Source organism: Rattus rattus, chromosome 18 (assembly GCF_011064425.1).
Source record: "Rattus rattus isolate New Zealand chromosome 18, Rrattus_CSIRO_v1, whole genome shotgun sequence".
In the NCBI taxonomy this organism is placed as follows: domain Eukaryota; kingdom Metazoa; phylum Chordata; class Mammalia; order Rodentia; family Muridae; genus Rattus; species Rattus rattus.
In genome coordinates, this window is record NC_046171.1 from 1,405,009 (window position 1) to 1,540,600 (window position 135,592).

The window sequence follows — 135,592 nt, forward strand, 5'->3', positions numbered from 1 at the left end:
CCAATTTCTCCTTTCATTGTTTTTTGAACTGGGACTTCCCTGAGAAAAAAAAAGAGAAGTGCCACTTCTAACATTGTTTTCCTCGTGCTAAATCTGATCCTAAGGGAGAACATTTTGTTACAAACTGTTACAAACTGTTACATTGTATCTGAGTGCTGGTGCACGCCTTTAATCCCAGCACTCAGGAGGCAGAAGCAGGCAGATCTGGGAGTTTGAGGCCAGCCTGGTCTACAGAGTGAGTTCCAGGACAGTCAGGGCTACACAGAGAAACCCTGTTTTGAAAAAGAAGGGAGGGAGGGAAGAAGAGAGGGGAGGGAGGAGGGGGGAGAGAGGGAGAGATGGAGAGGAGAGGAGAGGAGAGGAGAGGAGAGGAGAGGAGAGGAGAGGAGAGGAGAGGAGAGAAAGGAAAGAGAAAGTCTTTACTCCGCCAGCTGGAACTACAATAGGATAGGATATTGGAGATCCAAGTATAGCCCCGAGCATTTAGACCACGGGGCTTTTAAATCCCAAAACCACATCCTGGAATGTTGCTCTGGAGCAGCTGCAGGGGAGGTCTGTACAAGCAAGAAGTTTAACAGAAAGTAAGATAAGTTATCTGGGACATCCTGGCCTCGGGTACCAGAGTACAGTTAAGTAATCTCCCACAGGTTTCCTCATTAAGTCGATCAGATTCTAGTCAGGTTAGAAGGTACCTTAAGGGGAAAAAATACAATGAAAAACTTATCTGTATGGTGCTTTTATTCACTGCTGCTGGGGCTGTCTCAGGCCGAGTAGCAGGAAGCAGAGAATTAGAGTTAAATGGTCAGGCAGTTAACCTTTAGGTCAGGGTCACCTTGTATAGGAACTTACGGGTTATCTACGTGACTAGCGAAATTATGGCTGGTCTACAGGACCGGAGATCAGTTTACCCAAGCTAGTTTTAGTGGTTCAAGTATTCTTAGGAATTCTTTCACAAGACGGTACAACTGCAACTCAGTCGCCTACTGCAATTGGACGTGTGAATTGGTTTCAGCAAGAATACAAAATGGAGGACTTCTGCACTGTCTTGTCCTAGCACAGGACATAGATGTCAACATTAACCACATGACCGAGAACCTGACTCTCATACTGCCTTTCTGTGAATGCCGGTTGGTTTTATCTTTGTAAACGTTTATTTTAGCTGGGTAGTGGTGGCGCATGCCTTTAATCCCGGTACTCAGGAGGCAGAGGCAGGTGGATCTCTGAGAGTTTAAAGCCACCCTGGTCTACAGAGCCAGTTACAGGACATCCAGGGCTACACAGAGGAAACCCTGTCTCAAAAGATAGTAACAAAGAAACAAACAAAAGATAACCCTCCTCCCAAACCGCCACCAACAAAAAGATAATTTTGTTTATTTTGTGTGCCCATGCCGCACAGCGTTTGCTACACACGTGTAAGTCAGAGGACTCCTTACAACCTGGCAGTTCTCAGCTCTTCCCAGCTCCTGCTGCCTTCATAGGCGTCTCCATTCCCTCTCCCCTCCCAAATACCAGTCCACAGCTGTGCTCAGCCAACTCATATCTAGAAAAACAACAACAACAAAAACCTTTTCTGTTTAACCAGCCCATGGAGCCACATGCTGTCGGTTTGTACGGTTAGGCCTTTAGTGAAGTCTTTCTTATTAAATCGCTTTCCTTTTCAGTCTCATAACGAAATTCTTTCATTTCCTATATTTTATCTAAATTACTTTTCCAAAGGAGAACAAAGGAAGACAGAGATGATGGCTACGAGATATTAATGTGGTCCGTCAAAAAAAAAAATCACCCTCTAAACACTCGCCTCGCACATACATATTTTTAAGGAGGCATGGTCAAAAACAATGAACCACGTGTTAAGAAAATGAAAAATTATAAAAAAAAATGCAAAATTAAAATGGCCACAGGTTTGTTCTCAGGAGGCCCAGGAGCAGATCAGTATTATTACCCCGTGCTGCTGTCTTCAGATGCTAATCTGAGATTACAAAAGGCTGGCCAGCTAGGATTTTCTCCTGGGTCGTCATACACTGTATTTATCTTTCATGGTACATAATTCGCAGCAGACATTTACACCCCCCTAACGTTCAGCAGTACCCTAAGTCCTCAGAGGCCTGCAAAACCTTCCAAATTGACAAGTTTGTCATACATGGTATGTAATCGTTGTCCAAATGGCTCAACAGAACCAGAAACGGCTGCGCCTGATTCTGAAAGATAACGTTGGGAACCAAAGGGCAATTGCTAATAATGGCTGGAGAAGAACACAGATAGCTCAGGGGCTTACTAGACTCAGGCAAGACGTACAAGCCATGCTCCGCCTCTGGCCTAGAAAAGCAGATCCAAAGCCCTGAATTAATCTGACGAAGCCCCAAACCAAGGGGAGGCACAGGCTGATGTTATGCAGGTGAAGGCAGGTACAGGATAGAACGAGGCCTGTCATTGGACGAGAAGGAAAGATGGGCGGGAGAAAAGTTTTAGAGAGGCAGAGGAGGCCGGAGTGAGGAAGGAGCTGAGAGAACATGGAGGTGCATGTTAAAATTCCTCTCTGCACAGATTACGGTCGTTATGAGTATTTTTAAGGGATGGGTGTGTACACCCATTTTGTGCTGTCCAGATGGGCAAATTATATCTTATCAATTGGATCAGAGGATATTGTGTGATGTGTTCTTCCATGTGGCGACTTTATTCAGTTCAAGAGAGTGTATGGTGGCCAGATGCACCGGGCCCACCATCGAATTGGGATGTGTATGCCTGGCGTGGTGGTGGACACCAGCCAAGAGAGCTGTGAGTGAGGGCGGGGTGGTCTGACAGGGTGCCCTATTGGAATGGCTCCAGGACAGCGGGTTAGAAAGTAGATGGGGGGGTTGGGAATTTAGCTCAGTGGTAGAGTGCTTGCCTAGCGAGCACGAGGCCCTGGGTTCAGTCCCCAGCGCCGAAAAAAAAAAAAAAAAAAAAGAAAGTAGATGGGGACAGCGTGAGCTGCTGAGGTAAATTAGCACTAGTTCTAGTTCCAATGGCCTGCCGGAGCCAGAACTACCGAGAGAGCTAGACTGCCAGGCTACGTGCGGGAACTGGTTCCACCCCTTTTTTTATTTTTACCGAAACAAGAAGGTTTGTTGCCTGGAGAACACTTGTCAAGAGTCAGACTTCCTCAAGAGTCCAGAACATAATCCAAATTCTCATCTCCTTCCCGGAGCAGAGAGTAGGGAGATGGGAAGAGCCCTTGGGCTAATGTGAGACCAGCAAGTGTGTGGGACTCTTCGATCTCTCCTCTCCACTGGGGCCAGCTTGCTGATCAAATAAGTCTTTTCTCCAAGGCATGACTCATCAAATTGTTATGAGACTTGTGAGGGTCGAAGCCCCAAATAAACTAGCCTTGGCCAACTGAAGAGACAAATTCACAGTGAAAAGCAGAAAAAAAGAGATCTGGTCAGTGTGGCCACACTGGGAAGGGGAATAAAGTGACCCAGTGACCTTCCCTCCATAGTCTATCTTTGAGATCCTGACATGAAGTTTAGGTTTAAATAGGCGGGGAGACAGCTAAGGAGTCTTTGTCAAGGTGTGGTCGTCATCCTCATCACCATCTGGGCTCCAACCATTGCCCAAAAGGTGGTCTGAGGATCTGTTAACAGGGTGTGAAATCTCTTCCTGGCATAGTAATTCTCTTCTGACTGGCACCAGAATTCAGCCTTTTCCTTCCACCAGCATGAGAGATTCCTGGGTGGGGGGATGTGGAATTCCATTCCTTGGGGGTCTTTGTCTCCATGTCTGGTGGCTGAAGAGATGGGCACAGGGAAGAGGAGCTTCAGACCATCTTCATTTCTGACAGCAGGGTCATTCTTTTGAGCATACCTGATCCTATCATGAGCAGAGCTGGCTGTGGAGCTAAGGGTCCCCCTTGCCAGGTACAGGTCTTAATTTGATTCTAACATTTCATACCATGGCCCTCCAGTCTTGTCTTTTGCTATGAGAATATGGGAATATTTATTCCATGCCATTGCACATGAAAGTTCTGTAACTTAAAAAAAAAGATTTATTTATTTTATGCATATGAGTACACTGTAGCTGTCTTCAGACACACCAGAAGAGGGCATCAGATCTCATTACAGATGGTTGTGAGCCACCGTGTGGTTGCTGGGAATTCTTTCTGCCTTTGGGATATCCCACCTTCTACTCTCTTTTCCTATAGGTCATGGGTTTTGTTTCGTTTTGTTTTGTTTTGTTTTTAGTTGACAGACAATGCATTCCTACAACACACAAGCTATTCTCTGGACACCAGCGTTTCTTTGCTTCCTGACTAAGGAAACAGGACCAGCCACCTCCCTCTCCTGCTTCTAAGCCTTCCCCAGGATAGACTACCCCCTCAGAATGAGCCAGGCCTTTCCTTCCCTATCTAACTTTTGTTAGGTAATTATTAAAACATCAAGAAAAGTAAGTGACTCCTGCTGGCAGCTTCCAGGAGGATGGTCCAGAGGTCTCATAAAAGCCAAACTTCTCCTGGGGCAGGCAATGTGTCATGGTTGTCCAGGCAACAGAAAAAACACACTCAGCTTGGTGACCCATCAGACTCTGCTCTGTGAACCCTCCTTCCTGAGAGGGTAAGTTGCAATTGATTACTTCAGGCTGGAGGTGACTCAGAAAAGAGGACCGGGGGCAGCAAGGCTGGGTGGGTCTGAGGGGGCCTGAAAAACCCTCTGGCCAAGCTGGCCATAAGGTTAGGTTTCTGCTACCCATTCACGGTGGGAAGACAGAAGACAGCAATTGGTAAGATGAGGACCTGAACCCAGGTCTGGTGGCATAGTCCTGTAATCCCAGAGCTTGACAAGTGTAGACAGGCAGGTTCTTGCACCTCCCTGGGTCTCAAAAGCCAGCCAGCCAGTCAGTCAGCTCAGCCTACCTGACAAGTTTCAGACCCATGAGCGACTCTCAAAAAAAAAAAAAAAAAAAAAAAAGTGGATGTTGTTAGGTTTCAAATCCTGGGCAAATGATTGAGGTGCTGATGTACCATATCAAAGCAGACCTGGCCCCCGGGTTCTCCCCGCACCCCTCAGCCCCTATCGGTTACAGGGCCCTCCTGGCTGGCATGCCACACCCTCTTCTCTAAGGTTCTCCAGCCCAGAGGGCTGGGCTGCCCATCCCTATATAATACAACCATTTCGGTTAACCACCCTCTTTGTACCTTTGGGTCTCCTGGATGCTGCCCCGGGTTCCCCCCTCCCCTGTCCCTTCTCCTTCTCATCTCTCAGGTGGCCCAGCTTAGGGCCATGTCCCCTCTGGATTCTCCCAGATGCTCCTGCCTCTGCTCTCTCTCATCTCTACAGAAAACCTTCTCCTCCACCACACCCAGGACCAGACAATTCTTCTTTTTCCTTTCCTTCTTTCTTTCAATTCACTAGAAGAATGACACACCAGGCTTCCCTGACTCCACGTGTATGCATGCACACGCATGTGCATCTAGTATGAGTGCTTACACACACACACACACACAATTAAATGAATATATTGAGATGTGGCAAGGTGATGAAAGGGAGAGAGCGAGGGAGGGAGGAAAGGAAAGAGGGAGGGAGGGAGGAAGGGAGGGGAGAAGGGATTATTTTAAAATTTATTTATTTATTTTTATGTATATGAGTACACTGTAGCTGGACACACCAGAAGAGGGCATCGGATCCCATTACAGATGGTTGTGAGCCACCATGTGGTTGCTGGGATTTGAACTCAGGACCTCTGGGAGAACAGTCAGTGCTCTTAACCACTGAGCCATCTCTTCAGTTCCAGGATTTTTTTTTTTTTTTTTTAATTGTTTCCATGACTCCCAGGAGTCCTCCTGATCTCTCCATAGCCTCCCTCCTTTGCCAGCTAAGACACCCTTCCCCTATGTGCCCGGCTGTGCCCCTCCTTCCTCTCCTCCCTCTCCTGGCCACCTGAACTGGGGTTTTCCTCCTAATTCTGGCTCTGGGGTTTCCAGACCACCAGCCCTTGAGTGATTTCCACTGTGACCTGATCAAGAAATTGGCAAAGAAATCCAAGCAAGCCTGGTCTACACCGCTCGTTTAGGACAGCCAGGGCTAGGTAGCGGCACTCTGTCTCAAACAAAATAAACCACAGGTACCCTCTGACAATAAAGCAAAGTACAATTCCACCAAAGCCCCCTTCCCCCACCCCCGGAAATCAATGGACGTACTAAAGAACATGGGTGACCCCAAAACTCTACGCCCATCATGCATTCTGGCTTCATAGACAGCTCTCCAGCAATAACCTCCTGTATCTTCTAGAATCTCCTTAAGTCACGCAAAACTGCATACAATTGGCTGGGGCCAAGTAGCTGGAACCTCAGGAGAGCATCGAAAGACCCTCCCAACCCCTTCCTACAAGGAAGTATCCTCAGTCAACAGGCCCTACTGAGATGGGCGCTTGCATGCAGGCACAGGCACCTGAGGAGAATGGCGGCTGTTTTGCTCTGGGGGGGGGGCAGCATTCTACAACACCACCGTGGCACCACTGTGCATTCCACACAGGAATAGGAGCCAGGGCTGTTAGTAGCATGAGAGTTTGCAGGGGAGGCAGGGAGTGAGGATCCTTTTGAGTTTCCTTTGGCTGGCAGACACTCCTGGCTTGTCCTCACAGGTGTGGAAGAAGGCAGGGCCTGGCCGTGTGGAAGCCAGTAGGAGGGTGCAGCCCCTGGGAGCCTCCTGCTTCCAGACAGTCCTTGGGAGCTGGGCTTCCGGAGAAGCTGGGACCCGCATGCGCACTCATGCTTAATCCCTACAAGATGGAGGGGTGTGTGACAGAGCACAAGAAAAGTAGCTGGCCATGTACGAGGCTTAGGAACTGGGGGAATTCTGGGAATACCAGCATCTTAGGACTGCAAAAATGGAGAAGGAAAGAGAGCCAATAGGCCGCATCAACTCTACGGTCCAGACCGCTACTGCAGAGGGCTCTCTCCATTGCCCAGAGGCTTGGCTCAGAGATCACGATCAATGGGGGCTGGGATGGGTATCGGAAATATTCTGAAGGAAGGACTGGCAGGAAGAACATTGGGAGCAGGAACTCCTCTGCCTCTTTAGAGAAAGTGACATGGGGCCCCTAGGAGTCCCTGCCAGAGCCTCTCCTCCCACTGTGGTTTCCTCCTGGCAATCTGGACTTTCTCCCCACCCAGGGAAACTCCAGCGTTGGCCTGGGAACCTTTGGCAGGAACACATTCATACCATAGGCCTGGCTGCCACGGAGATGTGAGGGAGGGGTGGCCACTGGTCCTGGGTCCGGCACCTGGCAGGGTGGTATCATTTCCGCTCCTGGTCGAGGACCTGGGAACAGAAGGTCTCTTGCAGGAGCACTGGGATAGGAGTCTCGGGGTTCATAGCTGGTAGTCTCACTGGGAGTTCTCTGGGGTGGGGGATGGAGAGCAGCGAAAGCTACAGTTTGTTCCTGACCCCTGACCCTTGGGAGACCAGTGCTGTCAACCTCCCAAGGAGAACTGGACCTGTCCCGTGGCACCTGTGACCAGGGAGCCACAGCTGTATCCTTCTGACTTGAGGCTGTGGTGCAGCCTCCTGCCTGCCTTGCCACGCCCAGCAGGGAGGCGAGAATGGAAGGTGCATCTCCTGGGTCCAGAAAGCAGGAGTTAGTTTGTGGGACACTCTAGTTAGCATACATCCCGCCACACCAGAATGTGTGAGGTTTCGATGGCTCCTGAGCTCTCGTCTGGAACCTTCTTTCAGCCTTACAAAGTCACTGGAAATGCCGCAATCTAAGTCCCCCACCCATCCCTCATCTGATGGCTGGCTTTCTCCTGGATGTTTCACATAGCTCCCAGCCTCTCACCCAAGTTCTGTTTTGTGGCAAAGAGAGCTGGAGGTACCCCTGAGAATGTATGCCTGCCATCAGTAAGGACTCTGGGAACCCCCTCAGTCTCTGTCATACGCTGGATGGGAGCAGCCATGTATGCTGCCCTGAGGTCTTGCCCGGAAGATACGTGCTGGTTCTCCCCATACCTCCACTGCTGGGCTAAACACCCCTAACTGTCCCACAGAAAGTGCTAAGTGCTTGAGAACATGGAGAAGGTGCCTAACGCGTCAACGTTCACAGGCTTAAAAAGAAGCTGCAGTTTCCCAGGATCGATCATGACAAACGGTGCCTAGCGAGGACGCCACACTGGGCTCGTCATGGGATCTGATGCCAGATTAGACCTGGGGGTTTAGGGACAAGATTTTAATGAAGCAGGGCAGGTGAGGGCTGCCAGGGGTAGGGACAAGGAGAGGGTGTTTCTTGGGGTTTTTCCTGGTGCTGATATGGATTCAAATGCTAAATACTGACCCCCAAGATCTGGTTGCCCCCAGGAGGAGATCCTCTAGTACATCAAATGATGCTATGTAACCTTAGTCCTCAAGTTCACTGGTCAACAAAAAGCTAAAGTCTGTGACTGAGCAGTAGAGAGAGGTAGGTGGGTTTTCGGTTAGCTGGCTGGGGGTTACAGGCAGAGACCAGAAAAAAGAAAGGAGGGGAGAAAGGAGGAGCCTCCATGAGAGGAGACAGGCCACGAGCATGTGGCCAGTAGAAACAGCAAGTAACAAGGGACATAAGGCTGGGATGTAAGTTGGAATAGCTCTAAACCTGTCCAATCCAGGCTTATACCTTGGAAATTAAATACCTGGATTGTGCGTCTTCTGTATGGGCTACCTAGAGTAAATAATTCCTTTTACAGATGATGGCCTAGATGGTGCCGAGTATAAGTTAATCTTAATTATGCATATCCTAGCTTCAAATGAATGAGACTCAAACTATGATTTGTTGATTAGGCTCTGCTCAGTTACTGGGGGGATTATCCCTACTCTAATTCTCTAACACTAGTCTGGCTACTGCCTTAACGGTGCTCCCCAAATGTGTGATGTTTGGAATTCTCTGGGTTATTTCTGCCCTAGCAGTGTAGTGTTCTAGGGGGAGGCATTTCACCCTGGCATTTGCTGCTGGTTCATCAGGACTAATGGAGATCTACTGCACTGTCTCTTCCTCCTCCTCCTCTTCCTCCTCCTCCTCCTCCTCTTCCTCCTACTCCTCCTCTTCCTCCTCCTCTTCCTCTCTCTCTCTCTCTCTCTGTCTCTCTCTCTCCTCCCTTCTCTCTCTCTCCTACCCTCTCTCCCTCTCCCTCTCCCTCTCCTTCTCCCTCTCCCTCTCCCTGTGGTCCCTACCTGTGCCCCCCAGCCTAGAAATTCAAGTTCCACTTCCCTCTATTCCCCCCAGCAACTGGCTGTTGCCAGTTTTATTTAACCATTTTAACTGTGGAGCAATGTTTACATAGCATCACTTGGGGTATGTGAGTGTCTTAGTTAGGGTTTTACTGCTGAGCACAGACACCATGACCAAGGCAACTCTTATAAGGACAGCATTTCATTGGGGCTGGCTTACAGGTTCAGAGATTCAGTCCATAATCATCAAGGTGGGAGCATGGCATCTTTCACACAGTCATCTCACAGGAAGAGCTGAGAGTTCTACATCTTCATCTGAGAGACCCTCTGGGAGAAAACTGGCTTCCTCAGGCATTGAGGAAGAAGCTCTCAAAACCCCACCCCACAGTGACACACTTCCCCAACAAGGCCACACCTACTCCACCAAGACCACGCCTCCAAATAGTGCCACTCCCTGGGCCAAGCATATTCAAACCACCACAGTAGGCTCTGCTTATAGAGGGCAACCAGACCTTAGGGGCCAGTGTTTAGTGTTTGAATACAGCACCAGACCGACCCCCAACAATTGTCCTCATAAAGCACTGTACCATGTGACCATGTTTGAATGAAACACAAGGAAAAAGCGACTTTAAGACATGGGGGCTGGAGAGTAGTTCAAAAGTTAAAAACACTGGCTTCTCTTCCAGAGGTCCTGAGTTCAATTCCCAGCAACCACATGGTGGCTCACAGCCGTATGTAATGAGATCTGATGTCCTCTTCTGGTGTGTCTGAAGACAGCGGTACTCATATATATATATAAAATGAGTAAATAAATCTTTAAAGACAGGGTTGATTCACCCTTTGTTTTGCCCTTAAGCACCTTGTCTCCACACCTTAAGCCATAAAGTTTTAACAACCAACTACCTTTAGCTTATATAAGACAATTTCTTTTTGTCAGTGACATTTTAGTTGGGCAAAAGATGTTTGAGTGGGAACTGGATACACAAAAAACCCAGATCACTGGTTCTCAACCTTCCTAATGCTGCCTGCCACCCTTTGGTTTTGGTTGCTACTTTATAACTGTAGTTTTGCTACTGTTATGAATTGTAACATAGTAGTTAAGAAGCAGCCGGGCCGGGCTTGCTGTGTTTGTGCTCTGTCCAGACAGAGAAGCAGCAGTTTTCAGGTTGCTCGGCATGGGAGAACAGCTGAATCATCACCCTGGCATATCCAGGTCTGGGTGATGTGATACACCATGGGCCCCGGGCACGGGCAGACAAAGCTGGCTTTACAGGGATCCTATATCTGTGCCAGATGATCGTGCCATGATCCTTCTGGAACTTAAAAGAAAAATGTGAGGCCAATGTGACAATAAAGCTCTATGTATAAAACTGTTTTGTGACTATGGCAACCTGGGTATCACTGAGGAGAGAGAGCCAGGGCTGGGCAGGTGAGACCCTAGTGAGGCTCGCCTTCCTTCGAGCCACACCCCCAGGAGCATATAGAACCACCCAGATTGCTCCAGATGTTCAGGTGAGTCACCCCACCCCCACACGCAACGGCTATCAAACGCAAGTGCAGGAGCAATGGCGGGAGGCCAGCTGACTCCACTTCCTCTCTGGAGCCCTGGTTGGGGATGTCTTCCTGTCTGAGGTACCCCCTAAAGATGCTGGCCTCTTCTCTAACTTCCTCCTTGTCTGAGGCAGGAGGATACCGCATGTCTCTGGTGCCTGAGGAGGTGGGGGTGTGACTCGCGTCGCACAGAGAACGAGAGACCAGCCTGTGTGCAGGTGTAATAAGGGGCAGACTCCATCCACCTGAATCACCACAGCAGGATTCTGGGCTGGAGGCTCCTCTATCATCCTCAGCGAGAAGCTAAGGAAACGGAGGCCAGCCAGGAAGGAGAGTTGGCCCCAGATCCAGCAGCCCGAAGCAGGAACGAGCAGAGAGAGAGTTCAAGCAGAGCCCTGATCCTTAGTGTCTACTCTTCCTCTCAGACTTAACAGTAGGGGCTTCCCCTACCCCAACACACTCTATAAGAACGATATATCCTCAGTCGTATAGTTATCCTTTACTGGACTGTAGGGAGGCTGGCTGCCCTCCCGCCCCGCCATACCCCTACCCTGCATTGGGGCTGTGGTCAGTGCCCAGGGTGCTTTGCTGGGTGGGGCACTCTCCCCCTCCAGGGTTCTACGGAAACTCTGCAGCAGCGAGCTCACTTCCTCCCGCTGGCCTTGCCCTCACGGCTCAGGCTCCAATCTGGAGAAATAAAAGTCAGGCAAGTCCCTGCCGCTTCCCAGGGAAGTCCCAGCAAAGTCCCCATTCCTGCCCACTGTGGGTAGTGTGGGTAATTTTAGGCCAAGTGGGAAAGAGGGGCTTTCATTATCTAAGAAGCTGGCAGAGCACTCTGTCTATCATGTGTCCTGGCAAAATCTCTGGCTGCTGTCCAGGAGCTGTGCAGCCACGCCTCCGCCTCCAGGTTTAGCCACGCCTCCGCCTCCAGGTTTAGCCACTCCTCCAGGCAGTGGGGGAGGGTTAGAGAGCTTACCAATACCTATTAAACGATGCAGTGTGGATGTGGGAGCAACTGACCATCCCCTACGCCAGCACCCCATGATTAAGCAGCACTGAAATACTTCCCTAAGGGAAGAATGATGCCTTACACCTGTAATCTCAGCATCCCCGAGGCTGAGCCCACGCTCTGAGTTCCAGATCAATCTAACTATGAACTCCGCTTATCTTTGGTCAGCTTGTCCCTGTGTCTCTAGCCCATTGGCTATTATCTTTATTCCAGGTGGGTTTAGACACTTACGCTTTATTTGGGGTGAACCAAGGGTTGTATAGTTTGGGGGAAGAGATTGAAAATATCCAGGGCAAAGGTCATTAGCTGAAAACTGAGATGGGAGGCATTCCAGGAATCTCAGGTGCCAGATTACGTCACATTCCTCAGATAGGCAATGTGGGGTCCAGGATCCCCCAGAGAAGAGGAAGCCCAGCTGTCAAAGGGAGTCCGCCATTTTGTATCGAGCTCAGGGCTGCCCAGTAATATCAGACTTCAACCTTAGCAGACACATTGGTTGTGGACACAGTGGTGGAGGAGCTTGGATACTTCCACCGGTGGGATCTTGGAGGTCACAGTGTTTCCTGGGGCTCAGCATTCATCATCACCGCCATTCAATGGAAGACAGCCAGGAGGGAGCCTGCTTCTCCCTCTCTGAACCTGAGGTCCTCCACATGGATTCCTCTGCTCCCCCCCCCATTTCTGCTCAGCCTCACCTGCCCCAAGAGGTGTTCAAGCAGTGTGTCTCCCGGCCCAGGAGCATCAGGGACAGACAAGAGAGACCCCATAGAGCCATGACTCGGGGTACCCCAACAAACCAAGAAGGAGAAAGCAGGAAGGCATAGGAGGAGAGATGCCAAGAAGAGTAGTTAATGCCAGAGGGTGGTATTGTAGGAAGTATTTAATCCCCGCCAGAGGTTTTCACCTGCCTTCCTTATTTAAATTCTCCGATGAAAGAATTATTAGAATTCACTTTTCTATCCTTAACCCGGAATTGATACTGTTTCATCTGGGCTGTTCTAAACTACAATTGGCTAGCCCTGAGGGCCATGTTCTCTACTCTTTTTTTTTTTTTCCGGAGCTGGGCACTGAACTCAGGGCCTTGCGCTTGCTAGGCAAGCGCTCTACCACTGAGCTAAATCCCCAACCCCCATGTTCTCTACTTTTAACCCGTGGCGGCTTCTCCTTCCTCCTCCTGCCCTCTTCTTCCTCCTCGTGTTCCTCCTCAGACGCCCCAAGACTCCTGAAACCTCAACCCCATCTATGTCTCTATTGGCATCTTTACTAATCAAATAACTTGGAGGCAGGGTCATTTAGTATCTTATGAGCAGACTCTCATCCCCAGAGCAACCAGTCTTGACAGCCCAATATTAGCATTAAAATATAAGTAGCATTAGGCCAACCCACTACAGGAGGCATGGGAATAGGGAGGTGTCTGTACCTTCCCTCGGGAAGGACCTTCTGAGGCAGAGGGAATGATAGTATGGAGGCCTTGGGGCAGAGATGTTCCGATCCAGAGTAGCATAGGTCAGACCTCGAGGTAGAGCATGACCTGAGTGGGCGTTGGGAGGTGCCATTCCATGCAGACAAAACTTCAGACAGGGATACCAATCCTGCTGCTTAGAACTGTCCCGTGCCTCCCGGCTGACCTGGAGACTCCACTTTCACACTACTTGGGGTTTCCCCAGAGCTGTCTGTGTGGCAAGGAGTGTGTCTAGGAAAGTCCCCAGAGCCAATGGCCAACAAGGAAAGTTCAGGCCAGGCTGGGGTCAGCTAGAATATGCACTGTTATGTAAGCTTGACCTAGATGCCGTACCTGCCTAGGCACACTAGGGTGGCCTGTAGGTGCCAGATGTCATGATTCTCCCTGGGGATGCGACCCCAGGATAACATCCCACCAAGCCCCCCCAACCTTCTAAGGTCCTCTCCTCTGATTGACTGGGGAAGGGAGTGGCTCCCTGGGACCTAGGGTGATACAAAGTGATAGGAAAGCAAAGACGAGACAGAGTAGGATATACCCTGTCCTTCAGACGCTGAGGAGGGTGATACGAAGGTAACTGAGGGGTGGGGCCATGGATTTGGGCAGCATCTGACCACAGAGCCTACAGTGGCCACAGAGAACATCAGTCGTGCTCTTGCCTCTGGGGAGGAACAGAAGTAGCCTCAACGTGTTGCTAATAGAGAAGCCTGAAGTCGAGGAGATGCGGTTAGAGCCCACGAGGCAGGAGATGACTCAAGGATCCCCCCTATCCGACAGGAGGGGTCTTTTTTTTTTTTTTTCTTTTTTTCGGAGCTGGGGACCGAACCCAGGGCCTTGCGGTTGCTAGGCAAGCGCTCTACCACTGAGCTAAATCCCCAACCCCTGACAGGAGGGGGTCTTATGTATGGCTTCAGCGAGAAGGACAGTCTCGTGACAGCCTCCAGATCATTTCACAGTGACTTGTGACCTGTGCATGCTGATGTCAGGATGAGTGGAAGCAGGCAGGGCTGAGCCAGGGACAGCAGGTGAAGGGGCCGGCAGGGATGGGGACTGATAACCTGAGAGGCAACTTTGGATGTGGGAAATAGAACAGTGGTGCAGGGGTAGGAACTCAGGGTTTCCCTGTGGGGAAGATTAGGATGTTCCGGGATGGCTACACAGCCATGCCAGGGCTTCGAAGAGGAGGTTCTAAGGCCAGACAGCCAGGCTCTCAAAACAGGGAGATGAAAAAGCCAAAAATAAAAGGACCCCTCTCTCCAACCCCACTCCCACTAAGAACAGTGAGGCCCTAGCTGCTTAGAGCCTGGCCTAGTAACTATATAGTCTCATTAAAACAAAACAAAACAAAACAAAAAACCAAAACATTAAGTCTAACTTCTACTGGCCCTGGCATCTGACCCCAAATAGCCAAGACATTACCTCAGGACTAAGCTGCCCTCTGACCTCTATCCTATGATGCCACAAATATGGCCCAGGTAGTTAATGAGAACGGTAAACTTCTAGCTGCTGTAAAAAAGGACCCCATTCCCTCTCAGGGAGGCAATCTCTCTCTCTCTCTCTCTCTCTCTCTCTCTCTCTCTCTCTCACACACACACACACACACACACTGCTTTCTGTATATTTGACATATCTATTCTTTTTTTTTTTTTAAAGATTTATTTCTTATATATGAGTACACTGTCTTCGGGCACACCAGAAGAGGGCATCGGATCCCACTACAGACGGTTGTGAGAAATCATGTGGTTGCTGGGATTTGAACTCAGAACCTCTGGAAGAGCAGTTAGTGCTCTTAACCACTGAGCCATCTATACAGAGAGAGAGCGCGCGCACACACACACACACACACACACACACACACAATAATGTCTATTCTTTTTTCCAGAGCTGAGGACCAAACCCAGGGCCTTGCAGTTGCTAGGCAAGCGCTCTACCACTGAGCTAAATCCCCAACCCCTAATAATGTCTATTCTTTACTGTAATTTTTATATCTATTCTGGTCTGGTGAGTACTTCCACACTCCCCTACCCACCATGTCTTGGGCATATGTCCAGCATAACAGACGCCACACGCAGCTCAGAACGCCCCCCAGACCTTCCTCTAGCTATGTTGGAGCTTCTCTCTCTCTTTCTCTTTCTCTCTCTCTCTCTCTCTCACACTCTGTGTGTGTATGTGTGTGTGTGTGTGTGTGTGTGTGTGTACGTGCATGTGTGTGAGCCCTGAAACTGGAGCTTGCCTGTGAGTGAGGTAGGACTGTAAAGGCAGCCTCTCTCTGGGCCATCTTCACTATGAGTCTGAGTGTGTCCCTCTCTGTAGACTGACCGGAGATTCACAGCACATCTGTTGGTTAAAGGAAGTATCTCACTGAGGTGGGGCAGGTCAGGAGACCCTGGCAGGCTCAGGCCTTTCCTGACACTGCTGATTGGGGAAGATTTCAAGATCAAAAGCAGTCTGGCCCAGCCCCACTCAAGACTGCACTTGCTGCTGTCCCCAGAGGCAACTCTGGACACAGGAAATAAAAATATGGGGGTGGGGGGGGGTAGGAACTCAGTACTTCTCTGTGGGAAGAAAGTTCTGGAATGGCTACATAGCCATGCTAGTGGCTCAGTACCCCCAAACTGTATACCCCCCCCAAACAATCATGATGGACATGGGTATTTGTTGTGTAATATATTTTTCATTGCAATTAAAAAAAAATGACTGGTTTGAAGGACAATTTTTTTTTCCTTCGGTAAAATATGGTGTGAACATCCAGCATTAGGAGCCAAGACATCTGATCTCCGTGCTGACCTTCCCCTCCCCCTCTCCTTCCCCCCTCCTCTTTCTCTTCCTCTCCCCCCTCCTGCAGACTTGGCTTCTGAGGACTCCTGGCAAGCTTTAGGGGGCTCCCAGGAAACAGGAACTGCTTTTGTCCTGGGTCGCTAGCTGAGCAGATTTTACTGCTACCCCAATCATCTCGAAATTCATGCCCACGCTCAGGCAATCAACACTTCCTAAACACTTCTGAGGCCAGGGGCCAGACTTCCAGTGTCGGATGATACTTGACCGAGAACACAAGAGCCACATCTCAGCGTCTGTCTGGGTGTTCTGGAGTTTTCTCTCCACTGCTTTCCCGGGCAGCTGCCTCATTCACCCATGTCTTTACAGGTTCTGTCTGTGCCCATCCTGGGGCCTGTAGAAGTGTGGCTTAGTCAGGGAACACGGTCATTGCATATCTCTGTCCTCTTTGTCAAATGGGGCCCCGCCTTGGCACAACTACCTGGAATGGGGAGGTCCTGGGCAGCATGGGGTTCTCCCTTTAGTGCCTCACCCTCTACTCATCTCTGATAGTGAGGGACAGGGTCTCTTCTGCAGTCTCAGGCCTGCAGTAAGGGTGCAGCTATGGAACAGCCTACAGCTGAGTCTGGGTATTGGTTCATATCCGTTCACTCCCTTACTGCTGCCTCTGCTACTCTAAGGCCCAGCCTCCAGCAGGTGTCCAATAGCAGATTAGCAGGAGGACCTGACTTAGACCGAGCTGGGGGCCCTCATCAGGAAGGCATGGTCAAGTCAGCCCGGAAGCACTGTTGAGGAGATGGGATGTGCATAGATCTCCCTGTCCTGGCTTTGGAGTTGCAGGGGTGGGGGAAAGGGAGCTAAAAGAACCATGGGAACTAGCAGGCTAAGATGTCCCCTTGCCTGCATTTTGGGGATCCTTTGAGACAGCTGCATGGGAGGAGGGGACACAGTGATGGTACTGTGGAGCCATTCTCTGGTGACTACGGGACTTGTGGATGGCTTTCAGGGCCAATGCAGACATCTTGGCTTTGCCCATGGCATCCCAGAACTTCAGAGATGGGACATGTCCTCATAGCTACCATCTGGATTCCCTCCAGAGAATTCCTCTCAGTGTGAGGGGAAGGAGAAACTGAGGCATGCACAAATTGCCCTAGTAGCTTCCCAGAGGTCCCTTACTCAAGCTTTCTGGCCCTGAATACCACGACAGACAGACGGGGTACTGTACAGCCTCTGGCAACAGGGAGGCAGCAGCTGGTTTCCTTCTGAGGTGAACTTTGTGGCAGGGCTGTATACATTCTAGGGCCCTACAGTCAAAGGCACTTCTTGGAGCAGAGCTAGAGAAGCTTCCAGAAGCTGGCTCCTGTGAGTGGGCCTCCCAAAGGAGGGCTGGAGTTTCTGGGCAGGCTCCAGCAGCTGTAGTCTGTATTTCACAACAGAAAAGCAAGTGTGTGGTCTAAGTTCAACACTCGGGGCAAAGATTCCCGTCTGCTGTCGTGAGCTATAGACAGATGTACTTAGGCTTGGCTCCCAACAGAAGGGACTTTTTCGTAGCTACCATGGCCATGTACTGGCCTGGGCCTCTCCTTGCTTGGGCTCGGGGTCTCCACTGTGCTTTATATGGGAAGGTTGCAGGGCAAAGATGGGCCAACTTCAATAGAGCAGGGGCAAGGGGAATTAGAACGGGGAGCTTGTGGGCTGCTGATGGAAATATCGACCATGGAGACACTGAAATAGGGCTCTGTGCTGAAGGTGGGTCATGGGAACACAGACATCCAAGGTGGGTGGGGGTTAATCATCTCCTGAGGGTCTCATTCTGAGGCCAAAGCATTCCCTAAACCAACCTAGCAGTGGTCATGTGATTCTATGCCAGGAAGTGGCATGTAGAAGTACAAGGTCTGGGCTTCCTTAGGAAGAGGGCTCAGAGCCTGCGCCGTAGCAACTCTGTCAAGTCAAGCCACTTGGTTACAGTGTAAAGCCACCAAATGCTCTGGGGACCTACCCCTGCTGCTAAGAAGGAGGCATGCAGACGCAGGACAGTGGCACTAGAAAGGGACATTACCTGTGTCTGCAGAGGCTCTCCAGAGAGAATCGATTACAAGCTGTCATGGTGGGGGCATACATGGGAGCCTTTGCCATGTAAGTGATACCTTGCTGCAACGCCTCCTACCCCCTGCAAGAACATAGACCAACTAAAGACACTCAGAACCAGGCGTGAGAAACCTCCTTTTGATTTGTTGGTCGGGAAGAGCCTAAGATACAATACGAGCTATTGCTGTTGCCTCCCAGAGGACTAGCTCCCATAGAAGCAGAACGTGTTACTATGGAAGGGGGTAACCAACGGTCCTAGGTAGTTATAATGCCTGTAGATCACAGCAATGGCCAGCATGGTAGGATTACGGGGTAAGCATACAATAGTGGCACTCTTGTCGTGGTGGTAACCAATAGCTCTCTAGTTAGACTTAAGGCTCGTTCAACTAGAGAGAAATCATTCCTGGTGCTGGACATCTATCTAGCTACCTGGGCTGGAGAGGTCATGAATCACAGAGAGGAAGCTACTGCCACTTTACTAGATCAACATAACCCCTAACTGCATTCTAAATACTCACCCTCATAACCACAGGTAAGTGTAGTTTTCACCCATCATCAAGGATGCTTCTCTTCGCATTAGATGGAGCCCATTGTAAAAACCCACACTGATCAAAAAGCAGAGTTTAACTACTCACGAGGTGCCCAACCTCAATGGATACATCAGCATACAGATACAACTCTGGCATCTAAGACTTAGGCACTGTGGTAGTTTGAATATGCTTGGCCCAGGGGAGTGACACTATTTGGAGGTGTGGCTTTGGAAGAGATGTGGCCTTGTTGGAGAAAGTGTGTCCCTCTGGGGGTGGGCAATGACACTCTTGTCCTAGCTGCCTGGAAGCTGGTCTTCTCCTGGCAACCTTCAGATGAAGATGTAGAACTCTCAGCTCCTCTTGCACCATGCCTGCCTGGATGCTGCCATGCTCCCGCCTTGATGATAATGGACTGAACCTCTGAACCTGTAAGCCAGCCCCAGTTAAATGTTGTCCTTATAAGAGTTGCCTTGGTCATGGTGTCTGTTCATAGCAATGAAATTCTAACAAAGACAGGGACCATGGCTGAAGAGGGAGATAAAGATTGTAAGAGGCAAACGACCAGGAAATCTATTGTGAGATTGTGTCTCCTAGAACTGACAAGGAAACTTCTCTCATGACGCATCAACAATTTGGTCGCCTAAACAAGTCCTGAACTAGGACAATGCCAGGAGACATGCTAACATGAAAGGAGGAAATCTCATAGGGCCCCAGCCCTAGACAAAGAACCACAGGCAGCTGAGAGTTGGGCGAATTCATCTTTCCTTTAATAATCATCCCCTTTCATACCAACTGGCCAGCCCTGACCTCCTATACATACAAGCAACAGTAGATGAACTCAGTAGGTTGTATTTACACACACACACACACACACACACACACACACACACACACCAATATATATACTGTATGCGTGCGTGTAACAATAACAAAGAAAATGAGGTCATGAATTTGAGGAGAGGGAACATGGGAGAGGTTGGAAGGAAGAAAAGGGAGAAGCTATTCAATTCTATTTTAGTTTAAAAGGTAAAAAAAAAATGTAAAAAGGAGGCAATGAGGTAGCAGCAACCATGCAGGTCTAAGTCACAGGGTACCCCCAAGTTCTGAGCAAACACCCCAAGAGAACTGCACCATTCTGAACTCCAGAGTGAAGAGCAGGTGATAGACTGCAATATGTAGAGAGGCTGAGCCTGGTCCTGCCTGTGCACACCTATCTAGAAAGAAGCCAGTCCAAGACCCCTGAGGCCCTGCTCCTGTGGATCCAGAGTCCAAGGAAGTGTCTCTTCTTCTTCTTCTTCTTCTTCTTCTTCTTCTTCTTCTTCTTCTTCTTCTTCTTCTTCTTCTTCTTCTTCTTCTTCTTCTTCTTCTTCTTCTTTCTTCTTTTTCTTCTTCTTACTATTATTACTATTATTATTACTATTATTATTATTATTATTATTATTATTATTATTATTATTATTATTATTACATAAGGAAATGGGGAGGGACCTCTGTTAAAGCCAGCTGACCTCTGTTACATGGTGGACTTTGCCTTGGCCATGGAAAGAGAGGACTTAGAATAATGGAGACTCACTGTAATGAGTTCTACAGATCCCTGGGGAGGCTGCTGGACATTCTTGCCTAGATCCAGGCCAGCCAGGCTCCCTGAGGGCCCAGAGGAAGGATCCCACTCTGACTCGACATCTCATGCTGTGCCACCCATGTGCAGGTGGCTTTACCCCCAGTCCAATTGCTGGAGGACTTTACGTCCTTGCTTGGAACTTCTTCATTTCTCAGAAAATACCCAGAGGAGAAAGTCTTCAAGCCAGATGCCCCTTTTCAGCTCTGCCTTCACTGAGGAAGTTGCACAGGGAGCCTCAGCAGAAATGGCTGCCACCACAATGGCACTTTGGGGGGGCCCTGGGTTATGCATATCACCAAAAGCAGGTGAGCTGCCACTGTGTATTCTCTGGCACTGAGGGATGAGCACCATATATTTTTTCTTCTTACTGTTTCCAGTAAATCGGTTATATAACTCCACAATAGCAACTTAATGTCAAACATGGGTGGAGATTGGGGGCTTAAGGTGGAGCTGGGCAGGCTTCCTTTCCCTTCCTCAGAGGCAGCTGTCTCCAGAGGATAGGAGTCAGCCACTCCTGCTGAGGTGCAGAATCCCCTAGTTCCAAAACGCACACCCTATTGTCATTCCAAGGCATCCCAGATTCCTAGGGAGATCAAGGTGGGGCTTAGAAGCTCCTCTTGGAAAGGTGCGTGGGGTTGAGACTCCACCCTCACTGGAGCTGATGGGATGCAGGGCAGGGACAAACTGAAGTTTTGGTGTTCCAACGAGACACTGGGATGGACTGTCCCTTTGGTTAAAAGATTTATTGTGAGTGTTAACGTCGCTGTTAGACAGCATGGCAGGACCTGTGAACAGTTTGGGGGCAGAGTTATGGTTTCTTCTTAGGGGTTTCAGAGAAAGGAGAGGTTCTGTACAAATGAGGAGTAGCCGTTAGGACATGCTTGTAGGCAGATGTCTGAGCCTGCAAAGCGACAAGGGAGCATCTTGTATTTTGGGGAAGGAATCCGACTTGAGAATATAGAGGGGAGGGAGGACCCATTTAGTTAATGCATGTCTGTGCCATGGAGTGGGTCACCAATAGGCCCCAAGAGCTTGAAGTCTGGTAGCCTATGACCTGCCTACAGAATCACTATGAGAGAGGAGGGACAGGGCTACAGATGGGTGTGACCTGAGTAGCCTCTTGCCTGGATTCTGATTGCTTCGGATCCCCGAGGCAGGCCCTGGGATTTTGGGAGTGAGAGTTTCTGGCCTTGTCCTGAGTTTCTTGTTGTTCGAGCTTGGTAGGTCACTGGGGGAGGGGACCCTTAAGAGGAAGCCAGTCTGTCCTGGGGATAAAGTCAGGCCTAAGGTAGGAGACACATGTCTGTTCAGATTCCTCTTCCCTTCTGAGTCAGGGAGGCAAGGCTCCCTATCAGGGAGATAATCTGGGAGCCATGGAGTAGGGAGGATGCCTTCTCCAGTAGTCATGCATGCTCTGACCGCACGTCCAGTACAGCAGTGCAGAAATCAGGCTGTGCCCTGCTCAAAGTCACTACCCAATGAATCTTTTGGGCTGTCTCTTCCTCTGGAAGATACCAAGTGACTATGACTGCAGAGGAGGGATGGTTGTAGTGTGCTGGATACAAAGACGCTACGTGTTTAGCATCACCCACAAGGCGAAACTCAAATGGTACCACTGAGGTTGACCAGATAGCTCAGTCCAAGATACTTCCTGCACAAACACTCAGCAGGGATTGGACCCCTAGCACCCATGCCAAAACCAGCGATGATCTCAGTGCTGGGGAGAGGCAGAGATGGGTCCTAGGGTGGACTAGTTAGCCTGTCTGGTACAGTTGGTGAGTAACTGGTTCAGAGACCCTGTGTCCAAAAAAAGTAAGGCAGCGAACAGTCATTGAGGAAGACGTCTGATGCTGATGTCTGGCCTTCACATGCATCCGCACCTAAACATGTATAAGCACAGGGGCACATGCACAGAGTACCACCTACAAACTTACACATGCAGGTTGGGAGCAGATAAACTCCTGACTGTCCTAAAAGCCTGTGAGGAGGAAAGGCACCAATGTGTTCACTTGGATTCCAGGAGGGCCCAACACTGTGAAGGAGATGGTATGTCAAAGAACTTATAAGTAAAGCGTGCCTGACTGTCCTGGGGCTCCTACTCTGTCTGGTCCTCTTGTTGGTCACAGCCTACTCAGATCTGTTTCAGTTTATTTTATCTATCTATCTATCTATCTATCTATCTATCTATCTATCTATCTATCTCATCTATTTATTTTTTGTGAGTACACTGTAGCTGTCTTCAGACACACCAGAAGAGGGCATCGGATCCCATTACAGATGGTTGTGAGCCACCATGTGGTTGCTGGGAATTGAACTCAGGACCATCTGGAAGAGCAGTCGGTGCTCTTAACCACTGAGCCATCTCTCCAGCCCTATTTTGTTTTATCTTATTTTATCTATTTTATAGGTACCACATGCATGCAAGCCCTTAGGGGACAGAAGAGGTATCAGATCCCCTAGGGCTGGAGTTATAGATGTTTTGTTTTCTTACAGAGGTTCTGGGAATCAAACCCAGGTCCTGTGGAAGCATAGCCAGTTCTCTAACCACTGAGCCATCTCTCCAGCTCTCCGTCTATCTGTTTGGCCTTCAGATCTGGTTCTGTACCTCGCCTCCAAGGCTCAGCTCAACCCCATGATCCTGTGGCCGTTCCTCACACAGGAAGTTGATATGATGTCTAACTGGTATGGGTCTTCAGATCTACCTCTGCCTCCTTGTGGCCTCTTTCTTTTTTTTCTTCTGAGCTGGGGACCAAACCCAGGGCCTTGCGCTTGCTAGGCAAGCGCTCTACCACTGAGCTAAATCCCCAACCCCTCCCTGTGGCCTCTTAAAGCTCCTTGAAGTGGGCTGCTGCTGCTTCAACCCTTTGTAGCCATTCAGTGATCCACACGTCTGTGTGTAGATAGAACCACCGTGTAATGTGTAACCGTGACCTAAAGATTAATAGTCGTGTTCAACATTAGGATGGATCTGTTTGCCAACCGCCATCAAAGCCAACCGGATCTCCTTGGCAAAACTGCAGCTATTAAAACCAACCTGGAGTTGGAGAGATGGCTCAGTGGTTAAGAGCACTGACTGCTCTTCCAGAGGTCCTGAGTTCAATTCCCAGCAACCACATGGTGGCTCACAACCATCTGTAATGGGATCCGATGCCCTCTTCTGTTGTGTCTAAAGACAGCGACAGTGTACTCACAGACATAAAATAAATTAAATAAATCTTTCTTAAAAAAGCCAATCTTGTTTGCTTATTTATTTATTTATTTATTTATATAAATTCTGACATCACACAAAGACACAAATGTGTCTCTGAAGTAGCTATCCCTAATATGGGGGTCTGGTCCATGAGCTCTGCTTACTTCCGGTTTACTGTGTCTCCCTGTCTCTGTCTCTGTCTCTGTTTCTCTCTGGTGACTCATTTGATAAAAAAAAAAAAAAAAAAACTAGTCTTTCACTTTTGTCCCCAATAAAAAGAGCCCCTGGCTGGGAATCCCTGAAAAAGATCAACTTCCTCTCCAGACGGTGTGGTGACTGTGGCTGTCTCCCCTGTCACCTGCTCTGTGGTCGGGTAGCACCTATCCTGCACTGGCCATCCATAGGAACTTCTTGACCAGGTGAGGGATCGGGAACAATTGGAGGCTCCTAAAAGCACAGGACTTGGCCCTGCGCACCACTATCCAAGTGTCCAAGCAAAGCCACAAATGCTGGCCTTTCCACAGGCGCTGCCCCACTTGAAAGACTACTGGGAGAGTGACTTCCGGTCTTAGGAACACTTTGTTTTCCTGCCCATGATCTATCACCGATGACCCTGTCACAGCAGCCAGCAGACAGCACTGAGGTCTCCAGGACTTCCTATGGTAATCTCACTTTCTCCAGGACTGTGGGTGGGAGGAAGATGGTATTGCTCGCTTCCCTTGCTAACTTACCTCAGATCCTCTAAGAGATCAGTCCTGGACAATCTAACTTGTCCCCTCCTTCCTGCTTCCTTCTGCATGCCCCATCTCTCCTCTGTAATCCAATCACATGCACAAGAATCCCTCACCTCTACTGACTTTTGAAGAGCAGATATAGAACAAGTAGTAGACCCATCACCCTGCCTGGGATTGAGGCTCATATGAGAGAATCCCATAACCACCGGGGAAACTCACAGTGGTGGCTCAGGGACAGTGATGTCCTTAGGAAGTACCAAGTCTTTTCTGAACATGGTTTCCTGTTTGCCTCATATGAAGACCTCAGAAAAGCAAACCAAAGCAAGCCACGCCAAGCCATGCCCAATGTGTGTGAACTGGTCAGGACGCCCGGACACCCTGATTGGTAGGGGACAATGACTACTGTGACTTAAGCCCCACTGTGTATGCTTTTACTACAGTAGCATAGCAAATTAACTCAGAGCCTCGATCCAGACACATCCAGTTTCCCATGTCATTTTTCAGTTGAAACAGGTTCGATGGTATCTCCCAGGCACTGTCTGGAGTCCTGGGTCACCCACGGAGGCCAGAACACAGACTTTGTGTGACAGACCTCTGGAACTTCCTGTTTGGGGCCATGTCAGAAACACCAAAAGACGCTTAATGTGAAATATTTTAGAACTTCTGCTAATTTGGCTCAAACCAGGAAGTTCAGGGATGCATGACACAAGACGGAAAATTCTAGAAGAATGTTTTTAAAGCCCTCAAAAGATACCATGGTTTGAAGGCGGCTCCATGAATTCCTTTCCTGGTCAGGAATGCTAGCAGAGCCCGGTCACACATGGGTGCATGGGTCTTAAGGAAGCTGCAAACAGGGTTCAAGAGCCAGGGGGCCAATGATGAAATCTGGGTTACTTCCCTTCAGGAAGTGCCGGCCCTGTCACAGAGCTAGGGCTTGGCCCAAGTCAGCTGTGGAGCATTGTTATGTCATCTCTCAGCCATAGAGCCACACAACCTAAGGGCTCCAGGGGCTCCTGAGAAACTAAAACTAAGGACACGACCCAGCACCAAGGGCGTTCTTAGCTGTGTCTGTCCTGTGAAATACCCTGAACCATTGTCCTACCCACAGAGTCCACTATTAAAGAGTGCCAGGCAGCAGAGGGGACACAACAGTGACAATCCAGGCACTGGCAGTAGATAGAGATGGGGACCCCGCTAAGGTCTCTCCTGTGAGCCATTATGTCTTCAATGTACACCCCCCTTGTGCCTCAGTTTACTCCTGAGAATGGGCTCATCTGTGCCCTCACAGAGTACTTGTGAGAGGCTTCATGCTAAACCCTGTGAATGGGACCTTCTCTCAATGTGACAGAAGTTAGGTCATTTAGCCAGGCGGTGGTAGCGCATGCCTTTAATCCCAGCACTCGCAAGGCAGAGGTGGGCGGATCACTGAGTCTGAGGCCAGCCTGGTCTACAGAGCGAGTTCCAGAACAGCCAGGGCTGCACAGAGAAACCCTGTCTTGAGAAGACAAAATATAAAGTGTGGTGGTGGTAGTAGTAATACAATTAGATTCTTTAGGATCAGGGTCTTCTGAGAGGGTAAATGGGGATATAGGGAGGCCCGAAGAAGTGGAGGGCAAGGGAGAGAGAGATGGCGAGGAAGAGCTAGTGGAGAGGAGGAACTGGAAAGGATGAAGAGGAAATACAGATACGGTGAGAAAGAGACGTCATGAAGCAGAAGTCCTAAGAAAATGGAGGCCACCTGGAGACTTAGATCATCACGAGAGAGATTACGAGATAGAGACCATGAGGAGACAGGCTGTGAGATGGAGGGCGTGAGGAGATGAGGGAGGGTCATCAGGACATAAGAGACCACGCAGGAATAGAGGCCACAGCTGGGACAACGCCATGGCACACTAAAGGATACCCAAGATGCCCCGGGAAAGCCTGGGACGGCTCCTCCATGGAGCCTTGGAATGAGCTAGCCCTCTGACATTTCGTTTAGGAGATTCGATCCGTAATATTTTAGGATCCTCTAATGTCAACTTACTCACTTTTGCGGTGACTCATCCCTGAGTGACTAAATACGTCTGTTACCCATGAGCCACACGGGACTGGCAGATTCCAGGGAGCCTAAAGGATCAGATGAGAATAGGAGCTAAGCCTTAGGAGCGACCAAGGGGCCAAGGATAGACTTGGCAGTTGGTGTGGAGGAGCTAGGAGCTGGCCCAGAGGGTCCCAGATGAGGGTCCCATATTCCTTGTGCCCACGTCACTTAAAACCAGGAGTCACTTACTGGGTTTTGAAGCTAGCAAGCTAGGGACAGACAGTGTCCGCCATTTCTAGAGTAAGTGCTACTTATGTGTGGTTTCGCTTGGCCGTCATATAGATCTAGAAGTGGGTTCTGTGGTTGATACACGGTCCCTGGATTCTACTTTCACCAAGGACCTCATACTCATGTCTGGACAACAGCTCACATGAGTCAGACACGCCTCCTTCTATATGAAAACAAGTCCGAAAAGAGCCACCGCTGTGCGATAGATTCTCCGTGGGAACACGCCAGAGGCTCAGGGTGGAGACATGCCATTGCCTGCAAAGGGCGCTCATGCTGCCACACCAACTCACTTCAGCTCAGGCCAGAAGAGGCCTCGGGGGCAGAAGCCTCATCCCCCACTTCCTGGGAGTCCCAGGGCACAGAACAGCAGGTCCTTAGTCACCACAAGAGCAGTTGTTAACTCCCTGCCAACCTCTGGTTCTCCTGCCTTCTCAGGCCACAGTAGTGGTGAGAGGCTTGTTAGAGCACCAAATCCATGCTAAGCTCAGAGAAGATGCTCCCCGGTACTCCTGTTCCCACCCGCCCTCTGCTATCCCTCGAAGGAGCTGCCCAGCCTTCTCAAGAGTCCCGCTTGGTAGCCCTGACTTTCTTATAGTTGTGCTTTGTTCTAAGCAGATGATTCCACTGCTGAGCAACACACACATGGTTCCTGGGACAGGAGACAGCTTCACCTGCCCAGATTGTCTGCTGTATCCTGTCCTATGGCCCACCTAAGATCACACACACATTCTACTTATATTCCAAAAGCCAGTTAGTTACCCGTGTTTCCATGACCTTAGCCTGTGATGTAGTAACATGTAGGTAACATGACTGCTGGCCTTGAATAGTAGGATGTCTTTCCTGTGTTGAGTTTTCTTCCTCCTCCTCCTCTTCCCCTCCTCCTCTTCCTCCCCTTCTTTTTCTTTCTCCCCCTCCTTTTCTTCCTCCCCTCCTCTTCTTCCTCCTCCTCCTCTTTGTCCTCCCCGTCTTCTTCCTCCCTCTCTTCTTGAGACATGTTAACTATTGGGTTCAGGAAAAAGCTGAGAAAACTCACTTCAGGACTTTAGAAGGGGGTGAGGGGAAGCTGGGAGAAGCTTCAGTGTTATTCAATTGTATTTGACATTACAGGCTAAGCAAGGGAGTACCTATTGGAGACTGGGCTGTATCCAGGGCAGCAGGCTTCAAGATCCTTAATTCAGTGTGTGTAGTCAGGTCCCCTCCTGGACTCTGGGCCGAGATTTTAGAATAGTGGAATAAGGAAGTAGGCAATTGTATGTAGTCAATTAGGGCATAAGAGGCAATGGTTATATATTTTTATACCGGGTGCACCTTGGTTTGGGTAGCACCAATTTCTATATTCTTTACCAGTTAACAGACAATTAAGAAAACATTCGGAGAAGTGGGGTAGGTGTTCATTCCTAGGTCTGTGAGCATGAGCTTGTTTGACCCTGCCAGGCAAGATGGACAAGTTGTCTTTGAGATGGCTGGATTCAGACATCTGTCTCCTTACAAGTTGTCCCTGACTTGTCTGGATTCAGACAACTGTTTACAACAGAAGCTGTTCAGCTATAGGGGAGTGCCCAGCTCCCCTAGGGCCTGGGAACTTGAATCCAGTACTTAGAATAAGTTCCTTTTGCTTGGTCCCAACAGTTTCTCTGTGTATCCCTGACTCTGTAGAACACGCTGACCTTGAACTTACAAAGATCTGCCTTCCTCTGCCTCCTGAGTGCTGGAATTAGAGGTGTGCGCCACCACCTGGCTCCTATGTGTCTTAATTTGTTTACTGTTGCTATGGTAAACATCACTTCCAAAACCAACCAGGGTAACAAAGAATTGTCTTATCTAACACTTAAGGATGGTTCATCACCGAGAGAAGTCATGGCAGGAGCTGAAGCAGAGACCATGGAGGAATGCTGCTTCCTTGCTTGCTCCCAGACTCGTGCTTGACTTCCTTTCTTACACAGCCCAGAACTGCCTCCCTGGGGATAGTACTACGACAGGGGGCTGGGTCCTCTGACATCAGTTAGCGATCAAGTCATGCCTACAGGTCAATCTGATGGAAGCAATCCCTCAATTGAGGCTCCCTCTACCCAGGTGTGTCAAGTTGACAACCAAGATTAGTCATCACAACCTGGTTCACCCAAGGATGGCTCCCAGAAGGTGTGTGTTTCAGGGGCTCATTGGATGCTCATGGCCTGATCTTCTCCTGCCCCTCCAATATCACATGTGACACTACCTTCTCTGGCTGCTGGGTTCTAACTCTGCTATGACAGTTGGAGACCTTCTCGTCATAGCCCCAGGACCTCACAGCTCCCAGGGCATTGGGAGAGCTGGTCTACTCTAACTGGGAAGTTGGGGCCCCTTCCCCATGACCCATCTCTATCCAGGAGCCTCATTCCCCCAACCCCTCCTCTGATCTTCCCTCCTGATCCTCAGCATGGGTGAGAGTGATGTAGCCAGTGATCAGCTGCCAGCAGTCTGCCCTGGCTCACATGGGTACCTGGGATTGGGAGGTCTGGTCTGCTCTGACTGAGAAGTTGTTCTTAGGAGGCACAGCCTTTCTCAGCAGATGACCCTGTTCTGTCTTGCCCCTCCCCACCCCCACCCCCAGTGCATACAGCAGGACACAGGAGATCTCCCATCTGCTTCTCTAACCAACACACCCTGGTCTGGGTCTCGCAACAACCATAACACCTAGAAGCTGTCTTAAACACCTCCCGACCTCATGCTGCAGCCCACCCCTACTCTCTTCCTGCTCACATACCGTGAGGTCCTGTGGTTCCTCAGTCCAGCTCAAGGTCCTGTACAGGGTACTGGTCAATGGAGAAGTGGCCTCTACCCCATGACTCATCTTTATCTAGGAGCCTTCTTCCCCGACCCCTCCTCTGATCTTGCCTCCTGATCCTCATCCACGGGTGAGAGTAATGTAGCTTGATCTTCTCCTGTGGGAAGATTGTCAGCCATCTTCCCTGGCTCTCCTGGGTACCTTAAGTTCCCAGAGCTCTGCCCAGCCTGAAGCCTCTGCTCTCTGGTTTACTATCCCGTTCCTTTTCTTCCCACCACACTGGATACGCAGGTGTTTGGGGACCAGTGGACACTTTCCTTGGGGCATCTGGAGTAAACGTCCAGCTGTCTGGTCAGCTGCAGCAGCTGCTCAATCATTCCCCAGATGCAGCTTCACTGCAGGCTTAAGGTCGTGCTTTGCTGGGACCCAAGGCACAGACCTAGAGTCAGCAAGTGAAGGAACCCCATGGGGTTTCTATTGAGGCTGACTCCTGACGTCTAATGTACTCCTCCCAAACTCATCTTCAAGTATCCTTCCTCTGTTCGCGATTGCCACTGAGGTGCTGACTTGCTCCAGTCACTGAGGCTCTGCAGTCAGTCTGTCTGTGACAACGGTACAAGCACAGTACAGCCTTGGGGTCCCCGAGTCTTGTCTCTAAAGCTACCAGCAGGTCACAGGGTCATAATGAGAATGAAGGAGATTGAAGATGTGGCTGAGACCGTCTAGGGAGATTAAGGCTCTGCCCCACCTTACGGACCCTCCCTTGACTCCTTTCCCCTCTTCCTCTCCAGGGCTGGAGACCCCTGGAGAGCAGCATAGGTCCAGGAGGGAGCCCCGGGAGACATCAGAGTCCAAGAGGGGACCCCCATTCTGTAGTCCTGAGACAGTTCCAGGCAGCAAAGGCCAGGGCCCCACTTGAGAACTGACAGAATTGGCCTGGACTGAGCTCAGGTTAAGAGCCGTCTCAGGACAGAAGGACCACAGCGAGTCGCATGGCGTACCAGGAGCTGAAGTCACAAAACCAGCTTTCCCTAGCAGGCCATGCTCTAGGTGGGAATCAGCTACAGTCCCCCAATATCCTGCCACAGGGACAGTGTTGGGGAACATGTTAAGCATGGAGAAGCAGCACCGGGGTTGGGGATTTAGCTCAGTGGTAGAGCGCTTGCCTAGCAACCGCAAGGCCCTGGGTTCGTCCCCAGCTCTGGAAAAAAAAAAAAAAAAAAAAAAAAAAAAAAAGGAAAGAAAAGAGAAGCAGCACCGGACTATACTCCTGCAGGCAGCAAAATCAGCCTCAACGCTAGGAAGAGGTACAGCTGGACAGACAGACACTGAGCGAGGTTCATATGATCACTAACACACGTGCCCTGCCTTCTGTAGTTATCAATCACATCAGAGAGAACCATCATCAGAGCAGGGACATATGAGGGGTAAAGTGACCCTCCATGATGATAAAGGGTTAGGGGTAAGTCAGTTCCACCAAGATACTTCAACTAGAAGGACACACATGTGCGTAACAGTGTTGAGCCACGAGGCAAAACTGGCAGAACCGCATAGAGGAGCAGATACGCCTGCAATTATAGCCAAGACTTCAGCACCTCCCCAGCAGAAAGGAAGCCGGTAAGGACAGCACTGAAGTCAGCAACGCCATCGGCCATAATGCTCAGTGGTGGTTGGTAGCAGAACATGTATTTTTTTTCCTTCAACTCTCAAGGGGCATCCCTCATACAGACCACGTCCTGGACCACGGACATCCCCGACTTAAAGGCCTAGAGGTCGTACATGGTATGCCCTCAGATGACCACGGTGGAATTAAATCCCGTAGCTGGAAAACCCCCCAAACACTTGCAGATTAAACAAAATACTTATAAATAACACATAGGTCAAGGAATCTGGAGAGAATTTTAAAAACATTTCGAACTAAGTGAAAATGAAAATAGAACTCATGGACAATTGTGGGATGCAGGGCAAACTGGGGCGGGGTAGGGGAGGGGCGTCTGTCCTGGGATGTGCAGACCAGAGGAGACTGTACCTAAGCGGATGCCTCAGGACACCGGATAAAAGAGAGTAAATTCAATCTAAAATGAGAGAAGGGACGGAGGGAGGGAAGGAGGAAGGAAGGGAAAACAGAATTTGTAAAGCCTAAAGCAGGCTCTCTGAAAAGGTCAATGCCATCGGTCAGTTTCTAGACAAGCTAAGAGCAGTACCAGGAGTAGGAATGGGGTCACAATGGCTTGTAAACACTGCATCCACAAATGACATAAAATACGTGAAATGGACCAACCTCTTGAAAGACACAACCTGAAAAATTCACAGAGAAGAGACAGTCTGCAAAGGTTCCATCTATCACCTATCTGTCTGTCTGTCTGTCTGTCTGTCTATCTATCCATCCATTCATCCATCTATGTGTGTACCTATCTATCCAGGTATCCATCTATCTCTATGTATCTGTCTATGTATCTATGTATCTATGTATCTATGTATCTCTTATCTATCATTCATTCATCTCTCTGCCTATGTATCTATCTAGGTATCCATTAATCCAGTCATCCATTTGTATACGTTTGTATATACGTATATCTCTAACATCCATCCATCCATGTATGTATCTATTTATCCAGGTACCTGTCTGTCTGTCTGTCTGTCTGTCTATGTATGAAATTGAAGATACTATTAACCTTCCAAACCGAAAGACCCAGCTTCATGGGTCTAGAGGCTCACTGTTCAACCCTACACTTACTGAAGACATTGCACAATTCTCGGCTATCTCTTCTGGAAGACAAAAGCAGAAAGAACTTGCCCTAGCTCATCTGTGAGGCCTGTGCTTCCCTAATACCAAAACCAGACAGACGGTAGAGAAGACAGAAACTGCCTATCATCAGCTCTCACAGAGAGACGGCAAAGACCCTAGCAGCGTTAGCAAATACAAGTCAGCAATGTTGGAAAGGAACTGCACATCAATGACCAAGCAAGACTTATCCACATGTGAACCACTGCTAATGCCAGGAATCTGGGGTGTATCATCCACATCGGAGGTTAAAGGAGAAAATCATACCGCTATGAGTGCTAGGATAAAAAGTATGCAGCGGGGGTGTACTTTTGGCAGACACATGCAAACTGAGAATCTATGCCATGCAACAGGTCTGGTACAAAAGAGGTTTATTGGAGGGAAAGGAGGGAAGTGGGGACCTGGGGGACATGTAGGCATGTAAACAGGCAGATAGGGGAGCAGAGAGACAGGGGAGGGGAGGAGGAAGGGGAGGGGAGGGGGAGGGGAGAGAGAGAGAGAGAGAGAGAGAGAGAGAGAGAGAGAGAGAGAGAGAGAGAGGAGAGAGAGAGAGAGCCAAGCACAAGCACGAGGTGTCTGGTAGTCCTTTTATCAGCAGTGAACACCAGGCACACCTGGCAGCGGGAGGCGTGGCTGGTGATGATGTAAGCAGTTGCTAGGTAACTGAGAGTCGACCAGTGGACTTGCCTGTACACTAAACAATGAGTGCTATAGGGGACTTTCCTTACCTCAGTAAAGACACCTGAAGAGCACAGACAGCTAATATCGCTTAATGGTGAGAAACTAGGCAGGGACACCCCTCTTGTCGTTCCTTTTCAGCATCACACTGGACGTTCTAGCCAGTGCAATAAGACAAGGAAAGGAAAAAAGATACAGATTGGGAGCTCTCTTTGTAGATGAAATGCTTGTCTTTGTAGAAAACCAACACTCACTCACACACACACACATGTGCACATAAGTATACACTTACGATACACTCACAAACACGCACACACATATATATACTCACATATATACATACACATTCACATACATGCGTGCACACATAAACACACACAATAAACTCACAAGCATACACAAACTCACACATACACATTCACACACACGTGTGCACACCCATAAATACACACTCACAATACACACACACACGTGCACACACATAAGTACACACAATACACTCACAAACACACACACATATATACTCACACACACATACTCATTCACACACATGCGTGCACACATAAACACACACAAAAAACTCACAAGCATACACAAACTCACACATGCACATTCACACACACGCTGCACACCCATAAATACATACTCACAATACACACACACACACACACACACACACACACACACACACACGTACCTACCTCCTGGAACTAATAAGCAACACAGAAAAGTTGCAGAATACGGTCAATTGCTTTCCTATAGGCCAACAACAAAGAGCTGAAATCAAAATTAGAATACAGGGGTTGATTTGGCTCAGCGTAGAGCACTTGCCTAGGAAGCGAAAGGTCCGGGGTTCGGCCCCCACCCCCGGAAAAAAAAAAAAAAAAAAATTAGAATACAGCATCATCGACTCTCATACCTACAGGAGACAGCCTAACAAAATATGTACGAGATCTGTGAAAAACAACAACAAAAACAAACTCCACAAAACCCTGGTGGAAATAAAAACCCAAGTTCCAAGGAACCTGAGTTATTCCACGCTTAAGGTCACGGAGGCTGTGACGGCTGCGTCATCGTTGTCAAGGTGAGGATCCTGCTGACACACCTGTGGACTTGGCACAGTCATTACTTCCTTCATTAATTTATTTATTTACTTTACGTCTGGATTGACGCTTTCCCCCTTCCCAGTCCCGCCCTCCCTCCATCCCTCCATTATTCCCTCCCCTTTCGAGAGAGTTTATTTTGACTCATCAGTTCAGAGGCAGGAGACTGGCTGGCCACTTTGCATCCACACTCAATAGGCGGAGAAAACAGGAAGTGGACTGAAGCAACGCATAATCCCTCAAAGCCTGCCCCCCCAGGGATGTACTTTCTGCATCTCAACGTTCTATAATCTCCCCCAACACCACCACCCACTAGGGACCAGGTGTTCAATACCTGAGACTCTCAGGAATTTTTCTCATTCAAACCACCACCTACAGGGCTGGAGAGATGGCTCAGTGGGTTAAGAGCACTGGCTGCTCCTCCAGAGGACCTGGGACTCAATTTCCAGCACCCACATGGCAGCTCACAACTGTCTGTAGCTCCAGTTCCAGGGCATCTGGCTCCCTCACACAAGGAGGCAAAACACCAATGCACAAAAAAAAAAAAAAAAAAAAAATACAGGAAAGAAAAAAAAAAAAAAAAACCCCAAACCCCACCATATACATGGGGGGGGGAGACAAAAATGTAACACAGGCTCGTCACCCTTTACGTTAGCTTAAATAGGATCACAAACCTAAATGTAAAATGCAAAACTTGGAAAGCCCCAGTTAATCACAGAAGATGAAAGCTAGATGATTTTTTTTTTTTTTTTTGAGATGGTCTCGTGTAGCGCAGGCTAGCTTCCAGTTCACTATGTAGCAGGGGATGACCTGAAATTCCTGATTTCTCTTGACTGAGTCTGAGTGCTGGGATTTCAGGCACACAACCAGCGTAAGTAAGGCTTGGCCAAGGCTGTGGGGCTAAGGCTTTGGCCAAGTCAACAACACTCTCAGGACTCCGCCCCCGGGGGAGGGGCTTCCTGAGGACTCCACCCAGGACCCGTTCCTTTTGAGTCCTGTTACCACCCTTTCTTGAGCATGGATCCATCACTCACACCTCAACTCAAGAGGGCTGGCAAAACTCTTTTTGGAGTCCAAATATGGGTGTTGACGGGTAGTCGATCAGAATGTACAAAAGCTAGCAAATATGGCTTCCTCCTGCAGGTGTTTACAGCCTGAGACTGTCCAAAGTGTGCACACCCACATCGAGACTTCCCTCTATGTGTGTCTGTCCTTTCTTCCTTCCCTTACCATCCCTTCTGTCCTTTCTTCCAGGGCCGAGCAGCAAGGGTCCCGAAAGGGGTAGAGGGAGAGAGGAAGAGGCAGGTGTTCAGTGCTCAGGGTGGCTGGGGGCAGGTCAGGGGTAAGGATGAGAAAACACGGAGCAAGAGCCCCCACTGGGAACTAACTCAGCCCACCCTCACCTTGAGACTTGCTGGCTTAGATGGAACTGCCTGTGAGGTGGACCTGGGAGGCAGGGGCATTGGGCGTCTCAGGAGAGCTTCTGAAGATGGTAGGGTGTAGGCGTCGGCGTTGGTCAGCACTGGGAACATACAGAAGGCTCCGAGGCTGGTCTGCTGCGCCCCCTGGTGGTGGTACCTAGAACTACAGCCCCGCTAACGGGTTTGGTGGACTTGTCTCTAGGGACAGGACTTGCTCCAAGAACCTGGCTTTCTGGGCACACCCTTTCACTCATCCTGACTTGCTTCCTTTTTTTGGTTGGTCTCTGACCATTCCCTGACCTCCCTGTCATGTGCCCACTTGCCTCCCCCTCCCTCCGCAGGCTCTCTGCCAACAAGCCCCTATCTTCATGAGGGTAGAGATCATGGTCTTGCCACGTGGACTGTGCCTGGCATACCATGAGGATTCAATTATTTCTAGGAGTTCAACAGTTAACCTCTTGCATCAGGCCCTGCTGAGGGCTTTCCAAACACCCCAAAACATAGTCCAGGATGGTTCCATCTGGCCTCAGCTAAGCAGGTCTGTGGTCTCCATCGCCTGTCAAATTGAGATGGTCCAGGCCAACACAAGGATGTGATTCACACTGGTGACGTAATGGGCAGGCGCCGTGTGCTGGTCACACTTGGTGACTTCTGTGGGAAGCCTGGGAAGACGTGCATGGTGCAGCATGTGCAGCTAACAGCACTGACCTTTTCCCTGAGGTCTCTCCTGGGTTCACTTCCCTCTCAGCTACCTGTGGCGTGTGGTAACATGAGAAAGGACAAGTCCGGGCAGTGGCCATTCCTAAGCCTGGGTTCCACTTGTGCACCTTACACTCCTGCAGCATCTATGAACACCAAGGCCGCACGGGAGGTCTAGGGGTACCCTCACCCTGTGGGGTGCTCAGAAGCCATTGTGTTCTTTCCTGCCGGGCCAGCATGGCACAGCAGGTGAACAAGCAGCTTCCGGTCTGCACGTGAAGGGGATAGGATGTGGCTTTTGATGAGATGGATGCTTCCTTCACAGAAGCAAACCGGAGGGAGCATGCCTGCCCACCAGACCCCCAAGGAGAACAGGTATAGGATAAAAAGCCCATGGGCACTGCTTACCAAACGAAGGGTTTCTAAGTCTCCTGTCAAAGAAAAGGCCCAAGTCAGCCAGCGAAACCAACAGATCTCTGCCCAGGGATGCCAAAGCCAGAGGGGAGAGGTGACTAAGTCAACCCAGTAGAGCTGGGTGGCCTGCCGGGCTAACAGCAGACTGAAGCAAAAACATCTGGCAGGTGCATGGGGAAGGTTGTGCTGTCACAGCTGGCAGAGCCACACATCACCGGGCAGGGACTGTCACCCTGGATGGCCTTGGGTAGACTGGAGCAGGCACTTTGTCTATGTGTGGGATGCGGGTGGGGCTGTGCTGGCTCTGTATTCACTGTGGAAACTCACGGAGCTTTAACAGGTCCTCTGCAAGGGAAGGGCATACCGGCCTTGGCCTCCCCGATTTAGTAAGGAGTGAGCTCCTCAGGTTCTCCAGAAGCGGGCTATGTGACCAGTAGTTCAGGTATCATGGGTGCATGCTATGCATAGGTCCTGGTAAGCGGCCTGGAGACCCAGACCACCAACAATCAGGGCCACTGGAGAGATTAGCCTCCACACATGTGCACTGGGAGACAGCGACATCTAGCTATGTAGGTTACATCCATAGCTGACAGCGACATCTAGCCTGGCCTAAACCTGTTTCTGCCCAGCATCTGACATAACCGAGCTAAAGGACTGTCTTATAGTCCAGTGTTGTAGTAGTTACTGCCAAGGCCAAAGGACGCCTGGCTGCCTGGCCCTCTGGGAGAGAGTGCTCTGGAACAGAGGTGTGCACAGACCTCTGTCAGACCAGTTTGACACTTCTTCATGAGGGACCACCAGGGCACTACTGTCCTCTACTTTCCTTCTTTGCCCAGGTTATACAATCTCACAGCCTGGGCAACTTCCCAGACCCAACCAGCAGGCCCCTCCAGGGGCCCACAATCAGTGATTTCTCCCATCTCCTGAAAACTCAGAGCTGAGACTTGGTGACACCTCATGTTACGGGGTACCATTCGCTAGTTTCAGAAGGCCTGAGACATGGCTGGAAGGAGTTTCCACTGTGGAAAAGTTTATTGTGTGGCTGCAGGGATCTACTACAGAATCCCCCTGGCTGCAGTTAGCTGTGCTTACTCTGGACATACCTCCGAAGACTTGGAGCCTAAATGGTTTTCTTCTTTTAGAGCTTTAGTACCCAGATCCATCAGACCTAGGACTGCACAACGTGAGTCCTTGAACCAGGCTCTGGAAAAGGTGCCCAGACCACCCAATGGGGACACACAGTGAGGCCAGCCCCCAGTGAAATTCCTGCTGCTACCTGGGGCCCTTGGTGAGACTCTGGCTTCCGGCTGGTAGAAGCCATGGTTGGACGCATAGTTGCAAAGCTCCTCCTTCAGGCACAAAGTGTCTATGCTTCTAATAGAACAGCAGCTCCCGTGTCCTGGCTGACCGGAGCACACAGGCTGAGCATGCCAAGCGACGACGGAGGCCAAGCGTGGTGCTGGTGGTGTTACTTTCCCGTGAGTTCCAGCACCTTCTTCACCATGGCCCCAATCCCGTCGTGGATGTGGTGGAGTTCGGTCTCACACATGAAGGCCGGGGTGGTGACCACCTTGTTTTTCTGGTCTACGTGAGCTTCGTGAGTACATGTTAGGGAAAATCTAGCCCTAGGCAGGACCATGGGCATCGCACGGGAAGAGCCCTGCTCACCCCCCTCAGTCCTGCAGGCCCCCTGCTGCTCGATGACATCACACCAACAACGCACCTCTGTAAGAGGAGCTTCTAACTCACAGGTACTCGTGAGGAGGAAGAAACTGTGATCTGGGGGTAGGACAGTGCCTGGTGACAGCCTGCAGGCTGGCCCCACACGGGGACGTAAAACTCACCCTGGCCAGCTCCAGCTGTGGAAACTGAGGGGTCCACTAGCGCCAGGAGTCCTGCCCACCGCCCCACACTGCTCTAGTTCCGTTCTATGGCCACCAGCAAGCAGCTCCTAGTCTTCCAGACATCACCCCTCCCCCGAGTCCTGCCCCTCGCCTGTATTCCTCACAGGCCGCCTCCCCTTGGGATCAGGCATCCCAGCTGTGTGCTCCAGGCTGATTCGCGGCTGACAGGTCTCACTCAGTGGGTGCAGGACCACGGATCCTCCTCTGTTAAGCGAGGAGCCAGCTTCCTGCCAGCCTGCCTGTGGCATTCCAAGCCAGGTATATTCCATGACACTGGCTGGCCCTGTGCTCCTGCCCAGGGGTTCCCTTCAAGTAAGACCAGCAAATATAACTCGTGTAGGCATGGCGGCCTGCCATGATCCCCTCCGTGATCAGATGAAGGGGCAGCCTAATGGGCTACCTGACCCCGACCACACTGACCAGCTGCCGAAAGGATATGGTCACACCCTTCACACAGTGCTTGGCACCCAGGGCTTTGACGGCTTCCGCGGTTCCAGCATATGGCCACTTGCCCCCCTCCTCTTGCTCATGGCCCACGGTGACCTCCACATCTTTGATCACTTTGGCTGCGAGGACAGGAGCGATGCAGCATAGGCTGAAAAGTCAGAGGAGCTGCGTGAGCACAGGGAGCACACTGAGGGAGGACCGAGTGTGTGAGCACAGGGAGCACACCGAGGGAGGTGTGTGAGCCAGAGTGTGTGAGCACAGGAGCACACCGGGGAGGACCGAGTGTGCACAGGGAGCACACCGGGGAGGACCGTGTGTGAGCACAGGGGAGCACACCGGGGGAGGACCCCAGTGTGTGAGCACAGGAGCACACCGGGAGGACCGTGTGTGAGCACAGGAGCACACCGAGGGAGGACCCGGTGTGTGAGCACAGGGAGCACACCGAGGGAGGACCGAGTGTGTGAGCACAGGGAGCACACCGAGGGAGGACCGAGTGTGTGAGCACAGGGAGCACACCGAGGGAGGACCGAGTGTGTGAGCACAGGGAGCACACCGAGGGAGGACCGAGTGTGTGAGCACAGGGAGCACACCGAGGGAGGACCGAGTGTGTGAGCACAGGGAGCACACCGAGGGAGGACCGAGTGTGTGAGCACAGCACACACACTGAGAGGGAGGACTGAGTGTGTGAGCACAGCACACACACTGAGAGGGAGGACCGAGTGTGTGAGCACAGCACACACACTGAGAGGGAGGACCGAGTGTGTGAGCACAGGGAGCACACTGAGAGGGAGGACTGAGAACAGAACATTCTAGTCCCCAGACAGTGAGGCTTGGGAGTCTTGCCTCAGGCTTACCACACTGGGCAGTCAGGCACTGGGGCCTGAGCAGCTCTGGGTGGAGATGGCTATGGGGAAGCTGAGGGTCCCAGGAAGTCAAATTCTACACTGCCACTTGGCTGGCCACTCGGCAGTGGTTCTCAACCTTGGGGATGAGGGTTGAACGACCCTTTCACAGAAGTTGCAAATCAGATATCCTGCATGTCAGATACTTATGATTCCTAACAGTAGTGAAATCACAGGTAAGTGGTAGTAGTGACATATGTTTATGATTTGGAGTCACCACAACATGAGCATTAGGAAGGGTGAGAACCACTGCTCTACAGTGTCTAGTACAAGTTATCCAGAGTGCAAGAAACAGCCTGCATGACCTGTGACCTGGACCATGACCCTTAGAAGTGAGCTGCCCTGGTCGGGCACGGTGGCAGGAGTGATAATCCTAGCACCCAGGATGTGGATGGATCTCTGTGAGTTTAAAGCCAGCCTGGTCTATATACTAAGTATCAGGTCAATCAAAGTGATTCGAAATCAACAAAAAACAGTGAGCTGCCCTGACACACAGGAGGCGGAGAGCTGTGCCCGATGTTCCAGCTCTGAGCCGTGGGCTGGACTCCCGTGGCTGCCCCACTCAGGGACCAATCCTGCCTCTACTGCAGCCACACATGTTCCCAAGCCACCTGTCTTCAGGCTGCTGCTGGTCTCACTGGGCTCCAGCACTGGTGACGCTGCCAGACTAAGAGCCTGCAGAGTCTGTCAGGAACTCCCATGGATTCCTCCCGTCCTCTTGAACCTGGAGCATCACCTACCCAATGGGCTTCTTGGCTCCGTGGAATTCCTTCAGGACACGCTCCACCTCCTTGTTAACCTTGCAGTCCTTCCCGTCCACAGCGAACGTGCTCCTGCCATGAGAGGAGAGGCTGTCCTCATCAGTGTCCCCACGATCTGGCCCACTGCACACCAGAGGAGCTGCCCACAGTGTGGCTGCAGGCCACACGGAGAGCCTGTTGCCACACTGAATGCATGGTTGCTAATCCCAGCCAGCCAGCAGGGTGGGAGGAAAGAGGTGGGTGGCCGGTCTGTGACTGCACCCGGCCTTCAGGATGCAGGGACGGCCAAACAAACACAAAACCCCAAAGAGGGGTCTGGAAAAAGAAAGCTGATTAGCCTAACAGCAGCGGCCATTAGCACATGAGTGTCTGCCTTGTGTGCCTCTTCTTCCTGGGAGTGTGAAGGCCAACCCAGGGCAGCCGAGGAGGTGAGACATTACCTGTCCTTAGGGAATGCACCCTGGCAGAGCCCAGCCTTTCTGTCAGGATGTAGCTTCCTGGGCTGCGGCCTCCAGGTCTGGCACTGAGGGGCCAGGTTCACCGTCAGGCATTGACTTCTGTCAGCCAGACTTGCCAAACCAAATCCTTTCACCCTTTAATCAATGTCTCTGTCTCTCTTGGACAATGTTAAAAAGAAGCAACAAGCAAGACTTCAGGTCACCTGGGCCACCAGCGTGGCAAGTAGCATGACTCCCAGCACCCTGGACGCCATGTGGAGTCTGCACCACTGAGCAGCTCTCAAGCTGGAAACCACAGATAAGTACATCAGGCCGAGCAAGAGACCAATGTCGGCAGCGACCAACTCGGCCACACACATGCGGCTTCTCTAGAAGATACACAAGGCCAGCCACAGTGCCTGGACCAACTGGACCGACACCGCATGCACGCACACATACACACACACATGCACGCACGCACACTGGACCAACACTACACACACATACACCACACACACACACACACACACACACACACACCACAACACTCACACACACACACACACCCCACACACACACACCACACACACACCCAAACACACACCCACAACCACACCAAAACACACACACACACACACCAACCACACGCACACACGCACACCGCACACACTGGACCGACACTACATACATACACACACACACACACACGTGCACACACACTGGACCAACACACACACACACACACACACACACACACACACACACTGGACCAACACCACACACACACACACACACACACACACACACTGACCAACACTACACACACACACACACACATGTGCACACACATACACACATGTGCACACACATACACACACGCGCACACACGCACCCCACCACCTGCCAGGCCCCAGGTGCGTGAGCCAGCCACCCACTACCTCAGCCCTGTTAAACCTCAGTCGCCCTTCACTGCGTATGCACACTTGGGCTTGGCCACAGGCTGCCACATGTGCTGCTACCTTTCAGTGACAGCGGCGACCGCCGACTAGCATGATGGCCTCATGGCTTCAGCAGCAGCCCGTGAGCCAGGACCTACCATTCTTCTGTAAAGGTCAGAAAGAATGAAGATGGAGGCCTCCCCACAGGGGTCAGAGGGCTCAGACACAGGTATAGAGGCCCGCAGCCTCCTTAAATGCCATGGAGACTCAACGCCAAGAACCTCTCACACTCCTGAGCCCAACTCCTAAGAGAACAAGGCAGTGGCGCAGACAGGTGTGGCCTCTGGTCAATCTCCCACCAGGCAGGAGTGATGAGCACAGCTTAGCTTTCCCAATGGAAGGGAGGACCCAGCGACACCATGCCCAGCCATGCTGTTATGAGGATGGGCCGCCCAGGACCCGGTTAGGGCTGGCACTGCCGGCTTCACTGGTTTCAGGATGGAGTGGGTGAGTGCTACCCAAGGGGCTGAAGTGTGCAGAATCTGAGAAGAGACATTTTGACGGCCATACGAAGGGTCAGAGGGTTCAGATCGAGAAAGGCAGACTGGTGACACTTCAGAGCGTGAAGCCCCGTGTCCCTCCCTTCCGGGAGCAGGACACTAAGTGAAGTGCCTCGGGGGTATTTCAGAGCCTGCTCAAGGCTCTCCCTGACAACCAGTTGGGTGAGCCCCTCCTGGGCAGGGTCCTGCTGAGGATGGTACCTCGAAGACCTCCATGAATGCTCAAGAAAGAACCAACAGGAGCTGTGGAATGGACTCCCTCGAGTGTATCTTGGGCTTCCCCCAGCAGCAGCTCAAAGGGCAAAGCAACAAAAAGCCTTCCTCTTTCCTGGTGCCCCGCAGCTGTGAGGGGGTGTTCTACTTACAGCTCTACTGCTGTGAAGCAGAGACACTGTGCTCAAAGTGACTTGGAGAAGAAGGCATTGTTATGGATTCAGAGGGTTAGTCCATGGCGTGAAGTGTGACAGCAGCAGGTGGGCGAGCCATCGGAGCAGGTCCGCAAGTTGGAGGGAAGAAGGGAAGGAGGGAGGAGGGAAAAAAAAGGAGGGCGAGAAGGAGGAAAGGAGGTAGAATGATAGACAGACAGACACAGATACACACATGTGAGTGAGTGAGTGTGTGTGTGTGTGTGTGTGTGTGTGTGTGTGTGTGTGTGTGAGAGAGAGAGAGAGAGAGAGAGAGAGAGAGACTGAGAGGACCTAGCGTTCACTTTTGAAACCTCAAGGCCCACCCGCAGCGACACACCTCCTCCAACAATGCCACACCTTCTGATCCTTCCAAAACTGTTCCACCAAATAGGGACCAAGCATTCAAACATTTGAGCTTGTGGGGGCCATTCTCACTCCTCACAGCAGCCCAGAGCAGAGGGAGAACGGCTCTGTGTGAGAGCTGACACTTGCAAGGGCAAGCGGGCAGAGTTTGCGGGGACCTGACTCCCAGCATGGAGGTCAGCCCACCCTGACAGCTTCCAGGCACTGCAATGTTCAGAGGAGGAAGCAAAGACCGCCGCCCTGGCGATCTTGCTAAAGTGCCCCCAGCCCACCCCTTGTAAAAGAGAGGGTACACGTGTGGTCTAGACCCTTACACTTGGACACGCACAGGTTTTTGGCAGCCCCAAAGCCTCCAGGGAAAATGGCAGCATCGTGGTTAGCAGCGCTGAGCTGAGCCAGGTTGGTGATCTTGCCTCGGGCGATCCTTGCGGACTCGGCCAAAACATTCCTGGAAGGAGCAGATGACATGAAAGATCAACGCGCAGGCAGGGACGGGACATGGACAGCACTGCGGACTTGTCTTCAAGTGAGCATGCTCACTGAACGCTTCCCAGTTAGCACACCCAGGCAACACCTGGAGACAGTGACAGGATTCTAGTGACCTACAATAGGCACTGCCAGGCTGGGGTCAGCAGGAACCGGAAGCCCACCAAGTATCCACAGCAGGCAGAATCCAGGGCTCCACACCAGGGAGGGGTTGCCTAAGAAGCCACTCTTCAGGATGACCGAAGCCACCTCATATGGGCTTGAACAACAGGAGGGAGAGGGAGATTCAGGGGCCAGGGTTCTGGATAGAGAAGGAAATCCCCAAAGAGAGCCTTGGCAGTTACACCACAGTTCCTCCTCTTACCTTTACAGTCTCAGCCCCCACCCTGCAAACAGGCCTCAGATAAGAAATGTAGTTGTGCTGGGCGTAGAGTCAATTGCCTTTGATCCCAACTCTTGGGAGGCAGAGACAAGTGAATCTTTGGGAATTCAAGGCCAGCCTGGTTTATATATAGTGAGTTCCAGGCCTGTTAGGGCCAAACAGACTCTGTCTCAAAAACAAACAAACCCAAAAACCTGAGGCAGTGATGGAGTATGCCTCTTTAAAAAAAAAAAAAAAATTATTTATTCTATGCATATGAGTACACTGTAGCTGTCTTCAGACATACCAGAAGAGGGCATCAGATCCCATTACAGATGGTTGTGAGCCACCATGTGGTTGCTGGGACTTGAACTCAAGACCTCTGGAAGAGCAGTCAGTGCTCTTAACGGCTGAGCCATCTCTCCAGCCCGAGAGTATGTGTCTTATCCTAGCACTCAGGAGGCAGAGGCAGGTGCATCTCTGAGTTCAAGGCCAGCCTGGTCTACAGAGTCAGTTCCAAGATAGCCTCTCAACATAGAGAAACTTCGTTTGGGAAAACAAAACAAACAACCCTTCCCCCCTCAAAAAACAAATAAAGCAACTAGATAAAGGGAACACAGTGCCACGCAAACAAACCATGACCACCTCACGTCCAGAGGGAGGGCAACAGTAGTTACTGCTGTTCCTGTAAGGGTCACTGGGAGGTCAGACACATTCTGCCCAGAGCAGTGTATTTCTGGACTTGCCAGATGACAGCTGCTTTGAGGGACACAAGCTCTAGCCAATAATCAGGAAGTCTGCGCTGTAGAAGGTGCACATAGGAACGTGGCTCTCTCCAGGTCCTTTCCCTCCCCATACCTGCTTTCCTTCTCAGAAGGCTCCCCCTTGGTGTGGTCAATCACGTGCATCTGAGGGACATCAGGAGCAAAGATATGGACCTCAGCTCCGCCTCGGCTCAGGTGCACCAGGATCCTACGTGAGGAAAATCCACAAAGACGTCACTTCCAAATGTCTCCTTCAGCCTCACCGCAGCAAGATGATTTTGCAAACGGACTTCCACTGAGTGCTAGTGTGTAGGACATCTTGATGCTTTTACGAAGCCAGGGCTCCTGCCACTTTCAGACCTTTCTGCAAGGTGAGGGTGGAACCAGAGCGGGTAGGCAGGTATCCTTTTACTGACTGACGAGCAGCGAGGGTAGCTGACTCGCAGGTGTTGCATTTTGGGTATGTGCAGGGCCCCGGGTTCCTGCCAGGCGTTCTGCCTTCACCCAGGGCCCGGGTGGCATCTTTTATGTCTCGGCTGTGCTAATTTTGGCTTTGGACTTATCACGATGCGAACCCACTGCGTTTGGTTACGACGCTCTGGCCATTTCTGCCTTTTAAACCAAGAGAATGTTTACAAACTCTGAGGACTTACGCTGAGGCCTCGTGGATCTCGGTTCCGTCATAGACTCCGCAGCCCGACAGCACCTGCAGGAAGAGAGGCACTGACGAGGGCGTGGGCCCGACACGAAATTACCGAGGGTACCGGGAAGCTGAACCCCACCAACGGCCGACCTTGGGCGGACAGGTGATCGACCCCAGGCTGCGAGGACCGAGCAAGGAGAGGCACATGGCCTGGGAGTCTGACCCTGCACTCACCAACGCCACCCTGGCCCGGGGCCGCGGTGCGGAGCTGTGAATGGCTGCGCGCTGGGAGGTAGTCCGGTGGCGCCCCGAGAGCGGTAGGAGCGCAGAAGCCAACCTCGGCGACACCAGAACCCTGACAGCAGCCATCGCGAAGGGCAGACGGCGACAGTAGTGTCGAGAGAGCGTGCGCAGTAGGGCGGGGTCGCGCCTGGCCAATGGAGGAGCGCGCAGTGAGCCCTTTCCTGAAAGGGCCGGTGGGTGGGGCCGCGCTTGCGCAGTGAACGACTGTGAATGGGAACCCCAGAACCTTTTTCCAGAGAGGACTAGCGGGATGGCGGGGCCGCAGTCCTCAGAACACGCCCCCTCACCTAAGAGACTGGTTGGCTGTACCTGCCCAATGACCAGCGGAGTTGGGACACGCCCCTTCCCGGTTCCGAAATGACAAGCATGGTAGTATGCCAGGTTAGGGCCTTTCTGTGATCGACCTTGTGGCCCGGCCTGGTCTGCCTAGAGAAGGGAGCCCATCTTGGCGTAGGTCATCCCGACCACCTACCGCAGCTCCAATCTATGCAATGACTTAAAACTGATTTTAAATAATGGGATCGCAGCAAGCTTCGCGCCCTCACGGCGCAATCGCAATTGTAGCTGCTCCTGCCATTGAGTCTGCTCTGGATTCCCTTGTGGCCTGACGGTTCTGCTAGTCACGGTTCAGTGGAGGAGCTGAGCCTCGTGCTTTCACATTTTGAATCACTGTGGTGGTTGTAGTTACATACAGTCCAGTGTCCTTCGGGGTAATGACCAGACAGCTGCCAAGGTTTAACTGCCACACCCGGGCCACTGTGAAAGATGTCAACGGTGGCCTGGCTTCTCTAGTCAGCTGCTGGGTGTCCCCATCAGATGGGAACCTTTCACATTTAGGAGACACATGATGGGAAGAAGCCTAGGATGCACAGTGTATGCTGAAGCCAGGGAGCATACAGAAGCCGGTTTGGTGGTCCAACACCTTATTATAATTATTATTATTGGGAGCCAGGGATTATCCAGTTTCAGCTGACACCAGAAGGGGTGAGGGTGGGGTAAGTGCATAGCTACTCCATGGAGTGTCAGGCAATTTGCACTGGCTGTCCACCGAGGATGGGGTGGATGGGGTGGATGGGTGGGTAGAGTGGGCATGGTCACCACAGAGCAGACTCGTAAAGTACTCCAAACTGAGTCCAGTTTCTGGTATAAGAATTAAACTTCTTAAGAGACGGGTGATGGCTCTGTGCTACTTGCCTGTCCTTCCCCAGGTCCTCAGTTCCACACTTACACCACACACACACACACACACACACACACACACACACACACACACACACACACACACAGGCTTCGTAAAACTGTATTCACTGCTGTAGATAGGAGTCATGGCACAAAAGAAGCAAGTCCCTGTCTCTCTCGGCGGCCAGGACCTTGCTGCTGGGCACATTGAGAAGCCATTTCGTTTTCTACCCCAAGCTACACAGAACTGAACGGGAAGCTTGGTGATACCAGGCTAAGCTCTGGCTTCTCTCCATACCCATGTGCAAGCCTGGGTGGACTCCAGGCAACCAGGACAGTATCCAGTCATGGTGTGTCCCAGGTATAACGAGGATGTGATAAGCTGATGGCTCTCGGTGCACCAGGCGTCACATAGATCCGCTCCTGTGGTCTGGACAGAGGCCAGTGGGTAGTCATCAGTGAGTTGGCACCTGTGGGCCTCATCAGTGGCCAGTGGCATTGCTGGGCCTGGTCAACCGCACACACAGGAGGTGTCGGTAAAGAACGACTCTGGCATGGAGGGGCTGCCCCTCTCCCACATAACCTGTACATACTGGCAAAGATCAAGCTTCCCTGGCCAGCCTTGGACTGTCATGCCCACCTGCCGGGGTCAGCCCAGCACATGCTGTTTCTTGACTACACATAGATGATCAGGGCCCGCGGTCCAGAACAGAGAGTCACTCTGATCTCCCTGCTTACTCGAAGACTGGGACACATTAGAAACATCAGAAATACAAAGTTGAGAAGCGAATCCTCATATTTTTTAAAAAGCCCACTTTCCAACCCTAAGTTCATCGTAGAATGTCATATAAAAATATAAATAACTCTGACAGGAAGTTTGCAAGCCCACACTTCTAAACCTGTCCACTCCTCAGGAAGTCTGTGCAGGGTCGTCATCCACAACGCCAGCGTTCTGGGCCCACAGCGTGTGTGCCATTGTGTCCTGCTCATGGCAGCATGAGCAGTCTCACAGGAAGAGGCCTGGCTGGAGGGTCTTCTGGCCTCTGGCATCTCCCACTTCCTGGGCCCAGGAGCACCGTGGTTCCATCTCCAATCAGCCAATGAGGCTGTGACGTACGCGGTTCTACACCAGCATCCCCTCTTCGTCCTCCTCCTCTGCAGCTCTGAGTAGGTGCAGACTGTCCTCATCAGATGCATCTGTGTCCTCCTCTGTGTCTACAGGTTCCAGGGTGCGTTTCATACCCCTCTGCTTGGAAACCGCCAGCGCGTACTGGATGTTATAGCGGTTCCAGTCACAGCTGAGGACAGAGAACATTAGGTCAGCACCAGCATCTCGCTTTGCTGCCACCAGCAGGATCAGATGCAGCTGTTCCCAAAACGCATCCCCTCCTCAATTCAGTCCCTGCTCTCCCCGGGGTAGTGCAGCATCTGGCCCCTCCATCCCAGCCACTTCAGAGCCAGGGGCCGATTCTCCACACTCACAGGACAAAGGGCAAGTTTCTGACCTGATCTCCCAGAGCCATGCATGGGGCAGGGCTCAGTAGAAAGGAACGGCTGCACATTACACCTATGGGTGCCCTGCTACCTATAAAGGGCGGTCTCATCAACCTCACGTAGTTATGCCAATGCCTTCGCCATAAAACCAGAGCAGGAGCAATGCTCAGAGAAGGAGGTGGAGTCGCAAGAGCAACCTCTTGGGGAGCTGTGGTGCACCAGCCAGGGAAAGGTTAGGCACATGCGCCTTGCTAAGCAGACCCATGCCTTAGCACAGCCACCCCCAACACCAGTCTTCCTGCAGCCAGGCAGAAGTCTAGGAGGGAAAGGGCACGAAGAGGAAGGGCTCGCTCTAGACTTGGAGAAGCATTTATAAAGATAATCAGGGGAGCCAGGGGGGGTCGCAGTGCCCAGGTGCCAGCCTCCCCCTGGAGACTCTGTATGGAGAGACCAGCAGACACACGTACTATACGCCTGGCTGGAAAACACATAGCAACTGCTCAGTGACAGATGATATAGGGACGCGTGGGTCACAGACCACCAAAAACTACCTGAGAGTAGGCTGTAGGGGGAAGAGGTACGGGATGCACATGGGGTCATTCTAACTAGCACCGTCCCAAGAACACTAGTTATATTCTGTATTACTGTCACGCTAGGGAAACGCCTACATTCACAGTGCAGATCCTAGGAATTCAGGCTCCCTGGTCCCAAGACTGTGACACAAGAATCCAGGCCAGGCTGCCTGGTCCTACCCTGTGTCCATGCCCAGGGTGAAGGGCTCTCACTATGCCTCAGGCATGTCCATCCCACCTCTGCCTGTTCCAAGTGTTACATGCTGTCTTCAACAAGTGTCAGTCACACCCAGAGGGGATCCTCACACCCATGGCAGAAGGACTCAGTCCACCCAGCAGACAGAACGTGCATCTCTGACTCCAGAATATTCTGCCCCCGATCAGACACCACAGGGCTAACTGACTGCATGAACCCTACCTGACCCTGCCCACCAACCCCGAGGTACATACAGTTTGGAAATGTCATCTAGATGCCGCTGGAGGCCCTTCTGAAGGAACTGGACCACAGGCAGCAACTGTCCCGCCCTGGAAAGGAGACACCATCGATGTAGGCGCATGGAGGGGAATCTTCCCTGTGGCCAGGACCAAATGCCTGGGTTACTTGTCCACAAGTGAGGAGCAAGGGGGAAGCCATTTTATACCTGGACTTCAGTCGCTGTCCATGTGACATCAGTAACTTCTGTGTCCATATAAGGTAGAATTCCAGGTGCCGAGACTCTTCAAAGGAGGCGGCTAAGAACTCTAGCACTTTCACCACATACAGCTCAGGCAGAGAAGCGCTGATGACCTCAACTGCAGGAAGAAGAAAAGCCATGCTCAGTGTGCAAAGAAATTGCCAGGGAGAGTGGGGATGTCCAGAGCTTCTCTGTAGCAGCCAGGTGTGGCTGGTGGTCCTGGCTTACTCTCATTCTGTGGTACAGCCTCCAGGGCCTCCTGGGCCAGTTTTTTCTCATTGAGGCGGAAGGCCATAAGGATGGCCCGGGTAAACTCCCTCTGTCGAAGGGCTTCCCGGATCCGTCCAGGGGTCACACTGGTGTCCAGCTCGAATGGGTCAAAGAGCATCTGGGCGTCCAGGGAGAAGATGAGGAGCCCCTCTGTGCTGGTGGCTGCCCAGCAGCGCCCTGTGGAGTAAGTGGCAAAGGGGTTTTCTTAAACCTGGGAAGCTCATTCATCCCCTGCTTGGAAGGTGTAAACTGTGGGCAGACATTTTTCCAGGGCTGCAGCTGCCCAGACACCCAATTCCTCTGGCTATTCCAGGAAGTCAGTAGCTTCCCAGAACAGGGCAGACCTTCAGCCTTGAAGGCCATATAGTTCGTGCTCAGCTGCTCACGCCACCCACACCAAGGGTACAGCCACACACGGGGCGTAGTGAGCAGTGGCTCAGAAAAAACTAAGCTGTAGAACTGAGTGGCGGGACAGATGGGACCGATCTGGGCCTCAGGCTGTGGTCTATGGCCAGCTGGTCTACCTTCCACAGTGGGAAGTGGGACACAGGGGTGATCGTCTCCAAATGTGTCTGACACAGGATGACAACATACCTCACCCTGTTCCCTCCACTAGCGCTGCAGGGCACAGCTCAGGACCTTATACCTGCCCTGCCACGGCAGGTTTCAGGCCTCAGCAGACCCTTGAACAAGCCGAGGGACAGAAGCAGGGTGGGTAAGGCACTATCACTAGCTGAGGTGCAGAGAGTCTGCCTCCTAGGAAGGGTACCTGGACTGTCACCTCCTCCAAGAGCAGGGTCCAGGTTCCTACTGTGGCGGTAGGGATGGAGTTTCACACTGTACACCCCAAGAACCAGAACGCACATGTGCCAGTCACTTCCTTTTCACCAGACAGCAATGCCCAGAGGTTGTCAGCAGGTTGACACTGTCCTTGCCCTTGGGAACAAAGGCTCTGACGCCTATTGGAATTGGCCTGTGCTAAGGGTTACCTGGACTCACCAGTGGGAGAGAAGCGCAGAGAAGTCACCCTGATTTCAGGTTTGAAGTGTCTGGAGCTCATGTCACCTGGAGAGGAGAAACAACTGTCCTTACTTGACTGTGCACACCGAGGCCCGCCCTCAGGTCCACTGTGCTGCCCAAGGGTGGTCACAGGGCCCTACAAAGAACAGCGTTGGAGGAGGGAAGCAGTATTCCCAAAGCCCAGCAGCCCCAAGACCTCTGTGGCAAGTGTTGTGGCCTCGTGGAGCAGGGCATCGGGACCCAGGTTTGAGGACATGAGCTCCCGAGCGCATCCGCTGGCCAGCAGACAGCTTGTCTCTGCTCAGCCTAGGGGGGTCTGACTGGTCCAGGGAAAGCCTGCATAAAGGAACTCCAGCTTTCTGACTCACAGTTACTGGGGTGGTCGGCCTGGGTCCTGGGTGGCCCCTAGCATTGTTCCTGTGGAGCACACGCCCGTCTAATACAGCCTGGGCATTCCATGTTCCAGAGAAATGTCCCAGTGTGGAAACAGGCAGAACCCTCATTGCAGTCCCATGGAGGGAGCAGCAGTGCCACCAAGAAAGTGGGTAGGGGACAGGGCAGGGGGCTTCTGCTCACCTTTCCTTACACCTGGCAATGGAATCGCTACCCCGTTCTCTTCCCCGGCATCTTGGTCGATGAGTGCCAGGTTGCCAAACTCCGTCATCTTTCTCCGGTTCAGGAATTCCTAGGACAATAGAAGCCCATATTACCATGTCACCAACTGTGCCTTCACAAGGACCTGACACATAGGCCCAACCCACAGACGCTTCCTTCACAGCCTGAACTCGTGGGGAGGGGGAAGACCCAAGGATGTATACTGGTAATGTGGGGCATGGAGCTGTCTCTGACAGAGATGCCCTTGTAACACACACACACACACACACACACACACACACACACACACACACACACACACAGACACACACCCACACACACGCAGACAGACACAGACAGACACAGACACACACACACACAGACAGACAGACACACACACACAGAGACACACACACACAGACACACACACAGACACAGACACACATACACACACACAGACACACACAGACACACATACACACACACAGACACACACAGACACACATACACACACACAGAGACACAGACACACACACACACATACACACACACACACACACTCACACACACGACAGCTGCAGGCAGCTATAGGCCTACTCAAGAGGCCCCACCCACATTCCTGAGCAAACTGAGTGTGAGGAGGGCTTAGGCCACAGACTGTGGTAAATAGGGACAGATACCCAAGGGATACTAAGGACACAGCCCTGTGACACTGGGATTGTGCCTGGCCACGATCTGCCTTTGCTCTCTGCTCTGAAGGAGCCCGCATACCTGCCAGTTTACACTGAATACTCCTGTCCTCCAGCTACCTAACCGGGCAGTACCAGGCCCAAAGACAGAGAGGATGCCAGACCCTGGGCGTGCGGGCTTTTCTGGGCGGTCAGGCCAGCATAGCCACCACCCGTGTGTCAGCATTCTGGATCACCCAAGGCCCATGGAGCCAAAACACCTTCCAAATGGCCCATGCCACTACTCACTTCCATGGCATCCAGAGAGAAGTTGCAGGAGAGCTCAAACCTCTTCACCAGGATCTGTTCCCGGACGTGGTAAAGGCAGACGAACTTGGACATGCCTCCCGCCAGGATGTTCTGGCCGTCCGCAGAGTAACACACGGTGGTGAAGGCCCTAGGCGAAGAGACAGCCTCTCAAGCACCAATCACTTTGACAACCGGAGAAGGTAGGGACTGCTCCACAGTGACACCCCAGTGACACCCCAGTGACACCCCAGGAGGCAAATACTTATCACACTAGGGTGGCTCAAGGTTCCCTGGCCAACCTCAGCAACAGGTACACCTGCGACCCTCAAAGATGGCACCCACCCACCACCCCTTTCCTTTCTTAGATGGTACCCTCCTGAGGGAGCCCACCCGGGACACCCCAGAATCAGTCCAGAACCACATGGTTCCGGGTGGGTCCAAGAGGGCAGAAAATGGAACCCGCCACACACCAGAGGCCCCACCTCCCTCCCTCTGTGCCCTGTGCTAGCTGCCCTCCTCCCCCCCCACCCCCCGCTGCCCCTGCTGAAAGAGCTGGCACTCACTTGCCCTTGGCCGAGTGTTTAGCTGTGATCTTGTCCAGCTCTTTCCTGCCTGTCTTCAGGTCATGCCTGCCCTCGATGGAGCCCACCTGTACAGCATTCTCTGGATCCCAGAAAGTGATATGTGAATTCAGAGTAGCCACAGCCAGCTCTGCACCATCAGGCCGGAAAGTCACAGCTAGGACTAGAGAGAGAGAGCAACATCAGGCCCAGGAGGCCGGGGACCCCAAGGTGCATGGGGAATTCGAGAGCTGCCTGGAAGCAACACTGTTGTACACGCCAGCTGGGGACACCCACACCACTGCCCAGCTTGCTGATGGGGGCTTGGTGTCCCTCAGACACAAGAGCTCCCAAGGCAGCACAGGGTGACAGCCTTAGGGCTGCAGTGTGCTGGTCCTGCAGGTGACAAGACAGTCACACAGACCGCCCTATAGCTCAGTCTGCTCCAGGCACTCCCAGGGACTCAGTGGTTTAGCTTGAAGGCTGCTCTGGAGAGCAACAGGGAGCATGACGAAAGCCCCAGGACTCAGCCTGACGCAGCTGGACAGTGGACTCAATGGCCAGCTTCTCTCGTCATACCTCCAACCCTGGGGGCTGCCAAGCTGCTGGGTGTGGGGGTCTAGCATCGTTCTCAGCACCCACTGAGCTCACATCAGAAACCCAACTAGGACCAAGGAGGAGGCGGCTCACTAGAGAACATCAGTCTGGATGGTAGCAGGAGGAAAACGGCTCTGGCCCCGGTCCGTCTGCAGACCCAGCCGCAGCTCACCGTCAGAGGTCAGACTCAAGGTCTCCTTGGTTCTCCAACTGTCGAACATGTCCCACAGGCGCACTGTCTTGTCCCAAGAGGCACTAGCCAGGACGGACTTCATGGGGTTAAAGCAAAGACCACTGATGGGCCCCTCATGGCCAGAGAGAACCTAGAGACGAGGATCAGAGACAGATGTGGGAGGGGCCCCGGCACTAGCTCAGCTGTGAGGAGGAGTGTGGGAAGGCCAGGCCGAACCCTCCATTAACTGCCACTGCTCAATACGTGGAGTTCTGTGCTTGGCTCTGTGCCCAGGTCCCCGAGCCCCAGCCACTGCATTGGCTTTTTAGGGTATCCAAGTAGGACCCCAAGGATGCCAAGGATTCAAGCAGGGACAGCCTTGCCCACCTGTCCCCAAGCGTTCTAAGTACGTCGTGGACTAGGGGACCAGATTGCTCTTACATCAAGGAGCCTGCCTGTCTGCATGGACCACACAAAGATCTCAAAGGAGTCCTGCGCCCCTGCAGAGACGATTTCCCCGCTTGAGTCGACGGCCACACAAGAGAACTGTGTGGGCCGTGGAGACGTGAAGGTGCGGAAATTCCGGTACCTGAACAGGAACAAGGTCAAGGCAGAAGTCAACACACACACCCCTGCCCCTCTTGAATGCTTTGTCCACAAAGTGCTTGGAGGCAGGACTCACCTGTGAAGATCGTAGGCTCTCACGGTGCCATCCAAGGAGGAGGTGATGATGACATGGCCTGTGGCAGTGAATGTCACTCCAGTGACCCCACTGGAGTGTTCCGTGAGAGTGACAAAGCAGAAGCCACTGAGGGTGTTCCACACCTTGACCTAGAGAGGGAGCACACGGAAGCCATGACCACAGCACCTAGACCCTGACCATGCAGCCTCACAGGCATAGTGGCTATACCAGGAGAGGCCACTTGTACCCCACGGCTCCCACACCTCTGGGTGGAGACTGAGGGTGGCAGTGAGAGCTCTAACAAGGGTGAACGTGGCCTGATCCAGGCCCAGCAAGTGCCTACCACTTCACATGTTGGCTGGTACTGGAAGTCTCACGAGAGTTAGAAACAGGAACACTTGGACCCTGTCCACCCAAAGTCCATGAAATGCGCCCCACTGAGGCTGTTAGCCTGAGAAATGGAGGCCAAACTTCCACCACCCACCCAGCCTACCCACAGCTCAGCCCGATGAAGCCCAGTGCCCACCTTGCCATCGTCCCCACCGGTGACAATGTACTGCCCGTCAGGGGAGTAGGCCAGGGCCACCATGCTGTTGAAGTGGCCTTGTTGTTTGAGCACGTAGGATTCACTCTGCCACTCCCACACCAGCAGCTGGCCCAAGCCTATGGGCACAGGAAAGCTGCCGTTACTGTCTGGACACCTCACCCCCGGCCTCTGCACATGGCACGGGACAGGGTCTCCCAACTACTCCCGCAACGCCATCAGCCAGGGCTGGACTCACCTTGAACACTCACTAAGAACACAGGCCTACGGCAGCCCAAGGCACGGGAACGAAAAGACCAAAGAGAGAAAGTGGACCCCACCCCTCACGCTTGAGACTGACACCATCTGCAGCCCTGCAGTTGACTGGACTGGATAGGTCCAGGACTACTAGACAGGGATGTGGCCACCTCTGCAGGCCAAAATGAAAGGGCCACCGAAGACTAGAATTTTTTTTTCTTTTCTTTTTTTTCAGACCTGGGGACCGAACCCTGGGCCTTGCGCTTGCTAGGTAAGCGCTCTACCACTGAGCTAAATCCCCAACCCCCGAAGACTAGAATTTAAGTATGAGTGTGGGCCTCAGAAGGTCGCCCGTCTGTAGCCTTCACTGACTCTCCTGCCGTTCACACCTAGAGCCTACACTTCTGCTCAATGAGCTGTGGGAAGCTCCTCTCCCCAGGGGAGCAGGCTTCTTCTACTACACAAGGCACTCTGGGGCCCCGCAAGGTGCAGTCTGGCTTCACTGGGCTCTCTGCCCCAAGACTTGACTTGAGGTCAGCTTCTGGGCAGATGCTTCCCTTCTAAAGCAGGGCAGGGAGACCAACCTGAGCAGCCAAAGGCGATCCAGTCCCCAGAGCTGTTGATCGCAACCGAAGCGACCCTCTGATCAGAGATGCTGGGCAGACAAGAGCATTGTGAGGGCAGGGTGAACAGGAGCGGCCATTTTGCCCACTTCCGCACCCCTCTCCCCTCCTGTCACAGCCCAGGCCTGCTCCCTGGGGCCAGCCAGCAGTCACCGGAGGAACAAGCACTTTAATACTCTCTGTGCTCCTGAGATGAAGAACGGAATGGAGAGACCAGGACTGAAAGTGGACCCCGACCCCTCACACCGAGCCTGGCGTCTGTGGCTCATGTGTAGGGCGCAGTGGTTGGTAGGAAGCTGTCCTGCAGGCCCATTCACCCAGGGACCTTATTGTGTATGCCCAGAAGCATTCCAGTGAGCCCCATTCACCTCAGGGAGTGGATGAGGTTGAACTCCGGGAGCTCATGCAGATGGAAGATTCCAGAAGCAAAACCCGTGACCAAGAGATGGGTCTTCTTATGATAAGCGGCGGCTGTCAGGTTGTTAAAGTCTCCTTCTTTGTTCAAGAAGTACCTGGATTGACAGGCAGAGCACAGGGAGGATAGAGGATGGGGCTCAGGGTGGGTCTGAATCTTCCCCCTCACCTGAGGCTCGGGACAGGGGCACATGGAGAGCTAGGTGTGGCCTGTGCTCCAGGCAGCTGCTAGCCCACTTCCTTCTACATGCCCGCTTCTCCAGGGGGTGCTGTCTATGTGAAGGTGACTGGGAAGCACCTTTACCAGGGCAAAAGAGGTCTCCGCACAGCACACAGCTCTCCTGTATGGCTGTGAGGTGACCCAGACCTGTTTCCTGAGTGTTTTTTGCAGGTTCCACCCCAATCCTTTCCTGACCACTCACAGATAGACACCTTCCTTCTACACTGGCACCTGTCCACAACCCTGGTCGGTGCTGCCCTGATGGGGCCAAGTGTGCCCTACCCTGGTCTATGTACTGATCCTATCTAGGATACCCTGAGACCTCGGGTCCATCCAGACCTTCTCCTTCATCACTGCTTGACAAGGAAGAGTAGTTCTTCCCATCCCCCACTCTGTTATCTTCCGGTTCAGAGGCCATGATGGCCACCCGCCAGGTCCTGTTCTTCTCTACCCCAGACAGTGGCTCCCATCTAAAGTCAGGTGACTTCAAAACAGACCCGTGGGCACTCTTCCTTTGCCCAGAGCCCCACCACACTGCCAATGCCACCCCACAAGTCCCCCCCCCCACCTCTCCAATGGAAACTGGGTGGGTGACATGTCCCCAGGGCCAAGGCCAGAGCCGGGCACACGGCCAGCACCAAATAAGTAAAGAGAACAGTAAAGCCGGAAGACCTACTTGGCCAGCCGTGAGTATTTCACTTTCCCGACCCTCTCCTGCTCGGCTGGCACGGCCTTCCCTCGGATGGTGGTTTCTCGATTCCCTTCCTCTTCTTCGTCCTCCTCCTCTTCTTCCTTCTCCCTCTGAAGTATGTCTGCCTTCCAGCCCCTAGGCGCCTTAAGCCGCAGGCCCTCAGGGGGTGTGTCACACTGCCACACACACAGGGCTCCATCTTGGCTGAGCGAGTACAGCTGCAAAGGAAGCAGCTGAGCTGGAAACAGGCCGCTCTCCCGATGCCCAGGCCCTTGTATCAGGTGCCCCTCAGGCTCAGTGTTTGGATTCCGACTCCACCAGCCCCAGCCCCAGCCCCAGCCCCAGCCCCAGCCCCCGCCCCCCAGGATGGGTCGGGGTCACACATGGCAGTGGCCAGGGCTAGAGAGATCCCCTAGAGGTAGCCTTACGAAGGCTCAGATTGCCAGGCTAGGAAGTGTAGGTAAGGGACGTACATCTAGGCTGTTGGACTCAAAGAAGCAGGCCACAATGGCGTCTTTGTGTCCACTCAGTGCATAGTAGATAAGGTTGTCCCAGCGCTCAGCTCCAAACACCCAGGTGGACATGTCTTTGCTTCCGACCACAAAGCACCTGGAACAGAGATGGCGTCGGGGCTCACAACGGTGCTGCTACCCTTGTGGCCACTCATGGCTTCCCTCTGAGAGACCACTGATGCCCCATAAGGGACTTAGAGGACAACTCAAGCCTATGCTCGTGGGTCTCTCTGGGTATGGCTGTTGGTATTCTGCCCCACCCTGGATGCAACCTGAGATCCTCTTAACCACACTGTCAGGTGAATGGGATGGGCTTGTTGCTGCAAAGGTAGCATGCTATGGCAGGGCACTGACAATGTGGCTTTGGCTCTGTGCTTGCTGGAGGCCTGGCCAGGGTGCAGGAACAAGGAAGATGTCGTGACTACCACCGACCTCTCCCCAGGAGACAAGGCAAGCCAGAAACAAGCGGATGCCTTCAAGAGAAGGACAGTTAGATAGTGTACAAGGCAGAAGTCGGACCTCACCAGCAGCTCCCGGACAGCAAAGCTGGCTTACGTGCCCCTGAATGGGAACTTATTTCTATGGATACCTGCATCCCATGAGGAAGTTTCCAGGGGTAAACGGGAGAAGGAAGAACACTACAGACCTCACTTAGAGCAGAGTTCAGTCCTGCTATTAGAGGCTGGACCAAACCACAAGACGGGCTCATAGTGTATTTTAAAACGCAGCCACAACTTATGGGAAGGAGACCGCATTCTCTGGGGACAGATGGCCTAAGGTGCCCTCCCTCCCTACCCCCATACCCCCAGTCTCACTTGGAGTCATCTGTCCAGTCGATGCACGTGGTCTCATCGTAGGGCCCAAAATAGGTTTTGTCCAGAACAAAGGCATTGAATTCTCGCTTCTTTCCGGGAGCATGGTACATCTGGGCAATGTTGCCCTTCGTGACGACAAATTTTCTGCAGGAGAAACGGGGTCACATGTGGTACTGGAGACCAACAAATAGCTGGTCCAACACCAGTGCCCTGTATCCTTCAGGGAGAGGCACCCACGGCAGCACCCAGACAGAAGGGAGACAGATGCTCTTACCTGCCATCGGGGGAGAAGGAGACGCTGTGCACGGAACCCTTGAAGTGGAAGTGGTGGAGCACGGACCTGCACACCAAGCTGACTAGCAGAGCGGCGCCTCCTGCGAGAGAGTGAGACGGTGGCCACCCAACCCCAGATGCAGCGTGCCTGTCCACCTGGGACACGGACTGCCTGGACCCATGCTATGAGGTTGACCCTGACTCGAGGTGATGCCCTTGTTACACAGCCCAGAAGATGCAGGGCCGCCCCAGTGCCTGACCACACCAACATCCATTACCTTCGTCGACGATGATTGCCAGGCGACCATCTGGGGACAGCCCCACGCACTTGATGTTGTACTTGGTGGCCAGAGGCAATGTGTCTGATCTGTTGCTGAGAAACACAAAGACCCCAGTGCACAGTTGGACTCGGGTACTCGGACCAAGGAGGACAGCGCCAGAGACAGACTAGCAGCTGGTTCTCCTGCTGTAGGGTCCCCTTGGGCTACAGCTTGTTCCTTGCTCTCCTGGGTCATCTTGGCATTGGCCTTTTAGAGTCAAGGGTAGCACACTTGTAAAAGCTGTATGTTCTTAAATTGAAAAGTGGATAGAAGGGGGAAGCAGGGTTTGACCAAGCTGGAGGCACATCACAGGTGTTGTAATGAGATCAGAGTCCATTAGTTTGTTCAGAGTCATCTTTAACAAACAGGTTCTCTCTAATCCCAAGTCCCCGAGATGTTATTTAAAGAGAGCAACACAGAAGACCTGACTGGACCCTGTAATCCATCAACAGCAGGCAGAATAGGTTGCACTGCTGGCCCCAGCCTACAGAGTGGAAACGGAGGCCCGGGACTGGTCGGTTAACTGAAGCTAACGGGAACACAGTGGCCAGAAAAACTGGAGGGTCTTGCCCAGGCTAGAGAGGGTCAGTCTACAGCCGCTCGGACAGTCCAGGCAGAGACTGTCAGACAGACAGGCAGAGTCTGTCTGACTCCCAGTCAGACAGAAAAAGAACGGTGGCACATTTGTTGGGACAAACGAAGCTAAGCCCGACTGACCTCCAGCTGCCAAGTTGCCCATTCTAGATCTGACCATCTTAGCAGGGAAGGTGAGAACCATCAGAGCCGTTGAGCCAAGATTCAAGGCAGCCTGCCCAGGGCCCTCAGAGGCTTCCTCTCAGTAGTAAGTGCTTATCTCTTGAGATAACCCTCCTGCCCGCCACCACCTCCACAGAAGAGGTAGGGTCCCTTGCTAGCCAATGGCCAAAAGGCACATGACTTTTCCTTTCCCTTTAAGGGTAATGTCGGTGTCCTAGATACTAGAATGAAAGATGAAGATCCCAGCAGGCAACCCTACCATGACCCCGTGACCTCCTAAATCCAGAAGCCCTGCAAGCCACAAAGAGGACGGCTAGCCTTCACATGAAGGCTACTGTCCCTGCTGGCATTGTCTCTCCATACTTACTTCTTAAGGTCAAACACAGTGACTCTGTTTCCCACAGGGCTGATAACAGAATTTCCATCACGTGAGAAATTTAGGTTTCCACACCGATAAACTGTACCCAGCAAATTGGAGAACTGCAAAGGAAATGAATCAGTCTTAACACAGAGAACACAGTGTCAACTCTCTGAGATGGTGATGGGAGGCATCCTGGAATTGGGTTTCCTCTAAGGGTATGATACTCCCAAGACAGGAAGCATTTTCCAGGCACAGAAGGGCATAGGATCCCTATTCTAAAGGAAGTTACCTCAGTGAACGGGCTCCAGGAGATGCTTACCACCCACCGTGCTATGCATCAGTGCCCTGGTGCATCCATTCCGTTATCAAACACAAGCATCGCCATCCAACAGACACAGCTCGGTGTAGAGGCCCGAGCCTTGTGTTCTATGTCCACATAGAAATGGCACATAAGCACCTGGACTGATGTCTAAACATTGCAAAGCCCAGTAGTGCAGTAAGGTAGCTGCTTACAGGGATTGCCTGGGCTAAAACCTAAGGCGGGAGTCAGTTTGGGCTGTAGGAGGACAGCCATGCAAGAGATAACACCAGGCAGAGCTTGGCTTCTAAGAGGTGTGATCAGCTCGAGGCTAACTGTCGAGATTGTTCCAAAGACTGTCGGCCCTGTAGGGAGCTGGATGTTGCTTGAGGTGTGTTGTTAAGAGCCTTTCTGCAGCCACTGCTGTGTTGTCTGACCTGAGTATGGACAGGGCTAGGTACAGCCCGAGACCCTGTTTGGTGGGAACGGGGGCTTCAGTGTGAACCGGGAGCGACAGCTTGCGATGGGCCGACCCACCAGTGCTTTCCGTGGGCAGCCGAGATGCCAAAGACCTCGGTCTCTTCCGCGTCCTCGGAACCTTCGATCGCCCTCCCGCTGCCCCTGCCTGACCCGCGGCTCACCCGATAAGCGAATTTCATCCCGGAGCCACACGTGTGGAACCCTGCTCCAGCCACTTCCGGAATACGAACTATCTCCGGCGCTCAAAATGCGTACTTCCGGGGGCGGGACCGCAACCCTAGTGTCCCAGGAAGTCCCGCCCACTCCCCGTGCGAACTGAGCAGCGGTGAGCTGGCTCAGGGACTGCTAGGACCGTGGTGAGTAGAGCTAAGCTTTAGGTCTCCTTGTGTAATGATTGCGGGATCTTGGTCAGGAGCTGGGAAATCAAGCAAATCACCACACACTCGCTTGTAACCGTGCAAAAACAAAAAAACCCAAGTTCAAACGGAGTTTCTTCTTAAAATGTGTATTTTTAGAATTTTAATGCTTACACTTTAAACAATCTTAGTACAGTGGTTTTACTCTGACATTATGTTACAGAATACTGTGAAAATGGAAACAACGCCTGCAGTGTCAAGGTGGCACTCCTAGACCCAGTTCCAAAGAACGGCTGCCCGCTCTCTGCCAGAGAAAGGGTGTCTTCGTGAGAAATAAAAATTTAAAGTCATGTGCGGCTTATTTTAAGCGTCATGGTTTAAAGGAAACACACTGGTCAGTTCTTTCATAAAAAGTGGCATAACATTGCATTTTTAGATAAAATCTGGCATGTTTGATTTTAAAATTTCACCTTGTTTTAAATGCTAAAGAAAAAGAAAAAACAAACAAACAAACAAAAACCAAGAGAGGCTTTTCTAGGATTTCTACTCTTTATCTGACACAGGCACCCACTCCAGGCTGCACAAAGGGGCTGTAAGGCAGGAGTCATCAAATACAATTCCCATGTTACAAACAGAAGTTACAATTCTTCCAATCACAGGAGACCCTGTGAAATTCACAACAATTGTAACAGCCTTTCTTCCTGCGGCATCTACACGTGGTGCCAACTGTCTGTAAACATCAGTGTACTTGCTTCCAAGACACACTCCCTGTCTGGCTTCACCATGTCTAACACCTGCTTCATCCTCACCAAACCAATACCCGTACAACACAATCCAGTGACCGTCTCTTAGCTCCTCTACAAACAGAAGAAACAAGGATGACTTGGTGCCCCATCTCCGGTCTTGAAAACAAACACATGTAGTTTTTGGGTAGCTAGAGGAGGAAAAAAAAAAATCCCTTAACAGATTTGATTTTATCCTATACTGAGATAACAGAACTACCACCAACATTTTAGATTACCCCTTTGTTTTATTCTAAATATATATAATTAGGAAACTCCAGAGAATTCAGACCAATGAAAATGGGGTGGGTGGTTAACTCAGACCGAGACTCCACTCTGACTGGGCAGCACATTACGCAGGGAGGTGGGAGGAAACAGTGCTAGGTGGACGCTTCTCTGACAGGAAGAGTCTCAAAGACTTCCTCACACATGGGTTGACAAGTGTCAGGGCAACTGTCAAGGTTTGCCACAGACAGAGTCCAGAGGGCTGTAAACATTCAGGAAGCATGAAGTTCTAATTTGCACACCTTGCTCACCCAGTTTAAACTGCACATAAAGTAAGTTTCCTAAAGGTTTTAAATGTTTATTTTCTTTATGCATTCCTCCAACTCTTGCAAATGAAAAAGATTTGATGGTGGTGTGTTAGCGGTGTGTGTGTGTGGGCGCAGGGGGCGGGGAGTGTCACACCATCCTTTATTTACTGAGTTAAAAGCAAATACACTGAATACTGAAAGTGTTGGCTTGGTTCTCCTGGATCTACCTGTGTCCCTGACTCCCTGAGCCCAAGCTTGGTCCCTGGCCACGACTGAAGAGGGCTCCTTGCTCTTCCAGCTCCCCCTCTCAGGTCCCCCTCATGTAAGCCATGCCAATGAGCCCAGAGCACTCTGACTCCTATGTACAAAAATACATCACTTTGGAGGACTGAACACATTTAATACATACAGCATGTATTTACAAGCTAGGACTTCCACGCCAGTAAAAACAAACACACATTTATTTTGTCCTTGATTTTTGGTGCAACTTATACACAAACATTACATCAGTTAGTCTGTACTCTTAAAAATAATAAATCAACAATATGTACAATCAAATTTACAACCAAAAGTAAATGAACCCGTCGGTGCGGTATGACTGCAACCCAGTGGCCCAGCTGAGGTCCTCCAGGCCCTGAGCCGAGCACAAGAGAGGCCCTTGTCATCTTCACTGCAGACAGAACATCTTCAGTTCCGAGACTTAAGGTGCAAAGATGTCGATTATGCAGCTACAACACAAGCAGACTTTAGAGGGCGAGAACACATTCTCTCCCACATCCAACAATTATAATAAATAGAGATTTAATTCCAAGTGCATATGCTATTCAATCAACATTAGAGGGAGTCAGGGGTCCAGGACCTTTAGCCTAAGCCGTCTCCATACCACACTTCCCTCCGCTCTGGTCGTGTCTGCAGGACCTTCCACGTGGCTTCTACAGATGGACCTTGTGATCTGCTGGGCATCCCAAGGCACAGAAGGGGTTATGTTCCCTCCCACCCCACCCCACGGCCCCAAAGCTGTTACTATAAAACCGTAACCAGGGGCTCTGGGGTGGAGGACAGTGTTTCATCCTGGGAGGCCCACGGGTTGCCCAGGGACTGGGCCGTGTGAGAAGGGCACACAGTGCCATAAGAGGACTGCAGTCTGCTGAAGATCCACCTTAAAGAAACAATGGGGGTGTACGGAGAGCCACCAGGAGAGAGCTGTGAACGGAGACCAGACCCCCTTGAGAGGGTCTGATGAGTTGGGGATACCAGCAGGGGGCACAGGGTCAGGGATAAAAAATGAAAACAAATCCTGTGTCATAGACAACATGAGGTGACGCTCTACTCCACTGAGCAGCTGAAGGACACTATTCTCTGCTGTGTCTGTAGCTAGGCAGGACTGCCAGAGTCTGGTTAGAGCTAGTGTGTTACCACAGACCACAATCCAGCCACAGTCCCTAACGTGCACTCACGGCCACTCTGTGGCTTTGCTGGCTCATGGCACAGTCAGGTGACACTGACTTCCAGGACGTGGTCGTCTTGACTGGGAATGACCAGGATCTGCATGCCAGTGCTGGAGTTGAAGACCTGGCCAGCGGGCAGTGCCTGGAGCCGGGGCATCGGCAAGCCTTTGTGCTCGCCGCTGGAAGTGGAGTGTGCGCTGCCTCTGCTCCGCAAGCTGCTGCAGTCCAGCTGGTCGTCTAGGTGCTTGTCCACTGACAGGCTGTCATTTTCTATCCAGCTGTCTGTGGGACACACAGGAGGTCAGACAGAGCCACCAGAGTGGGCCTGGGGAGGGGGCGAGCCAACCTGGGCTGTCATGTGGATGCAGAAGAGCCAAGCAAGTGTCATGCTGTTATTCCTGTAGTTTTTTTTTTTTAAAAAACTAGGACAAACTGGGATTTGGGTGTTAAATTCTACTGGCCATGAAAATATGTGTTAACTTTTTAATCTGTCACAGGAAGCTACAGCCTATTCAAACACAGAATTTACCATCGATTTTCAAGAGGGCTCTGCCACAACTTTCTTGTGATGTTCAGGAGACACCATACTCTGAACTGGCAGTGTGGTTTGGTCCTCTCAGGATGCCAGGTAGTAGCAGAAACTGCAGTCCCCAGTCAGCCTTCCCCGGACGGCTGGGGAGGCAGCAGGCCAGCACGAAGTGCACTGTGCAAGCCAGAGTTTGGGGATTCTGTGCTTTGTTTTAAACCACTCTAGGGCTGTCCATTTAAACCACGCTCTGTGCTAACAATTCTGCATAAGTGAGACGCCAAGGCTATCGCAGTGAGTGAACTGACTTCCGGTACTTTCAACATGGGATGACTTATCAGGATATGACCCACTTTATGTAAGACGGGTTTGCCCTGTGTAAACTCCTTACCGGCGTCCAGTTGAGAGGCGTGAGCAGAGTGGTGGGGAAGGTACTTGAACAGTCGAACATCAGGCAAGGGGAGGTAACCAGCAAACAGAGGCATCACTTCCATGTGGACTCTGTGAGTAGCCTGGGCAGCCAAAGGCATGGCGATGACACCACAGCTCTTCCCACAGACAGCCCAGTTGCTGCTGTTGTCCACAACTGAAATGAGGAGGACAGACCATTGGTACAGGCAGCAAAGTGAGACCCTCTCTTTCCAGTCCTCACGGCCACAGTAGAGACCCCACTATAGGACACACGCGTCTCACGTTAAGTCCACCTTAGAGTGAGCATGCGTTCTGATAATTACGGCACACCGCTGTTTTAGTGCAACACTCAATTACTTCTAGTTTGACTGGATCACAATGGATGCAGACAGAAAACTACATTTTCCATCAAAAGTGTTAAATAGGCTGTTTGGTGGCTGGAGGCAGATCTGTCTGTGAGTTGCATCAAGACCAATGACCTGTGTTGTGCTACTAAAACGCCACTGCAGGCTCACATCACAACGGTGCCCACTTCAGCAGTGGGCTCCAGTGACTGTTCATGGGAAAGACTGGAGGAAGTTCTCTCTGGAGATGTGTCTTCTGAAGGGTCTATCTGTTTACGTATCATTCTTCCTCTCTGCATCCTGGATGCTATAAAGTGAGCACGCTCTTTCACTGTATTCCCCAACAGCCATGTTTCTGTCTTGCCTCAGTCCCAAAGCAATGAAGCCAACTGCTGGTGAGCAGAGTGACCACAGACAGTCTGCGTTTGGTTTTCACAGGCATCTGTCACGGTGATGGAGAGCTGGCCAGCACTGCCTGCGTCCATCCGTCCCTGTGCCTGCCAAGCTTGTCTGACCTCTGGGTGTGACCACTCATGGAGAAAGAATAAAGCTATCAACCTTCAGGTGCTTCCCAAGGGTCTACATTGTGTCACTGAGGCCCAGCTTAGGCACAGCAGGGCCTTAGCACAGGGCAGCTGTCATCGACATTGATTACTTTGTTTACTGTGTTTGTTTGTATGATTGTTGTTTTGAGACACGGTCTGGCTGCTGCTGGACTCTCACTATGAGGACCAGGCTCACGCTGAACTCACAGAGGTGAGCCTGCCTCTGCCTCTGGAGTACTGGGATTAAAGGCGTGCACCACCACACCTAGCTGATCACCATGCTTCTTCTTTTTTTTTTTTTTTTCTTTTCTTTTTTTCAGAGCTGGGGACTGAACCCAGGGCCTTGCGCTTGCTAAGCAAGCGCTCTACCACTGAGCTAAATCCCCAACCCCAACATGCTTCTTCTTAAAATCCTTCCCACTGATCTAGGGCGACCCTAACACTCGGCCTGAGGTTAGGACAGTGAGCAAGACCAGCCAGGAGCTGTGGTGATCAGGAAAAGACCCTTTCCACAGGAAGCAGACAAGCAGCAAGGCGGTGGTCACAGCTTCCTATGCTGTGACAGCAGTAGCAGCCTGCATAGCGTGCAACCTGATGGCCAGGAGCAACAGAGGCAGGTGAGGTGGCCGTGAGGGGAGGTGCTACAGGCTGCGGCCTCCATGCCACATTCATGATGGTCCTGATGAAGGCACAGGCCACGCTCACAGTCTTCACCAGCACACACCTGCTGGATACGACAGCTGGACCTAGGAATGACCTCCAAAGAGCAGCCACCGTCCCCTGCTATCCAGTTCATCCCCCAAAGCCTTTTCCCCACTTCTAGGGGTGGGGGGGAATGTGTGTAACAGAGCACATGTGGACATCAGAGAACACCTTGCACAAGTCAGCTCTCTCTTTCCATCATGCAGGTCTCAGGGATCAAACCTAGGTGGTCAGGCTTGGTGGCAAGGACATTGACTCACTGAGCTGTGTCTGGACAGTCAGAGGTGGCATACACCCAGCCTTCCCTACTGTGCAGTCTCAAATGAGGACAGGAGCTTGCACTGGTAGGCATGGCCAGGCAGCAGTCTTCAAAGGCCACCACAGTCAGAGGCACTTGGGTCAGCCATTTCTTTTGGTCTAATTCCACAGAACCACAGACATGGGCTCTCTGCCCTCGCCCTGACTCTTGTCAACCTCTGAACCATCCTCCTTCCTGTGGTGCTGTCACTTGAGACTGTCCCGTCTTCAGAAGAGGGGTAAAGACACCCAGCCGAAACAGCCGAGGACACAGAGCTAGGCCAGCCTGGTGTTTCAGGCTTTTCACATTCCCAGCTGCAGAATGGCGGCTGTGAGCAGAAGTGTGTAAGGAATTCTGCACGGAGTGCTGAACTAAGCCATCTTCACAACAACGGTTCAGCTCTTTAGTTAATGACTGGCAAACTATGATAATCTGTGCTAGCAGATGTTTAGGAAATAAACCACGTGAGGCTGCCATGTCAGGTCAGAGAAGAACAAGGCAGGGACCGCAAACCCGACACCCCAGAACTTTGGAAGCTGAGGCAGGAGAACTTCCATGAGTTCTAGGCCAGCCTGGGCTACAGAGAGAGATCCTGCCTCAGCTCCCCTTACCACCAGCCCCATAAACCCTCAGCCCACAGTCTTTGTCTTGACGAAACCTGAGATTTTAAGCAAGCATTGGAGTTTGTGAAGCTGCATTTGCCCCTGTGCTTGAAGTCCCTGTGCCCCTGTGCAGGCGAGCTGCTCAGATGTGCATTCTGGGGCTGTGACATCAAACATGTCTATAACTGGAAGATGTGCAGACTTGGAAAATCATGCTCTCTAAATGACCAACTCATGGAGCTACGAAATGACCCCTGGCCAAAGAGTCCCTCCAACAAGACAGATGGAAGGACTGCAGGACATGAGCGACTTCAGACCCCAAGCAGGGGTGGTTTCTAAAGGCTTCCTCATGTTCTTCAGCCGTACACCGCTTCTCCTCAGAGGGCACAGATGAGACATGGGAATTTGGTTACCTCTCATCAAGCTAGACAGCAAAGAGATCAAAGACCCCAGACGTCAGCCAGGTGTACTGTATCTTTCCACTTGGGAACAGAATTATTTTTCATGAAAAATACCATGTTATGTAATCACGGTACTGTTTTATTGATTTACTGTGTACGTGTATGATGAGTACCACGTGGGTCAGTGAGCTCCCTCCTTCCCGAGGGCTGGACTTGGCTGTTAGGCTTGTGTACCAAGCAAGCTTTTACCTGCTGAGCCATCTGCCAGCCCTGTTTACTCTCATCTGTAAATGTATGTTCCTATGTATGTACATGTGGAGGCCAGAGGTCATCTTTGGCCATCACTCCTCAGGTAGGTGAGAGACATGGTCTCTCACAGGTCCAGATCTTGATAAACTGATTAGCCTGGCTGGCAAGCAAGCATCACCTGTCTGCCTTCCAGCACTGGGGTCACCACATTCAGTTTGTTTGTTTTAAGATAGGCTTTCTCTGTGTAGCAGTCCTGGTTACCCTAGAACTCACTCTGTAGACCAGGCTGGCCTAAAACTCAGAGATCCATCCACCTGCTCCTGCCTCTGAGTGCTGGGATTCAGGGTGTGCACCACACTGCTGGCTGCATGAAGCAGTTAATATAGGGTCTGGACACTGAACTCGCGTCCTTGTGCTCGCACTTACTGACGAGCCAGTTCTTGAACCCTGTTCTTGAAACAGAATCTCAAGTAGTCCAGGCTGACCTAGAATTCACTTTGTAACTGAGGCTGGCCTTAAACTCCCGATTAAGATCTATCTACTTCCCAAGTCCTGGGGTTAAATTAGTGTTAGTGTGTGCAGGTCTGCGTGTGGTGCAGGCCTGCGTGTGGGAACAGTGCCCTCACCACTGTGGCTCGGGTGGAGCTTAGGCCATGCAGTAGGGTTTTCATGGCAGGAGCCTTTGTCCACTGAGCCGTCCTGCTGGCCCCGTTGTTTAAACATGAAAATATTTGGTTCATTGGTCATAGTTAATGATTGTGAGAACGGCAGTGCCTGGGGAGAGTAAGGGAGGACAGTGTGGTCTGTCAGGGGCTTCAGCTGTTGGGAGCGCAATGACCCAGCTCTAGGGCGATGGCTGAACTCTGAGGCCGACACAGGAGGGCAGACGCATCAGTGGTGCTGAGTGCCCAGGCTGCTGCAGTGTGCTTGTTAGAAGCACCGTGCTAACAGAGCTGTGCAGAGTGAGCCCAGGACCAGGCTCACTGTGAACCTATCGGCAAACACTCTCCCCTAGGGTGCCACACTTCACTGGGAGGGCGAGCGTGAGTCCTACCTTCATACATAAGCTTTGTGGAAAAATAGTCCTCGGACTCCACCAGTGCTTCGTCCTTGTCCACATCCAGGAGGTCGGCGAGCCGTGTGATGCACACCTCCAAGGAGCAGAGCGAGCCTGTCTTACAGAACTCAGCTCCTGAGGCAGGAAGGATCTCAGCTCTCACGCTGTACAGCGTCTGGAGGGAGGGACAGAGAAGATAAGGAAGGGACGGCTGACCGGAGTGGCCAGAAGAAAGGCCATGGAGCAGGACAGAGCTGCACGGCCACAGCACCACCGGGCAGCCAGCGCTTACAGATGCGAGCCCAACTCCATGGCCCTAGGCGTTCTTTCCTTCTTACACGTCACTGCTGCTGAGAGGACAGTGAGGTGCACACCATGGCGGGTGTGGGAATCAGAAGGGAACTGTGTGGAGCCGGCTCTCTCCTTCCACCTTCACAGTTTCCAGGGATCAAAAGCAAGTTACCAGGCTTTTACCATAAGCACCTCTACGCGACAGCCACCTCACCAGCCCCTTAGGAGCCTTATCTGTATTTCAAACATGGGAGCAGACATGGAGCCACCTTCCGTGTGTCTCCCTCACATCAAGGTCATTAATATTGGCATCATCTGCTTGGTCTGAGTCTCCACTGGGGTTTCTAAATCTGCCTAGGATATTCTGAAGAAGATTCCAGACAGCCTCCATTTCACCTCTCACATTAACATCGAACAGTACTAAAAACTAGACATTGTCTTGCCAAAATACACCACCATTACCAAAACTAGTGAAATGAACGCACCCCCTGGGTATCATCTGACTCTATCTGTGAGCCCCTCTCTTCATAGCAGCCTCATTCACACAAACCCAGCACAAACCAAGAGTCCCAACCTGCCTGCTGCCAGTGGCAGAGGAGAGAGGCTCGCACTACTGAGTTCCAGCTCAGAAGCCAGGCACTCTTGCCTGTGTGCAGAGCTACCTAGCGTGTCCAAGACGAACAATGCACTGCTGGTCAAAGGAGAGAGCGGAGATCTACGATCATGCTCTCTTCTCGAGACTCACGGAAAGGTGACAACTTCTGTGTCCTCAGACAGCCTTGGTAATGACTTTCCTATCAAACACTCAGTGAAGTCTGCTCAGAGAAAGGCAATTGTCTGACCATCTGATGGGTGGTCTCCTTATACAGTGCCGCAAACAGGACAGGCACAGACAGCACAGGCTCTGGCTCAGTTGCTCCTTGAGCTGTGGCTCCAGCGTATTGAGAGAACCCACCCGATCTCCGCAGTGACAAGAAGAGGAAGTGCCCCGTGCTTCCATCCCCATCCCATTGCTCAGTAACGTAGTACATACAAAAAAGTTCTCCACTTGGAACTCGTAGGTGTAGGGCTTCAAGGAGACAGTCAGCCGCTCTTCAGAAGCTGGGGAGAACCCCACTGAGAAGCGGCAGTGCAGAGGAGGGGGCGGCTCCTGTGTCCACGTCAGCTCCCAGACAAAGAACACGGACTGCTTACTGTGGATAAGCTGTAACGAGAGGCACGACTTTGTCACAGTGCTCAAAGCCTTGTAGAGCAAAGAGGCATGCGTCAGGCAGAGTCTGCGTGAGCCTGTGTGTTCCTGTGGCTACGCAGCACCTACCACTGCCCCATCCTGTGCAGGGGACAGAGCAGGGCCACCGCTGGTAAAGGCTTATGGCTGCATAAACTCACATCATCAGAGGTCATGAAAAGTCACTTCAGGGTCACTCTTAGTACATAGCAAACTCCCTACATGGCTCCATAATGGGGACACCACTGTCCCAGCTGGACCAATCACTGCCTGGAGGTGGGCTAGTGACTGAGGAAGGAGGTCACCAGGGGTGTGAAGAGAACCTTGCCCCCGGCCCCACTCCCTCCCCTCTCCTTGGTCACTCCCTGGCTCCCATGAGGGATTGGACACAGCAGCTCTGCTCTCCATGCACTCCTCTCCATGATGTGCAGCCTCTGCACAGGCCCAGAAGTGACCACGAACTAAAGAAAACCTCTGGAACCAGGGCCAAAGAACCCTTCCTTCCTTTCAGGTCATTTCTCAGGCACTGTGTCACTGTGACAGAAGGCTAGCACACCATCACAGCACGTCCATGTCAATCATTTCCTACTAACATAAGCTAACTTAGGAGCAAGTCTAGCCAGACACGTGGTCTAAACACCAGGGTCTACACCTACAGGAGCAGGGACAGGCTCAGCAAAAACCTAACAATGGCCAAGTATCAGTGGGAACATCTGAAAGACTGAAGCTGCAGTCACCTCTAGGAATCCTGACTGACATCCAGTAACACTACTGACAAAAGTACACATAGAAAGACAGGGTGGGAAATGCCAGGCAGTGGGAGCCCACAAGAGCTTCTCATAGCAACACAGCACAGTAGGCCTTTCCTCACAGCAGCGCAAGACACCACACTGTCTCAGTGACAGCATGCACCAAGTAATAGATCCCACACAGGCCCGTGTTCACACAAATCACACACGGGGCAGGCAAGCTCAAGGCTTAATTCTAGAATGACAAAGGCACTCCTGTGCCACATGCTGGCCCCTCAGCCCTCTAAATCCACCTGTTCCACAAGTGAACTCTGCAGGCACATGACCCGGTATAGCGCTGACCCAGGCCCTCCTCGGTGCCCAGAAGCTCATGCAGGTCAGCAGCAGAATCTGTTCAGCCTCAGTCAGTCATTCTGGCCCCCTTCCCTGAGCTGCTGAGAACCTGCTGCTCAGAGCAGAGGACGGTTACCTGCTGGGACTGTGTGTTCAGGGGCGCCAGCCTCAGGTCAGTAGCATGGCCTTGGTCTTCCAGATTACTATCTGACAGCTCAAAGTCCAGTTCCGACAGGTTCTGAACACAGACTTGCACATATTTCCTAAAACACAGAAACAAAGTGGTCAACCCAACACTCAGTACTCTTACTCCCCGCGTGTCAACTAATCATGTCAAAGATGGCTATCTGGATTAGTGAACTGAAGTCCTAAGCCCAGTGGAGTCGCTCCATGGGCTGGCACCCCAGCCTGGATGAGAAGGCAAAGCAAATGGAGGACAAATCTACCTCTCTCCTCCCTGACTGCGGTGCAGTATGAGCGGCTGCCCTGTTCTGCTGCCATCCTGCCCTCGCTATGCTGGACTGTATCCCTGCAACTATCAGCCCTAATAAACCCTTCCTTAAGTTGCTTTTGTCCTAGCAACAAGACAAGGAATTACTACAGACATTTCCTTAGTTGCTCTAACAAAGTCCCCTGGAGGTTTTCAGCCTTTGCATGGAATGTTTCCCTGCTGAGTGACATGAAGAAAAAAAATACTGCTAGTATAACATTTATTCTTATATCCAAGCCAATCCCACCAGTCCACGGGAAAGAGACTATTATAGGGACAGGGAAGTCGGGTGCCAGTGTTGTCACTTGAAGCAGGAAGAGCAGTGGTCCTGACACCTCTGACCTCCCCAGTAGGTCTGATGATCCCTCTGGAGCAGCAGTGCTCAGATGGGTGACCTGGCTCCTCCCAGAAGACATCAGCATAGCTGGGGCTGTGGGACTGGTGTCCTGAGAGACCCAGAGGCGCCACTGAGCACTCTGCAGAGTACGAGCACCAGGCTCTCTACCTGAGGCAGCAGGCAGTGACCAAGGGTGCAGTGACAGAGAACTAGCTACACAGACCTATGGGTAGACTGGGCAGCCTAGAATAGAAGCCTTGTAGCAGTTGATCAGTTGCAGTCTGCCAGCACCCAGAGATGACGGGTGGAAGGAGACTGCTGGTCAGCTGAAGGTCCGATTGGACCTCACCGATTGGACTTCACACCGACCTGTCAGCCTGTGAGGCAGAGAGGAAGCTGGGAACATGGCCTGGGTATCCAGAACACAGGGAGCTACTCTGGTACTGTGTAAAGCTAGTGACACACAGTCCACTCCAGGGAAGGAGCAGAGCTGGCCTCCCCTGCCTTACCGGGTTCCAGCGGACAGCAGAGAGTGCGCGGTCCTGAAGGGCACACTGAATGTCAGTGCGATGACAGTGGAGTAGATAGACCACGGGCAGTCGATGGACACCTGCAGAGAAACGCGACACCTTCAACCCACTGGCCAACAGCACAATCCTGTCACCGTCCAGCCGGCGCACAGTGGCTTCTCTGTGGTTCACCATCCTTGTCTTGAGAGGACATTCTATTAGACGTATTCTCACATGGACAGGGGACAAACAAGGAGTCACAGAACCAACAAGGATTGAAGACAGAGTTGGACACAAGGCCAGAACGGCAGCTCAGACCCCGGCACACGCACTCAGGCAGGAAAAGAGCCGCCTTGTCCACTGAGATGTCAAACGCAGGAAGTATGCCAAGGCCATAAGCAACCAGGAACCACTGGAAAGCAAGTGGCCATCCAATTACTTCACTTGCCTGACAGAACCCAGCTAAAGGCCAACCAAAGTCAGGGTACGCTGTGGACAAAGAGACACTCACTGGGCGCAGGAGAGGAGCGGCTCTTGAGTTTGCTTTTATCCACACACAGAGCAGACCGCACCTCCCACTGAAGGAGACATCAGCTGTACTCCCTGTGTTCTCTGCACAGTGTGCAGAGAGCAATTTCCTAACCGCTCTTGAGAGACCGTGTAGTGGTTTGGATGATGAGCACGGCCCCCATAGCCTGTGTTTGAATATTTGGTCCCCAATTGAAGGAACTGTTAGGGAAGGCTTAGGTGTGGCCTTCCTGAGGAGGTATGTCCCTGGAACTCTGAGGTTTTAAAAGCCACCATTACTAGTTAGCTCTCTCTGGTTCATGCTTGTGGATCAGCTACTGTTCTGTTCCATGCCTGCCTACCGGCTGCCATGCTCCCCACCGTGGCAGTCATGGACTCTAACCCTCTGCAACCACACGCCACAAAGCAGATGCTTTCTTCAACAGGCTGTCTGGGTCACCATGCGTTATCACAGCAACAGATGGGAAGACTGGAGAGGAAAATCTCTTCCACAGAAAGTGCATTTAAAGTGACTGCTGTCTGAAGCCTAGCCTCCTGTTCCTGTACCCATATTGGACAATGTGGGGGGCCCAAAGGGACCTCGGATTGGAACCCGAGTCAGAGGAGGTGGACACGCCTGGCAATACTGTACGGGCTGATTTCACACGCACGTAACCTGAGCAACCCTATCTCTGAGGAGCTGTCAACAGATGCCAGCCCCAGGCCCTACCTCAATAGAGCTGTTCCTGGCTGAGTTGACCCTGGCTGTGTGACACAGCTCCTGCAGCCTGGTCACAGGATGCATGGATCTACCCTCCCTCATGGTGACATCACTCTAGCTGCAGTGAAGTCAGGGACTCCTTGTCTTCTATGGTGGCTGCAGCCCCAATGATTGCACACGAGAGCACAGGAGGACAAGAAGTAGATTCCGTGCTCCTCACAACCCCGACAGGCAGAGGCTGCTGCCTAACCACACAGCCCACAACCCTCTCTCTCTACCTTGTGATCTGTGGTGACCATGCAATGGTCAGCTCTCTGAGAATCTTTCTGCTTCCTGTGGAGCTCTGGTGTCCCCAGAATACTGAAATCCCCGCCAGCTGCTGGAGCTGAAGGTAAAGACAGAACCTCCAGCTCGAACTCGATCACGTGGTACGCAGGCGCAGTGGGGAGACCGATGCTGGTCACCTTGTCAGAGGACTGGATCCGGAGCAAGGCAGAGGAGCACTCTTCTGTGGGAGACAGAAAGTCACCTCAGACACAGATCCTTGTCTTGCTCCCCTGTCAGCAGAGGTGCTGCCGAGCTCTTGCTGTCCTAAGTACATGAATGAGGGCAGTGCTAGGGAGAGGCAGGAAAATCCAAGAACCAAGATGGGACTGCACAGGAGGCTGACAGGCCAGACAGGCTCAAAGTGCAGACAGGCAGAGGCAGCTCCCACAGGCCTGCAAGTTCCACCTATTCAGACCAACATCTGCCCCGAGGGAAAAGAAGATGAGGGCTGAGAGTGGGACCTAAAGGCCTTCTGCTTTTGCTCTTCAGTGGTGGGTGAAGTGGATGAACCTGGAAAAGCACCCCTGTGGAACAGGGTCCAGCTGTGAGCTTGCACTGAGCGCTCCCAGCAAGGCTCACAGCACCTGGCACCGAATGAATGAACCATGCTCTGTAACATCATCCCCAAACCCATGCCACACGCAGATGCCAGCTCTGGCCACTTACAAATGCTGACCCCAGAGGACAAGGTAAGGGCAGGGACGCCTGGAAGTCCCAGCTCGGCCTGCCTTACCTCTTGTGTTAGAGTAGACCACGGCTCTGTTCTCCGCCTGACACAAGATGAGCATGGCCTCCACATTGCTGAGCTGGAGGCTGTCTCCGTCTTTTACTGTGTAATGGCCGGTAGTGACAGTAAACTTGACTTTCTGAGGAATGCCGGCCAAAAGGCTATCTAAATGAAACAAGACAGCAATTACTAATTCTGTCCCCAGACAGCAGTTATGGAGCCATGGAGAAGTGAACGAGCTTTTCTTCCTTTCCTGCAGAGGTTGTTAGGCCTGGGCACCATTCCCTGCTGCCTCACCTTTTCCTCTCAGTGTGGGCCACAGGACCCAGCAAGACGTCACTGAGAACAAAAGACACTGTGACCCTGAGGGAGGGAGGGGAATGTTACCTGGGCTGGCAGAGTGAGATTGTGGTGTTCATAAATGATCAAGTCAGACAGGTGGCCGTGGGAAAGAGTAAAGAAGGGAGCATTGGAGCTGCTCCAGAGAATGGAGCAGGGGAGCAGGGGAGAGGCCAGAGACAAGAAGGAAAGGCAGGAGGGGGAGCCGAGGCCATGGCAGGGAGGAGAATGGGAGTCAGGGCTTTCTAGGAGCAGAGCTCAGGCTGCCCCTATACACCTCCATGCAAGAGCCCCTAGAGACAGACTGCTGTGCCTGACACCCAGGAGTGACTGCTGGTGGCCCTGACAGAAGATGCAAAATAGAGAGAACTGAGGAAAGTTAACTAGAAAAAAAAAAGCTTTCTTTCTGTGTTTTTTCATTTTGTTTTAAATAAGAGTTTAATCACAGCTCACAGCTAGGGGTTAAAATCAAGAATCTGCATCTGCATCTGGCCTCCTGAGGCAGTCAGGGCCTTGCATGGAAAGACAGGGAATGTGTGTGGTTCATGTGTGCACTGTGTGTCCGAATGTGCACCAGAAAACTGCAGTCCTTAGTGTTATTTCTGGAGGGAAGAAGACAGCAGGTAAAGGTGTTCCTAGTCTAAGACCTTGCTTCTCTGGTGTTCCAGAACATGCCACATGGCTGCAGTCACTTGTGAGTGTTTGCTCCCTCTGCTCTGAAAGCTTAGCAGCAGGACAGAAACTCTGGGTTTCTTAGGGCCATGCTGTGGGTCAAGCCCACTGAGAACTTCAAAGATGAAGCCTGATCAGAATGTGAACTACACTGTGTGCTGCCAGTTGCACAAGTTCCCTGCGGAATGCCTTGTGTCTTACTTTTAGATACTCCATGGTTACTAAGCAAGATGGCTAGCAATCAGATAATGAACATCCCCCATGCACAGAGCTGCAGCCAGTGGCTTCCAGGCTGCTTCTCCTACCCTTTCTTGGCGCCCCCTGCAGGTAGACAGCAGAAGAACAAGGAGCTGTGGAAGTTGGTACATGAGACCCTCCCTTGAACCCTCTGTGGCTCCCCGTGTGGCGCAGGTCGCACTCACCAGCCAGCGGTTCCACATGCAGCTGAGGCTCCTGAGAGTACACATCATACTGTACAATGGGGTGGATGTGTGCAAGGACAAACCACACAGGGCCCACCGAGGCCCGAAGCTGTCGCAGCGTATACGTTCCAGGTTCTTTGGCCTAGGGGCAAAACGAAGTACTTGGGAAAATGGCACTTGCTGTGTTCCAAGTCCTGAAGGTAAAGAGGGGCCGCCCTCTCACCCAAATGCTACCCGTCTTTCCTGCAGCCCTGTCCTGTGTATCGCACCTACACCTAGGCTGCTCCGAGAAACTGCTGGCTCTCAGGCCCTTCCTGAGCAGCTGATGCTGATGGCTCAGCATTAGCCTCTAATGAGGTAGACTCAGGTAAGGACCTGATGTGGTACAGACTCAGAGGGAGCTGAGTGAGGCACCAGCTGGTGCAAGTCCCGTTAGGAACACGACCATCTTCCTCAGACCTGACCTCCAGGAGGTAAGAGGAACAAGGTATGCTCCATCTGAGCACAGTGCACGTGCTGACACCCATGCAGCCACCAACGGGAACACTTATACAGCAGGTCACCTTCACAATCCCGTGACAAGGGGGTGTCCTCATACACACAGGAGCCAGCTGGGAAAACCCAATGACACAGCCAGTTAAAAGCTAACTGAAGTCCAAACAGAGATCTGCATAAAAACTTCACTCACTGGCTGGGGATGGTGGGGATGCCTGTGGAGTGGCTAAGGCAGGAAGACTGCCACGAACTTGAGGCTACTCTAGGCTACACAGTGAATTCCAGGCCAGCCTGGGCTACAGTGTAAGAGCCTGTCTTGAAATAAAAACCAAACCAAACCAAAGCTTCGTTCAAAAACTTATCAATAGCCAAACTACTGTGTAAAGAAGATATAAAAAGTTGTATCTCTCTAAAAGCAGCAGAGGGCCTCACAGCTCTTGCAGGCTCCCAACCACCAACTGAGAGCCCAGCCCAGCCCAGCCCAGCCCAGCCCAGCCCAGCCCAGCCCAGCCCAGCCCAGCCCAGCCCAGCTCCGCCCAGCGCATACCTGGGTCTTGAAGACTATCTTGTTGGCACCTGGCTGCAGAGTCACACTGTTGCACCTCAGCACGTGGGCCCCGTCCTCCAGGGCCAGCCCCGAGGGCGGCTCTAGAGAAGAGCTACTCTCCTGCCTCCTTAGGAGCATGTGGACGTTCCTACAGATGATGCCTGTGGTGTTCAGGGAGTTATCAGAGGGGCTTCTCTCCAACATCTCTGACAACTCCAGGGCCGGCAGGCTGTTCTGAGATGTAGGGAACAGGGAGGCCTCGGCTGGGAAGGTGATGATTCCATTGGAAGTCTTGTGCTTGGTCAGCCACTCAGCTGTCTTCCGGTAGTTGTTTTTTTCGATGCTGAAGTGGACGTTCACAGCAATCTGGTCCACATGGACAGGGACAGGCATCTGGCTGCAAACCGTTATCTCCACAGTGAGGACGCCACCCGCGTGGACCACAGCATTGGGAGGGTCAAAATGGAGATCCTTTAGCCGTGCAAACGAGTGCATGGGCAGTACCACCTTGTGACCTGCAAACACACACTCATGTCCCACACTTGAGCCACATGTCCTGCTGGCATCGGGAGGCAGTATATCACCAGCTCAGGACCGTGGACACTTAGAACAGAGTGCAAACACCCCAACCTCCCACATTCCTTCCATCACAACAGCAGACCAAACAAAGATTTCTACAACTCTGGGAATGAGCAAATTAACAGCAGGGAACATTCCCACAGCTATTTTGGCAAATTTAGGAGGAATGGGGAATAACTGCTCCCTCAATTTCAAAATAAGACTGATCAGCAGTCTGAGTCCCAGAGTCCTCCACAAGGGACTCAGGTAACCTCCCAAGCAACTTTTAGATGCTCTCCAAGAAAGAAGCCAAGTGCTCCACGGTGCCCCTGAAAGTTAGTGCTGGCCTTTGCCACACTGTGGAGACGGTGCGGTGGGGTGGGGTACACTCTACAGACATGGAGATGGGTGAGAACCCAGTGTTCTCTGCACCCCTTGTGTTTTCCTTCCCACAAGGGCCTGGCTGAGTCTAGGAATGGTACAGTGCTGCAGACCCATTGAATAGTCCTGATGACCTAAAGGGATTGCTGGGGGTGGGCTCAGAGGAAGTGTGCTCACAGGGAATCAGGCTGTAGCTATGGCTGCAGCTCCGAGCTGAACCCATTCAAAAACCAACCAACCAATCATTCCAAGTCTGCTCATAAACTAAGGCAGACTTGCCATAACTGACCTAAGAAGTGGACAAACACTTTCAGACCCTCTCTCAGACACAGGGGTGGAGGAGCAGGAGGGAGTACCTCACTCTCACCATGGCCCCCATGGCAGCAAGCGGAGATGTCTGTAAAGCAAACACCTGATGCCGCTGAGAACATCGCGGGTGGCTCTGTGGATGGGTGAGCAGTGCAGCCTGTGGCCACACCCGAGCCGGAACCTGGTAGGGAAGTTGCTCTCACACTCACAACTGCTACAGACTGACTGTCGTATGTAGCCGGCTGCATGCACGTCTGTGGCAGTGGACGTGGGTGTTTGGGAGGCTAATCAGACTAAAGGAGGTCAAGCGGCACTTAGGAGAATACACCCCGCGTGCCTGCTGTCTTCTGCTGTGCGTACGGACACGGCAAGGAAGAAGCCGCATGGCCCTGCGTACCGGCCCCTGCACTTCCAGCCTCTACCACTCAGACAGACGCCTGCTGTTGCGCCTCTTGCCAGTGTTTTACAATAGCAGCCTGAAGGGAGAGGGTAACACGGTGTTTCTCTTAAAAGGGCTCTTAGTCAGGAGCAAAGCTTTCTGAGTTTTGTCTGCCACACAGAATCACACTAAGTGGCTTCCTCCAAACACTCGCCCTGAATCTAACTGTCCAGAGTCTGTAACTGGCAGGCTCTCAGGTAGAGACTCAGGAAGAGATTCCAGAAGGTGACCTGGTCAGAATGAAGCTGGCTCCATGTCTTGGCAATAAAGAAATGGTACAGTGGCACATGCCACACACCATGAGCCTTGGAAACACCGGAGGAAAGAAGCCAGTTAAAGAGACTCCGTGTAACGAGAGGCTACAGAAAGCAGAGAGGTGCTACTAGGGCTATAAAGGCAAGAAGAGGGATTCGTTCCAGGTAACAGACCAGTGGCTCTGGCGGACACACACATCTGTACATACACTAAAAGCCAAATAGGAATTCATGAAATATAAATTCTATCTCAGCAAAGCTGTTATATTTAAAAGGAACGTATCAGTGACCTTTAAAAAGACACAAGAGTAAATGTTTTAAATGAAAAAAGAACTGAGACATATAACCAAACTTAATATATATACGTGCCAAGAATTAAGTGATATGTGGCTCTTCACTAAACTCCATCAAAATAATTGATATGGGTCTGGAGAGACGCCCATGGGCTAGGTGCTTGACATGTGTGCACGTATAACTGCAGCACCCACAGAGAGGCCAGCACAGGCACGCATCTGCTGCTCAGCACTTGGGAGCAGTGGCAGGCAAACTGCAGCAGCTCTCTGGCCAGCCACTTTAGAAACAACAACAAGCTCTAGGTTGGGGCTGGAAAGATGGCTCAGTGGTTAGAGCACTGACTGCTCTTCCAAAGGTCCTGAGTTCAATTCCCAGCAACCACACGATGGCTCAATGGGATCTGATACCCTCTTCTGACAGCAAAAGAGTGTACTTATAACATAAAAGAATAAATTTTAAAAATATTAAAAACAAAACAAAAAACAAGCTCTAAGTTCTAGGTTCTGTGGGAGACCTTGTCTCAAAAAAATAAGTGAAGTGATTAAGAAAGACATCCTGACATCATAACTGGTCTACACACAGACACACACACAGACACACAGACACATACAGACACACACACAGACACACACAGACAGACAGACAGACACACACACACACACACACACACACACACACACACACATCAGGGTGCGGTAATGCATGCTTGACACTTGAGAGGCAGATGCAGGAGGACTATTTTGAGTTTAAGGCCAAGTGGGCCTACACAGCTAATTTCAGACTAGCCAGGACCACACAGTGAGAACACGTCTCAAAAACTAAAACAAGAATTACAGCAATTCACGGAAACATCCAGAGATAATGGAGAGCTGAGCCTGGGACTTTAGGCAGGCATCAGAGCCTGCAGGGCCCCGTGATGCCTTGTATGCGATGAGGGGTCCGGAGCCCTCTTTTATCTCACAGAAGCTGCTAGCCTGTTTGGGTGAAGTCAGAGCTTCACTTCAGTTCAGCAAAGAAAAAGAGACGGACAGACAGAGACCCACGTCATGTGTCGCAGGCGGGAGCACAGCCCTGCTCCTCTCTTCCCTTCACACTACACTGAGTCCTGAGGCTCAGCACGGCCAGCAGCCTCACCTGCCTTGTCCTCCTGCTGACTGGCAAAGCTGAGGATCTCCTGGCAGAAGTGCTTCCGCTCCTCCTCCGTCAGGTGATGGTCGCTGGCCAGGAGGCTGCTGGTCTGCAAGTAGCTGAAGTGGTGGTTAAGGGCCACGAGGGAGGACCAGGAGGGAGGACCCCCTGAGGAGAATGCTGGCCGAAGGGGCTTCAGATGTCCTCGCCTACCTCCAAAGCACGGCCCAAGGAGATCTTCTCTTTTTCACATACATTATCAGAAACTCAGTTAGACTTAAAAAAGAGAAGACACTCGGTCTATGCTGTACAGGAACACCCCAGCCCAGCCCCCGTGAGCTGCCAGCACACTCAGCTGTGAGCACCACTCCCACATAATCACAGTCGCTTCCTGTTTTATGACAACGCTGGTACCAAAGGATACTTTTCCATTTGCCCCAGGTGTTTTTGGCACTCGGCTAGCTGCTTCCTTGTGTGTGTGACAGGCAGGGCCCAGCCCTCAGCCATGTAATTTTTCAAAGCTCCCTGAAGATACATTTCTGCCTTCTGTGGCGACCTTTTCCTCCTTGCAAAGATAGCAAACAGAAGCTGGTTGGGCTCACAGGGGCCAGCACTGCAGATCTGCACATGACACTTGCACAGTTTATAATCCTCCCACAGGCCTCCCCACACACCCTCCTAGAAGAAGCCATAAGGACTGCAGGGCACCGTCTGAGCAGTGGACTCAGTGATGCCGTGCTCTTGTTCTGGCATCTGACGCGTCCTTCATTAAGGTTAATGAGGATGGTTTATGCATGTATATCTGGACATATATATCACTAAAGTTAATTAAATAAATAAAAATCAGTAATAACCACTAAACAAAAAAACCAAATAAGCCAAAAACCCTCTCCATGTGGCTCTGGAAGAAACTCACAGACAATGACTGACTAGTGGATTCTACCTGTTTCCATCTACCAGGTTATGCAAACTTTATATTAGCTCTATGTATAAATCTTCTCATTATGTGTGTGAAATGCTTAAAATCAGAGTTCACCATCAATTACATGTAAAATTCTGCCAGATCTTTTCCAACAAGCTTGGCAGACCGAATCCGCCCGATACTTGTATACATCTCAATGGTGGCATGGGACAAGTCCTATGAAAAAATAAAAAGCACAATTACTTGCTTGAATTTATTTTTAAGATGTATTTTATTTTAATAATGTGTATGTGGAGCTGAGGGTGTGTCCACACGAGTGCAGGGGCCCAACGAGGCCAGAGGCTTTGGATGCCCCGGAGCCAGAGTTACAGGCCTCTCGATGCAGGTCCTGGGGAAAGAACTCAGGTCTTCTGCACAAGCCTCGCAGGTCTGAAGCACTGAGACCTCCCTCTAGACCTGTACTTGACTCTTAGGGCACACTTCATATTTCCTTTACCCAGAGCTGCAACGAGACACTGATTAACAGTTCTCACTTGGGACCCACTTTTAAATCGTCACATGACACACCATAATGTCCGCGCGCTGTCAGTACCTTGCACCTGCTTTATGAAGCACAAGATAAAAGATAGCCTGAGCTCACATGGCACAGCCTGCAGCGCTCCCTCACTGCTTCTGTTGACTACACCCGTCCCAGCATGCTTTCTACCAGCTTATGACATGGGACACACGCTGCCCAGCCCGCTCACAGTCTGGGGACTGAGCTGGCACCTTCCTCCCATGGATCACGCAGGAGCTCTGCTCACGCACAGGTGGGATCATGCAGGAGCTCTGCTCACGCACAGGTGGGCACGTCTGACGATGGAAAGTACTCATGACCGCTCTTACAGCTTCTATTTACTAAAGGCCAAATCCACGCTGAGTAAAACTTTATGTATTTCCATGATATATGTCTAATTATGGTCTCAGGGGCACGAAGGAACAAGTGAACAATTACCCAGTCTTTATATATAAATAAATTATCCCAAATAACTCCTCGGGCTAACAATAAGGGCTCTAAAGCACCAGTTCATCCAATTCCAAAGGCTGTGTCAAGAACAAAGTCAGTCAGGGCAGAGGCTCTGTGGTAGGAGAGGACTCTTGCCATACTTACCAGGTAGTGCTTCTCAAAGGCCTCTACTGATGACAGCGCTTCCTGGAGCTTCTTATAAGGACTCTGAGCTGTGTTGGCTGAAAGACAGCGTAAGTGAGCGTCCTTACTCAGCAGCAAGAATGGTCGCATGCGTCATTGAGGGATGACCTCAGTGGACTCTTATGGGAATCACACAAACATCAGCTTTTGCAGTGTGACCCACACTTCCTGAAAACTGTTCTCTGAGATAACACTTCTCAGAAGCATGCACTGCAAACCCTCAAATGGGGAAACGACTTATGAATGTGGCGACACAGATCCACACACTTGCTGTGAGACCACCTGACAGTGGGAGCGCTGGGCTCCGGCATTCTCTACTGAGCTTCAGCACCAACCATACCTGTCTCAGGTCTCTCCGCTCCTAGTCCCGCCAAAAGATCAACCGTCCTGTTGAGATCTTCCGAGTTGGGCCCTTTTTCTGACACAAGTCCACAGAGGTACCCTAAGGACTTTAGCTGTTGAGGGAAGCATATCGCTTCAGTCCACTGGCCACCCACAAGTGTAGTAGATATATAATCTGACCCTTGCTCCCTGTGGAAGAACTTGCTTTCTTATCTAAATGGTTCCTGTCTGAGTTTTACACTGCATTACATGGGACTGCTGTAAGCTTACACCTTTTCTGGTTAGTTCTGGGCCCAGCTGAGGTTGTCAATCCTCTCCCTGCTATGCAGCTAATGTGCCACACTCTTTTGATTACTGCTTGTTTGCACCCCACACCACCGCACCCTGCCTCTGCAGCTCACCCACAGCGCACACTGGCTCACCCCTGCATCTCCACACACTGCTGCCCACTGCACCTTCCTCCCTGCCCATTCCCGGCACTGACACTGCCTCACTGGCCACCTGCTGAAGAAGCTGGCAAGAACTGAAAAGCTCTGAGCCCACTGCTGTGTCCAGACTCACTGTGAGGACACGAGACTATCCACAGCAGTCTAAATAAGCAGCCCGTGCTTTCTGACACACAGGCATCCTTAGGCAAGGCAAATTCTTCCTTCATCCAGGGGCAGGTACCTTTTCCATGGCATAGCTCCACAGCCCCACCATGTGGGCAATGTTGGAGTCTATCTGTGCCCGGTCACAGCAACCTTCTATCCTCTGCAAGACCTCCAGACAGCTCAGAAAGACCCAGCAATCCAGAGCTCCAGGAGGGACAGAGACCTGTGAGGATGCAAGCACAGGCACGTGAGGAAACCGTGAGCACAGGCCTATAGATACCGTGAGCACCAGCCTATAGATACCGTGAGCACAGGCCTATAGATACCATGAGCACAGGCCTATAGCTCTCAGCTCTCAGACAGGGCCACATGCATGACCCACACAGCTATAGAACGGCAACCTATCATAAGCCACAAACAGGAGTGACCTGTGCATACATGTATCTCTGAGTCACGTGTTCAAGGATTACAAAGGACCTATCGGGTACACAATTTTCATTTACCTAATTTTAATATCTTATTAGGAAAAGCCTCTGAGAACTTGAGAGTTGGCTCTGAGGTCAAGAGCACTTGTCACTCTATTCTAGAGAATCCAGGTTCTACTCCCAGAACTCATGTAGTGGCTCATGACCACCTATACCCTGGCCCCAGTATCTAACGTCCTTTTCTGGCCTCCTAGGGCACCAAGCATACATGTGGTACACAGACATACATGCAGGCAAACACTCATACCAAAAAATATACATACATATATGTATACATAAACATCACACACACACACACACACACACACACACACACACACACACACACACACACACACACACACCTTCCTATGAAAAGCTAACTATCACCTGGCTTGGCATGAGGCCTAGCTATATTTATCTAGAGGGGAGTACCAGGACCTCAGGTGAGTCTATGGTCACAAAAAGACCATCAATGACATTCAACAATGACAGCTGAATGCTTTACAACAGATCAAAGTATTAGAATTGAAGAATTCCCATAGCTTAGGCAGATGCACACTAGAACATGCATAATAGACTCCACACAACATCCTGAGATGTTGGAACATCACCCAGAAAAGCAAGCAGGGAAAAGGCAGTTACTAAGAAAGCCCTAAGAAAGCACATCCTGTTACAGTCAGCTTTAAGCGCACCTCGCCCTCTGTGAAACAGAGTATGTTGACACTGATGACTGGCGGGTTATCTATTCTACAGCTGCTATCTTAAGTCTTGGTGAAACAAGTTACATGGTGACATAAAGTGAAGCAGAAGTGAGTTCTGCACTGTGTGCAGGGCACCTTGTGCTCATGAGACAGACTCCCCAGACAGTGAAGAATCTGCATTGGCGAGAAAAACCAGGAGTGCCTTGGGTTGCTTTGGATGAAGCATGGCCAGTCTCTGAAGGGTCAGGTCACTCACTTGCATTGAGGACAGAACCAGCTCCCTCCACAGTCTCATAGCTTCAGAAGCAGGGTCAGCCTAAGACCCCAAAAGAGCATGCCCTCTGCAGACTGTAACACTCTCACCTAACTGGGAGGCATCGTCACTACAGGCTGGGAGTCTGTGAACCTAGGTTAACGTGCCATCTCCCCTGGTACACACGGAGGAAAGAAAGACCTCCTGGGGGAACAAGCAATTCATCTGGAGCAGGACAGTACAGAGCCACTAAAGCAGGGTCTCTCAACCAATGTCACCACAACTATCCAGGAGAATCATGGAGAGTTATTTCTACTTACTTACTTGAGAACAGATTTAAGATAAGAAAAATAATTTAGTAAAAATAACTAGGTTTTAAAAAAAAAGAGGGGGTTGGGGATTTAGCTCAGTGGTAGAGCGCTTGCCTAGCAAGCGCAAGGCCCTGGGTTCGGTCCCCAGCTCCGAAAGAAAAAAAAAAAAACCAGGATGCCATGGAGGTGGCTCAACGGCAAGAGTGCCTCCAGGGCAAGGGTGAGGCCCTGAGCCCAGACCCCACATACAGAGCCAGGTAGCCTTCACATGATGCCACCTCAGCAACAGGAGCGGGTGGGATGGAGACAGGTAGATCCTGGGAGCTACCAACCAGCCACCCTAACCAAAATGGTAAGTTTCCAGTTCAGTGAGAGATCCTGCCTTATTTGTTCTTTTTTTTTGTTTTTTTTTTTTCACTTCTTTTAAATTCTTTAGTATGTGAGTGAGTGTTTTGTTTTGTCTGTATATATGTGTACAAACTACATGTGTGTGCTGGTCCTCCATGAGGCCAGAAGAGGGCATCGGATCTCTGGGGAGCAGAGTTAAAGATGGTTAAGAGTTACTATGCGAGTACTGAGAGTCAGACTTGCGTCTTCCGGAAGAGCAGCCAGTGTTTCTAACTGCTGAGTCTTCCCTCTCCAGCCCCAGAAGCCTGTCTTAGAGGAGTACACAACCGCACACACGCACTCTCTTCACACAAACTGCATAATCTCTTAAGATTACTTCAAAAACATGTTGGGCCTGTCATTTAGGTATACAAAAATGTTCTGTGTCATGAAATACTGTCAAACCAACGTTTTAGCTAGTGGAGCAAATTACCCGTGTGTCCTGGAGCTGAGGTGTGGCCCATGCTCTGAGCTTGCCTCCAGGGGCAGACTGTTACCTTTAGGAGATGGGGTCTTGCCGCTGGAGTAGGTCACTAGGGACAAAGTCTTGAAGGTTACAGACTGGCCTCAGTACTGGCTTATTCTCGCTTCCCGACCCTCTGAGATGTGAGAAGCCTCTGCCATTCACTCTCACTGTCAGGATGGACTGAAAATCTCTAAGGCTGTGAGCCAAGAGTGTTTCCTGTAAGCTGCTCAGTCTGTTGTGGTCACAGCAAGGCTAATGTGACTTCTGTGACTCTGCACAGGGCCTCACCACAACTCTCCCTTGGGAAGCCTGCAGCAGGGCATGGGACGCCCAGGTGTGGATGATGACGGTTATATAACAATACTGATGGCTCTGGGTAAAGCACTTTGGAGGTCTCCACTGAGAAATGATGCTGTGGATCTGACATTCTATGTCTGAACATGTGAATTTCCTGGGTGAAGAGGTCACTGGATCACCATGTGACTCAGGTGGGCATGAAGCCAGGCAGTGAAGAGATCAGCATCCCCTAGAAGAATTATTTTCTAAAGGATTAAGGTTTTTCTATCACTACAGATAACAATTCAACCCATCACTCACTGGCTTCACCCATAAGGTCCTACAGTTCCCAGAAGAGGGTGAGTGGGAAGGGAGCCGACTCACTTCTAAGAGCTTCAGCTCCTGCACACAGCTGTGCAGCAGCTCCAGGGCGCGCTGAGCCACCTCCCATGGCCGCTGCAGGAAGAGGAGCAAGGTGCACTGGCGGGAGAACAGGTAGCTTCGCAGGTCCAGCAGAGTGGCCTCTTGCTTCTGAATCAACTCGCGCTTCTCCATGTCTATGGGCTTGCGGAGTACCAGTCCATTCCAGCTCTTCACCGGCTGGCAGAAAAAAGTCAGCCAGTTGGCACCATCTAAACAAACACACACCATGAAAGATGCTGACTGCAGGCCTCACCTAACTAAAGCTCCTGCCCAGGACGTCAAGGTCTCATGCAGGAGCAAGCAGCCCTCCACCAGCTACCAAAGTTCACTGCCTGGGCAGTCTGCCGCCTAGAGATGGCACGGCTCCCACAGCACACTCATTTAGATCATGCTGGTGGCCGAGCACAGTACACGGCACTGTACCATGCCCAGGAGGTCCAGGGCAGGTTTACAATGAGTAAGACAGCACCTTGATGCTCACAGGCTGTAGCGCTGTGGGCACCGCAGCCCCATGTCAGTGAGCACAGTGACTGCCTGAGCATCCTGGTAGATGCCTTTCCTCACTCGGAGCTCCCCTATCAGCCCTGAGTGGAGGAGCTAGAGTTAGAGCCCTCCAGAAGCCCACGCTGAAGCAACCCTTTCATTAACTACAAAGCTTGGCCTGAGCTTAGTTTTAGATTTTTAAACTGACTCATATTTATTTTTAAACTGAGAAAAAAAACAAATTGTGTGAAATATAAGATTTTTATATTCAAGAAAGATGTGTCTGTTTTATGGCTTATATGGATAGGTAACATAGAACTCAGTGTGACAGGGGCTGGGAAGATGGCTCACAGTTAAAAGCCTGACTGTTCTTAACCCAATTTAACCCAGGTTCAATTCCCAGCACCCACATGGAAGCTCATGCCTGTCTGTAACTCCTCAGGGGATCTGACACCCTCACATACAGTAGGACATCGGAACTATTACGTAAGGATTGCCCTGAAGTAGAGGCAGGTGAGTGAGACCCATGTCAGAACTAGGGCAGGCCCAGGGTGTCAACTGTCCCAGTAACTTATTGTCCTCCAGGTTCTCAGTGGGTGCTACAGTTCCATGGGCATCTCGGCTTCCTTCAGGCACAGTGACAGGCTCTTTAAACCATGTCCAGCTTAGCCCAGGGACTGGGTGGGCAAGGCGAAAACAACCACAGTCTAGCACCAGGGACATCTATCTGCAAGGCTCTCCGGAGGCAGCCTGGAGAGGGTCCATGACAGCCAACAAGAAAGGAAGAGAAACATGTCTCGGTCAGGGGCTGGAGAGACAGTCTAGCAGTTAAGAGTTCTTGCTGCTTTTGCAGAAGACCTGACTTCAGCTCGCAGAACCCACATCAGGTTCACAACTACATGTAACTCCAGCTCCAGGGGCCCCAATGCCCTCTTTCTGCCTTCCCTAGGTACATGTTTGTATAGTGCACACACAGAGACGCAGACACATACTCATAACTTAAAACCTTTTCTAAGAATCTCAACAATATGCTAGTGTTTCTATCTAAATAAACAATGGAAACAAGATGACTAGCAATTCTTTGTTATGTCTATGTGTACCTGTTTGTGTGTGCGCAAATATGTGTATGTACATGTGGAAGCCAGAGATCAACACTGGGTATCATCTTTAATTGCTCTCTTATTTTAGTAGAGTGGGGTCTCTACTGAACACAGAGCTTTTGGACTAGGTAAAATGGCTGACCAGTGGGCCCCTGCCCAAGGGTGATAAGGAAGCTCCCACACCCTGCCGTGGGCGAGTTCTGGGGATCAGAGTTGGGTCCTGTGTTTACTGAGCACACTGGACGAGTGCTGATGCTTTGCCCACTGACACGATCTCCAGCTTTCAACTGCTTTCTTTTGTATGTGTTTTCATTGTGCTCATTTTACAATTTTAACAGAAGAATTTTAATATACCATTAAAGCACTTGAAAGATTGAGGGCACAGTAAACTCACAGAAGGAATCCCGAGGACTGCAGAAAGGGGGGAAGGGCGTCTACTGTCCAGGTCGGGAACTACAGAGCCCCAAAGCAGCTTTGTAAATGCTTTCACTACCGGAGAATTCTTCTAAAGTAACAGTGACTAATTCTTAATTATCCCTTGTTTTATTCCTATTCCAATAGGAACAGAATAGCCCTTATGACTTGAATAAAACGACAACAAATGACAAATTATAGGACAGACAGACCAGCTGAAATGAGGAGTGGGAACCGCTGAGCATCAGTGGTGACTGAAACCGACTCACCCCCAGCTCCGAAGTTGACCACATACTGTGAGAACAGGGCGTCCAGCTCGTCGTACTGCACCAGGGCGTCTTCAAACTGCTGCAGCATCTCAAACACAAAGGCAAGCTCCTCCTGTCACCAAAAGACACCAGTCAGCTCCTGAAGCCACATCAGCCGTGGAGGGCAGACAGTTCTGTGGAACAGGCTCAGCCAGTGATCAGCTAGCCTCCACAACACCACGTCAGGACTCACTCACACAGGCGGACAGAGAACAGACAGGAGGAGAACAACTTCCGGCACACTGGGCAGAGCTGGTCCCAGTGGTCCCTGTCCAGTGTTACCTCAGAGCCAGCCTCTTGTTTTCCCAGGCACACAGCTGCCTCTTCTCTGGAGTTAGAATGGTCACTCTTCCTCCTAATCTCCACACAGCCTACTCTCTGGCCTCTCCCAGGCTGTCTGTGTCCCCTGTTCAGTGAGCCTTCTGCTGGAGGCCCTAGTGCTCCTGCCCTGGCTGCTGATAGCTTCCTTCCTTCTCCACTCTAACCAGTCACAGGAAGCTCATGAGTCACCTGTGTGCAGTGCAAATGGCTGCTTATTATCTGCTGAGTGAAATAATGAACAGAGATGGCTGTGGAAATTCTCTTCTGACTTCTATCATTGTACATGAAAGCAAAAGTCAGGAGGACAAACACATGTGCAAATCCACACTGACACAGACACACACATGGGTGTAAATCCACACTGACACAGACACACACATGTGTAAATCCACACGGACGCAGACAAACACATGTTAAATTCCCACTGACGCAGACACACACATGTTAGATCCACACTGACGAAGACACACACATGTGTAGATCCACACTGACACAGACACACACATGTGTAAATCCACACTGACACAGACACACACATGTGTAGATCCACACTGACACAGACACACACATGGGTGTAAATTCCCACTGACGCAGACATACACATGTGTAAATCCACAACGATGCAGACATACACATGTGTAAATCCACACGGACACACTCAGATTCACTCCCTGTAGCTGCAGTCAGTGCTCCTGCCAGCTGGAGCACCAGACAGCACTCATTGGAGAGGATTCAGGAACACAGCCGGAACCCACAACCCACCTCAGAGCCAGCCTCCAGCCTCATCAGCTCTCCCACTGTAGCTAGGCTAGCAGAAGTCTGGGTTCCTCACCTGGCTCTTTATGTGGATAATAAATGCCCTGGGCAGGGTTTCTCCATGAGGACATACTCATACTCCTGCCTGCATATGCAGCATGCTCCTGGCACAGTGACTAGGCAGTGAGCCCAGCTGTTACCCATAACCCAGACAGAGGCTGCAGGAAGCAGATGGCTTAACCTACAAGCCCAGGGCCTCTCGTTTGTGTCTGCTGCTTCTGAAAACACTTTGGACAGTTGTCTCACAGACACCGATGGAGTCTCCTAACTTCTCCCCTACCCCCTTTAAATCAAGTGTGTTGCATGCTGAACACTATGATAAATTAATCTTTTTCAACTGTGGGATTTGTTTTTCCTTTCAAGACAGGCTCTCATTTTGCACAGCCCAGGCTAGCTTCAAATATACAATGTTCCCACCACCAGTCTCTAACACTTGGATTACACGCCTGGCTGGTCTGCATCAGTGTAAGCATACAGCAGTGTGAACTACACCCTCACATTTGTATAAGCAACACCCACAACCTTTCTATCCCTGAAGCTACAGATCTGTCCATACTACACAACTTGGCCACCCCCTCCACAGCCTTGGTAGCCTCTCAGGGTCTGACAGCTGAGCTGCCAGGAGACTTGCCCAGGCAGCAGCAGGCAGCAGTGTCCTCTGCAGGCTTCTGTAATGAGCATAACACCCTCAGCCATGTCACATCTTGTCACGGCAGTTGTTGGGCTCATTCCTCATTCACTCCACGTTGCTTTCTTACTTTTAATCTGAATTACTTTTAGACTTACAGAAATATTGCCGAGAAAACAGTGATTTGTACGGAACTCTGAGTCAGCTTCCTGCCGCATTAACACCTCCTGTAGCTGTAGTACCATTCTTGCATTCTGAAGTCACTGTTTGTACAGTACTATAAGCTAGGCAGCCCTTACACGCACCTAACCCTTATTTATATGTATATGTGTTTCTCTAGAGAAGTCCAAAGAAAAAGGTGTCAGACCCCCCTTGGAGGGAGGTGGAGTTACAGAGATGAGCTACCATAGCGTGGTGAAAGCCACCGTCCTTTGCAAGAGCAGCCAGTGCTCTTAAGTATTCAGCCACCACTCCGCCATCTATCTGTCTTCATTCATCCATCAACCCATCTTCTTCTCTTCTACTCGTCTGCTCATCTATCTATACCTATGCATCATGGATCCTTCCACCCACCCACCTGCCTTCCCATGCAGCTCATCTGGCCTCTACCATCCATCCATCCGTCCATCCATCCATCTGTCCATCCATCTGTCCATCCATCCGTCTATCCATCCATCTATCCACCCACCCACGCACCCATCCATCCATCATCCATCCACCCATCGATCCATCGATCCATCGATCCATCCATCCATCCATCCACCCATCCATCCATCACATAGAGGTTCAAAATGACCTGCGCCCTAATCCAGTAGCCTTCATCCAGCCATTCCCCTACCTTGTCTATAATTCCCAGACTAAGCTTACTAAGCTTCAAAAATGAGAACACAGGGCCATCAGAAAGGTGCCCACAGTCCCACAGAGAATGGTTAACACACTCAGATCCCTCCTCTGCACCAAGTTTCCTAAGACAGATCCTTAGGCAGATCTCTTAGACAGATGCTTCAGAATGAGAGATAAAAATCAAATTTCTAATTCGAATGTGTCTTCCTTTTATACCAAACATGCTACTTCTTCAGTCATGGCCACATGGTTGATGTCTACACAGGAAGTGTATGCTTTCTCAGAGTGAAAACCCTAAAAGCTCCTGACCCTGCACCCCTACAGCCCACAGCGCATGGACCCCCAACCCACACGCCTATGTGCACCCAAAAATTTTCCTTTCAAAACCCAAAAGCTGATTGTAAATAACAATTTCAAAAGCCTAAGTAATGTGTCAAATTCCAGTAAAGAAACAGCTTAACACACTCCTTTCCTGAGAGCCGTGGGATGTTCTCAGAAACCCATCCCTCAACCCCAGTGTCTGGACAATGGTGAAGCAGCACACCCATCTCAGGATTCCCCAGTCCTGGCCACCTCTACCTAACTCACAGCAGACTTTACAAGTCACCGTCCAAATAAAACCATGATGAGCCCGACGATCAGAACTAGGTGGGGCAGTGCTGGGCTCCGAGGCTGCAGGGGAGCTATGGAAACCATGGCCATCTTCTGCTTGTAGCCCTGGCAGCTACATGGTTGGCTCCAAAAGCTAAGGACCTAGCCTGAGAGCCGCCTCATCTGGTCAGGAGGCCAGTACCTGGACCATGAAGTATTCACAGAAGCTCCAGCCTGGCTCTGTCCTCTTTTCCCTCAAAGTCCGCATGTCATCCTCAAACTTGCCAAGGTTTTTGGTAAAAGACATGAGCAGCAGAGTCCTGAGTTTGGTCAGGAAGGCATTCCAGGATTCCTGAGTTCGAGAAGAGTCCTTCAAGGGGTCAGAGAGCACAACACACCTGCAAAGACATGAAAGGCAGTCATGCCTGGGAAAACCTTGGGGCACAAAACACCTGCTCGAGCCTCCTTCCCAAACCTCCCACTGCCTCTCCTGCTTTCTGCCTGCAATCAGTGAAAATCGTCAGGAATGCGCCCAAGCAGTTCGCGGCTACTTAGGCAGGAAGCACTGCAAAGGTTTCAAGGAAAGTCTGCCGCAGAATGGACAGGAGTCAGAGTGGGACTGAGAAGGGGTGACCTGCAGGGCTGGTTGTAATTCAGGAGCCACACCACCCTCGGCTCCAAAACCGCATCCTCACAGGCTCCTTATGCTGACAAGCTCCAAGCCATCTCACCTTGACCTGGGAGGCCCAGGCCCAACCGCAGCACCAGCTTCAACCCCTCTCGCTGCAGTCTGGGTCACTTGCTCTTCCCTCCAGCACTTGCTAGCTCAGCTGACATCCCCCACACTCACACTCCACTCACACTCACAGCACTCCACTCACACTCACACTCCACTGACCACTGCAGTACATCATGGAAGGCCCCTGTGCTGAGCCCTGTCTGTCCCCATAGTTAGGCCTCTGCCACCACACCTCAACTGTCAGGACAACATTAAGAAGCAAGACAGGGGCTGGGGATTTAGCTCAACGGTAGAGCGCCACCTAGGAAGCGCAAGGCCCTGGGTTCCCCCAGCTCCCAAAAAAAGAACCAAAAAAAAAAAAAAAAAAAGAAGAAGACAGATACAGTTGACTCAAAGACATGTGTGATGCAATTCAACTGCAAAGATACTGTGTCCATGATGTAAATAAACCTAAACTCAGAAATGATTTAAAATCTGGATGCAACGGACATCAACAGTTCTCCTTAATAAACATCTTGTTAACCAGCTAGCGACCAGCGAGAGAAAGCAACTCTGTTCTAACATCCCCTCAGGAGACAGCAGCTGCTACGCAACCACTAAAAGGTGAGGCAGCGCAGAAAAGCCAGTCCTCCCATCACCAACCCAGTAGGCACTGATCCCTCTCAGAAGGGCAGAGGCCAGGCCAGCCACCCCAAGGTCACCACCACGGGAGCTGCATTCTGCCAGCTCAGCGCCTACCCTACGGCACTCTCAGGAGCTGCAACTGCCAACACTCTTTCTGGGAGCAGCACTACGGAGGAAACCCACAACAGACAGCACTCATGAGGCAGGGCCGCCGCCTGCATCAGTCATGCTGCACCACACTTACTCCCTGGTCCCTCCTTAGGCCTTTCAACTCCCATGCTCTCTAGGTCATCATCTGTTTGCATAGTTAAAAAGACAGAGCCCAGCACAGCTACTGATGTGAGGAATGGATAGCGATCAGGAGCACAGCAGCATCTCCCAGCGCACAGAAGCTGCTAACAGGGGACATGGAAGGAGGGACCCCGAAGCTACGACCATCTCAGACAGCCCCTGAGTTAGCATCTGACTCCACAGTGTGAAGGTGTGAAGAATGAAGCCCCTGTAACCAAGCACTTTCCTTTTAAGGAGTTAAGGACATTCACGGTATCTGGGCTGGGAAACATGTACAAGAACCCAACAGCCCTTGAGGTTTCTATAAACAATGTACAGGCTGTATAAATAATGTACACTGATATGATGTCCTATTATGTGCTCACCAGCAATAACAGGACAGGGACACACATGGGACATTCACTATGTACTAAGTGACAACAGCAGCTATCGATATTACACAGAAAATGACAGTGTTCTAAAGAGATGTGGAGAAAACAGCTCTGCTCTTGGCTGCTTTTCCACTTACTTCATACATCCTGTACTTCCCAGCCCATCCCTGGCCCCTGAGCACCTCCCTCAGGCCCCGAAGGCAGGCTGGTGGCACTCTTCTGGGCTCTTGCAGCATGGGAACCCTCCACTGGTGATAACAACCATGGGAATGAGAATGTATCACCACACCAGGGCATCTGTGAGACTCAGCCATCAGTGTACGAGTCAGCACACAGCCATCTGGCCAAGTGGTCCAGCAGTGCTAAGGAGAGGAAGTTGAAGCAGGCACAGATGAGCAGTAAGACACTGCAAAGAAGGGAAGAAGCCGCTGCTTTGCAACTTCCTTCCAGGAACTTTTAGAAAGTGAATTATAAACAGAAATGTGTGTCCCACGGTTTAAAACTGTTTAGGGAACCTTACCCTATTCAAGGACTGATCTTCCGCAGGGCCACTTGGCCCAGAAGCCTCTCTCCCTAGGCTGCATACCTGGAGATGACCTGCTAGGCCAGAAATTGCAGAGGGTTGGGGGAAGGGGGTCTAGCACCCCTCTGTAGCTTTCTAGACTGGCTAAGTCAACGGTTATCACTGACATCAAAGTGGATAAAACACAAGACACACTTACCTGTCACTCTGTTTATTACAAAAGTCATTTCTTATTTTGTCCACAATAGAAGTTCGGGGAAGGATGTTGGTTTTGTTTTTTTTCTTGGCATCATTTTCTACTACCACTATCAGCCAGTCCACAGAGCTGTGAGCTTTGAGAACATTCTGCCACTTGGTGAGGTCGTCTTTTACCGTAGCTTTGTACACTTCAGTGTCCTAAAAACGAATAAGTCACTGTGAAGGAGAGCTCCCCAGTGCCCTTTCACCTCTAGGATCAGGGGCTCAGGAACAAGGAGCCACTAGCCACGGCATTTTAACACACTGTGGCAGCCAGAGGCGAACAGGAGTAGATGTCTCAGCACCCAAAGGCATAAGATACAGCACCGAGAGCTGAGGAGGCCACCAGAGTGCTCCTGTCCACAAGCCAAGCAGGAGCTTTAGTCAGGGTTCTGTGCCCAAGCCCCATAAGCCCGACATCACCATTAGTCAGCCAGGACCCTAGCTTCTCGCCAGCTATTCTGTGACCCTCAGCTCTCAGAAAGCCCTAGAATCCCAATCCAACCTCAATGCCCCTTGAATTCCCCACATAAGAGCCAGAGAGAAGATCGCTCCAGCTCCCTCAAGCTGCCCCAGCTCTCAGGAGCTGACAGGAAGCTGCTCAACTCAGACTCAGCTCTACTTCTCTCTCCTGGGACTAGCCCAAGTGGTCAGAGAAAACAGCACTCCCTAACACAGCACACGCTGTGACCCTGATACTATAGACGCCACAGCAGAACTCAAGACTGAAGTTAACACAGCACCAGCCGCACGGGAAAGCCTCTCAGAACACAAAGCAAAGCCAGGCAGTGGTGGTGCACGCCTTTAATCTCAGCACTCAGGAGGCAGAGGCAGGCAGATCTTAAGAGCTCAAAGCAGGCCTGGTCTACAGAACAAGTTCCAGGGCAGCCAGAGATACACAGAGAAACCCTGTCTTGAAACAAACAAACCAAAAACCAAACAAACCACTAATAAACAGAAAGGATGGTCCTTATTAGGACAATTTCAATGCAAAGCAGGACCATTTACAATGAGCCCAAGAACTAAACTAAGCAGGCATGGGGGAGCTGGACGACGCAAAGCCTCTCTGAAGTTACGACTAAGGCCACAACAAGGTACAAAGGAATACAAACTCGCATCATGTTCCTGGATTCAAGAAAACTTAGCACCATTAAATTCTTCTTGAATCAATAATGAATTAACAAGGCAATTTCAATAAAAACTCCCATGCCCCCCCATCCCACCCTTCTCTCTTCCTTCTTCCTGTGTCTCCAACTGTAGTTCCAGCCACCACTGTGTAATGACTTAGTTCTACTGTGCTCATAGAGCTGCAGGCAGAAAGTGAGGGCAGAGCTGTATGTTCTAAGGCTGGGAGACAGGACACAGCGGGTGACTCTCTAATGGCGCGGGCCTCCTCATGGCTTTCTGAGACCAGCAGAAGATATAGACTGCTTTAAAGATTATAGCCACGCAAGCTGAACCAGAAGATATAAGGACGCAGCCTCTCGACAGAGGAAAGTCCCTGGCGTACAGAACAGTGCACTTGGGGCCGGGCATCCCGGAAAACACGACTCACGCTCGTGACGTCCAGAAGAGAACATGTGTCAGCAGAAGTTCATTTTAAATATTTAGAGGCTCACCACTGTGCTCTCATCCAACCTTAACACTATACGCTATGTAACGAAAAACTGAGTCTGACCCACAACAGTCAACAGAGCTGAAGTATCCACACTGGCGTACACACAGAACATGGTTTGAATAGAGTTGAAGTTTCTTTTTCTTTTTTTTTTTAAAGATCTTTTTTTTTTTTTTTTTAAATTTTTTTTATCTGTGTACACCGTGGCTGTCTTCAGACGCACCAGAAGAGGGCATCGGATCCCATTACAGATGGCAGTGAGCCACCGTGTGGTTGCTGGGAACTGAACTCAGGACCTCTGGAGAGCAGTCGGTGCTCTAACCGCTGAGCCATCTCTCCAGCCCCCAGATGAGCTCTCATTGCAGACACGAGGCCTTCCTGAGTAGGACACACTGTTTAGAAACCATCTTTGGCAACCACATGCTTCCCTCCATAAAAATTAAATTCGCGGGCTTAATCTTTAAAAAAAAAAAAAAAAAGCTAGTTACAGAGCACGTGCATGCCTGACACTGACAACACACCCATCTTGACCAGGGACAAGCTACTCCACCACCAGACCATGGAAAACAGGGCCCAGGTCACAGCACAAGAAACTGCAGCAATGGAAGACAACTCTTATGGACCCACATTTTAATATCACAATCTGAAAAATGGAATCACAGAGAAAAGCCAAGTGACACAAAACAAGAAAGAGTACAAACAACCCTTTGTGAACACAACACCACCAAACTAGGGAAGTTACTCTCCTAGGAAAGGCTACATGTGCTAGCCCACATCTTTAATCCTCCGCTCAGGAGACAGCAGCAGGAGGATCTCTGTGAGTCCAGAGCTTGGTCTATATAGCAACTTTCAGGCCAGTTCTTTAGAGACACTGTCTTAAAATACATACAAACAGAAAATAAAGGATTTATTGGGCTGGGGAGAGAGCTCAGTGGTACAGCACTTGCCTATACTGTGTGAGGCCCAGTTCCCCCCACCATACATACAAAACAACAACGCAACTATAATGACTTCCGAAAACAAGATGTACTTCAAGTAGTAACCGAGGAAAATTAATAACTTTAATGATTTGTTATCAATTAAAATTTAAGAATAAAAATATATACATTTCAGAAATGTGAAAAAATAAACAGAACAACAAACTATATGAAAGGAAAGACCTGGATATGGGAGAAAACGAAGTTGCCATCCCACAGTCAAACACTCTGACCCAGAATTGTCCCTGTCTAAAGAACTGCAGGGACACAAATGGAGAAGAGACTTGGTCCAGTGACAGGCCCAAAGTGGGATCCAGCTCAAGGGGAGACTCCGAGGCCTGCTATGGTGTGCTTACAGATGGGAACCTGACATGGCTGCCCTCCGAGGGGCCCAACCAGCAGCTGACTGAGACAGACACAGAGACAGTCCAACCAATGAGCAGACGTCTGGGACCCTTGTGGTTGAATTAGGGAAAGGCTAGAAGAAGCTGGGGCGGAAGGTGACCCCGCAGGAAGAGTAACAGCCTTAACTAACCTGGAGCAGATCTCTCAGACACTGAGCCACCAACCAGGCAGCATACACGAGCTGGTCTGAGGCCCCAACACATAGACAGCAGAGGACCGTATATGTCTGGCCTCAGTGGGAGAAGACTTGAGGCCACAGGGAGTGGGGATGTCTGGGGGGGTTGGGGTGGCGGGGTCGGAGACAGGGGGAAGAATGGGATAAGGAACTGTGGGAGGGCAGACCAGGAGAGGGGTAACTACTGGACTGTAAAAAAATAAATTAAAATTAAAATGGTAGGTTTCTGACAACTAATCTAACCAAGGAAAGAAAGCAGACACACAAAGTAAGAGTTGAGTGGCAGGAGAGCTGGTCAGAATGCGTATCGTGCAGTTCAATGGAAACGATGTCAAAACTTAACTAAAATGAGCAATTTATCAGCACGGTCTACGGAAATTAACATAAAGCAGGCCAATTTCCTGAAAGGGATCTAGGAAGTTTCCAAGGAAGCACTCACAGGAAGACAGCCACCCCACACTCTCAGAGAATATTCCAAACCTTAGAGCCAGCAGCTTCGATGCAAACCAAACAGTTTCAGGAAGAGAAATAAACGGAAACTTCCAAACTCCTTTTGTGACTCAAAGATTATATTGAGGGACTAGAAAGATGGCTTAGAGGTTAAGGTGTTCTAGATGATCTGGGTTGGTTTCCCAGTACCCACATGGCAACTCATAGCCATCCTGAATTCCAGTTCCAAGGTCCCCAGGGCCCACTCCTCTGTCCTTGGTGGGCGCCAAGCATGCATGTGGTACACATCCATACGTACGTGCAGGCAAACACTCACACACAGAAGATAAATAAAAATAGACGGTATCCATACTTAACCCTCATGAAGACAGTACAAAAGGAAACTAAGAGCAGCCTTGTGTGAACGCAGCAGAAAACTCCAAGGGCTGCAGTGCATTTCTCCAGTGTCACGCTGAGAAAGCAAGGCTGGCCAAGAGGGACCTGCGCTAGGACCACAGGCCAGCCTGACCCAGACGCGTGGAGGACACTGTGGGGTTACTTCCACCATGTCTCTCAAAGGGCATTCATTGCTAGGTTAAACTCGTGAGAAAAACGGAGTGGATGCTGTCGGCTCCATGTGAGCACGTGCTCCTGCCCTACTACTGAAGAAAAGCTAGCAACAGCCCACGAAGAAGGTCAGGGTGAGGGCAGAGGTAGCCATGACATCTTTTTTTTCTAAAGATGTTATTTGTTTATTTAATGTATATGAGTACACTATAGCTGTCTTAGACATATAAGATCCATTACACATGGTTGTGAGCCATCATGTGGTTGCTGGGATTTGAACTCAGGACCTCTGGAAGAGCAGTCAGTGCTCTAACCACTGAGCCATCTCTCCAGCCCAGCCCTTGACATCTTAACATCAGAGAAAACAACTCTTTCGGTTAAGAACTGACAAGGAAGAAGGGTCCTTCTCACTGATACACAAAATCAAAGAGTTCAGCAAGGCTAATCTGAATGTAGATCAGCAGGCTTCCTACACAGGAAAAAGCAACACGAGACACAAGGAATGAAAGCCCACGCACAACCAAAGAAGAAAAGGAATGTACTGGGGCTGAAGTACATCTGAGTATCTCAGTATGCACCTGCAAGTATATACCTGCCTAGCACATGGAAAGACCTGGATCTGAGCTCTAGGACTACTATATACATATACATATAATATGCATATACATTAAATAAAATAAAAATAAATCTGACATTGTGGATGGAGGGTTATGGAGAGAAAAGTTCACAGGATAAGTCTGGCATGGTCATCCTACCTGTGAGGAGGCTTCCCACTCTACCTGGGGTTTGAACTTGGGGAGGATCCCCAGGGTTCTCTCAGGTCTAGACTGTATGTGTATGTGGCTAAGAATATATCTGCTTTCCTTTTTAGCTCTGAGACAAGCCATGCCAGGTAGAGGCCCTGTGTGACCATCCTCACTGAGACCCAGAAATGCCCGGTCTCTAGCGAGTTTGGCTGGTAGACAACACCTTGCACTCATCCCCCATAGCCTGTGACTTCCTGAGGAACAATTCATGGAGCAAGTACAAGTGTGACCAGGCACAGGCCTCCAGAGTCCTGCCTTGTTCCAGTTATAAAACTTGCTGTAGCCTCAAAAGCAGGCTGAAATCCCAGAGGAAATGACTTCTGTACTTCACACCCTGCCAAGTGCTTATTTTATTACTTCAAGCGGAAGAAATAACCCTCGGAACTTCCCCTCAGGAAAGGGAATCTCATGGGCAGGAGAGTCCTATGTGGGTTCATGAATACACAATTAGAAAGCACAAGTGAGAGCTACAATGCCAAGCAGAGTGAAGAATGGAGCCTACAGAGCAGAGGACGTTCTGGAGAGGAGAAGGGTCATGACAACACAAGGTGAACAACTCTGGCTGATTAACCCTATGGCTACCCGGGCTCAGTTAGGTGAAGCAGAGACAGGGACACTGCCATGGGTCTGGCAGAGGCACCAAGGCAATATGACACCAACAGAGAGCACAGGCCACGCCCTAGCTCACGAGTTCGCACTCCCTCTGTGACAGGCAGGCTCCCGGCCCGGCCAGTACTTACACAGCACTCCGTCCAGTAGATGTGGAGGAAGGGGAAGGTGAGCAGGGCTTTGTTCCCTTCCTTCGGCAGCAGCTCCTCCTTGAACTGAACAAAGTTGGATTCCAGGTGAATCATTTTCGGAGCCCGGCCATAGGACCTAGAACAGGTTTTAAAGTCAGCAAGAAAACAACTGAGGGGTTGGGGATTTAGCTCAGTGGTAGAGCGCTTGCCTAGCAAAAGCAAAGGCCCTGTTCGGTCCCCAGCTCCAAAAAAAAAAAAAAAAAAAAAAAAAAAAAAAAAAAGAAAACAACTGAACCACAGAGCGGAATTAGGGCTGTGACAACGTAGCATCCATTCACATCTAGGGTTCAAAACCATGCTAACTACGAGTCAAAACTGGCCAGAAGCCCTGCATGGATTACTACAGCAGCTCTCGAATCAAGACCCCTCTCTAGAGTCTTTACTGTTCAAGAACACAGGCGCAGCCGCTCAAGGCTGCCATGGACTTGTGAGAACAGTACCCCTGCAGGAACCCTACCCCAGGCTCACTCTAGAAGGGAAGGCCAAGTGTCACAATACAGAAAACTCCACACTCTCAAGAGCCCCAATGCTTTTGTGACCTACTGGAAACTTGGGGGAAAAGAACAGTTTTGCTTGCAGAGCTCAAATGGAGGAGTGGCACAAGCCCCTTTCAACCTGAGAAAGCAGCCACAGACACTGCAGGCCGCCTGCGGCTCCTGCGCATAAGGAGCTCCTGCTGCTCTCTGTAACGGTCTTTCCTATAACTCTGGGTTCAGCAAACGAACTGTCTACACTAACAGACGGTGCTTACACTCACAGGGTGGGCTTCCTATCTGCATTCTCTAGTGCCTGTGAGATTGATCACATTTCCTGTTGCGTTGTTTTGTTCTGCTGGCTTCAAAGCTTACGATCTATTTCCACTCTGCTATTGATTTCATCTTATCTTGAAGTCCTCCGAGCTACACCTACGTTAAAAGCAAACCTTTTATTCAGACTGACGCTTTGCTGGGACTCCTTCAGTTACCCCAGAGAGGTTGCTACTGCTTCTGGTCTTCTAACAGCCTAGAGACATTTCTGCTTCCTGCAGGGCTTCTGACCAAATCCAACAGGCACCACACTGCCGCCCCAAGGCCCAGGGGCACAGAACCCTGACTTGGTGGCTCTTGCTCACGTGCCTAGGCCTCTGCACAGACGGGACCTCCAGGCTTCCACAGAGGTGGTCAGAACATTCATCACTGTGCAGAGGAGATGGGACTTCCAGGCATGATCTTTCCTTGTCCAGCTGCCCCCAGACTCCACCCCAGCCCTGCACTCTGTATTTCAAGTTCCTCGTGTTGTCACGGTTATAGACTTGTCTATGCTGGGAGTTTCTGAAACTCTCCCATCTGTCTTTCTTCTCCCCAGACTCTGTCCACACTCTGTAGTGCCATGGCTGCCTCCCTCTCTCTGCTGCTGCTCTTAGGAGCCCTCCAAAGTTCCTGGGTGGAGACTTGATCCGTACTTCACGGTGCAGAGACAGCCCTCTGTGGGGCAGCCCATTTCAAAAAAGCTCGCTTAGGCTGCCACTTGGGAACAGGTTCCTGCTCATGCAGCCAGGGCCCTCAGCAGCCATCCTGGCCTCCAGAACCACATGTCAAATACATTTCTGCTCGTGTAAATACCTCAGCCCACGGTGCTCTTTAAAAGCCCTGTCCCTGTGAATTTGCTAGTGAGCCTTTACCCTCACTGACTGGGGCTCAGGAACGGGAGGAAATAAATCCACGTTGTGTCACTATTTGTTTTTCCCACCATCTTTTCCTTTGCTTCATGAACACATTTCTAGTGTCTTCAGAGACATTTAGTAACACACTTAGCTGGCATCCTTTACAGATCATTTCTTCAGAGATTAGTCACCCCCTTCCCAACATCAATCTACTTAACTGCTTTCTTGAACAGCATCGGGCCTTTTCCAATGTTGAATAATTTTTCTCAAAGAGCACTCTCCAGCACTGAATATTTGTTATATTATTGATGGCTAAATGAGACATCACTCTCAGGCACAAATATGTTGACAATCTAACTCAAAAACCTGTCATCTAATGTCTAAAACAACAGCAACAAATTCCATCCAGGAGAAGCGGGGTAGACAGACCAGGGATCTCGGTACTCAAGTGTCTAAGATGGGAGGGCCACGAGTTCTGCCTAGGTTGCAATGCAAGTTCAAGGTTATTCTGAGAAACTCAGTGAGATGTTGCTTAAGAATATGAGGTAAAAAGAGAGCTGGGAATGCAGCTCAGTAGAGGAATGTTTGCCCACTGTATGCAAGTCTCTAGGTCAAGGGGCAGTACACACACATACACACACACACACACACACACACACACACACACACACACACACACACACACACACACATGGAATCAAGAGTTCAAGAGTCAGGAGTGATGGTTTGGCCTGCAACCCTAGTATACTACTCAAGTGGTGGAGGCAGGGGCAATGCAAGTTTGAGGCCAGCCTGGGCTACGTAGCCAATTCAAGTCCAGCATGAAATATATAACAGGATTCTATCTCAAAAGAGAAAAATCATGATGAGGTAAGGAAAGTGAAGCCCTGGATTCAATCACCAGCACTACAAACACAAAACTGAAACAGCCTTAAAGAGAAAGCCCCATAGGCTCTGTAGGCCGCTGTTCATCAGCCTGTGCTCCAGAACAGAGGCACTGCTGTCTGAGCACCTGAGTTACAAGGAGAGTCCGTCCACACACAGAGCCCGTACCTTCTCCACTCCATTGGCTCTCTTGGAAGCTGCTGGGAAAGTGTCGGATAGATGGAGGTAAATAAATTCTGGTCTCCAGCACCTACAACAGGAACAAAGAAAAACCAGTTACGTGATTTTAAGATAAACAAAGGCAAAATATACTTTACAGTTTAAGATGTTGATGTTCTTAGGCAATATTATGCTCAGTGGAGTAGATAGAAAAGCAAGGCTATTTCCCACCTAAAATAAGTGCCTAGTCTCAGGAACCCAATAGCCTGCATGGTTGAACTGGGGTCACGGAGCCTCCGCAAAGGTCTGTGACTCTCACAGAGAACGAGGTCTGCCTTGGGTGCAGCTCAGCCCAGCCTTCTACTTTCTAATGCCACAAAGGAGTCCACAGCTCCACACAAGCAGAGGAAACATGAGAAGTTCTGCCCCCACACAGTTACTCAGAACAGCACTGAAATGCACGGAGAGCGGCCCCAAAAGAGAGAAGGAAATGCACACCAGCCCAACTCAGGCTGGGTGCTTATTTAACCTGTGAGCCCGGCTCTGGTGAAGTTAAGGTAATCAGCTGGCCTGGGAAGACACTTATGTCCGACTGCAGACTGCTGTCCAGTTTGTCATTCAGCTCGCACCCTAACTTTAACAGAACTCTAAAGTCTACTTGGCTCTCCCGAAATGACGACATGACCATAACATAAAGTAAAAAGGGAATGTTTCCTACAGACAGCTAACCTGTTTAGACCCAGGGAACTCTTTAAGAGAATGCACTCTCCTGCCTGCCGTGATTGACTGTAAAGAGACCGGGAATGGAGGTGAGCCATTAGCAGTTTTGCCAGCATGAGCCGAAAACCGATCATGAAGATTACACTGCAGTATCAGATCTCCGGGGAGAGAATGGTCTGTCTGGGCACCAGGAAATGGTGGCTAGTGTGGTGCCGGAAAGCTGCCTGCCTGGTCCTGACTGGCAGCACGCACCTGCATTTGTCCTTTCTGTGCCTTGTGCACCAGACAGGAAAGGGAAAGGACAGGTCCCCAGCAGGGCCCATCAAGAGGGCATGTTGACAGCAGGGTAAGTCAACACATGCACACACCACACACACCACACACCACACACCACACACATACCCCACACACACGCACACACCCCACACACACGCACACACCCCACACATATCACACACACACCCCAAGGGCACCCTGGCAGAAGCCATCACAAGTCTGCTGTGGGTTTCCTCCTCTCATTTACTTGCTAGTCATCTGGGAGATCAGTGAGGTCCCAAGCTGTTCTCCCCAGGAACCACTGCACGATGAGGCCTGTGGGTGCAGCTCAGACAGTAACAACCCGTCCTTCACTCTGTAATGGACCTGCCTTTACCTGTGTCCTGATTTAGTGGTTCAGGCCATCCACTTGCCATGTGCAACATTATCATCTGACACACTGGGTCACCTCAGAGGTGACACACTCAGGTGACAGAACACTCTGGATGGGTTCGCAGGCAGCAGACAGCACATCTCACAGCTCTGAGGCCAAAAGCCCAAGAACAGAGGTGCTGCCTGCTGAGGGCTCCCAATCCTCTTTGTTCTGTGTCATCGTGGAAGGGGTGAAGAGTTCTTGGGCTCTTTGGTAAAATACTCATAACCCTTAGTAGGGTTCTGGCCAGCATTCCTGACACTTCATGTCGGGGTTGGGGATTTAGCTCAGTGGCAGAGCGCTTGCCTAGGGAGCGCAAGGCCCTGGGTTCGGTCCCCAGCTCCGAAAAAAAAAAAAAGACTCTGAGACACCTGACACTTCATGTCAGCTCATGAAGGAGGGCTGACAAGTGGAGGTGGGGGGTGCTTCCCAGCAGCCTGAGGACAAGCATCTGGTAAGAATCCAAGAGGCCTGGCCCTACCCTCTTCAGAAGCAGCACTGGACCTGGACTTGTCTTAGGAGAAAGCCCCCCATGCTGTCTACCCTCAGGGATTTGTCTTAGGAGAAAGCCCCTGTGCCCTCATGGCTCCTGGGACTTGAACTCAGGTCAGCAGGCTTGCGCAGTAAGTGTCTACACCAGTTCGTAGGTTTCCGTCAGAGCAGACAGCATTGTGACTGCCTGAGTGAATCTTGTATGTCAAAAAGAGCCCTGCCAAGGGTTCCTAACTTCCTTTCCCATGTTCTCTCCTCCTCACCCTAAAGTCTTTATTCAAAAACAACCTTTTCAATGGGGTCTAACTGAAGTTTCAAAACTGGACAAAGAAGAAAGAGAAAAATCTGGCAAGTCCAGCACCTGGCATGGCTCCACACTTTGTGGGCTTTGTCACAAATCCCACCCCGAGAAGGAACAGGACCATGAGCACATTGGTCTTCTCAGACTGGGACCATATTCCAGGTATAACACAGCACAGTGCAGCACAGCACAGGACAGCACAGGACAGCACAGGACAGCACAGGACAGCACAGGACAGCACAGCACAGCACAGGGCACAGCACAGGGCACAGCACAGCACAGCACAGCACAGGGCACAGCACAGCACAGCACAGGGCACAGCACAGCACAGCACAGGGCACAGCACAGCACAGCACAGCACAGGCACAGCACACCGCACAACACCGCACGGCACAGCACAGCACAGCACAGCACAGCACAGCACAGCACAGCACAGAACAGCATAGCGCAGGGCAGGGCAGGCAGCACAGGGCACAGCACAGCATAGCACAGCACAGCATAGGGCACAATGTGGGAAAAGAAAGGTATAGAAGAAACCACCAGAGTTAGCAATCTCTCACCTGAGAGTGGGGAATACAGAATGTTCACATTCTTTTTAAAATTATTTAAATTAATTTTTAAAAATTTATTGGGGGGATGATGACTGCACACGATCCATAGTGTGCATGTGGAGGACAGAGGTCAGCTTGCAGGAGTTGCTTCTCTCCTTCCGCTATCTGGGCCAAAGGGATCAAACTCCAGCAGGTACCTTTACCCACTGAGCCATTCTGTCAAACTTAGGCCATTTCAAATAAAGGAATAAAGCTTTTTGAAAGTTGCAATGGGATGCTTAGGTAGAGGAGATGCCAGGGGAGACGGTAGAATTCAGTTGTCCCTTACATCTGAGAGACTTATTCCAGAACCCCAGTGGACACCAGCCCCTCCAATGCTCAAGCTCCTTATCTGAGGCAGCACAGTTCTTGCACGGAACCCACACTCATTGTTGTACACACTGTGATGCCGCTAGCTGACTGAAGGCCTGATCTGATGACAATGCTGTCTGTGCCTCAGTACACGATTACAGATAGTGTCACAGGCTGAGTTACATATATGGGTTTTTTTTTTTCCCCAGAAGGAGAAAAAAAAAAAAAGCACGTATAGGAGATAGAATAGTTAGAGTAAATAAAACCTTGTAGTCTTGAATCCTAACTAAGACCATTTTTAAAATGTAAAAAGACACCAGTGACAAATGTTCACATCAATAGACTCCATTCCTATTGAAACAAAGCAGGACGGGGGCTGGAGAGATGGCTCAGTGATTAAGAGCACTGTCTGCTCTTCCAGAGGTCCTGAGTTCAATTCCCAGCAACCACATGGTGGTTCACAACCATCCATAATCAGATTTGGTGCCCTCTTCTGGCCTGCAGGAATGCATGCAGGCAGAAAGCTGTATGATGTATACATAATAAATAAATGAATGTAAAAAAAGAAAATTTGAAACGAAGCAGGGCTCCTTGGATGACAGTGACTGCAGATCAGAGACAGGGGACAGAGAGCTCGACAGTCAAGAACCTAGCAAAGCTCCTTGCCTCAGAAGCTGAAGCTCTGACTGAACTGGTTAGAGATAAAAGTGTGCTCTAGTGCAGCAGCCGCAAGTAGAGGAACACACTAGGGATGCTCATGACGCGGGAGAGGCCTCACTTAGGAGAACAGTCAGCCGCTCTGAAGACAGTTCTGTGAGGGAGGAGCCAAGGGTGCCGAGCACTAGACACATGCATGCACAAATGCTTCCAACTTAAGCATCCCCACTAACGCATGAGAAAGGTGGTGTTCAATTAGAATCTCCCCATTCTGCAACCTTTAGGAGGTAGGGAGAGACAACAGGACTGTACATGTCTGCCGAAAGAGGAGTGACACAGGTAATGAGGCAGTCTTGCAAAACATAAATGACAAGAAGTACAGTGCAGAGCTCCTCGCTCAGAATGACCAAACAGTGAGAACTCTGAGGGACGGCTGAGATAGGGCTGCAAAAACTGGAGGGCAAAATGAACCAGGAGCAGAGGCTCTAAGAGAATTAGCACACTTACAAACTTCATTTGGAAGGCTGGAAGATGGCTTGGCGGTTAAAAGCAGTTGGTTCTTCTGGGATCAAATGTCAGCACCTAGGAAGGCTAACAACCTCTATGACTCCAATTGTCGGGGACCTGATATCTGCATGTGTGCTACACTTCACACATGCAGTAAATAGACATATACTCAGGCAAATAATATACATAAAATACATAAAAGTCTTTTATTTGAATACTAATTCAAACAATACTTTGAAAGTTAGGATATATGGGAGGCCAGGTATGGTAGTGTACAACTATTGTTAGCCCAGCACTCAGAGACAGAGGTTGGAGGATCATGAGTTTAAAGCCAGCCTGGGCCACATAGCAAAAGTCTGTCTCAAAAAGATACAGCTAGTTAAAATTCACTATCTCATAGTTTTTGGTTTTTTTTTTAAATGCTTTAAGTACAATTTTTGAGGCTATGTTTTTAAAAATTCACATCTTCTAAGATTTATTATTTAAAATTTATGCGTGTGTGTGTGTGTGTGTGTGTGTGTGTGTGCACGCGCGCGTGCACGCATGCATGCACCTACAGAATCCAGAAGCAAGTGTTAGGCTCCCAGAGATAGTAGTTATGGATAGCTGTGAACTGCCCAACATTCGTCCTGGGTTGTCTCTTAACCACTGAGCAGTCTTTGCAACCCCTATAAAAGGGGTTACAGCTCTGATAAGTCATTGTCATCTTGATCTGAGAGGACCGGAGACCCAGAGGCTGGGTGCAGACCAGCGTACCTTCTTCAAAGAAGGAAAGGTCCTCACTGTTTTCAAGGGAAGCCATGTAATCAGTAAGACCCCTGACCCATCTCAGATGTCATGAGTGACTAAAAAGAGCCAAGGGACTCCTAAGTCCCTGAGTAAGTCCTAAAGAGTCTTGAGTGACCATAACAAGGAGGTTAAGGTAGGGCCACCGCCAACATGGTCTTAAACACCCAACCAGAGAGCATGACAAAGAGTAAAATGCCCAGCAATATCCCAAAGCAATCTCCAGCAGCGCTGCCCAGACTCTCATCCTGACCTGGGTTAGCTAGGGGCTGGCACTTGTAAAGATTCACAAAGGCATGGTTCAGTGGCCACTTTAGTGGATGTAAATGGCTCCAGAGTTGTTATGGCCCTGCTCATCTGTGCAGGATAAAGTCCATTTCCCACACAGCACAGGAGATGGAAGAATGCACCATCCAAGTGGTGATCAACTGAAGACCTGTACTTTCTCTAGCAGAAACTTGCTCCCCTGAATTCAGTCCCTGCTACACATCCTTCTTGTACAGGTCCCAGCATTAGGACGCTCTGACCCCTTGGGGACAGCCATGTCCTCCTCCTTTCTGGGTACCACTGAACAACTGCATTATTTCCTTACTTCCTTCACAGCATGCTTAGATCCTGAGAACTACATACACCTCCTCTCCAAGCTCCTCACCAACCAGACACAGACATGCACCGTGGTCTTCATCCTTCCCTAGTCAGAGCTGCTCAGGACTGCTGTGTTTTAACCTCCTGTCATGCTTATGTCTTCCAGGGTTCAACAGTTCTAACCCATGTGACACTCTGACAATGTTCAGCCCCTGGCACTGGGAGCCCCACTTCCCATAAGCCTTCTGGACTAGACAATGCAGACCTTCTACCAAAGCTGTTCCAAGTATGGTTCTCTTTTCATGGCCTGCCAGGAACTCCTGCCAGCTAAGACAGGGCCAGGCATGCAGCCCCCTTGCTCAGCTCCAAGAGGCTACTAAAGAAGAGACTTCCAACCAAACCCCCAAGATTGGGTTCATGGCTCTACTGGGGCAGAGGGTGGCAATGTGAAGGAAGGCGTGAATGAGAAGTCAGAAGGGAGGGACAATGTGCCCCCATGTAAGCCTGGTCCCCGGCTCCATTCCACCCAAACCGAGGACGAGAGAACAGTTCACCAAACACATCAGAAGCAACCCTATACCACAGAGCTGCTCCAGCTGCATGAGGGAGATTGTATACATGGTAGTTCACCCTAACCAAACACTAACCAATCAAGACTGCCCTTGTTTACATGCAGGAATTACACACCAGGAAATTGCAGCCTCATGAAATGCAGTCCACTCTCATTGAGCAAGGACTCGATGCTCATGCCTCACAGGCTGTTCCTCATCCACCACTGCTCTCTTTGCCATGTGCTAAGTCAGCGCTTCTCAATCTGGGGGTTGTGACCCCTTTGCAAGTTGAATGACCTTTTCACAGGGGTTACATATCAGCTCTCCTGCATAGCAGATATTTACATCACGATTCATAACAGTAGCAAAATTACAGCTATGAAGTAGCAGTGAAATATTTTTATGGTTGGGGGTCACAGCACAACAAGAGGAATGTATTAAAGGACTGCAGAATCAAGAAGGTTGAGAACCGCTGTGCTAAGTAAGCATGGTTTGTTCTAACAAAGAAAAGAGGAGCCGGAGATGGTTTAGTGGATAAAGGCCTGCCTTGCAAGGCTGGGCCGGATAAAAGTGGCTGTGGTTGGTTGCGGTGTGTCTGTAATTCTAGCACTGCAGGATAGTGGGTGGCAGGGAACAGACAGAGCAGAGCCGCTGAACGTATCTGTCGGTTGGTCTATTGTAGCCAATCAGTGAGTACCAGGTTCCATAAGAGACCCTCTCTCAAAAGATAAGGTACAGAAGACACCCAACACCGACTTCACATGCACATATATAATCTCTCTCTCTCTCTCTCTCTCTCTCTCTCTCTCTCTCTCTCTCACACACACACACACACACACACACACACACACACGGGGGGGACGGTAGGGGAATACAAGACATTTAAGAGAAAATACCTTCAAATATGCAACTGTTATCTGGAAAATAGAATTGAGTTTTACAACTCAATAATACAACTTAAAACAAACAAAACATTTCAATAAACATTCCACTAAGGGCTGCATGTGGGGCACTTGTCATCTGGAGACTGAGTCAGGAAGATCTCTAGTTATAGGCCAACCTGGGCTACACAGTAAGAGTGAGACTGTCTCAGGACAAACAAGACAGAGGAATCTTCCAGTACCATGAAAAAGGCAGACAACAGGCTGTCAGTGAGGATGTGGGAAGCTGCACACTGCCAAGGATGTTAAACAGTATAACCACTTTGGGAAGAGTTGGCACTTTCCTAAAAAGCTAAACATAATCTCACCATGTGACACAGCCATTCTCCTAGAATCCTCTATGAAATAAAAACGTCCACACAAAAACATGCGGCAGAATTACAAGAGCTAAATGTAGAAATAACCCAAACGTCCACCAACTATTGACCAGATAAATGAAGGACAGACTGCTCATACAGTGGCACTCTGTCTGGCCATCAGTGGGACAAACTGCTGACCGAGGACGAACCAACGTGCTGTATCTATCTAAGACACCCAACGCAGAGACTGTGTGCTGTGATCTTGCAGGATACTGGAATTACAATGGCATCTCTGAGGCCTCTTCTAGTGCCAGGTGGGTCTCACAGCACAAGGCCCAGCCCAGGACAGCAGGCCTTGGCTTGGTTGTGATGTTAAATATGCTCTGACTTGTAGTAAAGAAAACGTAGCTAAACACAGCTGCCAAGATCTCTCAAAATGCCCCCTAGCATACTGCTTAGTTTGCTTTACTGGATAAACATGTATTCCCCTGGGTAAAAGTCCAAGCAGAACGCACAAGTTCAGTTTACCTAGAACAAAGCAGGTAGTCCCCAAGCATTCACACAGCACTTAGTGTACAGAACTAAAAGAACACTATGGCATTAGGAGGTTCTACCTCATAGAAGCACTAAGAGACAGTCAGCAGGATGTTCCCCGAGAGAATGTGTGCTCACTTACTTAATCTACTCCACAAACAGCCTCAGCACCCAGTACTTGCCAAGTGCTATTCAAGGTGCCAAGAACACAGCAGAGAGCCACAGATGATCAAGAACACGGCAGAGAACCACAGATGATCAGGAACACAGCAGAGAACCACAGATGATCAGGAACACAGCAGAGAACCACAGACCAAGAACACAGCAGAGAACCACAGATGACCAAGAACACAGCAGTGAGCCACAGATGATCAAGAACACAGCAGAGAACCACAGATGACCAAGAACACAGCAGAGAACCACAGATGATCAAGAACACAGCAGAGAACCACAGATGATCAAGAACACAGCAGAGAACCACAGATGATCAAGAACACAGCAGAGAGCCACAGATGATCAAGAACACAGCAGAGAGCCACAGATGATCAAGAACACAGCATCACAGATGATACAGCAGAGAACCACAGATGATCAAGAACACAGCAGATAGCCACAGATGATCAAGAACACAGCAGAGAACCACAGATGATCAAGAACACAGCAGAGAGCCACAGATGATCAAGAACACAGCAGAGAGCCACAGATGATCAAGAACACAGCAGAGAGCCACAGATGATCAAGAACACAGCAGACAGCCACAGATGATCAAGAACACAGCAGACAGCCACAGATGATCAAGAACACAGCAGACAGCCACAGATGATCAAGAACACAGCAGACAGCCACAGATGATCAAGAACACAGCAGACAGCCACAGATGATCAAGAACACAGCAGAGAACCACAGATGATCAAGAACACAGCAGAGAGCCACAGATGATCAAGAACACAGCAGAGAGCCACAGATGATCAAGAACACAGCAGAGAGCCACAGATGATCAAGAACACAGCAGAGAGCCACAGATGATCAAGAACACAGCAGAGAGCCACAGATGATCAAGAACACAGCAGAGAGCCACAGATGATCAAGAACACAGCAGAGAGCCACAGATGATCAAGAACACAGCAGTGAGCCACAGAGCCACAGATGATCAAGAACACAGCAGACAGCCACAGATGATCAAGAACACAGCAGAGAGCCACAGATGATCAAGAACACAGCAGACAGCCACAGATGATCAAGAACACAGCAGACAGCCACAGATGATCAAGAACACAGCAGACAGCCACAGATGATCAAGAACACAGCAGTGAACCACAGATGATCAAGAACACAGCAGGGAACCACAGATGATCAAGAACACAGCAGTGAGCCACAGATGATCAAGAACACAGCAGGGAACCACAGATGATCAAGAACACAGCAGGGAACCACAGATGATCAAGAACACAGCAGAGAACCACAGATGATCAAGAACACAGCAGAGAACCACAGATGATCAAGAACACAGCAGGGAACCACAGGTCATGCACCCCCCCCCATCATGAAGCTTTACACTCTAGCCTGAATTTCTTGTGAAGAGAAACAGTAAGCAAAGACAAAAATAAATATTTATGTTAGGAGCTTTGAGCCAAGAAAAATGGGTGAAGTTAGTGGGATCCCAAACATAAGTGGGGTGTGGGAGGCAGAGCAGGCCTAGGGTTCAGTGACCTTTGAATAAGTTGGGAGAAGAGAGAGGCAGAGGACAGAGACCACTAGGCCAGGGGCAGTAGAGGCTTGACAGCTCCAGGCAGAGTCAGAGGCTAGTTCGGGAGGCTTTTGAAGGGTATTCTGTTTGTTTTGGTTTGAGCAGTGCTAGGGTAAGCTCAGGGCCTTGCACATGCTAAGCGAACATGCACCACTGAGCCATCCCCAGCCTTGGGAAAGTTATTCTGAGAAGGAAGTGAACCAGTGGAGGGGCCTAAGCTGAGGAGTGTGTGTTATGACTTCTCTGGAGAACACTGCAGGAATCCCACAGACAGACAGAAAGGCCTGTGATGTGGGGTCACCATAAAGGTGGGAAAGGTGACTGGATCAGACATAAGGGGGCCAGAGGAGTCAAAGTCATCAACCTGTAACTTAAAATCCAATACTCAAGTACCATAAGTAGTCTGACAGCGTGTGTTGGGAGCAGACACAGATGGTGCAGTTAGAGTACAATAGGCAAGAAAAGGCGGGACAGGAAACACTCAGAGGAGACTAGGAGGAAAGAGACCCAGAAAGATGCTTCAGCCTCAAGCTTCTCTCCTCCTCACCTGCAGGTGAGCACAGAGGTCAGCAAGTGAGAGCAAAGCTGTTGGAGATCAGTCTGTGATACCTCATGAGACTCCACAGTCACACTAAGCCATGTCATCCATGTGACCTCACTGTATGCCAGCAAAGATCTCTCCTAGCACAACAGCCCTGCTGTGACTGAGGGGACAGACTGAAGGGCTTACTAAATGCAATAACCAGGGGCCTTAACTAACTGTGACATTCAAGGCACTGAGGCCACACAAGGTTTAGGCTCTCCTTAGCTTCTTTAGCATGTACTCTGTTCTCTAACCTAACTGTCCGCTTCACAGCTGAAGTCCCTCAAGAAGGAAATGCCGGAATGGCCCGAAGACACAAGCACGCCTAACCAGCGGGGGCAGAAACGGCACACATACAGAGAGCCAGGCTTGCTGTAGCAGTCCTGTAATCTCAGCTATTTGAAAGGCTTAGGCAAAAGAATCCCAAATTCAAGACTAGACTGAGCATTGTAGTGAGAAAAGGTCCCAACAGAGCTGAATATACAGCTCCACGGCTGAGCCCTTGCTGGGGAATGGGAGAGCCTGGGTTCCATCCCCACCACTGTGGAGGCCCAGCAGGTCAGTACTGATGCCCTCTTCCTGCTTGGTTTGCCTGCAGACCTCTTCAGGCTCCTCCCACTGCTTGGTCACTGGCTGCTACCTTTACTAATTCTAAGAAAACACACTTCACTTATTTTTGTACTTTCAGACTGGGTAGGAAATTCAAATCTATAAACTCTCACCTATAAGGGAAAGATCAACTCCAACCAGGTACAAAACTCTGCATGCACATCAGCTTGTTTCTGCTGTCTTCTTTCTCCTTTCAAAATTTATAGCACTAGATCTGTCCCTAATGACCGTCAATCATCTGGAGAGGGCATTATCTATTAGATGTTTCATCGTTCCAAGGTGACCATGTGTGCTAGTCACAGAGGAAAGCTAGACTAGAGGACTACATCAACTGTCCACTGAATGAGCACACAGCAACAGGAACGTGTCCTCTTTTTTTCTAAAACAAAGAAACCTGGTCTTGAAGGGGAGAGGGAAAGGAAGCCAAAACCTAAAGTGTAAACAAATGGACCGGCTGGTTTTCAGTATCGCTGAGCATTTCTCATGATTAATAAATTTTATGGTAAGCATCATATTATTCTGACTAGATGATTCATCATCCAAGCCACTGCAGCGGGCTTCCCCAACTGCCCTGTACCACAGAGATCCTCTCTGCAGAGGTAGTCTCTCGCCACCAGAGCCCACAAGGCAGGATGTTAAGAATCTTCCAATTACGATTAAAACCTACTAAAACTTCTATGCGGCCTCAAAACATTATTAAAATAAATCAGGAACATTTCGAGTAACAATCGATTCTGTCTCCCCCAACCTTTGAGAACCTTCTGCTCTTCTCCTGCCCCGAATCTAGCACCAGTCACTGTCCAAAGGAAAAGATGAAGCTGGGAGGATAAGACAACTCATAAAATGCTTGCCTGGGAAACATTTATTGGTCCCTAGAACCCATGTGACAAGTATGCCATGGTGATGTGCTTGTAACCCCAGCAATGGGGAGGTAGATACAGGTATTATTTCTAGAGCTTACTAGCCAGTTGGACTGGCCTAACTGGTGAAGCCCAGGTTCCAGGGAGAGACACTGTATGAAGACAGTAGAAAACCCAGGTAGACAGCTCAGGTGGACCAACTCCTGAGACATCTCGGTTCTCCACAGGTGCAAGAGTCTGCACACACACACACACACACACACACACACACACACACACACACACACACACACACACACACACACACGGATAAACCTGAGCTCTGCTTTTTGAAGTGAACACAGACTGGCTGGGTGAGTGTTGAAGTACAATTTTTTTTTAATAAGAAGGAACAGACTGTTTGGGGAGCAAACACTAAGAGCACTATAATATAGTATTGACGTGTTGTTAAGAGTGAACTGGCCTTCGGGTGGATATCAGTTTGTTAGCTTCTCCTTTAAAACAGAACAAGATAAAGAAGGAATGAGGTGGAACCAGGCTGAGTGCCTGCCAAAGCTGCAGCCCCAGAAACATAAAAAATACCATAGAGTGTATGCTGTCAGATTTCCCGAGTGTCCAAAAACCAAGCCTTTTATTTTAAAGAGAATGCTTTTACTTTTGTCTGGAACGACTTTGTTTTCTGAAAGTCCAGTGAAAAGTTGTACCCTCCAACTTGGGGACATCATCAGCACACTTTCTTACGATGCTAACCCAAAGCCATGGGGATCACCCACCAACACCCAAACTCCAACAGGCCTGCAGGAAGGCACCGTGCAGCTGTCCTCACGTAGGAAGGTAAGGCGCTAAGTAGCACACATTTCCAAGCACTAACTACCAGAGTAATTAATCTGTCCTCTTTAGCCACAGCCCATGCCTCAGAGCTTTACCTTCAGAAGGGTCTCGAGAAAAATGCCTATGAAAGTTAAAATGCCTAAGTTCAAAGCTAAGGGTGGAGAGTGCAATCAAGTAAGTGGATGCCCCTCTGGGTATGAATAGCAATTCATCCAGAATTCCTATTGTGCATAGTACTTGGGGGAGAGTTCTCAAGAACTTTGAATCCAAACAAGAACTGGGTGCAATTTCCCTGAGGGGATCAAGGAGCACCTGGGCAGGGTGGGGCAGCCTCCAGACCAGTTCTGTCACATCTGTAGCAGGTGAAGTTTGGCAAGGCTTTCAGTCACCAAGCATTCTGGGGTGGGGGTGTGGGGGCTACCGCTCAACTACACAAGTCTCCCAACTTTATGGGAGACACATCCATGTCCCTGAGAAAGTTGATCTAGCAATAAAGCGATGTCGTAAGTCTTTAAATATGAAATGTCTAGGAGGTTTCAGGAAGGGACTGGGAGGAGCCCATTTATCCAAGGGCTCAAAGGAGAGAACAGAGCAGGGTGAGCTGGAGACCTTGGGAACCCAGGGGCCTAGCGCCAGGTTTTGCAAATAGTGCTTCCTGTTTAGGAAAAAGTAAATTCTTAAGGTCAAGCACAGACTGAACTGCCAACAGCCAAATATCACACCTGCACTTTGAGAGACAGCACTGCAAGCTGTCAAAATGTCAACCAGCTTGTCCACATTTGCCATGAGTCCGTAGTTTGCAGAACTACTCAGTTCTGGAACTGTGCTTTAAAATGAGTATTGTTTCCTTAGCAGAGAAACAATCTTTGTATGTGTGCATTCCGTGGGAGAAGGAACAAGTGCAGAGGGGATGTTCGAGCGGGAACTCGCTGGTGGAGCAGCTCTGGAAAGTGCCTATAGGCACAGGAAGATTAAACCAGACAGAGCTGGGTTCCTTCCTAAGTGGCTTGGCCGGCCACCTTCCACTCTGGCTTGATTGTCACTAGAGGAAGAGCACCTGTGCTCTGCGGAGAGCCGGGCCTGCTCACCGGACTGCGGTCAGCACCCACAGGGAAGGCCGGCCCGATCCCTAGCAGCTCTGAGAGCACACAGCAAGCTGCTCCGGGCCGCCCAGGGCAGGACCCAAAGCTCGGCGTCGGCTGCACAGCGGGTCGGAGGTCACCCGCGGAAAGGTCGGAGGTCAGCTGTGTCAGCGTAGGTGGGAGTTGCCCAGCCCGGCCGCGCCCCCCGCCCGCCCGGCCGCACTTACAGGTGACGATAGGCTTGTTCTCCATGGTGTAGACCACCGGTGGCTGTGGCTCCTCAGGGGCGTCCATGGGCGTCCGGCGTCACCGGCCCGGCCCCTCGCCCCCCATGGGCACCCGAGGCAGCGCGGGGCCCACTGAGCCCGCGCCTCCTCGCCGCCGGCCCCCGGCAGCTCCTAGCCGGCCGCCCGCCGCCGCCGGCCGCGTCTACTTCCGGCCCCGGCGCCGCCGCGTGACCACTTCCGGGGCGCGCGACTTAAAGGGGTGGGCCTCTCCGCCGAATGCCCTCCTACGGAAAAGGCCGCGTGCGGGGCGGGGCGGGGCGAGGCGGGGCGGGGCGGGGCCGCTGTAGCTGTCAGGAGCTGGAGGTGCCACTGCCTCGGCTCTCAGGCAGCTGCAGAGGACAGAGGGCAGCGCACGTGCCTGTGCTCCGAGACCCCACCTTCTCACCTGCCCAAGCTTGGTGACCCTTGGCTTGTTCGACCTGTCTAAACTGGATGACCCTCGGCCTCTCACCTGCGGGTGCTCCCTGACTCCCATCCTCGCTTCTACCCGTGCGCCCCCACCATCACATCTTGCGGGATTCCCTCGATCTCCGAGGGAGTTTCCTCCTTTCCGGCCTCTGCAGGATGCCTTGGATCGGTTTTTACATCTGGGCGAGCGCGGCTGTGCAGTGCCAAGCTGAGTCCCTGCTTGCTTGTTAACAAGGACTTGCCAAGTGTGCTGACTCAAAGCAAAGCAAGATCGAAAGTGTTCCACCCACCCCGTACAACTCCGAGTGCACCCCTGGGCACGCCAACTTCCCACTGTCCTTTCTGGTTTTGGGGGTTTTGTTTATTTGTTTGTTTGGTTGGTTGTTTTTCCTCAAATGAACCACCACACATATTTCCACCTGCCTTCAGCCCTCAGCACTCTTCCTGTTGGCTTCCAGAATGCTCCCCTGTGTCCCACCTTCTTTAGTACTGGCCATCTATAACTGGTACTGCTTTGAAGTCGCTTGGTATTGTGAATATCGCAAAACCAAATCTTACTTTGAACTGAACTCTGGTGCAAGTAAAGCAGGTCTCTGGGAGCTTTGGCAAATGGGATGCAGTGTGCACATGGAATGTCTGAGGATGACTTGACGGTTGGGAGTATGTTAGTATGGGCTTGGGGGCGACTGGTTAGGGTAACTGAAGCAGGTGGAGACCTGCCAGGCACAGCCTAGGGCAGGGGTTCTCAACCTGTGGGTCCCGAGCCTTTTGGCAAGCTTCTACCTCCAAAAAATTTTTACATCATGACTCGTAACAGTAGCAAAATTACAGTTATGAAGTAGCAACAAAAATAATTTTATATTTTATTTATTTCATATTTTAACATTTTAATTTATTTAATTTTAATTTAGTTAATATTTTTATTTTATTTAATATTTATTTTTATTTATTCAATATTTATTTCTATTTATTTAATTTTTTAAATTTTTTATTTGGAGGGGGTCACCACACCATGAAAACCTATCAAAGGATCACAGCATTAAGAAGGTGTAGAACCGGGGTTGGGGATTTAGCTCAGGGGTAGAGCGCTTGCCTAGGAAGCGCAAGGCCCTGGGTTCGGCCCCCAGCTCCGGAAAAAAAACAAAAAAAAAAAAAAAAAAAAAAGAAGGTGGAGAACCACTAACCTAGAGAGAGCACAACAAAGCAAGAATAGGGGTCCAAAGACTCTGTGCTTCTGAGGCCAAACTTGAGTGCCCATCACCCAGGAAGCAAGGGTTTTGAGGAATCCCCTGAGGCATCCTGAGTGGGTGTCACCCAGCTTTCCTGATCCCACGTGGAAGCAGCTTGAGGTTTTATAGTAGCAGAACATAAAAAGTCGTAAATCAAGGCAACTTAAAATACATTGGCGAATACATTGGAGAGGCCGTTACAGCAAGATGGCGAAATCTTGCCTGTCAGCCTCAAACAACATTCTTAGCTTTGGAGGCGGTAGAAGCTAGTGGTCTGCGAAGTTAATAGATACCAAAAGGTTCTTTTTAATCTATTAGTCACAGGGTGTTAGTTCTGACACTGAAGTGGGCATTAAGTGAATGGACATTAGGGGCTAACCCTAGGCTATCATAAAATAACTAAGCGCTAAGCCTGCAGCACGACAACCTCTCCACCTCGTTGTAGTTGTGATTAGTCAATCAATCTTCCGCAGGCAAACCTCCTTTCCAGGAATTCTGGTTCGCAGGAATGGGAGCCAATGAGGCTTGTCAGGAACAACGGGGACACTCAAGGCCAAGCAGTACAACACTCAGCTGAGACACTAGAGTAAGGACCGTGTGACCAGGCCACAGGCTCTGTCCGCAAAGTGACAGAAGGGCTTCTGACTTCCCATGTCTCTTCCCCTGCTTCCTTAGCAGCCCTCTAACAACTTAAACACAAGCCTCAGCTCAGGGACTCTACATATCAAAGGCTGTGGCCAGGCTTGGCCTCAAAGCCAGAATTTATCAGTCCCTGCCCTCCAATAAAGCAACGGCTTTGATGTGATCCGATCAAGTTTGGAGATAGAGTCCTGCCAGCCAGAGGGACTGGTGAAGGGGCACCTTGAATAGTCTTTAACACAAACAAACCTACAGGAGCTCACAAGCGGGAAAGGCTAACGGAGTTGTGAGCTAAAAGGGAAGACAAGACCCCAGGCCTAGAAAATCCAGAGACTTCACCGTGTATCACTTATCAGAATCCAAAGGGCATCACGAAATGGCTGGACAGAAACCGGAAGTGTGAGGCTCCTCCAAGGCAAGCAACCTCAACAGAAAGCAGCCACCGTGACCCAGAGACTCTGTTTACCAAGGCCAACGCAACCATAAAATGTATATTCAAGGGGCTAAATGAACACGAATGAGGGACGGCTGCAATGAGGCAACAAAATATTTTATTTTTGTTTTATTTACTTTTACATGTATGGGTGTTTTGCCTGCAGGTATGTCTGTGTAACATGGACATGCCCGTGGCCTGCAGAGGCCAGAAGAGGGCATTGGATTCCCCGAGACTAGAGTTACAGATGGTTGTGAGCCACCATGTGGATGCTGGAGATCAAACCCAGGTCTTCCGGAAGGGCACCCAGGGGCGTTAACCACTGAACCATCTCTCCAGCCCTAAAGCAGAAAGTATTTTAAACGAATCAAATGGCTCGAAAGACAGCTCAGTGCTATCTTGCTGCCATTGCAAAGGACGCAAGTTCAGTTCCCAGCACTCACACTGGACTGCACACAACCACCTTTAACTCCACTTCCAGGGACTCTGACACTTTCTTCAGGAAAACCTCACAGGTGTGGCACGCACACATAATAAAAATTAATCTTTTTTTCCAGATTTATTTATTACGTGTACAGTGTTCTGCCTGCATGTATGCCTGCAGGCCAGAAGAGGGCACCAGATCTCATTATCGATGGTTGTGAACCACCATGTGGTTGCCCGGGGAATTGAACTCAGGGCCTCTGGAAGAGCAGTCAGTGCTCTTAGCCAAGAGGGACATGTCTGACGCCCATGGAACCGGAGTTGTCAATGGAGAAGGAAGCAAAGCAGAAAAGAAAAGAAAGCTTGGAAAAATCTGAGGGAGATTCATGCAAAGCCCACACGCGGGTGAGCTACTTAAAGGCAGCGGAGGAGAAGAAAGACAGAAAGTATGAACATCACCTTCCCAGGATGGCGAGGGTGGAGTTGGCTTCTTAGCAGAAGCTGAAGATCCAAAACAAGGTGGAAATTTGTATAACTTTAATTATTTAGTTAGTTAGCATGTGTATGTATGTGTGGCCCATGTGTGCATGCATGTGCCATGGTGTGCATGTGGAGGTCAGTGAAGACTCTCAGGAATCAGTTCTCTCCTTCTACTCGGGGCTCAAACTCAGGTTTTCGGGCTCAGTGGCCTATGTCTTTACCCACTGAGCCATCTCACCAGCTCTCTGACATATTTAAAATAGTAAATTTAAAAGCACGTCAAACCTCACACAGTGTTCTTCAAAAATACAAGTATTCTTCAAGAAGCCAGAAAATGATAAAGATGTCTCAGGTAATAAGGCCTGAGGACAGATTGTACTAGATACGGAAGACCTCCTCAGATGGGGAGGAATAGTACCAGATGAAGGCACTGATTCCCAGGGAGGAAGGCACCCAAAAATTGACCAACAAACCAGGAAGTGGTCGTGCACACTTCTAAGCCCAGCACGTGGGAGGTAGAAGCAGGCAGAGTTCTATGAATTCCAGGCCAGCCTGGCTTACAGAGTGAGTTCCAGGACAGCCAGGGTTACACAGAGAGAGACCTTGTCTTGAATAAACAAAGAGAAAAACCAAAGCAAACAAAATACAAATAAGCAAAAATAACTAAACAGTAAGTGTATAAAACCAGGCTAGCCCCTCTTCACTTCTTTCAGAGGCTTTTCTAGACAGGCAAATCTGTGAGGTGGTTTCAGCCTGAACGTAGAGACGAAGCACTTCTATCTCTCGCTATCAAAGCATAGAGACCGTCTCTCGGATGTGTCAGCTCACGAGGGTATGAAGCAGGAAATTCTGAAAGCTAAAACGGAAGTGTAGAGCGTCCTGTGTGAGGGTGGAAAGAGAGGGGCTGTAAGATCAACTCTGAACAGGATGTAAGATGATGCCAAGAACACAGAAGGTCACCCCCCAGAGCTAAACACCAGAGAAAGGACCCAAAAAAGATTTTGCAGGGGCTGGAGAGATGGCTCAGTGGTTAAGAGCACTGACTGCTCTTCCAGAGGTCCAGAGTTCTATTCCCAGCAACCACATGGTGGCTCACAACCATCTGTAATGGGGTGCAGTTCCCTCTTCTGGTGTGTCTGAAGGGATCCACAGTGTACTCATATACGTTAAATAAATAAATCTTTAAAAAAAAGATTTAGCAGATTCTATTAATCCAAAAAAAGAAGTCAAGACGAGACAGGAGGGGCTGGGAAGAGACTCACCAGTAAAAAGCATTGTCCGTTCTTCTGGATGCCTGGGTTCGAGACTCAGTACCAACAAGGGCAGCAAACAAACACATTGTAATTCCAGACACGGGAGATCCTGTACCCTCTTCTGGCCTCTGTGGGCGCCAAGCATGTGCCCGGTGCACACATACACATACAGACAAAACACCCATGAACACTAAAAGAGAGAACAAAAGAGAGGGAACAAAAGAATAAAAACAAGAAGGGGTCTGGAGGTGGCTGTGTGGTAAAGTACAAGCTGTGTGCCCGGCCCTGGATTAATGGCCAGAGTCACGAAAGATAAACAAACATAAAGGCACCCTGGTACCCAGTCGCGGAAGTTTGAAACCCCGGTGACCCTGAAAGGGATGGCTGGCCTTTCGCCTGACTCTCAGGAAACCAGGCCTGTCACTAGCTGCAGCCCTCCATAGATTCCTGGCCATCAGTCACACAAGGGCAACGCCCCTCCACAGGTAGAAGACATGACCACAGGTCCCGTAGGCTCAAGACAGATTTTCATTATAATGACGTAGGCCTGGAGGCTTAGCCAATGAAATTCCCTTCCCAGACACTCCTCCCTGCAAAAAATATCTGAGAAGTGGGGTACGATTTTCTTCATTCACTTTCGCCATGACAATAAATGTCTTAAAACCACGGACCGACTCTTTTCATTGGGAGCCGTCTAGTGTCCTGAAGAAGACCTCCCTGAGCTCCCAGCCAGCATCACTAAGCCTGCAGCCCGCCACTGTCCAGCCAAGGACTCTCCCCGCAGGACCAGATGGAGCTCCTCCTCTTTCTCCCTCGGTCCCAGGCTAGATCCAGCCCCATGGGCCCCCACTCCATTCTCAGCTCTTCCTCGGCAGCCCAGTGGTGCCTGGATGCCCAAGAGCCTGAGAACCAGACAGCCCCGCCTCTTTGCAGGCCTGGGGAACCCCACTCCCAGCCCCCAAGCCAGCTCCGGGTGTCCCGAGGCTTCCCACAGCAGGACACCTGCCCTGCGGTGGCTGGTGTGGGGTAAGCATGGTCGCTTTCCTCCCCAAGTGGTGGAGCCCTGTGGCAGAATGGACGTGGGAACCCCACAATAATCCTACAACAAATGCGACAGTTATAAGCCTACAGTTATACTCTCAGAATATTGTCTGACTGTGGGTCTCTGTACCCAGTCCCATCTGCTGCAGGAGAAAGCTATTCTGATGACTGGACTGATTCTGGCAGGCATGTCCGGTGGTAGCCAGCACTGGTGTGCCTGCTGGAGCGGAGCTAGAGGCTGGGGCGCATCGACAAGTTGGGAAGGGAAGGGAGGAGGGGCTGGTCTGTGGGATCCACAGGAGGTGCGGAGAGGGGGAAGACAGTCTGCTACTGAGTCTGTTGGGGGAACGAGGAAACCCCTAGATAGTTCTGAATCTGTCAAGTTGGCAATCAAAATTAGCCCCTTCATAGCATCCATTATACAACAGGAAAACAACCACCAATGTGGCTGTGAAGGGCTAAGGGTGTAGCTGAGCTGTAGGATACCTGTGTTGGAGTCCAGGAGTCAGCCCCATAAACCACACATACACTGATCTCAGATAGACAGAGACAATTTATTGAGCATTCACCCCAGGACTGACCGATCAGGGCCTCAGACCCAACTTGGAAGCTGACTGTGACCACGAACGTTTCCCAGGGCCAGTTTATAAAGGCAAAACCTACAACGAGCTCGTGCGCAGGCGCACAAAGCGTTATCCGGCGGTCGGCTCTGACTCGAGCTGTTTCGGCTGGCTAAACAGCTCAATTCTAACAGACCTTTATTCTGATTGGTCTTAAGTGGAGCATATGGTTGTGGAATTTCTTAGGATTAACAAACCTCAGAACATAACAGGCCATGCGTTCAGCTTGACCCTGCTCCGAGTCAAGCTGTATTTCTGTGTCAGTAACAATATGAAATGACTGGCAGGCATGGAACAAAATGGCTGCAGCTATGCTGGGGGAGCAGACTTTCACAGTATGCACAAGGCCCTGGGTTCAGTTACCAGACTCTCTCTCTCTCTCTCTCTCTGTCTGTCTGTCTCTCTCTGTCTGTCTCTCTGTCTCTCTCTGTCTCTCTCTGTCTCTGTCTGTCTCCCTCTGTCTGTCTCTCTGTCTCTCTGTCTCTGTCTCTCTGTCTCTCTCTCTCTCTCTCTGTGTGTCTGTCTCCCTCTGTCTGTCTCTGTCTCTCTCTCTGTCTCTCTCTCTCTCTCTCTCTCTCTCTGTGTCTGTCTCCCTCTGTCTGTCTCTGTCTCTCTCTCTCTGTCTCTCTGTCTCTATCTCTCTCTCACACCTCCTCCCATGCCATATCACATTCATTTAAATAGCTAAACTCAAGGTGAAACTAAAAGTTCCAGGGATTGGAGAGGTGGCCTCCACAGCCTGTTCACTATGTCTTTTGTCTGCCTGTATAGACAGTGGGGTTCAGATACCCTGAGGAAGCAACGCCAGTTGCTCACATGAAGATGTGGACACTGGCTTCATTCCACGGCAGCACCACATGGAGGTTCTCCTCCTGCAGGGAGGGGATGGCCAAGGCGAGTGAGCCCACTGTCTATGCTAAATGGTACTCGGGCTCCACCGGACCAGAAGTGGACTGCTGGCTCGGTCTCCTCTGACATCTATTGGGGCCTTCCTGATCCCACGGGAACATAGGAAATAATTGGGCTTGGCACAAAAACTGGCCCAGTGATCCCATTGATCAATACTGTGGGTTTTTTCCAGATCCTTTTCTCATGAGACAGCACATTGCTCTGATTGGTTGCTTGGGAAAGCTGATGGCCTCAGAACTCAAACGATCTTTCCCAGCAGCCCGCGGTTATATGCTAAGTTATATGTCTGGATATTGCATATGCTTTATGGAACAGAATGCTTTGCTTACCCACCCCCCAAAGCGTGGAGTCAAAAAGAATGGTAAGTCAGCAAAGCTCCTAGCAAGGTTATTCATAGGGGACCCCAAATTGGGTACAGCATAGATGTCCTTCAGTGAGTGGTAAACTGTGGCCGGGCTGGGCCTTAGACAACTACATACAGCAAAGAGATGAACTCTGCTGCCTGCAACAACCTGGGTGGGTCTCCAGAGAGAGCACTAAGAAACTCCTAGACTGAACTAGCCTGAAGGTGAACGTGCCATTTTAATCACGGGACATTGGTGGAAAACCAAAACCAGAGAGATGGGGAGATCAGTAGTCACCAGGGAATGTGGGGGTGCATAAAGTGGGGGAGGCTATGGAAGATATGGTGTCTCCGTGGACTGGTCTGTATCAGGATTATACTAATGTTGGTACCTGGTATTATGGTTTGGATGTGAAGTGTCCAATAGGCTCATATGTTGAAGGCTTGGCATCCAATTGGTGGAGCAATGGAGAGGAAATTGGATGGTGGGAGCTCTGATCTTATTGACGAATAACACATCGATGGCTTCCTCAGTGAAGGCACTGTGGTAGGTAGGGCCTAGGTGGAGTAATTATGGCATGCCCTGTGCCCTGTGCCCTATGACCTGTGACCTATGCCCTATGCCCTAGTTTCCTTCCTGTTGTTGGAATGAAAAGGGGGATAGAGGTTTGCTTCAACTCACAAATTCTAGACCGCGTTCCATCAAGCAGGCGAGTCAGGGTGACAGGAACATGAACAGCTAGTGACGTCACATCCACAGACGGGAGCTGAAAGCACACAGCCCCTGCCGCTGCCCAGCTCCCTTTGTCCACGCTCATACAATCCAGGGCCCCAAACCAGGGAATGAAGCTGCCCACTTTGGGACTGGGCTTTCCCACCTCAAGGAAGGCAGTGAGGGCAACCCCACGCGTGCATGCCCGCAGGCCAACTTAGTCTGGATGATCCCTCCATGAGATGCTGGGTTGGGCCAAGTTGGCAACTAGAAGTGACCACTAAAGGAAAGACACAGGGGCTGATCTCGTCTCTCTGTCTCTCTGTCTCTGCCTGCCTGCCTGTCTGTCTGTCTCTGACTGTCTGTCTCTCTGTCTCTGTCTCTCTGTCTCTGATTGTCTGTCTGTCTCTCTCTGTCTCTGTGTCTCTCTCTCTGTCTCTCTCTGTCTCTCTCTGTCTCTGTGTCTCTGTCTCTCTCTGTCTCTCTCTGTCTCTCTCTGTCTCTGTGTCTCTGTCTCTCTCTGTCTCTCTCTGTCTCTGTCTCTCTCTGTCTCTGTGTCTCTGTCTCTCTCTGTCTCTCTCTGTCTCTGTCTCTGTGTGTGTGTGTGTGTGTGTGTGTATTCCGGTCACCTCCACAACAGATGTCTGCCGCATGGTGTTCACCCGGCCTCACACCAATCCAAAGCCCACAGAACATGGTTGCTGAACCCGAAGCCCGTGAGGCTCTGAGCCAAAAGACACCTGTCACCCTCTAGGTAGTTCCTCAGAGGTATTTGCCATGGTTGCCGAGAGCTGCCAAACACACCTGCTTGGAACATTGGGCTGCAGCTTTGTAAAGATTTGGTTACGCGGCCTCCCTTGCTCCACCACGGACAGAGAGCCTATTCGTCTCTCTGAAACAGCAAGCCTATCTGTATTATCTCAAAATTCAGCTTAGTGTGTCTGCCTGTCTGTCCGTCTGTCCATCTATCTATCTATCTATCTATCTATCTATCCACCCATCCATCCATCCATCTGTCTATCTATCCATCTATTTAATTATCTATCTGCTTTTTGAGACAGAGTCTCTCTATGCAGCCCCGGCCGTCCTGAAACTTACTATATAAACCAGGCTGGCCTTGAACTCACAGGGATCTGCCTTCCTTTGCCTCCCGCGTGCCAGGATTAAATGTATGCACCACCATGCCCAGCTTAGTATTTTAAGAAGTCACCAACTTGAAAATGGTATCGTGTGAATTTCAAGGCACACATGGACTCAGGCATAGCCTCTGGGTTCTGTCTCTCCCCCCACTCCCCCTCATGAACTCTCCAGGCATCTGGGGAGCATCTGCACATGCAGACCAGACATCTGATTCCGACATCCCCTGGAGTGCGCTTTACTGCTGCCATTTAACTAATGTTCCCCTAAATGGTTTTCCCGAGGAGATCAGATAGTCCACCAGGGAAGGAAAGCAGCAACAATTATATGCAGATAAGTAAACGGCGTGCAAACATTATTTTCCTGATTGAAACTAAGTCCAGAGTGGGAGCAGAGTCAAGGTGGCGAACATGTGACAACATTTGTCCCAGAATGGCTGCAGGACAGATGCTCTGAGAAGCTGTGACAGCCACTCCTGCTGAGGGGCCCTCTCAGACCTTGGTGGATGTCTTAGTTCAGGTTTTACTGCTGTGAACAGCCACTATGACCAAAACAACTCTTATATGGACAACACTTGGGGCTGACTTAAAGGTTCAGAGGTTCAGTCCATTATCATCAAGGTGGGAGCATGGCAGCATCCAGGCACGCAGGTACACTCTCCATATGAAGGTCACTAGGACAAGATTGACTTTTACGTGGTTAGAATGAGGGTCTCGTTGCCCACCCTGACAATGACACACTTCCTTTCCATTAAGATTTATCTATTTATTTCGTGTATGTGGGTATACCGTCGCTGTCTTCAGACACACCAGAAGAGGTCGTCAGATGCCCATTACAGATGGCTGTGAGTCACCACATGGTTGCTGGAATTGAACTCAGGACCTCTGGAAGAGCAGTCAGTGCTGGACCAAGCATATTCAAACCATCAGAGTGGGTATCCCTACTCCACACTCCCATTCTCAGATCTCTTCTTCAGGGTCTCATCTTTGCTGCCGCTGTCCTCTGCGCTGGTCAGAAGTGGCTCTCTGAGTCTGCTTGCACAGGCACAGCACGCCTTCCCACGTCACTTAAATGGGTATCAATAAAGAGATGAATCCGGGCCCCAGAGACAGCAGTTCCCGACACTGTTCGATGCTCTTATTTTTAGCTCAGCCGCCTCTTTTTTTTTTTTTTTTTTTTTTCCTTGGCTCCTCACTGTGTCTCACCATGCCAAGCTTATCCCCAAGAAATCTGTCCTTGCCTGTGCCCATGAACCTCAGCGCGGGAGCCGCCACTGGGCTAAAGCCCTCACCTGAGTTTCACCTTTCGTAAGGCTCCAGGAGTCACCAGCTGCCTTGGAGGCCAAAGCCAACTCAGCCATGGGAGCAAGGCCAATGTCTCTCACAATAGCCCCTGGCATATCTCCAGGTCGGGTGACACAGCAGAGAGTAGTGATGGGAAAAACTGGGAAATACTGAACCAGGGATGTCAGCTGACCTGGGCTGCCACAGTTATTCCTACATGACTGGTGCAGCTCTCTGTCCAGCCTCGATGGCCTAATTGGTAAGAAAAAAGCGGTCCTCCTGAGGGCATACATCAAATGTCAAATGTCCGGGCTACTTGTTCTCAGCATACTATGAAAGGATGTTCAGCTAGTTCTGTCTCCCAGACTGCCACGGGCTCCAGTGTCCTGTTCCAAGCTGAAAACCTTCTCCAAAGAAGTTCAGAGCCTTGGAACCACCAGGAAGGTGTTAGAATCACCTAGAAGAAACACATTGTATAAACCCTTTGCTCAATGAGGCCATATTTAGCTTCGAGGAGATGCTGCCACAGTCCTTGGACGGCTCCTGGTCCTCCGCTGTCCTCCCCAACAACCTCCTTCTGGGATCTCCCAGATGCCATGCTGCATCCAGGGCCCTGCAAACTCGGCTGTGTTGGTGATGTGTCACTCCCTGCTATCCAGCCCAGCACCAGGGCTGTGGTAGAGTCAGAGGGTTATCCCACTGCCTGAATGTTCAGAGTCTATTGACCGTTCCAGGGATGGGCTGGTTCAGACAGGGATGGGTTGGCTCAGAGAGTTGCCACCATCAACTCTTGAAACTGAGCAGCTCTTACTCCTTGCCCTCAGAAAGCCCAGCATCTCGGACACCGTTTCCTAACCCTGGAAGTAAGTTTGAAAATAGTCCCTCAGAGGACTGGTGACTATCCTAGACAGGCCTCTAGCCTCAACCTCCCTCGCTGCTGTGCCTGGGGGCAGAAAGCAAAGACCTTTCTCCCTCCCCAGCAGCTGGCTGCCTCTCCCCACCCCCTAGGACAGAAGCTCCAGACCAAAGTGACAAATATCATGAGTGGGCTGTGTCCTCTGAGGTTTACTGATGTTCATCTGCCCTATGTCCAGCTGGGAGTCCCCACAATACCAAGTAGGCTTTCTGAGCAGCAAACTCTATGTAGCTCTAGATTTTGCCTGGTGCTCAGAGCTGGTTTTGTGTGCACACGCGCACTCGCGCACGCGCGCGCACACACACACACACACACACACACACACACCTGCTTCATAGAAATCCCACCTATAATGAATCTGAAACAAAAGGTGAACAGGTTCCCTAGCCCAGGACATTGTCCACAGGGACATTATTGCAACTTGGCAGCAGGGGTGTGGTTCCTCTCCTTGTGGCAGAGAAACACTCAGAACATCTGTATGCCAAAATGTCTATCAACTCCCAAAAGGGAGAATTAACAAAATAAGCAAACTAAACAAAACCAAAAAGAAAGAAAGAAAGAAAGAAAGAAAGAAAGAAAGAAAGAAAGGAGCCATTCTACTTGGAAATTATGAATTGTCTCTTAACTCCCCACCAAAGAGGATAGCATAAATAAACCCAATAACACTATTCATAAAATCCAGATGTGAGCTCATTGGGTGGGGCCTGGAAGCAGGCATCATGAAACAGCTGTGGCCCAAATATCATTCTATTACAGGAGGAATAAGAAGAAATGGACCTAGCACTGACCGGAAAGGTTGAAAACGTTATTTAAATGCAACGAGAAGGAAGGAATCAATGAAGACAAAAGGCACAAGCACATGATGAGAACAGAGCCCGTAGGCTCTCTTGCCACTTGGAGAACGTCTGGATGAGCAAAGGTCAGTGAAGGTTCAAAGGGGAAATACCAGCACTGAAACAAGAAAGGGATACGGCCAAAGCGACCATTACATTTTAAATTAGGATGAAATGGGATTTTCTAGGGAAAACTGACTTTGGAAAAACTGAATGGCTCCTTTACAGCAAACAAATTGGCAAAGTTGCTAAAGAGCCCTTTCCCTTCAAATCCCCCTCCTATGCACAAAATACCACCTGACCCTGGAGCATCCCAAGGGAGTCTACCAGCCCCGAATCCCCTGAGCCCAGGAAAAAGAATAAGAACAGACAGCTGCCTCTTACTGCAAAACTGTAACATTGATGCCAAAACCCAGTGAAGACAGCACACAAGAGGAGGCGTCCTCACTCTGCAACTACAGTATCAAATGAAACTCTTTAAGGGATATGATTCATCAGCGCTAAGTGAAGAGTGCTTCCGGGTCAAAGGTCACAAAGTGACAAGTGTCCCAAACACATCAAAGGTTGTTCCTGTCACTCTGCCTATCAACAGATTTGAGACGAAAGCCCTCATGGTTGTCACGGGAGTTTGACTGTGCAGGCAAAGTCCATGCATTGGAATTTAATCCCTAGTTCAGTGTCTGGGGGGTACTGGGGGGCCATATTACGTACCAAGAGCTTTGCTTACAAATGTGTTGATGTCTATTACAGAAGGCATGGGGCCTCCTGTCTGATCTTTCTTGTTCTCTCTCTGGTCCCATCTTCCACATTAGATCTTTTGGGCATTAGAATTTCCAACCCCCCTCCCTCCCCAACCATGAGAAATAAATTTTGGCTTCTTGTAAATTACCTTGTGGAACTCTGTCACACAGCAACTGTCTTTCTCCAGTGAAAGCATTTACACAAGTTCTTAACAGGGCGGCATGTGTAAATAACCAGCCCCAAAGTCAGCTGACTTGTGCAGGTTAAAACCGGTTTAACCCATGTGAACCTGAGGCCAGTGCAAGTTAACAAGACGGGGAAGTGGAGATCTAAAAACTATTAGCATTTTAGTAGTTAGAGACCATCCACATAGACATGGGTGGTTCTGTGTGAGAACCCAGTCCCCACGTTCAGTGCCTCAGGATTACCGACCTCGTTTAATCCCAACAGCGCAAAAGCAGAGCTTCGCTTTGAACCCATCGAACAACTCGGTAACAACCTTGAGCCACTTTTGGGTCCCAGATATGCAAAATTGAGTCCTCGCAGAGAGACAGCAGCGTGCCCGTCCTTCGACACACCCACCCCTCCTCCTCATTTAGAGACCCTCCCCACAGTCAGACTGCACCCCGAGTCTTCAGACCAAGTGACGACCATCCTCCCAGCAGCCAAACATATTCCCAGTTAACAGTAGTTCATCAATTCCTAACCAGTTCTGAGCTAGCCCATCACTGCAACAGTATTCCCTGTGCCTGGTGGCCCAGGAAACACCCCCACAAGGCCCTTCCTAGGCTTCTATCATCCATGCTGGGAACTCAAGTTCAACCATGCTGCAGCCGAAGTTGCTGTTTATACTGTACGGGCCCCTGCAGAACATGGCGGACAAGACTTGGGGCTGAATGCTTGCTCTCACCCAACAAGCTGCTGAGCCAAAGACCTGGAGCGGGAATGGGTTTGGGGGAAGGGAAGGAAGGCAATAAGAACTATCTGTCCTCACGTAGGTCACTGGCCACTGTGTCTTCTGTTACGGGCATCAGGGAGAGCAGAAGCGCAGTGGAGGGAAAGATGGGAACCAGGGAACGGGGACCCAGTGGAGGCATGAGGTAGGGAAGCAGAAGTCCAGGGATGGATTGCTGACTCTGCGTGGTGGTGGTGAATGACATGTTCCAAGTGTCACTGTCTGTACCTCGGGCAACAGGGCATCTAAGGACAGGGTGTGAATGGTCAGCTGACCAAACCCTGCGGAAACCCTAAGACTCTGGGACAATTGGGCAAGGGGTAGGCCCCAAGAATCAGTGTCGCATTGGAAGTGTGCTTTGCTCGGACCTTCCACTCTGGGGCCCTCTGTAGGTGCCTGTAGCCTCCTCCGGAGGCCAGAAGATGAGTAAGGCAACAGAGCATTCTGGGTATGGCCTGCTAGCTACAAGACAGTCAGAGCGGCCAAGGGTTGTCCTTGATCCGAAAGGGCATACGGGGATCCTGAGCCACATAGACAGGGGTATCAGAGAGCTCATGAACAGGGCTGAAGCTCTGGCAGATTTCAGGGATCAAGGAAAAGTAAGGGGGCTTAGGGCCGGCCTCCCTGAGCTTTTGTCAGAGACCGTGGGATCGATCTTCCTCAAAGCCTAGGAGCTGGCAGGAGCCGTGCCATGCATTTTTAAATGTCCATTAGTTGAGGGCGCTCTCTAAGTGGCTTGTGTGGGCCACAGAGGCTCCAGCAGGATGGCAGAGAGGCTCTGGGTGGTCATAGGACACAGTTATGTTTCAGCCTCCCAGCAGGACCGTGGTGTGCTGCCCTATTTACCCTGGCCCAGCACAGCATGTCCTTAGTTGGTGTCTCAGGCCAAGCCAACAGAAGTACCATCGTTGGTGAGTGTAGGGGAGGGCCAGGGCCTGGGATGGGGTTGTGAGCCTAAGGATTTTGTATTAGTTTCTTTCTACTGCTGTGATAAACAGCAGGACTAAGAGGAGCAGGGGGAGAGGGCATTTGGCTGTCAGTCATCAAGGGTAGTTGGTAGCATCCCAAGCCAGAAACTGAAGCAGAGCTGACACAGGAGTGCTGCTTACGGGATTGGTCCTCATGGCCTTCTCGGCTTGCTTCAAAAACAAAAACGAAACAAAACAAACGAAAAACAAAAAAACAAAACAAAACAAAAACTCAAAAAACAAAAGCAAACAAAACAAAACAAAAACCAAAAACAAACAAAACAAAAACAATCAGGACCACCTGTCCAGGGTCAACTCTGTCCACATTGGGATGGGATAGGCCCTCCAACATCAATTCCCAATCAATAAAATGGCCCATAGACTTGTCCATAAGCCATCTGATAGAGATGTTCTCCCAATTCAGGTTCCCTCTTCGCAGATGACCCTAGCTCATGTCAAGTTGACAAAGCAGGAACCAGTCCAGATCTCAACCTTAAGTCCTGGATGAACTCATCCCACTGCTGGTCAGTCATGGAAGCACACGGAGAGGCTGGGGGAGATCGCTCAGTGACAGAGCATTGGCCACACAGACATGCAGACCCACGTATGATCCTCAGAATCCCTGTCAAAGGTGGGGGGATGGTGATACACCCACGTAACCACAGTGCTGGGCGTGGAGCAGGGCTGTAGACACAAGTGAAATAAAATACAAAATAGAATAAAATACAGAGGTGGGTTCCGAGGAATGTCAACTGATGTCTCGTGTAGCAGGATGTTTGATCACTCTGGAAACCCAAGATGGTGAACTGGAAAAAAAACCTGTTTCTTATTGTGGTGCGGCTCAGCCTGAGCCCACACCTTTAACCCAGGAGCTTTCTGTAAACAAGAGCTAAATAAAGTCAACCGTAGGTCAAGAGGCGGGGCAAGCAACCAGCTGACCAGGAGTGAATAGAAGAAGACCCAGGGAAGGGAAAGGAGGGTCTTTGAGCTGAAGGGTATTTAAGGCAGTGTGGGGAAGAAGGAACGTTGTCCTTTTGGGACTTTGGTGGAATTGGAAGGTCAGCTGGGTGCTTTCTCTTCTCTCAGAGCTAGCAGGCTTTCACCACCATCACTGACTCCTGAGTCTTCATTTGGTAAAAATCAAACGTTTGATATTTTGTTTTAAAAACAACACAGTTGACTTCTGCTCTCCCCCTAAGTGGGGACGTCTTGTGGCCGACTCTCCGGGTCTCCAGGTTCTCTGAAGTTGAAGTTTGTTTGGATAACAAAATGTTGCTTGTTTTGGTGACAATGGTCCCCGGCAGTCATGATCTAGGTGGGTGTTGGGGGAGGGTCTCTAGGGCTTCGATCAGAGCCATGTGGGTGGGGCAGGTGCACGGGGAGTCAAAAGAACAGGAAGACCCAGGAGCCTAACCCCATGCCTAAGTCACAGCCATCACAGCGAGTGTTTGGCTCCGATGGCCCCTCTCGAAACACTTACCACTCCATATTCCTGTTCAGGGGAGACCCTGGGGGGCAGTATCACTGGAAATCCTCTCTGGAAGGAGCACCATGACATTCACATTGGGAATGGCTTGGGCAGTGTGATCCTTGCTCAGTTGCTGGTCTGGGGCTAGGAAGCAGAGACATAGGAAGGAAAATGAGAAAGGAGAGGTCTGTGAGCAGTGGGGCTGTCCGGGAAAGGCTCAGTGTCCTCTCAGAGTCTGCTGGAGACAAGAACTACTGCAGGGGACCACCATCATGTAGGGAACTCCCCTGGCATGTTGGTTGGGAGAAAGTGAGCAGAGACCCAACAGAGCTTGTCTCAGGGCTGCTATGGAGACAGCATCCTGTTTGCTGTCTTACCAGCAGCAGATGAGTATTGTGGTTTGCTCTTCTGTTTGGGCTAGAGAAGGGGTCTACTTGGCTTACACTTCCAGGTCAGAATTCATCACCAAAGGAATCCAGGGCAGGGACTGAAGCAGAAACCAAGGAGCTTACCAGATCCCTAACTGGCTCATT

The 135,592-nt window shown here is 50.7% G+C and overlaps 3 protein-coding genes across 3 annotated transcripts; all 3 read right to left on the bottom strand.

The window, feature by feature from the left end:
- Positions 1–37,309: 37,309 nt before the first annotated feature.
- Positions 37,310–45,679, bottom strand: Gatd3a (glutamine amidotransferase like class 1 domain containing 3A). Its single transcript, XM_032888762.1, has 7 exons — positions 45,513–45,679; positions 45,289–45,341; positions 44,730–44,843; positions 43,353–43,472; positions 40,299–40,391; positions 38,648–38,804; positions 37,310–37,902 (listed from the first exon to the last, which is right to left on the bottom strand). Exons 1-7 carry the CDS (start codon positions 45,645–45,647, stop codon positions 37,774–37,776), a joined length of 801 nt encoding a protein of 266 aa, XP_032744653.1. The 5' UTR covers positions 45,648–45,679; the 3' UTR covers positions 37,310–37,773.
- A 1,854-nt stretch (positions 45,680–47,533) lies between these two features.
- On the bottom strand, positions 47,534–61,148 carry Pwp2 (PWP2 small subunit processome component). The gene is made up of 21 exons (XM_032888722.1): positions 61,078–61,148; positions 60,145–60,257; positions 58,980–59,074; positions 58,703–58,802; positions 58,429–58,572; positions 57,575–57,710; positions 57,087–57,319; positions 56,145–56,288; positions 55,738–55,808; positions 54,899–55,035; positions 54,373–54,521; positions 54,132–54,279; positions 53,691–53,841; positions 52,925–53,105; positions 52,362–52,509; positions 51,367–51,475; positions 50,770–50,835; positions 49,729–49,947; positions 49,468–49,618; positions 49,277–49,351; positions 47,534–48,058 (listed from the first exon to the last, which is right to left on the bottom strand). The coding sequence occupies exons 1-21, from the start codon at positions 61,093–61,095 to the stop codon at positions 47,884–47,886; spliced, it is 2,763 nt and encodes a 920-aa protein (XP_032744613.1). The 5' UTR covers positions 61,096–61,148; the 3' UTR covers positions 47,534–47,883.
- Positions 61,149–61,405: 257 nt separating this feature from the next.
- Trappc10 (trafficking protein particle complex 10) lies at positions 61,406–118,422 on the bottom strand. Its single transcript, XM_032888302.1, has 23 exons — positions 118,209–118,422; positions 104,316–104,397; positions 101,561–101,696; positions 95,809–96,005; positions 93,264–93,459; positions 89,824–89,935; positions 87,519–87,766; positions 84,350–84,496; positions 83,679–83,793; positions 83,300–83,376; positions 82,274–82,365; positions 81,652–81,792; positions 81,234–81,346; positions 77,865–78,379; positions 76,823–76,964; positions 75,396–75,554; positions 74,614–74,843; positions 73,108–73,208; positions 71,908–72,034; positions 70,495–70,665; positions 69,168–69,345; positions 64,953–65,147; positions 61,406–64,317 (listed from the first exon to the last, which is right to left on the bottom strand). The coding sequence occupies exons 1-23, from the start codon at positions 118,273–118,275 to the stop codon at positions 64,079–64,081; spliced, it is 3,780 nt and encodes a 1,259-aa protein (XP_032744193.1). The 5' UTR covers positions 118,276–118,422; the 3' UTR covers positions 61,406–64,078.
- Positions 118,423–135,592: the final 17,170 nt, after the last annotated feature.

What these genes read in the sequence shown, in the direction of transcription:
- Pwp2 (XM_032888722.1), bottom strand. An exon ending in TTGAGTCCAACAGCCTAGAT is followed by an intron (nt 57,320 to 57,574) that starts GTACGTCCCTTA and finishes CTTCCTTTGCAG; the next exon opens with CTGTACTCGCTCAGCCAAGA. An exon ending in AGAGCCTACGATCTTCACAG is followed by an intron (nt 54,280 to 54,372) that starts GTGAGTCCTGCC and finishes GTTCCTGTTCAG; the next exon opens with GTACCGGAATTTCCGCACCT.
- Gatd3a (XM_032888762.1), bottom strand. Translation starts at nt 45,647, where the DNA reads ATGGCTGCTGTCAGGGTTCTGGTGTCGCCGAGGTTGGCTTCTGCGCTC. An exon ending in CCCGGGCCAGGGTGGCGTTG is followed by an intron (nt 45,342 to 45,512) that starts GTGAGTGCAGGG and finishes CTCTTCCTGCAG; the next exon opens with GTGCTGTCGGGCTGCGGAGT. An exon ending in TTTGGGGCTGCCAAAAACCT is followed by an intron (nt 40,392 to 43,352) that starts GTGCGTGTCCAA and finishes CTCTCATGGCAG; the next exon opens with GAGCACGTTCGCTGTGGACG.
- Trappc10 (XM_032888302.1), bottom strand. Translation starts at nt 118,275, where the DNA reads ATGGACGCCCCTGAGGAGCCACAGCCACCGGTGGTCTACACCATGGAG. An exon ending in TCTACTGGACGGAGTGCTGT is followed by an intron (nt 96,006 to 101,560) that starts GTAAGTACTGGC and finishes ATTCGTTTTTAG; the next exon opens with GACACTGAAGTGTACAAAGC. An exon ending in GGTCTACTCTAACACAAGAG is followed by an intron (nt 74,844 to 75,395) that starts GTAAGGCAGGCC and finishes TGTCTCCCACAG; the next exon opens with AAGAGTGCTCCTCTGCCTTG.